The 144,179-nt window shown below is 38.5% G+C and overlaps 1 protein-coding gene across 1 annotated transcript; it reads right to left on the bottom strand.

Moving 5' to 3' along the window:
• Positions 1-133,706: 133,706 nt before the first annotated feature.
• Positions 133,707-134,264, bottom strand: LOC143569389 (uncharacterized). The gene has a single exon (XM_077055319.1). The coding sequence runs from the start codon at positions 134,262-134,264 to the stop codon at positions 133,707-133,709; it is 558 nt and encodes a 185-aa protein (XP_076911434.1).
• Between the last annotated feature and the right edge of the window lie 9,915 nt (positions 134,265-144,179).

Raw genomic sequence — 144,179 nt, 5'->3', positions numbered from 1 at the left:
CACATGTAGCACACATTAACGTAATGACTGCCCCTTAAGCACCAACGTAAAAACACACCTGAGTCCTAATAAAGTGGATCTGACATAATAAAAAAACATAATAAAAAAAACATCTGAGCTACATCTTCGTTGATGCGCTGGTACAATAACGGAAAGTTATTACTTAAAACTGCCAAAACGGTTCTCAACACATTAACATATACTCAAAATACTTCCTAAGTGACGCGGTAGTGGCCATTGCAGACTCGGAACATGAAAGCTACTTCAACTTGCTGATAAAAGTTTAGTCTTGATGTTCCGTATCCATATACATCTCCACATAAGCAAGGAGGCAAATGAGAGTTGTGCCACATGATGCATCTATCAGATTTGGTAAGCGGGTAACTTTTGTTCGAATAGACGACAACAACATCCGACCTTTTACTATAGCTTTGCGCCATATGAGGTACTGTGTGAAAGAATCCATTAACAGGTACATCACATAATGCTTTAGTAACTTCCTATTTACTTTTTCACCACTAATGGTGATTACCAAAAACAATTGCAGCCTACATTGGGCGCATCGAGCATATAGGTGGAGAATTGCCAACAAAGATAAAACAAGGTTAGCTTTAGCACATTTACCCTTTAATTTGCTAATGATACAGACTCAAAACTTAACCCGTTTACCCTTTACAGTCAACATCAACAAAAGAGACCATATGTCTCTTTTCACACATGTTGCTTAATTCACACAATCTAGGCAACCCGTTCATAAAAGTAGGAATTACATTAAAAAAAAGGTTATCTTACAAAAAAGTCTACCAACAAGACTTTTAAAAACAGATCTGTTTTCAAATGTGCAGCCCAACAATTTTTGGTTACGACTTTTAAAAACCCATCGATTATTTGTTCAATTTAGATCTAAAAAAAATAAAAATCCACCATTCTGTTGTGACTTTGAGCCTTAACCAAAACTGAGCTGAGGTTGAACTTTAACAAATGAGGTGTTCTTCTTTTAATGGACCAAACCAAATTGCCCCATACCCGTCTGTTTCTAAAGGTATCCACCTTTACTTAGGAGTTACAAAAACACAAACCCATTTCGCTAAAAAAAAATCACTAGCCAGTAAACTGTAATGACAACATTGACATTTTGTAACGAAGCTACATATGCTTCATCTTCTTGAACGAGCAAACATTAATATAGAATGCTCATAAACTTGAGGCCTCTTTGTCAATTTTTCTGTAATACTTTTATTTATGTGCTTAATTAATGTTATCATGGTAGTTCATGCATACTTTGTAAACATAGGTATTGTGTAAACACTGCTATTGCAAACAAATACACAACAGCTAGTGACGAAGTTTGGGTTAAGTCATAGGAGTGACCGAAGTCACCGAGAGTGACCGGGCTCAATACCTTAAAAAGTTTTTGACGAAATCGCAAAATTTATACCGCGCAACGGAAAAAAGGTGGTGACCGTGGACATCGCTGGTCCCTCTTATCATGCGCCCCTGACAACAGCCAAGGTCGTGTTCTTCGATGAAGCCATGACCAACATGCTTCATATCACATAGTAACTACAAACTTATTTTCAACAGACACCGAACACCTCAAGAAAAAAACAAAGCTATAGCGGAAAACAAAGCTATGAACGGTGACAGCCAAAACATTTGGTAACAAAACCATGTATGTTTGATCCACTACATATGTATTAGTGCCAACATTTTGTAATGAAGCTATGTCTGCTTCATCTTCTTTCGATGCATATAATTAATGTAGCTTTCCTTTATATAAAACTATGCATCATGAATGCATAGCGACTACAATTTGACATTTTGTAATTCTTTATGTATCCTTTATATAAAACTATGCAACTGTTACATTTTGTGAAGTCATGAAAGTAATTGTTTTGAAATGAAGCCATGAAAGCTTAGTCTCAAGAATCTGTAACAACAAAGGCAATAATCCGCACATCCATGCCCTCGCCGTGAAGCGCGGGCACGCATCCTAGTTAGGTGATTATTGCAAATCCTCATTTTTCTCACTCCTAATCTCATTGGTAAAAACATATCTTTTATATAAACTTTTTAGTCTAAATTAAGATAGGAAAAAAAACAAAAGTGTCTTTAAAGAAAAGATGTCAACGAAATTATTTTAATAAATGTATTTTTTAGCTATAAATAATCCGTTTGAAAAATAAAAATTATATAAGAAAAAACATTTTAAACTAATGAAGAATAAACCTTGGCTCGAAAAAAGCTACATGAATGTTTTAAACGCTAGTTTCTCGCTTGATTATCGCTAAAAAAAAGCTCGACTCGGAAAAAATCGTATGTAAATAACCTGAGCTGGCTCGGGTGTTCGTGAGCCGAGCCAAAAGAAGATTGCATTTGGATCGGTTTGAATACTTTTTATTTAAGGCCATAAATATTTGATCAATGGGGACGATGAATGATTGTGATATGACACGTGAATATATAAAAATACGTTTTGTAACTTAATAAAGAGGAAGGCTCGGCTTGAAAAACTTAGGGTTAAAAATTTTGTAGCTTACAGTTTGCTAGAACTTAACTCGAATAAAGATTAGCTAAAAAACTCATATGTAAACGTAAACGAGACTCGTCGAACCGTCACGGTTTGCATTCAAGTTGACTAGTTGAGCTCTCGGGAGATATTTATTTGTAGTTATTTTTTTGAGCCAGGGATATTGTGCTCATTAATTTGAAAATTATATTTAGCTTTATTTAGAAGGTGTCTTTTATAGTTACAAAAAAGTTAAAATAATTTTAATAATTTTATGCAATGAGACAGGTTTTCATATAGATGTTTTGTTTCAAAACAATTTTTTTAAAATTAAAACGTGATGAAAAATAGAAAATTTAAACTTAAATTTTATTTTTTTGGTCCATCTTAATCCCAGGAATTTTACTATACAGAAATATGTTTATCCATTAAGATTAGGAGTGAGTAAATTAAATTTTTTAAAAATCATCTAATTGATAAATACTTTTAAAACCATTTATTTTGATAAGTAGTTTTTCCACCCATACTATTAAAAAAAAAAAAGAAAAAAAAAAAAAGAAAAAGCCTCTGTTAGATTTGGTTGAGATGACATATTTCAGGGCATAGCCGTGAAGCCTTTTGGACAAATGTTTGGGCCTCTGACTTACTTATTCTTTGGGCCTGTTGACATGAGTCCATGACATAATATAGTGCTCAAGTTTTACTAAGCAGTTCATTTTATATTTTTTTAACTTGAAAGGAAATCGCATTAATTCATCTTGTTTTATTGAGTTGAGTGCCATTTTAATACATTTGGTTTGGTCAACTATGCAACTTTAGTATTTATTTTTTATTTTGTGCAAATGGCTACATCAGTTTCAAAAAACTTGTATTTTTAGTACTTTTTTTTAACCACGTCAATTTTTTCCATCAAGTCAGAGATAATTGGGTAACTTCGTTATTTTCTTTTCTTTTAAACACTTATATGTTATAAACCCCAAATCCATAATCATAACATCAAAATCCAAATCCGAAATCCCCAAACCCTTTCTCCATATCATCATAGGGTTTTTGAAGTTTTACGATATTTGGGGATTTAAGATTTGGATTTTGATGTTTTGATTTGGGGATTTAGGGTTTACAAGCTATAAACGTTTAAAAGAAAAGAAAAAAACAAATAAAATAACTAAGTTACCAAATTATCCCTAACTTAATGAAAAAAATAGACGGGGTTTGAAAAAAAGTACTAAAAATGCAAGTTTTTTGAAACTGAGGTAGCCATTTATACAAAATAAAAAATATGTACTAAAGTTGCGTAGTTGACCAAACCACATATACTAAAATGTCACTTAACCCTATTTTATATTTTGATAATACAACCACATCATTTAACATAACAAAAGCATCATAGCAAGACAGTGACAAAACCTAAAAACAATAAAAGATCCAAATGTATAACATAAAGAAAATGAGCCCAAAAGTAATACTTAGTGAGTTCAATTCTAGCTACTTCAATTCATCACAATCAAAGTGTAACAACTCGGACTTTTCGAAATCTATATTTTTATAAAAATCCACTCATTTCGATGTTCGGAAAATTTTAACGCATTTATCGAGAAAATTAACTATTATTATATTACTATTTAATTAGTTATATATTATATATATTTATAACTTTCATAAGTTGGCAAGAATTCCCTTAGCTAAACTATAATCTCACTATGTATCCACCCTCAAAGTGTAGGGTCTAAATTGAAAGATTTGTTATAACCCATTTACACAAACGGGTACCCTGACCCGTACCCTGATCCAAATCCCTAATCCATATCCATTTAATATACCCGATCAACAATTGGAATGTCTTGGACCTCAAATCTCGTCACTCTTATGAAAATTGGATCTATGTATGTATTATACATGCTATCTTCGGCCTTACCCAGAGGCGGATCCAGAAAATTTTACTAGGGTGGGCACAAACTAGATCGAGTAAAAAATGGGTCGGGTCAAGAGAACAGTTGAACAGGGCCGTCCAACCATTTTGGAAGCCCAAAGCGGAGTGAACTTTCGAACAAGTGAGAGGGTAAACTATTGACATTAGTTGATAATAATTGGAGTGTCATTGATTATCTTTTCAAAAAGATTTTTTTTATATAGTGATAATATTTTTGAGAAATTAAATTTTCATATCTAACCAAATAATATAATTATTATAAAATTATAACGTAAAAAAGAGAAAGTTCATATCCAAATGCTATTTCTTTAAACATCGACTTTCTTGTATTTAGGTTATTGCGTTCTTTAAATTTAGAGAGTCTCAATGTTCCACTCTAACCAGACTATGCTGTCTTAAACGGACCTAAATTTATTTTAAAGTTATCCATACCCAAATGTTGTTAATATATTAAACAAACCATCAATAAAATGACAAAAGTAACTCTAATTAGATACTCAATCTTAAATAAGAGACATGCAAGTGTAATATGAAATTCTTTAAATTAGTTGAATAAAAGAACTATATAATAATATAATAATAGACATTCTAATTAAATAATTTAAGTATAGATAACTAGAAGGACCTCCTTGTAATTAATAAAAAAAAATAATATTAAGCATGTTCATCTTCCCCATTCTATCTCTCTGGTTTTCAAAGCAATTCAATATCATCGTCATTGTCGCCGCCGCAGGTCAATACATTGTAAATCCACTTATGATGTTAACAACGGTGGGCACGACTAGCAGCCGGACGGTGGGCATGGACTTATGGTTGAGTCATGATATACTTAAGCGATTAAGCGAACATGTAAACACGGCATTCCGGAAGCCGGACGGTGGGCACCGACTGTAACATTTCGGGTTTTCCGTTTCTCTTCGGTTTTGTAATCTTTACCCGACCCTGGTTTGGGTTCGGGTATTTTATCAATAAAGTTCGTATACGTTTAATTTTTTTTATTTAGTTATTCAATATAAATGATTATAACTTTGCAAATTTAATCCTAAACTATCAAAATATCCACTTTTGAACCATCAACCAAAGAAAAGGACCAAAGTGCAAATAATATTCATCATCTTTCCCTCCCCTTTCTCCCTCTCACTGCCTACACCAAAGTCCCCCCCCCCCCCCAATTGCGTGTTCCTCAATTCTCGGCATTATTAAACGAAATTGATCACATAAGATCATTTAGTTACCAAAAATGCTTCACACCAACGTTTTAATTGTGGAAAATAATAATGTTTTGACAGCTAACTGTAACATCCTACTTTCGGTTATATTAATAAAATAAAGTTCGTTTATTTTATAGCGGGTCGTTATCGGTTTAGTTGAATAGAATACGAGATGGACTTGTGTTGGGTAAATGGATATGGGTTATGGACTTGGGTATGGAGGAATGAAGGAAAGACCATGGGCTTAAGCCCATGATCAAAAATATATATACCCTTAAATCCTCCATTTAATTCACTTACACATATCCCTTACACCATCCAAAACACACACTTAAGATTCTCTCTCTAGTTCTCTCTCTCTAAACCGATATCAAGAAGGAAACCGAGAACCGACCCGAGGTAATGATAGTATTATATTGTATGAGCTTAACCTGTTAGATATAGTTGCGAAACGACGATCCGAAACCGTTTAACCGTTTAAATCACGAGATCCTGGTGGAATCGGGTATAAACCGAACCTATGATGAGCTTAGGGATCACCCTAGCTCAGATCTGGATCGAACGGGGGCGAAAAATGGCGAAAAACGAGTTAAAACTCGTTTTTTCCGGTGAGTTCGCGTTTTTCCGGCGGCTTTCCGGCAATGGCGGCGCCAGAAAAGTTAATACGAGGTTACGGGTGTCAGGGAATGTTCTGACATCCCCTGACCTAACCCTAGTTCGCTAGGGAGTAATTGACGAATTAGAAGCGATTCGCTAGCTGATTAGTCTAGGAATATAACGAATTAGCTTTGATTCGTGTACTAATTCGTTAAGGAAAGACTGACGAACTAGCTTCAGTTCGTTAAGTCCAATTCGTATGTAGACCAGTTCGTTATAAGGTTTAATTCGTTATGAGGACTCGTTCGCTATGAGGGTCCAATTCGCCAAGAAGACCAATTCGTTAAGCAGACCAAACGAATATGGACCAATTCGCTAAAAAGGCCAATTCGTTATGAAGTAACAAATTAGCCTGTTCGTTATGAAGGACAGAAGTAACGAATGAACACCAATTCGCTAAAGAGCATCTTAACGAATCAGAACTTTGAAAGAATGACAGAACAGTCCCTGAACTTAGAAAAGAATGATTTAATTACAATTAGGCCCTTGAATTTGAAAGAATGACAGAACAGCTCGACCCCAGCCAGGGGCTCTGCCCCTTGGACCCCAGCCAGGGGCTGCCGCCCCTAGAACCCTGCTTCCAGGGGCGCTGCCCCCGGACCCCCGTTCGTTGAGGGTAATAACTAAACTAGAAAGGCGATATGTGTAGTGATAGTTTACTAAAACGTATAATTATTATACAGTTAGTCGTGCACAGCTCAAGAAGGGGATACCCGTAAACGGTGAACGCAACCGCATTGAGGTGAGTTTCCAGCCCCACTTCCTTGTTATGTTTTCGGGGCTATGTGTATACTCGATGTGATAGTTAATACACTTATCTTAAGTGGTAAGTGTATGCCTTGAATGATTTATGTATGATGATTGTTTGACGGTGCGTGAACGATCTTCGGATATTGCATGTACCGTCAGGTGGTAGTTAAGATATGATTGATAAGTATGATGAAAGATAGGATGTATGTATGAATATATGATGTATGCATAATGTATGTATGTTATGATGATGGTACGTGAACGCTCTTCGGAGATTGCACGTATTGTCAAGGAAAGTATGTATGAACAGGTACGGTACAGTTACACGAAACAAAGGGACCAGACCCTAATAATATCTGTGATGTTAGGGACCAGACCCTAATAATATCTGTGATATTAGGGACCAGACCCTAATAATATCTGTGATGTTAGGGACTAGACCCTTATAATATCTGTGATGTTAGGGACCAGACCCTTATAATATCTGTGAGGTTATAGGGCGAAAGGCTCTTTAAAACGTATGATTATGTATGTAAAGGAAGTATGAAGGTAAGAATGAAAGTATATGCACTTACGTGTGTATATAAGAAAGTTAAGAGGTTAAGTATGAAATGTAAGAAGGTATTGTATGATTATGTGATTAACTAGAACTCACTCAGCGTAGTTGACTTTTAGTATGCACGCAGGTGAGTAGGATGAGGCAGCTCGCTTGAGGAGACACGTGGCACTGAATAAGGGGCTGGCATCGGAAGACTTAAGACGTTTAAGTTTAATTTTTTGCTTATTTTGAAAGACAAGATGTTGTTTTTATCTATGGCATCATTGACTTTATGTTCCTTCTCGTCATTTGAGGGACTCATATCAGAGTCACTCGAATCATCATGAGATTCTTCATTATACAGGTCTTCCAATGCATCATTCCCTTCATATATTCCTTCCAATTCCATGACCTACGACACAAAGTAACATGCAAATGAGAGTTGTTGATTGCAAATAAACATATATACAAATCGTCACATGCATTGATAGTTGTTGAACATATATAAATCATCACAAACCTTAGTAGACGAAGATGATTTGCTTGATGATAAATCTGCGTATTTCTGAAAATCGTCAATCAAGTTCAAGAACAGAACCCGCCAACAGATGTGCAATGAATCATTATGAGCATGTTTTCGTAACAACAGGAGTGTAATTTGTTCATGGCGGTAATGTGAAATTTTCAATTTTAGTTAATTTTTAATTAAAGAATGATTAACGGTGCCAATTTGAATCCTAATAATATTAAATAGATATTATTAAGCTAGATTTGAAAATTTTCGAGGGAAAGATTTTGAGAAATTTGAAAAAAATCGTCGACCATTCAGTTTCCAGGCTGTCATTAATTATCATTATCTTTTTATAATTTGTTTTTAATCCTCTAAATAAACATACTCATAATGTTACTCTTATAAATACATAATATATATTTATATAGCGAAATTCCGACCGACACCAATCTTTTTTTGTTACCGACCCCATTCTTCCTATTGGCATTTAGTTTTTAAGAATATTAGCTAAAATTTAAAAAAAAAATTAAAAAAAAATAACACAAATAGAAGTTCTTATAATTCTATTATTAGGTGTTGGACTTAAGTATTTAACCAAATCTAATTCCAAAATAAATTGATCCATTAATTAAAAACATAGCCTTTTAACCATTTAACTAACCCAAATCCAACCTCCAATTTTTTAAAAAATAAGTCATTTGTTATCCGACCCGACCCAATAGTTAACAAATCTGAATTTGATCGGCATTTAGCTCGACATTTAACAAATCCGATTGGGGATAATAGAGTCCAATTGGGGATAACAAAATCCAATTGTGTAACATCCTGATTTCGGTTTTATTAATAGAATAAATATCGTCTATTTTATAGTGGGTCGTTATCGGTTTAGAGAAATAGAATACGAGTTGGGCTAGTGTTGGGTTAAATGGATATGGATTATGGACTTGGATTATGAAAGAGAGAGGAAAGGACCATGGGCTTAAGCCCATGATCCATAATTATATAAACCATTAATCCCTCATTTAATTCATTCTCACACATTCCATACACCACCCAAAACACACACTTAAGATTTCTCTCTAGTTCTTCCTTATCTCTAGCCGAAATCAAGAAGGAAACCGAGCACCGGTCCGAGGTAACGATAGTTTAATATTGTATGAGCTTAACCCGTTAGATAAAGTTGCTAAACAACGAGCCGACACCGTTAAACCGTTTAAATCACGAGATCCGGGTGGAATCGGGTATAAACCAAACCTATGATGAGCTTAGGGATCACCCTAGCTCAGATCTGGATCGAACGGGGCGATAAACGGTGAAAAACGAGTTAAAAATCGTTTTTCCGGTGAGTTCGCGTTTTTCCGGCGGCCTTCCGGCAATGACGGCGCCGGAAAGGCGGCGCCGGAAAAGTAGTACGAGGTTAAGGGTATGTCAGGGAATGTTCTGACATTCCCTGACCTAACCCTAGTTCGCTAACGGGAATTTAGCGAATTAAGGGTGATTCGTTAAGTAGATTCGCTGAGGAAAGATAACGAACTAGCCTTAGATCGTGTCCTGATTCGTTAAGGAAAAGATAACGAATTAACCCCCCCTTCGTTATAGCCATTCGTTATAGCCATTCGTTAAAGGAGATAACAAATTAGAAGGTCCAATTCGTTACTGATTCGCTATGTGGACTGGTTCGTACAAGGACGGATTCGTCAGAGGTCCAGTTCGCTAGAGGGCTCAGTTCGTTACAAATGACCAGTTCGCTAAGAAAGCTTAACCCCAGCCAGGGGCTCTGCCCCTTGGACTCCGCTAGGGGCTGCCGCCCTTAGAACCCCGCTGCCAGGGGCGCTGCCCCCGGACCCCCGTTCGTTGAGGGTAATAATTAAACTAGAAAGACGATATGTGTAGTGATAGTTATTGATACGTATAATTATTATACAGTTAGTCGCGCACAGCTAAAGAAGGGGATAACCGTAAACGGTGAACGCAACCGCCTTGAGGTGAGTTTCTAGCCCCACTTCCTTGTTATGTTTTCGGGGCTGTGTGCATACTTGATGTGATAGTGAATACACTTATCTTAAGTGATAAGTGTATGCCTTGTATGATTTACGTATAATGATTGCTTGACGGTGCCTGAACGATCTTCGGATATTGCATGAACCGTCAGATGGTAGTTAAGATATGATTGATAAGTATGATGAGAGATATGATGTATGTATGAATATACGATGTATGCATAATGTATGTATGTTATGATGATGGTACGTGAACGCTCTTCGGAGATTGCACGTATTGTCAAGGAAAGCATGTATGAACAGGTATGGTACAATTACACGAAACAAAGGGACCAGACCCTTATAATATCTGTGATGTTAGGGACCCGACCCTTATAATATCTGTGATGTTAGGGACCAGACCCTTATAATATCAGTGATGTTAGGGACCAGACCCTTATAATATCTGTGATGTTAGGGACCAGACCCTTATAATATCTGTGAGGTTATAGGGCGAAAGGCTCTTTAAAACGTATGATTATGTATGTAAAGGAAGTATGAAGGTAAGAATGAAAGTATATGCACTTACGTGTCTATGTAAGAAAGTTAAGAGGTTAAGTATGAAATGTAAGAAGGTATTGTATGATTATGTGATTAACTAGAACTCACTCAGCGTAGCTAACTTTTAGTATGCACGCAGGTGAGTAGGATGAGGCAGCTCGCGTGAGGAGACACGTGGCACTGAATAAAGGGGCTGGCGTCGGAAGACGCAAGACGTTTAAGTTTAATGTTTTGTTTATTTTGAAATATAAGATGTTGTTTTAAGACAAGAGGTGTTTTGTTATGAAATGTTTTATGAAAGCTTTTATATTCCGCGAATGTTTTAATTAACTCTGATATTTAGAACTGCGTTTATGAGTAAATCCAACACGAAAGTAGGGCTACCGGTAACGGGGCCCTACACTAACTCGTCAATAAACTAACCGCGGATCTTTTGACCTCGTAACATTGTAAATAATCGCTTATATTTAACTCATAAGCAGCATAAGATCAAATTCGACGTCGTGCTAGAGCCGCAAACCCTAACTCTTGAATCTTATTCAATTCGTTTTAATTAAGGTACCTTTTATTTTCTTTGAGTTTGGAATTTATCTCTTAGCGAAAGCCCTCTGTCAATTTCGATTAACAGAGGGTATTTTATTGATCAATTGGATGGATTTAGATCTAGGGTTTGTTTTGTGGAAGAGTAAGAACGACTTGTTATGTATTTGTTTTTTCAGTTCCATCATCTTAACAAAGTAAGGCGCTGGCCTGATGGCCAGCGCATGATCTCTCAAACATCTATACCGGCCTGGGGCGTAGGTTCGAATCCCCCAGGCCCGGTTTTTGTAGTTTAATTTTTTTAAATGACCTTTTAATCAAAATTCTTGATATTATTGTATATATATAACATTAAACAACCATTATTTAAATAAACTGAACCTTGGGTTATCGTTTTCTTGTCTTGAACCTTTACTTCTTAACTAATCATATACATATATATATATATATACACATTTATAAGGGTATACATATATATAATTATAACGATGATGATATTAATATATTTTTTTCGTTCGTTTAATAAACCGAACAAAATGATTTATTAATGATCAAAGATAAACTTTCTTTTTAACTTTCCCCGTTAATATATCTATCTTACAAAATAGTGGTTATTTATTAAAGTTTAATGTTTTATCTAACTTAAAAATTTGTAATAATAATAACAATAATAATAATAATAATTATAATAATAATAATGACCATAATAATATAGATAATTAAACAAATAACAAGCTTTCACTTAACACCCAAACGAATCTCAAATCCATTGTAATCCTTGTTAATTTTTATTTATAATTAATTAATATTATATGTAACAACTAGGAATTTTTGTCGGTGAACCTCGAGGATCTTGACCGTTTTCATCCTAGTTATTTTATCTCATCATCACTTAATTCACTTGCTAAGGTAAGTAAATTCACATCCCTGTTTTTACCGCTTTACAAGTTTGGAGGCGTTATGCGTTCACAATTAAATTATTGTTTTCATTACGATTCCACTATATGCGTAATTGAAATTGCTCGATTAGTTGATATGTGCAAATGTGACTATGTGATTACTTTATGTTGGTTGGTATCCTCATCATCATCCTCATTAGTATGATCATACACCATCGAATTAGCTCGTTATCAAAATGATTCTAGTGAAAAGACAACTTTTATTTATTGTTATACTAGTTGTAGTGATTTAAAATTATCGCACGGAATTATCATTTTATTATTATATATACTCAAAATTGTGGTTTACTTTCTCAAATTTATGTTGACAAAATATATATTTTCACGCATGGCGCAGGTAGCTTTATCGGATGAATCGAGTATTGGAAGTTAGATGAGACCTTAGGTTGCTTGATGAATGAAGAACATTTTCTTTTTGTTTTAAGTTATTTATTATTGATTTGTAACGTTATTGTTAAGACAGTGTTTGTGCTTTTGAAAATTGATATATGAATGAATAATTTCGATATTGACACGTGTATTTTACTTAGTGTCTTCTGAGCTATGAAACAATCAATTTCGTGCCCCGACATGTTCCGTCGTAGGTTGGGGTGTGACACCGGCCCACCGTTGTCATGCGCTGGATCCTCCCCTGGCCTCACCGACAGTGTAATTAGGTTAATGAGATCAAAAATATTTATTTTCCTGTTTTTATACATGCCGACACTAATCGATTTCATTTTATATATATATATATATATATATAAACGATCATAATAACGCAATTAAACTTCCAGTCACCGTCTCTTAACCCTCGGCGTCATAACCCATACACTTAATTGATTTGATATCAACGTTTGCTTGTCCGTTCATCCCATTTTTTTGGTTGGATACTGTTCGTTCTAGTTCATCAACCTTATAACACGTTAAGAGGTAATTGAGTTGTGCATTGTATTCGTCATTAATCAGTTCACAATAGCCCTAACCTAAATCTGATTAACATGATCGGATTAAATCAATTGTGATTTTAGGGTTTATATGGAATTTGGTTTATGTTCTGTTAATTTATAAATTTTGGAACTGATGCTTTAACCAGGTTAGACACCAGCCCGTTTGGCTGGTGCACCGGTGTTTAAATTCCGGTGACAGGTCGCGGGTTCGAGACCCTGCCACCACCTTTTTTCGTTATGTTTGGATTTTTTGTGTAATTAATCAATTTTCATTTATAATAACCATATTAAAAAATAAATGAAGTATATTTTTTAAACACCGACAAGGATACTTGTGTTTTTCCGCTTCCTTATTAAAAACTATATTTAGGTGTATATATATATATAATTAATAGAAATTTGTTTAAGTACTTAAGATTAATTGATGAAATATATTTAAATGGTAAATTATATATCTATATAGGGGTGAGTTATTGTACAATAATCAGTTATCGTACTTAGGTACACGAGCTTTATAAACGTCGATTTAATTTTTACGCGGTGGCATAATCGTAAATGACCTAAATCTAATTCTACAATCTAATTCATCAATTGATTCATCAGACGTCCATCCATATCAATATAATTCAATCGTCGATCCATAACAAACTAATCTACAGATTGACATAAAACTAAATTGAGTTATCTAAACCTAAAAAATGTTCGTTACCAACTAATAAAATTCAAACACAATGGGTCAATTTTTTTTGCAATTAAACAAACAGTTGTTGTTTGTTATTCAATTTTTCGCCTAATCATACAAATTTGAGCCTTCAATTTTACAGTTGCAACTTATTTTGGATGTTAAACAAAACTGAAGATACTGTACATTTAAACATTCTGACAAAAAACGAACACCTTTAAACGTTCAAGTTTAGAAGTTCTGTACCAAAACTTTAGAAGTTCTAACAAAAAGGTTTAGAACTTCTAATAAAAACATCAATCGATTATGGAATTGCTGAAATAACGCACTCAATCGAGCTCTGATTAGGGTTCAAAATATTGTGTTTAAACGTTCTGAAACAAAACCGAAGACCTTTAAACTCCTATATAAAGCATGCCAGTGGGTACTTTGACGAGAGGTTTTTAATTATTTTTCTGGTCTATACGAGTCGTATAGGTGGTGTTGCTTTGTAAGATTTGTGTGTTGCTTTGTAAGATAATACCAAAAGTGGTATGGCTGATTGTAATTGTAACATTGGGATATTAGCCTAAAACATGATAGATTTGTCTGATGATTTATGTTTTTCTATAGAAAGTTGTTTGACTAATTGTAATATTGGGATTTAAGAATCTAGTGAAAGTAATATAAAGAGGTGTTTTAAGTTTTTCAATTTTTATCATTCTTAGTCTCTTTTCTCATATTATCCAGATCATGTTTTAGTTTTGTAAGTTTTAAATAAATGGAGTATTTCACAACGATCTTTGACAATAATTATCAAGAAAGTAATTTTAGTGGAAATTATGGAGTTGCATGTGGTGAAAATTGTGAAGCTACCTGGTAGGTGCAACCTAGCGCATTGCATTGCCTCATACTTTGCTACCAGATACCAGTTTAGGGAGGAGTTATCGATTGCGTGCATCACCTATGTAACGACCCTTGCTATGGGGATCTATTGTTTTCAGAATCGCATCAAGCATTCTATGACAGGGAAATACGGGCAGAATCTTAACGATAAGCAGACATATGGGCTGATGAAGATCACTAAGAAGGTTGGGAGGCAGACTCGTTTCATTGCAGTGCGAGAGCCACTGCCAGAGCTAGAGCTAGAGCATTCGGCGCCAAGCCATCATGTGATTAAACTAATGCCGCCGATCCCAGTGCATGTGGATGATACGTTACTTGAGATTGTCGCTACCACTCGCCTTGTATGTTAGGGTCACGTGGATGATGGAGTGGATGATTACGCGGGCGAGGGAGGAGGGTCGTACAATTCTAGCACAATCAGGCATACTTGGTTCACCACCGCCAGAGGTACAGGAGCCCCCACAACAGTAGTCGTTATTTTATCATCGGATGTTTAGATGTTGATGTATTTTGGACTTTATGTTTTGGAACTTATGTTTGGGACCTTTTGTTTTGGATATTATGTTTTGGTCCTTATGATTACATGTTTGTCTGGTTGCTTAGTTGATTATCGCTAATGGATTATTATAACTTTCCTTATTTATGTTTAAAAAGTTTTATTTTACACGCACAATTAATTAGATTACACAAATGAAGATAAAATATTTAAATATGTTAAAAAATGTGTAAATGTAACATCCAACTTTCGATGATAATAACAAAAGAATTTCGTTTATTTAATAATGTGTTGTCTTTCAGTTTAGATAAATAAACTATTAGAGGGTGGGCTTGGACATTAAAAGATGGAATAAGGGATGTTGATGGGCATTAGGTCCATGGGCTTAAGGGTATATAAACCCCTTAAACCACCCTAAAACCCTAAAACTCTCATTCTTATCTCTTAGCCTCCATACACTCTCAAAAACACACACAAACACCTTCCTTTATCTCGGACCAAGATCTGAAGGAAAATACCCGAGCTTTTTGGTGTTAGAGCATCATGACGAGCAAGACATACATCAAGACTAGATCGTGTTCGTGCAATCGATTCGTTTAAAGTACGTTTTATAATGAAAACTTGTTCATTTATGCTAGGCTTGTTTATTACCCCTAGCTATACACATGTTAAAGACAAGTTAAACATGATGATTCTTGTTGAAATCCGTTAACGTTTAATGGGTTAATTAATCAAATGTTTAGCCGTATATATATATATATATATATATATATATATATATCGATAAAACGCACCACTGAAACGCGATGTTTTAAGTGTTTGGTTGATTGGGGTTCGTAGGCGCTGAGCCTAATGATACCAATTTGGTGTTGTTTCATCGTGATTTGAGGGATAATTGCAGATCTGGTGTGTGGTTGACCATTGTATTATTGACGATTTTGACTTTGACAATCGACTCAACTAACGGATAATTACTGATGTTCATTCGTTATGTGAACGAATCGTTGGTCATTCATTGAACTGTCATAACGAATAAGCCACATTCGTATACTCTTGTAATGAATGAACCTCTCATTTGCCTCCGAGAATTCATGAATGGTCTTACTCATTCGTTACTCATCCATTCGTCATGATAAGACAGCGAATCAAGCCATTCGTTATAAGATACACTCGCATGCTCTTGTAACGAATGAACCTGTCATTTGTCTTAGAGACATCACGAATGGACCTATTCATTCATTATTCATTCATTCGCCTTGATGAGACAACGAACCAAGCCTTTCGTTATAACAAACGGAATCATTCGTCATAACGAATGGGATAGCGAATGATGTAATGTATTTAATAAAAAAAAATTTGGTTTTGATGAAATTTTAGTAAAGGACCTTTAATAGAAATGAAATATTTCCAAGCTGACCTGGCAGCTCGACCCTAGCCAGGGGCTCTGCCCCATGGACCCTGCTAGGGGCTTCTGCCCCTAGCCTCCTCTGCTAGGGGCCCTGCCCCCGGACCCCCGTTCGTTGAGGGTTTATATTAAACTAGAAATACGATATAGGTATTGATAGTTAATTGATACGTGTAATTGTTATACAGTTAGCCGCATCCATCTAAAAAGAGGAGTTACCATTAATTCGGAAAGGAACCGAGCTCATGTGAGTTTCTAGCCCCACTTCCTTGTTATGTTTTTCGGGGCTGTGTGCATACTCGATGTGATTAGTTAATACACTTACCTTAAATGGTAAGTGTATGATATGTTATTGTTTTATAATTGATGTATGAATGATATTTGAATGCTTTAGAAAATATTAAAAGTATGTATGAAAGTATATAAATATATATATATATATATATATATATATATATATATAAAGAAAAGTATGTATGGTTGTATGGTACGAGGTTTGCAGACCCTAATAATATATGTGAAGCAGGGCGGCAGACCCTAATAATATATGTAAACACTAGTATAAAATCGACTTTCAGTGACATACACCCTGTCAGGTCTATTTGACACTTTCGAAGAAATGTGTCATCGTATGTATATTTGAAAATTCCTGGAATGTTTTGGTGACGATTTCAGCGGGCTTGTGTGACTATTGCGTAGAGAATCACCTCTTTAGTCACACTAAACATAACATATGCCACAAATATTAGCAACGTTTAGTCGGAATGTGACCAAGTGTCACTATTTGGTCACGTTTTTCGTTTGTCACAAATGTAAATTTTTTTGTGAAACCATAGATAAACATATGGTCACATATGGAAATTGTTTGTGTCATCATATAATGGGGCACATTCAGTGACATAACGTAACCGTGAGTAAATGTAATTTACAATGACAGTAAATATTTGTTTGTGTGACGTTAAGTTTATGTTTATTAGTCACATTAATAAATTGTGTTACCATATGTTAAAGTTTACGGTGACAGTTAAAATTATAGTGTATCAATAACGATAACTAATAGTCATGACAAATGTAAAAAACATGTGACTAGAAGTAACAAATGGTCAGCTTCTATTTTATTATGTGTGACTACAAATTTAAACTAACGAAATAGTTATTGAAGTATAAGAAGTTTATGGTCACAGCTCTAATATGGATGTGTGACAAATTATATATTATGGTCATGGTTAATGGAAAAAAACATGTGACAATAATTACAATTTGGTGATTGTTCACTTTATTAGGTATGACTAAAGGTTCATTACTAAGGAAATGTTAGTGAAGTGTAAGTAAATTTTAGTCAACACGTGTCCATTACATTCTTTAATTACGTTCTTTAACGAAACGTTAGTGTGTTGTCTTAGTAGTTTATAGTCACAGTTAGGGTCTTAGTGTAAAGTGTGTGACTAAAGGTGTGTTAGGGTCATGTATTTATGTAACAATGTGACTAAAGGTTAAACAATTGTGACTCTAAAAACAATTCATGTCTTTATAGATCGTTATTATCCGGATTATAATTTTTCATTTTTATTAGGTGTGTAAACATATTACTAATTAATTAGGTATGATAATAGTGACAGTTTTAATTTTAATGTGTGACTAAAGACTATATTATGTTTTTCAATGGGCCATTTTGCTTAAAAGATGATTAATTGGGCCTTTTTGTTCAAAACACGATATATATAAGGGCCCGTTTTTGTTGTAAACACGATTATAAGCAGTTTGATTTATGAATAACCAGTGTATGCAATCACGAGTTCGGCATCCTTTCTATGCGTGTTTTGCGTAATGAATGTAGTTAATAAATGAAGGGTTAGTAATTATACAATCCATTATATGAATCCAATTTTGATTTTTTAAAGTTTGATCAAACTATTTGATTTCTATGCATGTACTTTTGGATTTACCGAAATGTTTATATTTACTATTCGATATGGTATAGCGGAATTATAACATAAAGTAGTCACAACACATTCACTCTTAACATTCAGTATATTGCATATACGCTCTTAGACTTATACGTTTCACTTTACATACTTTCATCTATTGATAGTTTAGCCCTTCACAAAATACAAATGACACATTAAGCACACTAGACCTAGAATTAGACAAAAATGCTCTAACAAACTACCCATTGGTTAATGCTAGACCTAAATTACAAACTCAATTCTTAAACTTGATTTAGCCTAACTAATGATATAGTAGACCTCAGTCATATTAAATTGAAAATTTGGATCTATCAAATTGCCCATGGATGTCTTGACAGCACCCCAGCCATCCGAAGATCCGGTTTGTTAACCTCGGTCGAATCTATAATAATGATGGTGAACAAAATTTTTACGGAAACACCATCATAGATTCAGATCATCTATCCGAGATTCGGACATATGATACTATGAGAAATAATCCACCATCTCGCGGATATTAGACTTGAACTAAAATCTTGTGATCTTCCTTTCGTCCTTTCCTTGAAAATCCATGACCAAATCAGCACTTTATCATCTTCCATGCCATCTTCCTCTACATCAGTAATCTTCATCGATCTATAACAACAAAATCAACACAGTTAATTAGCACACATAACAATATACACATTGATGCTTCAAACTGTTTATAATCTAAACAGTCCAACTTCCAGACTATCATATACATGCATGTAATATAAAAACCAATAGACTTACCTTGATAGTTAACACCGAGAGAGAAAATCTGAACTAAAAGATATGAACAAAATAATATGTAGGTGCCATTTTAAGTACAAAAAGATATAAAGGCAATGATATTAATTAATACTGAACAACAAGTTTGTCCCTCAACATTAGAAAACGTGACAAAAGTAACTCCATTAGTGTTGGGCCTAGTTTTGTGGTTTGTACTTGATATAGTAATGTTTGGGCTTGGGTTTTGGGATTGTGTGTAAGCCGAGAACACTTATTTGGTTGGTTGGGCCGGCTTAGTTGGTTGCTATGCCTATATATAGTTATGTTATGTATAGGATTAAAGGTTGTTCATTCCTAGTATTTTGTGATCGAGTATTGTAAGTGCTTAAGCACCCGACGTATTCAATAATATACGTGTGTTTTGAAGCAATCGTGTGTTACTTCACTTGTTATTATTCGTGTTCTTGAATCACCGAGTGTTGGTATTCTGCACCAATACTCGTTTGGTTGATATCATATTGTAGTGATCCAGATTCGGGACTTACAATTGGTATCAGAGCCTTTGACAAATTCAGGTTCGTTATTGTGATATCAACGGATTCAAGATATCAAGGTTGGGTGGAACTTGTGTTTTTCCGGCAAGTTTTGACCGAAGAAGAAGATCTTACGTGAATTTGACCAAAGATTGCTATATCTTTGGAAACAATTTTAAATCCCACTAAAATAGGGATTTAGTTGTTAACAAAATCAGCAGGTCAATCAAGTTTTCTGGTGTTCTCGGCTGACTTTCATAGTTTTTGGCCTCTGAAGCTCTCGAATCAGTAGTTCTCGGCCTCTCATTGTTCTCGGATCCTTGTTGTTCTCAGCCAATCAGTGTTCTCGGTCAAAGAGTTGGTCAGCCAACTGAGTTCTCGGTCAAAAGTTTGGTCAACATTTAGTTCTAGGTTGACTCTGGGTTCTCAGTCAACTTTTAAGGGCTCTCGGTCAACGTGTTTAGTGTACTCAGCCCAGTCTGTTGGTTTGGGCTTGTTTTCTTGGACCTGGTTATTGGACTTAATTTTTAATTGGACCTTAAATAATCTAATTGCAATGGCCCAGTTAACTAATGGCAGCAACCCCATCAACTAGTCTCTTCACCAAGAACTTGATTCCATCATGGGCACCACTACTCATATACCCCGCTTATTGTCCCATGAGGGGTTCAGTGAGTGGAAATTCCGTTTCGAACATTATGCCAAAATGAAAGATTCAAATATTTAGAAAAGTATTGTGAGGGGACCTCAAAGGATCACCTATCATAGGGATGGTTCAACCGAGGTTCTTGTGAAACCAGTTGCTTTATACGATGATGATGACTTTGCAAAAGTTGAAGAAGATGAGAAAGCTATATCAACTCTAACTATGGCACTCTCACCCGAGATTGCCCTTCAGTTTATAGAACTCCAATCAGCTAAGGAGTTGTGGGCCGCACTGATAGAAGTTTATGAGGGAAATGAGGATATGAAGAGAAGTCGCCAAGATCTGCTGCGACAAAAGTTTAATATGGTTAATCATGTCCTGGGAGGGACACTGGAATCTCAACTTCAAAGGTTTATATCACTTGTAACTGAAATGAGAATTGCTGGAATCTTTCTACAAACTTCAGAAATTAACAACAAGTTGGTGAATTCTCTGGCAAAAAATTGAGACATGAATGTTGCAATCATCGAAAAGACCAAAGATCTTAACAGAATGAGCATGACTGAAATGATTGCCACCATTAAAGCTTGTGATATGGATGATAAACAACGGGCAATAAATCATGCTAGTTCTTATAGTTCTGCTGGTTATAACGTTGCTTCTAACAGTGCTCTCATGTCTCAAGATAGATTTTCACTGTTCAAGCCCACTCAACAACCACCACAGGGAAATTTTCAGATGTTTTCATCAACCCTCGGTCAATCATCATCATCAAATTCACCTAATCCAGCTCCAGTATTTTTCAATAAATCTGCTCAGTCTACAAATGATTTTGATAAAACCACTCCCAGTCTAAACCCCAGCGAGATTCCCACCATACCTAAAGAAAATCAAGAGAATATCGCTCTAATGGCGGGTTTCATGAATTGTTATCATGCCTTTCTGGCCGGAGACTTGGTCCAACCGGTGGATACTGCTGAACTGGATTAGATTCATCCCGACGATGTTGAAGAAATGGACATCTCGTGGCAAATTTCCATGGCAGTTTTTCGTGCCAAGAAGTTTACTAAGAGGACGGGTAGAAATAATTGGAACATGCCCAATAATCAAAAGGTGGGTTTTAACAAAGAGACCCTCAGGTGTTACAACTGTCACGGGCCGGGTCATTTTGCTCGTGAATGCACTAATCCTGCTAAGGATGGAAATACGGAAAGGGCATTGGTTCCAGTTGGGAATGTTCGGGGAGATGTTGGAGGTAGTTCGGGTGTTGGGCCTAGTTTTGTGGTTTGAGCTTGTTTGTACTTAGTTCTAGCCATTGGGCTTTGGTTTTATGGGTGCATATGTAAACCGAGAACACTCATGTGTTCTCGGTGGGCTTGGTGTTTGGGCCGGTCTATTGGTTGTTTTCCTATATATATAGATGTAATGTATAGGGTTAAAGGTTGTTCATTATTATTATTCTCTAGTATTGTAAGTGCTTAAGCACCCGACGTATTCAATAATATACGTGTGTTTTGAAGCAATTGTGTGCTACTTTACCTGTTCCTATTCGTGTTCTTGAATCACCGAGTGTTGGTATTCCGCACCAATACTAGTAAGGTTGTTATCATATTGTAGTGATCCAGATTTGGGACTTACAATTGGTATCAGAGCCTTTGACGAATTAAGGCTCGTTATTGTGGTATCAACGATTCAAGAATATCATTTGCAAGGTTACGAGGCGTTTTTCCGGTGAACTGTTCATCAGAGAAGAATAGAGGGTAAGGTTTTGGTAAAGATTGGTTTTGGTTTGGAAAGGAAATCAAATCCCATATTTTCGGAAGTTTGTTACATCTAGATTGACCGCTGGTGTAAACTGAGTTCTCGGACAATATTAGTTTTCGGCTGTATTTCATAGTTTTCGGCAATTTGTTGTTCTCGGCTCATTATTGTTCTCGGTGACTGGTCGTTTTCGGTGACTGAGTGTTCTCGGCTATATTGTGTTCTCGGCCTACATAGTTCTCGAGAACTAAGTGTTCTCGACCACTGTCAGTTCTCGGTCAGCTGATTTGGTCAACACGCGGTCAACAAATATTCAACATCTTGAGTTCTCGGTCAAGGGGAGTTTTCGGTTAAAATTTTGGTCGACAAGTGTGGTTCTCGGTCAACTATTCAGTTTGTTGGTTTCTGTTTGGGCCTGTTACTCTTGAACTTGGATCATTTTATTGGGCTTTATCTCAACTGAACCAAAGTACAATTTTTAATCAGTAAAAAATTTGAAATGGCACAATTAACTAATGGCAGCAATTCAACCAACTCGTCACTTCACCAAGAACTTGACTCCATCATGGGCACTGCTACTCGCATACCTCGTTTGTTATCACACGAGGATTTCAGTGAGTGGAAATTCCATTTTGAACATTATGCCAAAATGAAAGATTCAAAGATTTGGAAAAGTATTGTAAGGGGACCTCAAAGGATTACTTATCAAATGGCTGGTTCAACTGAGGTTCTTGTGAAACCGGTTGCGCAATACGATGATGATGACTTTGCAAAAGTTGAAGAAGATGAGAAAGCTTTATCAACTCTAACTATGGCACTTTCACCCGAGATTGCTCTCCAGTTTAGAGAGCTCCAATCAGCAAAGGAGTTGTGGGCCGCACTGATAGAATTTTATGAGGGTAATGAGGATACGAAGAGAAGTCGCCAGGATTTGTTGCGAAAAAAGTTTAATATGTTTAATCATGTTCTGGAAGAGACATTTGAATCTCAACTTCAGAGGTTTATATCCCTCGTAACTGAAATGAGAACTGCTGGGATTTTTCTGCAAACCTCAGAAATTAACAACAAGCTCGTAAACTCTCTGCCAAAAAATTGGGATATGAATGTTGCAGTTATCAAAAAGACCAAAGATCACAATAGAATGAGCATGACTGAAATGATTGCCACCATTAAAGCATGCGATATGGATGATAAACAACGGGCAATAAATCATGCGAGTTCTTATAGTGCTGCTGGTTATAACGTTGCTTCTAATAGTGCTCTCATGTCTCAAGATAGCTTCTCACTGTTCAAACCTACTCAACAACCACCACAGGGAAACTTTCAGATGTTTTCATCCACCCTTGGTCAATCATCATCATCACTTTCACCTAATCCAGCTCCAGTATTTTTCACCAAATCTGCTCAGTCTACAAATGATTTTGTCAAGACCACTGCTAGTTCAAATCCCAGCCAGATTCCCACTATACCTAAAGAAACTCAAGAAAATATTGCTCTAATGGCGGGATTTATGAATTGCTATCATGCATTCTGGCCGGAGACTTGGTTCAACCAGTGGTTACTGCTGAACTTAATCAGATTCATCCCGATGATGTTGAAGAAATGGACATCTCGTGGAAAATAGCCATGGCAGTTTTCCGTGCAAAGAAGTTTGCTAAGAGGACGGGTAGAAATAACTGGAACATGCCTAATAACCAAAAGGTGGGTTTTAACAAAGAGACACTCAGATGTTGCAACTGTCACGAGCCGGGTCATTTTGCTCGTGAATGTACTAATCCAGCTAAGGAAGGAAACACTAAAAGGGCCTTAGTTCCAGTTGGAAATGCTCGGGGTGAAGCTGGAGGTAGTTCTGGAAATGGTGAAAGAGGTATGGATGCTCAAACATTCTCATGGGAAGGTCAGATGGCTGCGCTGAACGTTGGAAATCAAACTGCTAATTTCGCAACAGTTGAGGAATCTGAAGAGGAAAACATTACTGAGGAGAATGTTAAGGAGCTCAAATTTGCATACATGGCGTTCACTTCTCCGGATTCATCTGAGGTACGTTTTTAACCATGTTCATTAAATTGTGGTGAGAAAATTGAAATGTATCAACTTCATAATGACAGTCTAATTAGAGACATGGAAAGAATAAAATCAGAGAGTTTTAAACTTAAGAAAAATGAAAAAAGGTTTTTAGACAAAATTGAATCTCTCAACAAAGACATTAAGAAACTTAAGTCTGATTTTAGTATTAAGAGCTGTCACTATCTTGATGCTAAACAAGAAATCGCTGAGTTGACTGCTAAACTGGAAACCGCCAAATTTGAAATTTTAAATTTGACTAGCAAGTTTGAAAAGGCTGAACTTGATTTTAAGAAATTCGATGGGTCCGGTAAAGTTGTCAACTCAATGATTGAAAATAAGTTGTGGTGGAAGGAAAATGAAGGTGAGGGGATAGGATTCAGTCAAGTTCCCCCACCTTACAACCACATCTATGTTCCTACTCCTGTCACAAAAGAACAGGAAGAAAAGATAAAGGACATGAAATATGGTAAACAAGATAAGGGTGATGGGACCGGCTCTGTGAATAATGGTCCATCTACCTCAAGTATGGACGATTATAATGTGTCTACTTCACGTGTAGAAAAAGTAATTGTGAAGGAGTGGACTGATGAGGATGACGACCCTAGCTTTTATTTTGATAATAATTTTATTTCTAATGTTTTCTTAGAACTTCCTGTTTTGAATTCTGTTATTCCGACTGTTTGTGTGGGCTCTTTTTTAAAGAGCAAGGATACTTGTGTGATTGATTCGGTTGAAACCTCAAATTCTAATAATGTGATTTCAAATAAAAACAAAATTTCAAAAAATTCAAAAACATCAGAAAAATATGTTGCAACTAAGTTTGTCAAGGAGGGATGCTCTAACGACAAACAAGGTGATAAGTTCAAAAGGGAAAATTTGAATTCTCGCAAATCTAGACAGACTGGTCCACACAACCAGTCCAGACAAGGAGCTGACCAGAGTGATTTTTTCATAAAACGTCAGACATGTTTTAATTGTGGCACTCATGGTCATATTGCCAGAAACTGTCCACATCGTCCGTACGTTCCATACTATGGATTTTATCAAAGGAATATGCCATACGTGCCACATAATGCATATAAGCAAAGGTTTAGACATTATTCGGCTAGTTCCTTTGACGATGATTGGAATCGAAACAAATCTGGCAGGTTTAGTCCTCATCAGACCAAACCTAACATGATCAAATGAAGGGTTAGTAAGGGTGTTTCAAGTTCAAAATCTCATATAAACAATAACACTAGACCTAAACAGGAGAAGAAGACGGTTTCATCTAATCATTCTACGTCTAAAGCACTGGAGATCACGACAACCATTCGTACTTATAATTCAAATCTTCCAGACATAAATGGTTGCCTAAGTCTCCGGCGAAAGCATTAAATCATTCTATTTTTGATGATCAAAAGGATATGTCATGGCAGTCAGTATCAACCATAGATAAGTCAGGGTCACCCAATGTAAGCATGAACTGGGTACCAAAATCTAATTAACCCCGCGCTTCGTGCAGGGACAACTATGGAGGAATATCATCAGACCTTGGTATGTTGATAGTGGCTGTTCCAGGCACATGACAGGGGACATCACCCAGCTACACGACATTCATACTTTTAATGGTGGGTATGTTTCCTTTGCGGGAGGAGAGAAAGGAAAAATCACTCAAAAGGGTACTGTAAGTAATGGTGTGTTGAAGTTTGAAAATGTCAATTTTGTTCCAGAATTGAAGCACAATCTTTTAAGCGTGTCACAAATCTGTGACAAAGATTTTTCAACTCATTTTACTAAAAAGGAGTGCTTAATTCTGAAACCTGGTATAATCATACCAGAAGGATGGATTCTTGTTCGATCGCAACGAAAAGATAATGCTTATGTGATCGACATGAACCAAAATGTTCCTGACAAAATAACATGCTTGTTTTCAAAAGTGTCAGAACATAATGCGATGATTTGGCATCGTCGGCTTGGTCATGCTAATATTAAAAATCTAAATCGTCTTGCTAAAAACAATTTAGTGCGTGGTTTACCAATCAAAGATTTTGTGACCGTTGAAAAATGTGTGGCTTGCGCTTTGGGAAAACATCATCGAAAATCTCACAAGCCTAAGTTAATTAATTCCATCTCATCAGTTTTCCAGTTACTTCATATGGACCTCTTTGGACCCGTCCATGTTCTAAGTTTGTCTCGTAGTTCTTACTGTCTTGTAATTACTGATGACTACTCACGTTTTACATGGGTATTTTTCTTGTCAAATAAAAGTGAATTGCAGATCTGATCAAGAAATTTGTGGTATTCATGGAGAATCAACTGAAATTAAAGCTGAAAGGTATCCGGTGTGATAATGGTACGAAATTCAAGAATGCAGTTCTGAATCATTTTTGTTCAGAAAAGGGGGTGCTTCGTCAGTTTAGCGCTCCGAGGACACCGCAACAAAATGGTGTCGCTGAAAGAAGAAACAAAACTTTAATTGAGGTAGCACGAACTATGTTATGCGACTCCAAACTGCCTCAATTTTTCTGGGCAGAAGCCATCAATACAGCGTGTTATGTTCAGAACAGGGTGATAATCAATAAGTCCAAGATGAAGACTCCATATGAGATCGTTTATGGTTATCAACCCACTGTCGTGCATTTCAGAGCTTTCGGGTGTCCATGCACATTACTAAATCTAGAAACCACTCCTAAATTTGGGGCCGCAGCGGATGAGTGTTACTTCGTTGGATATGGGGAAAATATAACATATAGGGTCTACAACAAGTCAACTAAGAAGATTCTAAAGTCTTATGAAGTTCGTTGGCTAGAAGAAAATGAGACTGATGCCCGTGTCGGTCCCGATTGGTTATTCGACTATAATGAGTTCTTCAAGCCGTTTAATGTGTTTCCAGTCATCATCACAGACTCTCAAGGTGTTTCCTCAGTGGAGATCACTCAAGACAGTTCTCACTCACTGTCTCATATTTCTCCGTCACTGGATGATGAGGTTATTGAGATGACTAGTGCTTCGACCACAACCGATAATCAGCCCATCCAATCTTCAGAGACCAATCACTCACAACCAATCTCGTCTGAGAATACTGCAAATGTTGAGGGGGAGAGTTCCGTTCGTCAGATATTCGGGAGCACACTATTTCCCGACGCCATTCAAGATGAATACGTTGCCGGCACCTCGTACTCTCACAGTACAGCAATGCATGGATGGAAAAATCCTCTTACTGATTATGGGAAGAATGTAACTAATCTTCAAGCTAACAGTGATGTTTCTGATCATTCGATTCCCTCAAAAATCCAAAAGAATCACCCGATTGAGAACATCATAGGCCCCATTGAAGCGGGTGTGTCCACCAGAAGTCAGACCGGACACATAAACAGCTGTATGTTCTCCTGTTTCATATCTCAGATTGAACCAAAGAATGTTGAGATGGCCCTTCAAGAACCTAGTTGGGTTGATGCTATGCATGAAGAACTGAATCAGTTTGATAAGTTGAGGGTATGGAGATTGGTTAAACTGCCAGAAGGAAAGAAAGCTCTTGATACAATATGGGTATTCAGGAACAAGCAAGATGACACCGGGGTTATTGTTCATATAAGGCTCGACTGGTAGTTCGCTGGTTTTGCCAGGTAGAAGGGTTAGATTACATAGAAGATGCTGAGGAAGACTATGTTGAAGAGCCAACTGCTGATCTCATTCATCGTAAACGAAAGAGGGATGATTTGAAATCAAGCGAGTTGGCCAGTGAAGTTGTAACAACCAAAGCTACACCAACACCAACTATCACACCAGCACCAGAATCAACCTCCAGCCCTCAACAAATCACCGATCAACCAGAATCACATGTCCCAGAATCACAAACTGAACCAGTTGCATCTACTGCTGAGCCAAAATTTATGGAGCTACTGTCCAGTGATTTCGGTGATGATTTTGATTTTGATGCAGAGATTCCACACATTGATGCTGAAGATATTCCCTTTGGTTCAGCCGTCCATTTTGATCAAGGTCAGTCAAGTTCCGGTGTTTCTGAAAAGGTTGCTCAAATTCTGGCCATGCAGGAAACCTATCTTCAGAACAAGGGAAAAGGAGTGGTTCTCGAGAATGCTCCTGTAGATGTCCAGGCGCTACAACGTCGAGTCTTTGAACTCGAACAGGATTCAGTGATTAAAGACGTCCATATCCAGTAACTTGAGGCTAGCAACTTGGATAAAGATTCCAAGATTAAAGAGTTGTAGTCTGGCATGGGAGGTTTGACAGCTATGTATCTTGATCTCCAACAAAAGCTCTTTTAGAAATTTGGAGATGAGTTCAAATGTAATGAAGATATGACATATCAAACTTCAACTGTTAATCAAAACAAGGATTCTGATGATCATCCAGATGATAACACTGGTGTAAGTCGACAAGAAGAATCAGAGTCTCTAAACCAGTATTTGAATGCACCATCTGTTACAAAAGAAAAGTCTGACAGAATTAAGAAGAAACTGCTTGAGAAGGGAAAGAAGAAGCTGCTGGTAATGAAGAACTCAGATCAGAATGTTGTGTCTTCAGATCACCCAGAGAGATATGTTGGTACACTTCAAAAGGGATTCTCTGACAAATACAGTGATCGATCTGGAGTTCTATCCTGGGGTTTTGATGCAGATAAGAACATGTGGTGGGTCAAGAGAAACTCAGGAAAAATGGAGTACTATAAAAAGATGAAAGACTTTGGTTCCTGGTCTAAAGTTGACTTGAGTGACCTAATAAATGCTCCATTTTCAAATCCATCACACGACAAACGGGGCACAGATTTCTGGAACTTTCTCAAGCGTCAAGTTGATAAAGGCTTTCCAAATATGCCAACCGCTGAATCTTTCCTGAAGAAAGCCAAAGGAGTCTTGGATCCACGAACTGGGAAAACTATGGTAAATGTGATGTGGCCTCCTACAAAGAAAGCTACTTATATTCCTGTATCAGGTGCCATTCCCGATGGTACATTGGATAACATGAGATTCTGGTTCTTTGATCATGTTACTGCAACAACTGTTGTCAAAATACAAAAGGGAAAAGGTCAATACCGCTTTGTTGACCCTAAGGATCTGTTGAAATTTCATGAGAAGGATATCAAGACACTCAGCAAGCATCAGATTGTTGCTGATGGTATTTTTGAAACAGCCGCCAAAGAATACACAAGAATAGTGGCATCTATCATCAATAACAAGTTTTGGGCTGGAGGACTGAAAGATGCGGATATTGACTACATGGAGGAAGAGTAAAAATAAAGCTACAAACCAAGGGGGAGATTGTTGGGTCTAGTTTTGTGGATTGAGCTTGTTTGTACTTAGTTCTAGCCATTGGGCTTTGGTTTTATGGGTGCATATGTAAACCGAGAACACTCATGTGTTCTCGGTGGGCTATTGGTGTCTGGATCGGTCTATTGGTTGTGTTCCTATATATATAGATGTAATGTATAGGGTTAAAGGTTGTTCATTATTATTATTCTATAGTATTGTAAGTGCTTAAGCACCCGACATATTCAATAATATGCGTGTGTTTTGAAGCAATTGTGTGTTACTTTACTTGTTCCTGTTCGTGTTCTTGAATCACCGAGTGTTAGTATTCCGCACCAATACTGGTAAGGTTGATATCATATTGTAGTGATCCAGATTCGGGACTTACATCGGGAAATGGTGAAAGAGGTATGGTTGCTCAAACGTTCTCGTGGGAAGATCAGATGGCTGCGCTTAACATTGGGAATCAAACTGCAAACTTCGCCACAATTGAAGATTCTAAAGAGGAAAACACTGCTGAGGAGAAGGTCAAGGAACTCCAGTTTGCTTACATGGCATTCACTTCTCCGGATTTATCTGAGGTACGTTTTCAGCCATGCTCTTTAAATTGTGGTGAGAAAATAGAAATGTATAAACTTCATAATGACGTTCTAAGCAGAGATATGGAAAGAATAAAATCAGAGAACTTTAAACTTAAGAAAAATGAAAAGGGTTTTCTAGATAAGATGGAATCACTCAACAAAGATATTAAAAAACTTAAGTCTGATTTTAGTATAAAGAGCTGTCACTTTCTTAATGCTAAACAAGAAATCGCTGAGTTGACTGCTAAATTGGAGACAGCCAAATCAGAAATTTTAATTCTAACTAGCAAGTTTGAAAAAGCTGAATTTGATTTTAAGAAATTCGATGGGTCCAGTAAAGTTGTCAACTCAATGATTGAAAATCAGCTGTGGTGGAAGGAAAATGAAGGTGAGGGGATAGGATTCAGTCAAGTTCCCCCACCATACAACCACAACTATGTTCCTACTCCTATTACCAAAGAACAGGAAGAAAAGATAAAGGACTTGAAGTATGGTAAACAAGATAAGGGTGAGGGGACTGGCTCTACAAACACCGGTCCATCTACTTCAAGTATGAATGATTCTAACGTGTCTACTTCATGTGCAGAAAAAGTAATTGTGAAGGAGTGGACTAATGAGGATGACGACCCTAGTTTTGATTTTGATAATAATTTTATTTATAATGTTTATTTAGAACCTCCTGTTTTGAATTCTGTTATTTCGACTGTTTGTATGGGCTCTGTTTTAAAGAGCAAGGATACTTGTGTGGTTGATTCGGTTGAAACTTTAAACTCTAATAGTGTGGTTTCAAATAAAACCAAAATTTCAAAAAATTCCAAAACATTAAAAAAATATGTTGCTCCTATGTTTGTCAAGGAGGGATGCTCTAATGACAAACAAGGTGATAAGTTCAAAAATGGGAACATGAATTCTCGCAAATCTAAGCAAACTGGTCCACACAACCAGTCTAGACAAGGAGTTGCCCAAAATGAATTTTTCATAAAACGTCAGACATATTTTAACTGTGGCACTCCTGGTCATATTGCCAGAAACTGTCCACATCGTCCGTACATTCCCTACTAGGGATTTTATCAAAGGAATATGCCTTATATGCCTCATAATACGTACAGACAAGAATTCAGGCATTGTCCAGCTAGTTCCTTTGACGATGATTGGAATCGAAATAAGTCTGGCAGGTTTAGTCCTTATCAGACCAAACCGAACAGATATAAAAGAATAGTCAAAAAGGATGTTTTAATGTCAAACTCAAATATATAAACTAAGGCTAAGTCCAAACAGGAGAAACGGGCAGATTCGTCTCCTCCCACGTCCAAATCACCGGAGGTTACGACAACCATTCGTACATATAACCCCAAGTCTCACAGACATAGATTGTTGCCTAAATCTCTGGCCAAAGAGTCAACAAAATCTATTTTTGATGATCAAAAGGATATGTCATGGCAATCCATGGACGAATCAGGGTCACCTAGTGTAATTATAGACTGGGTACCTAAAACTAACTAACCCACGTTTCGTGCAGGGACAACTATGGAGGAATATCATCAGACCTTGGTATGTTGATAGTGACTGTTCCAGGCACATGACAGGAGACATTACCCAGCTACACGACCTTCAAAAATTTAATGGTGGGTATGTGTCCTATGCGGGAGGAGAGAAAGGAAAGATCACTCAAAAGGGTACTGTAAGTAACGGTGTGTTAAAGTTTGAAAATGTTAATTTTGTTCCAGAATTGAAGCATAGTTTTCTGAGCGTGTCACAAATTTGTTACAAATATTTTTCAACTCATTTTACTAAAAAGGAGTGCTTAATTCTAAAACCTGGTATAATCATACCAGAAGAATGGATTCTTGTTCGATCACAACGAAAAGATAATGCTTATGTGATCGACATGAACAAAAATATTCCTGACGAAATAACCTGTTTGTTTTCGAAAGTGTCAGAACATAATGCGCTGCTTTGGCATCGTCGGCTTGGTCATGCTAATACAAAGAATCTAAATCGTCTCGCTAAAAACAATTTAGTGCGTGGATTACCAATCAAGGATTTTGTAACTATTAAGAAGTGTGTTTCTTGTGCTTTGGGTAAACATAATCGAAAATCTCATAAGCCTAAGTTAATTAATACCATCTCATCAGTGTTTCAGTTACTTCATATGGATCTCTTTGGGCCGATCCATGTTTTAAGTTTGTCTCGTAGCTCTTACTGTCTTGTTATTACTGATGACTACTCACATTTTGCCTGGATATTTTTCTTGTCAAATAAGAGTGAAACTGCAGATCTGATTAAGAAGTTTGTGGTGTTAATGGAGAATCAACTGAACCTAAAGCTAAAAGGAATCCGATGTGATAATGAAACGTAATTCAAGAATGCAGTTCTGAATCATTTCTGCTCAGAAAAGGGGGTGCTTCGTCAGTACAGCGCTCCACGGACACCTCAACAAAATGGTGTCGCTTAAAGAAGAAACAGATTTCTAATCGAGGAAGCAAGAACGATGTTATGTAACTCCAAACTGCCACTATTTTTCTGGGCAGAAGCCATTAATATGGCCTGTTATGTTCAGAATTGGGTGATAATCAATAAGTCCAAGATTAAGGCTCCGTATGAGATTGTTTATGGTCATCAACCCACTGTCGCACATTTCAGAGCTTTCCGGTGTCCGTGCACGTTACTGAATCTAGAAACCACTCCAAAGTTTGGGACCGCAACGGATGAGTGTTACTTCATTGGATATGCGGGAAATACAACATATAGGGTTTACAACAAGTCAACTAAGCAGATTTTAGAGTCTTATGAAGTTCGTTGGTTAGAAGAAAATGAGACTGACGCCCGTGTTGGTCCCGATTGGTTATTCGACTACAATGAATTCTGCAAGCCCTTCAATGTATTTCCAGTCATCAACACAGACTCTCAAGGTGGTCCCACGGTGTAAGTTACACAAGACAGTTCACAGTCACTGTCCCACATTTCTCCGCTACTGGATGATGAAGCTACCAAGCTGACTAGTGTTTTGACCACAACCGATAATCAACCTAAACAATCTTCAGAGACCGATTGTTCACCAATCTAGTCGGAGAATACTGCAAATGTTGAGGGGGATAATTCCGTTCTTTACATGTATCTCGGGAAGAAAGGGAGGTTCAGATGAAATTAGTCACACCCAAATGTCTGCCGTTGCTGCTCTGATCATGGGTTGGAATTACAACTATTCCAAGTTCGTTTTCAATGAAATGATGAGCAATCTAAGGGCAAAGAAGATGGAGATATTCTTGATGTATCCAAGGTTTTTACATATGATTTTTGATTCTCATTACACCGACTTGGTTAAATATGTTGAGACCTTGGATATGAAGTCTATGGGACCCAATTCCTTTGGGTTAATGAAGCAGTCAAGAAAAGGAGCCCAAGTAGTTTATAGGGGATTGAAACCCCTAGTAAAATTCGGTCGTTTTGCTGAGACCGAAGCTGAGCCTGTCGTAGCTCAGGTTGCTGACAAACATGTGGCACCCACTCAACCACGTGCTGCTACATTTGAGATTTCCGATGATAAGGAAGATGAAGAAGAGCACCGTCAGCCAAGTACTCTTACAGATGATGAAAGATTAAGAGCCCTCGAAGCTTCTAAAGTTTTATTTCAGTCAACTACTCTGAAGCCTCCTCAGACAGTTACTGAAAACACTGAGGAAGACTATGTTGAAGAACCAACTGCTGATCTCATCCATCGTAAACAAAAAAGGGATGTTTCGAGATCTAGCGAGTTGGACAGTGAAGTCGAAACAACCATAGCCACACCAACACCAACACTCGCACCAGCACCAGAATCAACCACCAGCCCTCAACAACACACCGATCAACCAGAATCGCATGCTCTAGAATCGCAAACTGAACCAGTTGCATCTACTACTGAGCCATCATTTATGGAGTTGTTGTCCAGCGATTTCGGTGATGATTTCGATTTTGAAACAGATATTCCATCTGGGTCATCCGGTCAAACTGATCAAGGTCAGTCAAGTTCAGGTGTTTCAGAAAAGGTTGCTAAAATCCTTGCTATGTAGGAAAATTATTTTCAGAACAAGGGAAAAGGAGTGTTTCTTGAGAATGCTCCTGTGGATGTTCAGGCACTACAACGTCGAGTCTTTGAACTCGAGCAGGATTCAGTGATTAAGGATGTCCGTATCCAGGAAGTTGAGGCTAGCAACTCAAATAAAGATTCCAAGATTAAAGAGCTGCAGTCCGGCATGGGAGGTTTAACAACTATGTATCTCGTTCTCCAACAAAATCCAGTTCAGAAATTTGGAGATGAGTTCAAAAGTAATGAAGATATGGTATATCAAACTCCCGCTGCTGATCAAGACAAAAATTCTGATGTTCGTCCAGACGATAACATTGGTGTTAGTCGACAAGAGGAATCAGAGTCTCTAAAGCAATACTTGGATGCACCATATGTCACAAAAGAAAAATCTGACATAATTAAAAAGAAACTACTTGAAAAGGGAAAGAAGAAGTTGCTGGTAATGAAGAACTCATATCAGAATGTTGTATCTTCAGATCACCCAGAGAGATATGTCGTTACGCTTCAAAAGGGGTTCTCTGATAAATACGTTGATCGATCTGGAGTGTTATCCTGGGGTTTCGATGCAGATAAGAATATGTGGTGGGTTAAGAGAAAGTCAGGAACAATGTAGTACTATAAAAAGATGAAAGACTTTGGTTCTTGGACTAAAGTTGATTTGAGTTACTTAATAAATGCTCCATTTACAAATCCATCAAATGACAAGCGGGGCTCAGATTTTTGGGAATTTTTGAAAAGACAAGTTGATCGAGGCTTCCTAAATATGAAGACAGCAGAGTCATTTTTGAAGAAAGCTAAAGGCGTTCAAGATCCAAGGACAGGTAAAACATTGGCGAATTTAATGTGGCCTCCCACAAAGAAAGCTACTTACATTCCCGTACCAGATGTCATTCCCGATGGTACGTTGGATAACATGAGATTCTGGTTCTATGATTCTTTTACTGCCACAGCTGTTGTCAAACTACAAAAGGGGAAATGTCAATACCGTTTTGTTGACCCTAAGGATTTGTTGAAATTCCATGAGAAGGATATCAAGACGCTTAGCACGTTTCAGATTTTTGCAGATGGTATTTTTGAAACAGCCGCCAAAGAATACACAAGGATGGTAGCGTCTATCATCAATAACAAGTTTTGGGATGGAGGGTTGAAGGATGCAGATATTGATTACACGGAGCAGGAGTAAAGATAAAGCTACAAACCAAGGGGGAGATTGTTGAGCCTAGTTTTGTGGTTTGTACTTGATATAGTAATGTTTGGGCTTGGGTTTTGGGATTGTGTGTAAGCCAAGAACACTTATGTGTTCTCGGTGGGCCTTTGGTTGGTTGGGCCGGCTTAGTTGGTTGCTATGCCTATATATAGTTATGTTATGTATAGGATTAAAGGTTGTTCATTCCTAGTATTTTTTGATCGAGTATTGTAAGTGCTTAAGCACCCGACGTATTCAATAATATACGTGTGTTTTGAAGCAATCGTGTGTTACTTCACTTGTTTTTATTCGTGTTCTTGAATCACCGAGTGTTGGTATTCCACACCAATACTTGTTTGATTGATATCATATTGTAGTGATCCAGATTCGGGACTTACAATTAGTATAAGACTAGTTTAGGTGTAACCAAATGTTCATTTCTAAGGAAATGTTAGTGAAGTGTAATTACTTTATAGTCACATCTCCAGTTAGGATGTGTGATAAAATATATATTATGGTGATGGTAAATGCATACAATATATGTCTAGAAGTAAAATATGTTAATTGTTCACTTTATAGGCGTGACTAAATGTTCAATAGACAATCATCGGTATTGTTGTATAATTACTTTTTGGTGACATCTCCAATTTGGATGTGTGACAATATATATATTTTGGTGATGGTAAATGCATACAATTTGTGACTAGAAGTAAAATATGCTAATTGTTCACTTTGTTAGGTGTGACTAAATGTTCATTACTAAGGAAATGTTAGTGAAGTGTAAGTACTTTTTAGTCAACATCTAGCCATTACATTCTTTACATTCGTTAAGGAAACGTTAGTGTGTTGTCTTAGAAGTTTATAGTCACAGTTCCACTCTTTATAAAAGAATGTGACTAAATGTGTGTTAGGTTCATGTATTTATGTAACAATATGGCTAAAGGTTTGTAACATCCCGAAATTTCTAAGAATAAATAATTAATATACTATTTATTTAAGATGAAAAAGTTTACTTGAGTTAATAGAAAAATAGTAAAATAATAAATATGGAATGATAAGTAGGCTAATTAGATGTAATTAATTATGGACCAAAAAGGAAAGATGGGCCTAAGGTCCATGGGCTTAAGGGAGTATAAATACCCCTTAAAACCCTAATCCTTTCCATTTTCATACATCTCTACACCATAGCGTACACCATAAAAAACACACACTTATTCAATTCCCGTTTTGAGAAAACCACCCACAAGGACACAAAGATTCCCAGAGATCTAACCGTCGAATCGGTCTCGAATTTTAACTGAGTGTTCACGTTATATAAATGAAGATTCCCACTGATGAGATCTTCCATCAGAGGTCAGGAAGTCCGGTTTTATCAACAAAACCATAGTAGCTCAAAAGTGAAGATTCCGGCGACAGTTCAACGCTTCCGGCGACTGTAGCGGCGGTTTTCGGCGAAGGAAAGCTGATGGTTTGTAGATAGGGATAAGGGTTTAAACATAAAATGATAGTGGGTTTAAGGACCAAACCCGTAGCCTTCGGCCCATTCGAACACATGTGGCCTTCAGCTCATTCGATTACAAGTCTTATGTTCGAATACATTAGCTAAAATCGAATACATTGTTTCAACTTGATTACAAGGCCTTTATTCGAATACAATGTAGGGTCTATTACACTGACGTTATTCAATTACATTGCTAAATTCAATTACAAGGTTACACTCGCGTACAACTGATGATTCGATTACAATAGATAAACCCAATTACAATGCCTTGTTTGATTACATGGTATACTCGATTACGTTGTCTTAGTCGATTACAATCTAGAAGTCGAATACATGTATGTTCGATTACAATAAGGACTCGATTACAACGAGGACTCGATTACTACGAGGACTCGAATAGAATGATGAAACTCGAATACAATGAATGGTTAGATTACATGACCACACTCGATTACATATTGAGACTCGCTTACATGGTTAAACTTTCATACAATATATAAACCCGATTACACTTAGAGAGTTCGAATACATGCATACAGTTGCATACTCACATACATTCGAATACACCAAGTGTAGGTCCCCCCTGGGGCGTCGCCGATCGATACGAGATCCGCACGAGGTCTAGGAGTGCGGAATCCTCCTAGACTCGTTTATTGGTGTAAAGATGAAGAACACAAACACGTACACGAACAAATACATAAACAAATACAAGAACGGGATAAACAAATCTGCAGATTCTTTATAATAATAATTAAAACACGTTACATACCGTAACCAAACAGAAAACACGACTGACCCGAGGTGAGCTCTACCTCGGGTCGTCTCACACGACTCTCCTTGTCTCTTACTCTCTCTAAACAAACAAACTGCTCAAAACACACACTAATTTCTGTATTCTTAACCTAAACAAGACACACGTATATATATATATATATAAACTTCAGTAGGCGTCAGTAGGCGAAGTTGTTCATAACTTCGCCTATGGCGAAGTTGTGATAACTTCACCTAAGGTGAAGTTGTCCTAACTTCGCCGTTGGCGAAGTTGTTCTAACTTCGCCTATGGCGAAGTTGTTCTAACTTCACCTATGGCGTCTCCGCTGGTCTGAATTGCATAGCGACGGTCACAAAATGCACCAACAGTCTCCCCTTTGACCGTTGCTCTCAATTCTAACAAACACGAAAGATCATCTGTTACAAAACATGCACCAACAGACTCCCTCTTAACTGATGATCTTCTGTTTGCCCTTCAACCAGCCGTGTCTGAAACTGTCATGTAGCTTCACAAATCTACCAATCACCCAGCGTCTTCCATATCAGATCTCCCCTTCAGTGTAAGCTTCTCCGACTATAACGATTGAGGTCTTTGAAATGCATGCATCCTCGTGCCAATAGATCATCTCAACCAATCACGTGAGTCCATCTGACTTCACCAACACGTGAAGTTGGGCTTCCTCCACAACTTCACCAACTCGTCGGCATACGATAAGGTTTAATCTTCAACTACTCAACATCAAGTGATCAATTTCATCACAAAACCACCTTGACAGAATCTAACACATGACCATTAATTAATCCGAAGCATCTTCAATCACCAGGGATAACGATCAAGAACATAAACACTTTAGTTCCCGATTAAATCCAACTTGTTCCAGAATTTTCACTCTAATAAATAAGCATCACGTTTCAGGATCCAATTCTCGAACGCCTTGAAAATAACATAAATAATATGCTCTGACCGCAATCCAGTAATGACGAAAACCTTCAGTTCAATTTGACTTTCTTCAGTTGGTTAACCTCGAACAACAACAATTTCATTGCCCACAAACACCCAAATATGTGTCAATATCCAGTTTCAATCAATACCCCATTCACAAACTCAACTCCATATCCAGAGTTGACACGTATTTGTTCACACGTAAGACCCAGAGATAACAAGTTTCACTCGTTGATGGAACAACATCTCCGGTCTCACAATAATCGTGTACACCTGGCCATACAGACGAAAACACCAAAATACTCTTTTTTTTTTAAACTCGTTAACTTCGCCTAAAGTTAACATCGCTCCTCCTTAACTTCGCCTGTCCATAACTTCGCCTGGCTGATAAGCGAACTTGTGAGGTAGGCGAAGTTGTGGATAACTTCGCTTAACCTTATATCTTCCCCTAAACCCTACGAACAGTGACGGCAACTTCGCCTGATGAACAATAACTTCGCCTGCGGCGCTGTTCGGCCAGAAACACACAGAAACGTGCCAGAAACACCAAAACGCAGATCTCGAACCATAGCATAAGAGCCTAAGGCTCTGATACCACATGTAGGTCCCCTCTGGGGCGTCGCCGATCGATACGAGATCCGCACGAGGTCTAGGAGTGCGGAATCCTCCTAGACTCGTTTATTGGTGTAAAGATGAAGAACACAAACACGTACACGAACAAATACACAAACAAATACAAGAACGGGATAAACAAATCTGCAGATTCTTTATAATAATAATTAAAACACGTTACATACCGTAACCAAACAGAAAACACGACTGACCCGAGGTGAGCTCTACCTCGGGTCGTCTCACACGACTCTCCTTGTCTCTTATTCTCTCTAAACAAACAAACTGCTCAAAACACACACTAATTTCTGTATTCTTAACCTAAACAAGACACACGTATATATATATATAAACTTCAGTAGGCGTCAGTAGGCGAAGTTGTTCATAACTTCGCCTATGGCGAAGTTGTGATAACTTCGCCTAAGGTGAAGTTGTCCTAACTTCGCCTATGGCGTCTCCGCTGGTCTGAATTGCATAGCGACGGTCACAAAATGCACCAACACCAAGGCATTCGAATGCATGGTATGGTGGATGCTTGCATGATTTTTGAAACCCTTATTATATGAAGCCTAGAACAGAAAAGAAAGATAGTGGGATTAACATAGAAAGAAAAGAATGATAAAGTAATTGAATGCCAAGTAGTTGAATACATTAGAGTTTGATAATAAAATATTCTAAGTAGATTATAATCTAAAGCAAAACCATTAGAATAGACCAGACTTAGCCATTTTTGGCTGAAATATGAATAATGTGAATAGGACATTTATTGATACGCGTAATTAATGTACAATCAGCCGAGCTCAATTAAGGAAGGGAATAACAATAAACAGAGAACATAACAAGATCCAGGTGAGTTTCTAGCCCCATTCCTTATTATGTTTTTGGGTTTGTGTGCATACTCGATGTGATAGTTAATACACTTACCTTAAATGGTAAATGTATGCCATGTATGATTTATATGTTATTTATGTATGCATATTTTGAATGTGAATGAAAGCTTGTCGGTACGTTAACGATTTTCGGATATTGCACGTATTGACAAGGGAGGTATGCATATGATAGCTGAATGTGTATGTTAGATATATGTATAACATATGAGTATGTATGAATGATAAAATAAAGTTTATGTATATTACGCGTATGTAAAGACAGTATGTACGAAGATGAAGAAGTAAGGGATAAGACCCTAATTGTAGGTTCCCGGACGGATCTTACACGGGATATCGCTATCTACGCAGGTGCGGAATCCCTGCGTGGGTAGATACGAGCGTAGAATACTAATAACAAACACACGCGATACAAACGAACACGTTATGTAATATAACTTGTAACACGTCTATTACAGACTCTCGACACGTTCACTCGAACTACTGGATTACACGTGAACAACCAAAACGCTAACTGACCAACAACTTTCACGTAAACCCGTAGGTTACTTAAATACACGACAACTTCGCCTCAGGCGAAGTTGTCAGTAACTTCGCTCGTTGAACAGGTTCGCCTAGGCGAACTTGTCAACAACTTCGCTTGTTCAACAAGTTCGCCTAAGCGAACTTGTTGATAACATCGCTTACATACATAAACACAAACTTAAACATAATTACATTACAGACTCGATTACAAACGCTAGACTATGAACTACTGACATTTATGTACCAACACTAATAATATCTGAGATAGAGAAGAAAGGGATCAAAACTTAATAATATATGAGATAGAGAAGTGAAAAGAGATCAGACCCTAATAATATCTAAGATAGACAAGAAAGGGACCAGACCCTAAAATATCTGAGATAGACAAAGGAAAGAGGTATCGGACCCTAATAATATCTGAGATAGACAAGAAAGGGATCAGACCCTAATAATATCTGAGATAGACAAAGGAAAGAGGTATTAGACCCTAATAATATCTGAGATAGAGTGGACAGTAATTATATAATATGAAAGTAATAAAGTATGAAATTATTTAATGAAAGAAAGTTAGTAAAGTAATTATTATGTATCTTCGGATGCATAATTGAAGGTAAGTGTATGTATTATATGATATGTGATTAACTGGAACTCACTCAGCGTAGCTTACTTTTAGTATGCACGTAGGTGAGTAGGATGAGATAGCTGGCTTGAGCGGGGACACATGACAGAAGAATAAGAGTCTGACATCTGAAGATTCATGATGTTTTATATTTAATGTTTTAATTTTGAAAGACAAGTATGTTTTAAGACATGTTATGAAAGTTTTATATTCCGCGTAAAGTTTTAATTAACTATGATATTTAGAGCTGTGTTAATGAGTAAATCCAACGTCCAAAGTGAGACACCGGTAACAGGGTCTTACAAGGTTAAACAATAGTGACTCTAAAAACAATTCCTGTCTTTATGGATCGTTATTATCCGGATTATAATTTTTTATTTTGTTAGGTGTGTAAAAATAATACTAATTAATTAGGTGTTATTTATAGTGACAGTTTTAATTTTAATGTGTGACTAAAGACTATATCACGTTTTTCAAAGGGCCATTTTGCTTAAAAGATGATTATTTGGGCATTTTTGTTTAAAACATGATATATAAGCAGTTGGGCGTATCAAGCGCCTTTTCGTCATCCCTGTCCCTACACCCTAGTCAGTTTTTAAAGGAATTCAAAATCATGGCGATATCCATTACGCTGTTATACCATGACGAAGGTATTTCATGCTTTACACGTTTGATTTATGAATAACCAGTGTATGCAACCATGCACGATATCTTCATCCTTTTGATTCGAGTTTTGCGTAAAATACATGAATTAGAGTTATTAATTATACTACCTATTATATGAATCCAATTGTAATTTTTTAAAGTTTGATCAAACTATTTGTTATGTATACATGTACTTTTGGATTTAATGCAAAAGACTACACAAACGTTCAAGGGCTGGAATACGATTACACCTTCAAGAGGGTGGTTAAGAGTTCCCTGGTAAGTTATAACTATTCTCTTATTTACTATTATAATTTCAATACAACATTATTGTATAATAAGTTAATTTATACTTAAATTTTGTTTCAATATTGCAGAAACTACCGGTTGCATTTGTGAACCGGTACAACATCCAGTCGAGGAACTTCAGATTGAAGTTTAGAGTTGGTGATTATGGGGATGTTTTTGAAACAGTTGCTCGATGGAATGATAGGTATTATCAGTCGCATCATTACAAGGTTCATAAGTGGGACGATATTCTGGAAGACTACTGGATAAATGTCGGGTTGAGGGTCAGTTTCAACTGGAGTGAAGACCAATCAATGTTCACGATCTATATTTTTAATTAGATATTTTATGTTTATTTATGATTATATATTTCCGGACATTAACTTTTTGTATATGCTACTTATTAATTATATGAATGAAATTTATCTTTGATATGGTTTTAGTTTATATTAATGGTTGGCCTGATGTTGTTAATGTAAAATAATCACCTAACTTTATTCTATGTTTGGTATAAGTCTAATATGGTATTCTTTTATTTTAGTAATGGTGACTAAAAATTAATACTAATGATGTCTTTGTGTTAGTGTTAGTAATTTATGTTTCAAATTCTATAAAATATTGTCTTTTATATGAAGAAAATAAGATATTATTTTCAATTTAATATTGCCTCTTATACTTCCTAAGTAATTATGATATAAATCAAATAACTTAGGTTAATGTGTACATGGCTATGAATTACGGCTACCTTGCAAGCCGAAAATCATTCAATGATGATCTAGTCACTATAACTTCCAATCACCTTTATAAATAGCTTAATATACCATATCTTTCCAAATCCAAATTTAAGCATATTTACATAATAATTAATAATGAGATTCAACAAATAATGAGAATATATTACATAATAATGAGACTCAACAAATAATGAGAATATATTACATAATATGTTACAACTATATTATACTAGTCTAGTATGAAGTAACGATGGCCAATGGTTGACGCCCGTGATAATCAAAAAGGGTCCACTTGTGCCTGATACAATCAAATGTAAGCGTTAGCTACACTTGTACAAATTTACATGTTGACAACTTAACGTTTCAGATTTAACAAATGCATCAGTAGATTATCAAGAAAGAAATGCATACCTTAGTACGTATAATTAAATCCTTAACGTCTTTGCAGTAATAGTCATCTCAGGATTCCTTCCCCAAATCTTTTTTGTCTACAGGGGGCAATACATTTTCATTTTCATAACTAATCACCGTACTAAACTCCTCATCTTTGTACGCATGTGGTTGGAGTATTCTTGGTTACTATTGACATTTTTTTATCGAGCTGGTCTGTCACATAATAAACTTGTTGTGCTCATGAGCCCAATATGAAATGATCATTCTTGTGTCCTAATCTACTAAGTTCAACCAATGTGTACCCAAGGTCGTCTTTCTTTACCCCGTTTTTATTGTCAACCCAGTCACACTTGAACAAAGGGATTTTTCTAAAATGGTAATCAAGTACCCATATGTCCTGTAAAACCCCATTATAGCTTGTCTCGGTGTAGGTTTTAACTTCTTTAGAAATGTTCAAGTCATTTTCTACTACACTAACCAACTGTTCTGGTGCACTTTACCTTCTCGATATTTTGCACGAAATGTAAATCTGTTGATGTCATAGACTTCGTAGCTCAATACATTTCTATTTGGTCCATATGAAATCTACCTTACGGTCTTTGATATAATTTCTCACGATTCCGCTAACTCTCTCTCAACCTGATACATATATACTACAAGGGTGAACTTCAATTCCACGTGATAAAATATAATAAATATTTAACTTGTAAGGACGTTAAGAAATTTGTAGTATACGTACGTACCTCATATCATAACCACATACCAAACTTTAAGCTATGCTCTTTCTCTAGCTATGCTGTTTTCTTGTCAGGATGTTGTTGTTCAAGAAATGACATGTGCCGACTGTAAATAAATAGTGATGAATTTTATACACCGTGTAGTAGAAAATAAAATAATATAATCCATGTACATAATACTTACTCGATATAAGGAACAATTTCGGATGTATTTTGCAACACATTGAAATGTGCTTTCACAAACATATATGAAGAAATGTCGTCCAACGATTTGCCCGTTAAGAGTGGGACTCCGTCTTTATTACTTGCGCTATTCTTATTTTCAATCGAGTTCCTCAAACTATTAGGAATACCAATAGTCTTCAAGTCTTTTTTGAATTCGCTCAAGAAGTCAATCGTCTCCTCAGTAATATTCTGTTCAGCAATGCATCCTTCTGGCTTATTTTTGTTTCGTACATGCCCCTTAATAACCTTCATACACCTTTCAAATGGATACATCCACCGAAAGCATACGGGACCACATAACTTAACTTCCCTATCAATGTGCACAGTTAAATGAACCATAACATCAAAAAACTATGGAGGGAAGTATTTCTCAAGAAGGCGCAATGTCACAAAGAAATCTGCCTCCAATTTGTTAACCTCCTCCACCTCAATCTCTTTGCTACAAATTGATTTGAAAAAAAAAACAGAACCTGAAATAAAAAAGTATACGGTAACGTAACCACATGCTTTATTCCAACTTACCAAAAAATTAAGGAGTGATATGGTGATATGAATATAAAAATAAGAACAATACCTTATTATAGTATATCTTGTTGGTTGTGGCATAATAGATCGTATTGCAAGGGGCAAAAACTGTTGCATAAGCATGTGATAGTCGTGTGATTAAATCCTATTAGCTTCATGCCCTTTAGACGAAACAAACTAGCAAAATTTGAACAATACCCTTGTGGGACCCTTAACTTGTACAACGTGTCGTAAAACTTGTCTTTTTCCTCTGTTGTTAATGTGTAACTTGCATGCGGAAGCCTAATGTTTGTGTCATCTCTCTTAGGTGTTAACCCTGGCCTTAAGTCCATATCATTCAGATCGAGTGGAGCCTCCAATCCATCTTTCTTCTTTCCAGGAATGTTTAACAGTGTTCCAATCAGACTCTCTGCCACATTCTTTTTAAAATGCATAAAATCTATACAATCGTTTACAGAATTAAACCGCCAATATCTAAGTTTCCGATGCCAAATATTAAATTTCTTCCAGTAGGTTTTACCGTTGTTGCCTTCTTCTGTTGTATTTGATTCTTTTGTTCCCCTTTGTTTTTTTATTTTCCCACCTCTCCCGTTCGAAGGTTGTTGCATGGCTGATGCATTGTTCTTGTGGCCCTTACCCCAAATGTTTATACAATATTGCATCTCGTTATAGATTTCTTCCCCGTTCTTAGGTATTGGTTCACTTCGAAACTCTTGTGTTCCATCGAATCCCTTCTTTTGCTTTCTGAATGGGTGGTCATAAGGTAGATACCGTATGTGGCCACCATAGCTTTGCTTATTTAATCTTCTTAGTCTAACACAGTTTGTTTCCTTACCACAAACTAGACAACCAAAGAAGCCACTATATGGACAACCACAAAGTGTACCAAGGGCAGGATAATCGTTTATGGTCCATAAGACAACAGCATGTAGCGTAAACCTTTCTCGGGCATATGCCTCGTATGCTTCTACCCCTGTATCGAATAACTTTTGTGATATTCAATCAACGGTGCTAAAAATACATCAATATCGTTACCCGGTGTCCCCGATATCAATAACGATAGCATGATGAACTTCCTTTTCATACACAACCATGGTGGAAGGTTGTAAATGACAGCTAAAACTGGCCAGACACTGTGGTGTCGATTTCCTCTATTAACATCCACCCCATCAGCTGCAATTCCTAGCCGCAAACTTCTTGGATCTTGTTTAATGAATTCATATATTTCATCTATATTAGCCAATGCGGGTGAATCCACCGGGTGACGTAAAACACCGTCCTTTATTCTACTTTCCGCGTGCCATCTCAAATGTCGTGCAGTCGTCGGTGACTAAAAAAGTCGTTTAATCCATAGAATTATGGGAAAGTACCATAATACATCTGCTGGAATTTTATTGTATGTTACTTTTTTAATATCATCTTCCTTCCATCTTGATTTTCCACAAGTAGGACATACTTCATATTTTTCGTACAGTCTCCCAGTAAAGAATGCAGTCGTTAATGCAGGCGTGTATTTTGTTATAACCTGACCCCATTGCTTTGAATGTTCTCTTAATGTGAGGCCCCGTTACCCGTGCCCTACATTTGGTTTTGGATTTACTCATAAACACAGTTCTACAAATCAGAGTTTATTAAAACTTTCGCGGAATATAAAACTGTAACCGTTTATTACAAAACATTTCATCTTTAACCATAACATAAATCATCATATTAAAACATCATTTCTTCCATCTTCAAATGCCAGCCATTCAATCCATGCCATGTGCCAACCTCATGATAGCTCTTTAATCATATTCACCTGCGTGCATACTAAAAGTCAACTACGTTGAGTGAGTTCTAGTTAATCAGGCGACATACAATACATACACATATCTTACATACATACATATCTTATCCTTGTATAAATATCCATAAGAGGACGTCACATAATATCATTTAAAGAACTATTACTGTTACCCTACTATTTATATTCTCCATAGGAGGACACTCTCTCTATATATTCTCCATGGAAGGAACATCCTATATACTTCCATAGAAGGAACACTATGCTTTCCATTAAAGGAGCACTAAGCTTCCCATCAAAGGAAAATTGGGATTTCCATTAAAGGAACACTATGCTTTCCATTTAAGGAACACTAAACTTTCCATCAAAGGAACACTATGCTTTCCAATAAAGGAACACTATGCTTTCCATTAAAGGTAGACTCTATATATTATCCGTAGAGGGAACACTATATATATAAGTTATCATTTAATATCCATATAAGGAGACAATCATCGCCATTCTTGGCAATACATGCAATATCCGAAGATCGTTCACGTATCGGCAAATAATCATCCCTGCATTACATACAATATCCATATCTTTATTTATAACCTAACGGTACATGCAATATCCGAAGATTGTTCATGTACCGACAATCAATCATTCATACCGTACACATATATCACATAGGGCATACATTTATCACTTAGGATAAGTGTATTAACTGATCACATCGAGTATGTACACAGCCCCGAAAACATAACAAGGAAGTGGGGCTAGAAACTCACCTGAATCCTGTTACGCTCTCCGTTAATTGTTATTCCCTTCTTGAGCTGTGCACGGCTAACTGTATAATATTTACATGTATCAATTAACTACTACTACTCATATCGTATTTCTATCTTTATATAACCCACAACGAACGGGGGTCGGGGGCAGCGCCACTGGCAGCGAGGTTCAAGGGGCGGCAGCCCCTAGCGGGGTCCAAGGGGTAGAGCCCCTGGCTGGGGTCGAGCTGACACATTTTTCCATTAACATTTAAATCATTTTCTAAGTTGGGCTTGTTATTTATCTTAAGATATTGGCTTGTTTGTTTAAGTTGTGGACTGAGCTAAGTCAGGCCCAACGGCCCATTACAGCATCTGGGTTCAGCTGGGTTCAGGCCCAAACTGGGTGGCCGAGAACCCAAGACAGAGAACCTTTAGGTTGACCGAGAACTCTCATATTTGGCCGAGATCCATTCTTAACCGATAACCCGTGTTTTCGGCCGAGAACTTGACCGAGAACACGTGTTCACCGAGAACACTGACCGAGAACTCTTGGTGACTGCATGTTTGACCGAGAACCACATGGTTTGACCAAGGATTTCTCAAAGTTGGCCGAGAACACCTAGTTCAGCTCATCGTTCCATTTCTAGGTTTTTGTCTTGCCCAGTTTACTTGTTCTAAGGTTCAAATCATGAACTCTTAATCCTTTATCATCATCATTCATACTCATTTACCCCCATTACTATCATGGCTTCAAGATCTATCCCGTTTTAGGCATAAAGCTTAGACCTTTATAGGTTTAAAACGTTCTAGGCTAGATCTAGGGTTCATCTTTGAGCCGTATACTATCATAAGACTATTAGGTTCATTTTAATCTCCAAGTTTGTATTTTTATGAGACATCTAGATCCAATCTACTCTAGGGTCAAGTTTCATAGAAAAAGTTTACAAAAAGGCAACCTTTTACGTAAAGAACATACCTTTTTGATGTTTCTAGGTTACGGCTAGGCTTGATTATGAACTCGGATCTTGTAGCTAGCTTGAATATCTAGGATAGTTCAAGAATCTTGACTTGCTTGACCTTGGATCCCACTTTCTCTATTACGGCCAAAAAAGGAAAGGTTGTGTGTATGTTATGGAGGTGTAGGGAGAACAAGATGGATATTATGGATGGAAATGGAAAGGATTAGGGTTTAAGGGGTATTCATACTCCTATAAGCCCATGGACCTAAGGCCCATCTTTCCCTTTTGGTCCATAATTAATTCCATCTAAAAGTCTACTTATCCTATCATATTTTATTATTGTTATTATTATTAATCGAACGAAAAATTGGGATGTTACACTTAACCTCATATTTACTACTAGCCTTTTCATTACCTTCTAGTAGCATTTTCTTAAATACAAGAATGAATTATGTAAAGCATTTATCCGAAACTCCGTACGTGCTCTTCACGTTAAAAAGTTGTACCAACGCGGACAACTTCGTGAAGTCGGGACAGCCTTTGTAAAGTGGCTTCTCAACATCTTCAATTAGTTTTACGAACTTTGCGGAATCACGGTCATCCGTGAAGTTTTCTTCTGTAGCTTCAACCATATTTATTGTTTGGGCGGCATCAGTGGGTAATTCCGAAGTAAAATCGGTTGTGTGCATTTCATAGTTGTCATCCAAAACCAGATAACTAATTTGGGGCTCATCCTTTTCTCCATGATTAGACCATATGGTATAGTTTTGATCTATGCCATGTTTGAATAAATGATATTTCACATCGTCCAAACTGAGTGATATCAAGGTTTAAACAAGTATGACATGGACACAGTATTTTTTATTGGCTTATAGCTCGATTTCTTTAAATTAGTGACTACAAAATCAATAAAACTTAGAACTCCATCCATACAAACCTTTATGTTTCTATTCGCTGCCATCCAAAAATTGGACCCTGTTATCCCAGTTGGACTCTATTATACCCAACTGGACTTTTCTATCCCCAATTGGACTCTATTATCCCCAATTGGACTCTATTATCTCCAATTGGACACTATTATCCCTAATCGGACTATGTTATCCCAATTGGACTTTGTTATACCCAACTGGACTTTGTTATCCCCAATTGGAGTCTATTATCCCCGATTGGACTTTGTTATACCCAATTGGACTCTTTTATCCCCAATTGGACACTATTATCCCTAATAGGACTATGTTATCCCAATTGGACTTTGTTATCCCTAATATGACTATGTTATCCCAATTGGACTTTTTTTATCCCCAATTGGACCCTGTTATCCACAATTGGACTCTATTATCTCCAATTGGACTTTGTTATCCCTAATAGGACTATGTTATCTCAATTGGACTTTGTTATCCCCAATTGGACAATGTTATCCATAATTAGACTTTATTATCTCCAACTGGACACTATTATCCCTAATAGGACTATGTTATCCCAATTGGACTTTGTTATCCCCAGTTGGACACTGTTACCCACAATTGGATTCTATTATCCCCAATTGGACACTGTTACCCCCTAATTGGACTCTGTTATAACCCATTGGAATCTGTAATCCCTACTCTTTTATCCCAATTGGACTCTATTATACCCAATTTGTAAGGCCCCGTTACCGGTAGCCCTACTTTCGTGTTGGATTTACTCAAAAACGCAGTTCTAAATATCAGAGTTAATTAAAACATTCGCGGAATATAAAAGCTCTCATAAAACATTTCATAACAAAACACCTCTTGTCTTAAAACAACATCTTATCTTTCAAAATAAACAAAACATTAAACTTAAACGTCTTGCGTCTTCCGATGCCAGCCCCTTTATTCAGTGCCACGTGTCTCCTCATGCGAGCTGCCTCATCCTACTCACCTGCGTGCATACTAAAAGTCAGCTACGCTGAGTGAGTTCTAGTTAATCACATAATCATACAATACCTTCTTACATTTCATACTTAACCTCTTAACTTTCTTACATACACACGTATGTGCATATACTTTCATTCTTACCTTCATACTTCCTTTACATACATAATCATACGTTTTAAAGAGCCTTTTGCCCTATAACCTCACAGATATTATAAGGGTCTGGTCCCTAACATCACAGATATTATAAGGGTCTGGTCCCTAACATCACTGATATTATAAGGGTCTGGTCCCTAACATCACAGATATTATAAGGGTCTGGTCCCTAACATCACAGATATTATAAGGGTCTGGTCCCTTTGTTTCATGTAACTGTACCATACCTGTTCATACATGCTTGATTTGACAATACGTGCAATCTCCGAAGAGCGTTCACGTACCATCATCATAACATACATACATTATGCATACATCATATATTCATACATACATCATATCTCTCATCATACTTATCAATCATATCTTAACTACCATCTGACGGTTCATGCAATATCCGAAGATCGTTCACGCACCATCAAGCAATCATCATACGTAAATCATACAAGGCATACACTTATCACTTAAGATAAGTGTATTCACTATCACATCGAGTATGCACACAGCCCCGAAAACATAACAAGGAAGTGGGGCTAGAAACTCACCTCAAGACGGTTGCGTTCACCGTTTACGGTTATCCCCTTCTTTAGCTGTGCGCGACTAACTGTATAATAATTATACGTATCAATAACTATCACTACACATATCGTCTTTCTAGTTTAATTATTACCCTCAACGAACGGGGGTCCGGGGGCAGCGCCCTGGCAGCGGGGTTCTAAGGGCGGCAGCCCCTAGCGGGGTCCAAGGGGCAGAGCCCCTGGCTGGGGTTAAGCTTTCTTAGCGAACTGGTCATTTGTAACGAACTGAGCCCTCTAGCGAACTGGACCTCTGACGAATCCGTCCTTGTACGAACCAGTCCACATAGCGAATCAGTAACGAATTGGACCTTCTAATTCGTTATCTCCTTTAACGAATGGCTATAACGAATGGCTATAACGAAGGGGGGGGGTTAATTCGTTATCTTTTCCTTAACGAATCAGGACACGAACTAAGGCTAGTTCGTTATCTTTCCTCAGCGAATCTACTTAACGAATCACCCTTAATTCGCTAAATTCCCGTTAGCGAACTAGGGTTAGGTCAGGGAATGTCAGAACATTCCCTGACATACCCTTAACCTCGTACTACTTTTCCGGCGACGCCTTTCCGGCGCCGTCATTGCCGGAAGGCCGCCGGAAAAACGCGAACTCACCGGAAAAACGATTTTTAACTCGTTTTTCACCGTTTATCGCCCCGTTCGATCCAGATCTGAGCTAGGGTGATCCCTAAGCTCATCATAGGTTTGGTTTATACCCGATTCCACCCGGATCTCGTGATTTAAACGGTTTAACTGTGTCGGCTCGTTGTTTCGCAACTTTATCTAACGGGTTAAGCTCATACAATATTAAACTATCGTTACCTCGGACCGGTGCTCGGTTTCCTTCTTGATTTCGGCTAGAGATAAGGAAGAACTAGAGAGAAATCTTAAGTGTGTGTTTTGGGTGGTGTATGAAATGTGTGAGAATGAATTAAATGAGGGATTAATGGTTTATATAATTATGGATCATGGGCTTAAGCCCATGGTCCTTTCCTCTCTCTTTCATAATCCAAGTCCATAATCCATATCCATTTAACCCAACACTAGCCCAACTCGTATTCTATTTCTCTAAACCGATAACGACCCACTATAAAATAGACGATATTTATTCTATTAATAAAACCGAAATCAGGATGTTACACAATTGGACTTTGTTATCCCCAATTGGACTCTATTATCCCCAATCGGATTTGTTAAATGTCGAGCTAAATGCCGATCAAATTCAGATTTGTTAAATATTGGGTCGGGTCGGATAACAAATGACTTATTTTTTAAAAAATTGGAGGTTGGATTTGGGTTAGTTAAATGGTTAAAAGGCCATGTTTTTAATTAATGGATCAATTTATTTTGGAATTAGATTTGGTTAAATACTTAAGTCCAACACCTAATTATAGAATTATAAGAACTTCTATTTGTGTTATTTTTTTTAATTTTTTTTTAAATGTTAGCTAATATTCTTAAAAACTAAATGCCAATAGGAAGAATGGGGTCGGTAACAAAAAAGATTGGTGTCGGTCGGAATTTCGCTATATAAATATATATTATGTATTTATAAGAGTAACATTATGAGTATGTTTATTTAGAGGATTAAAAACAAATTATAAAAAGATAATGATAATTAATGACAGCCTGGAAACTGAATGGTCGACAGTAATTTCAAATTTCTCAAAATCTTTCCCTCGAAAATTTTCAAATCTAGCTTAATAATATCTGTTTAATATTATTAGGATTCAAATTGGCACCGTTAATCATTCTTTAATTAAAAATTAACTAAAATTGAAAATTTCACATTACCGCCATGAACAAATTACATTTCTGTTGTTACGAAAACATGCTCATAATGATTCATTGCACATCTGTTGGCGGGTTCTGTTCTTGAACTTGATTGACGATTTTCAGAAATACGCAGATTTATCATCAAGGAAATCATCTTCGTATACTAAGGTTTGTGATGATTTATATATGTTCAACAACTATCAATGCATGTGACGATTTGTATATATGTTTATTTGCAATCAACAACTCTCATTTGCGTGTTACTTTGTGTCGTAGGTCATGGAATTGGAAGGAATATATGAAGGGAATGATGCATTGGAAGACCTGTATAATGAAGAATCTCATGATGATTCGAGTGACTCTGATATGAGTCCCTCAAATGACGAGAACGAACATAAAGTCAATGATGCCATAGATAAAAAGAAAAGGGGATTGACCAGATTGCCAAAAATGCGAAGTGCCTACACAAATTCTGATGGGAAAAACATAAAGTCAAGTTCGATGCGTTTGGCAGGTTGAGTGGAAAGTACATATCTGAATATGTGAGTTTCTTAGGAGATCTGGTTAGGGAGAAAGTGAATTTCAGTGTTCTTATATGGAGGGAAGCATCCAAAGAACTAAGGGATAAGTTGTGGGAATAGATTACGGTAAAATGCCTGATCAATTATTTGCAAACATTATGTTCCATTCTAATTGTAATTGTTATGTCAGCGTTATTACAAAGTAAACGAAGACAATAGAAAAGTTGTAATGACTCGTCTCGGTTTGCTCTTAAGAAGCTTTAGAAGTAGGGTGTATAAATGGGACATACACCCCAACCTAGGCAAACCAGATAAGTTAGCTAAAATTCTAATACGGTTTCGGACAATAATCCTTAACCAAGATCACCGGGACAACTTTGTCGCGTATACACAATCCGACAAATTCAAGGTAAATGTTTATAAAATTTAAGCTAGATTTGAAAATATGTGAGATTAAGAATTGACATATGTGAGATTTAATTTTCATGAAGGATTCGTCGATCTTAAAGAAGGAAGCTCGTGCGAAGTCGTGTTACAACCACCAGTTGGGAAGAGGTGGATATGCTACTGTTGAAGAAAAAACGGTAAATGTTTTATTCTTTAAACATTCCCTAAATAGATGCTTAGGACTTAAAAAAAGATTATGTGATTTAATACTAATGCACTTTTCTTATAAATTATAACAAGCTTGCAAACAACGAAATTGAGAAAGATGTACCTCCCCCCCGGTGTCTGATCTGGTATAAAGCCCGTCAAAACAAAGATGGTGAAATAGAAGATGAGGAGGTTAAAACGCTCGAAGAGCAAATAGTGAGTTAGGGAGACTGTCTTTAATTTATTCATATCATCTTGCTAAAGTTGATTGATTTTACATATTATTTTAAGTTGAATGATTTTACATTTTATTTTGTGTAGCTAGAAAATGAAAAAAAAATCAATGTTGGGGAGTTGAAGGTTGATCAAGGTGACGATGGCATGACACTGGTCTTTGTTGTAACACCCCGTACCCGCAGCGGAAACGTACACGGGATGCAACAGACACATCTGATATCAACAGCATTGCTTATAAAGAAAATACCACTACATTAATTTATAACATATTACATTGTTGCGAGTTTCATTATTGTCTAGGTGTTACACACATATTTTACCGATAAGACATTAATAAATTCATTACAAAACATAGAGCAGCAAGCTTCCAACAGGTAGCACAGATAGTTAAGCACATATCAATCATTCCAACTTGGGCATACCTAGAAAACATGTAAAGAAAACGGGTCAACTACGAATAGTTGGTGAGTTTCACTAATTTAAATAAACACTGACAAATCATTTTAATAATCATTTATTAACAATATAATCATGCTGGGAACTATGTTACCCCAGAACATTTCCATTAACTTTCTGGGAACTATGTTACCCCAGAACAATAATAACCCCTGGAAACTATGTTACCCCAGAACAATAAATACCCCTGGGAACTATGTTACCCCAGAACAATAATAACCCCTGGGAACTATGTTACCCCAGAACAATAATAACCCCTGGGAACTATGTTACCCCAGAACAATAATAACCCCTGGGAACTATGTTACCCCAGAACAATAACACTTGATAAACATTTTATATATTCTGTGCATCAGTCCATATATATATAAATGTACAAGTATTTCCATACGATCGGTATGTACTTAAATACTTTAAATAAGACATGTTTTCCGCCCCGGGAAAATATAATTAAAACAATTCATTAAAAGGGGCTCGTGAAAACTCACCTTTTTGTGAGTCGGTGAGTAATATAAGGAACAGCTACGTGCCTGGATCTGTAATATAATATCTAGTCGTTACTATATAATTCCCATAACTTAAATACGTATCAATCGGTACATCTGGGAACATTGTTAACCCAGTACTGTACTCGATTCGGGGACAATGTTAACCTCGTGACACTTCTAAGGACTCAGATTGTGACATTGCTTAGAGTTTGACAGTCAATTTAGTTAAGGTGATGAAATTATAGCTCGGTTTGACACCCCGTTTGGCCGTGGGGCCCGTTTCCGGTATTTCGGTGCCGGAAACGGTAAAATCGGGTAAAATTACCCAAATCATCCGAATTATTTTCGGATGATTTATTTTTACCTAATTTACTTAGATTTATGAAAATAGTCCATTTTTAAAGTTTTCGTGTACCAGTCAGCTCGCTTATGCGAACTTTGCCGGTTTACACGTTTTAAGCTTTAAATATTTGTTTTTACGTTCTTTTTAGCACAAATAATTACCCGTTTAGTCTCGGGTCATGAATTTTTGCACAAAACTTATTTTGACAGAAAGAAAATTTTACAAAATTTTTCCAGATTTATTTTCTTATATTTACATTTATTTATCTATTTTTAAATCTTATTAAAACGCTAAATATGTCAAAAATACCAAAACACTTTAGAAAAATCCCAAATTTTTCTGGGATGATCTCTGTCATCCTCATAACTTCCTGGAATTTTTCCAGATTTATTTTCCTATATTTACATTTATTTATCTATTTTTAAATCTTATTAAAACACTAAATATGTCAAAAATACCAAAACACTTTAGAAAAATCCCAAATTTTTCTGGGATGATCTCTGTCATCCTCATAACTTCCTGGAATGTTTCCAGATTTATTTTCCTATATTTACATTTATTTATCTATTTTTAAATCTTATTAAAACACTAAATATGTCAAAAATACCAAAACACTTTAGAAAAATCCCAAATTTTTCTGGGATGATCCTTGCCATACTCATAACTCCCTGGAATTTTTCCAGAATTTAAAACTCATTTTTCAAACCATTTTCACCCATAACCGAGCTAGAAAGCCCTAGAACTCGTTTCACCGAAAAGCCTACTCAGACTTTTCCAACTGAGCTCAAATTTTGTGGGTGACTTTTATATGTTATAAAAAGCTTATCTTAAATTTTCCAGAATTTTTCATCATGTTTAGCTATTTTTCACTATTTTTGGCCAAAACCGAGCATTAAATTCACCAAATATTCATCTTTTATCCAAAAATTACCAAAAATTCACAGATCTCATATTTTCATGTGTAGATCATCTCTGTGAAATTTCGTGACCCAACTCTAAGCACACGAAAATCTGTCCAAATTTCATATACACACGAAAACCGAACTATTTTGTGTTTTCTAGCTTTAGATCGCAAGGATCTCGGTTTCTAGCCTTTGCTAGCCGCTAGATACAACACTTACAAGCACAATAACACTATACCAAGCAAACTATACCAACAATCAAACCATTTCTTTCATAGTGTCGGCTTTTAAGTAAAAACAAAGGTTTTAACCGTAAAAATCCGTTCTCGACTCTTTTTACTCATTTCTTGGACCAAGATCCCTTGTATAACATGTATACATCTCTTGATCATGCAAGAGTCGGTTTCATCTCGGGTTTTCACCCGTCTTTCACATGAAAACTCATTTTCACAAGATTTTAACCGTAAAATTTCATTCTAAACTCTTTTAACTAATTACTTGGATCAAAATCCTTTGTATAACTTGTATACATCCTTTGATCACACGAGAATCGGTTTCATCTCGGGTTTTCACCCATTTTTCACATGAAACTTCCTTTTCTCAAGATTATAGAGTTATAAACAAGAATTTAAGCCTTAAAACATGAGTATACCTTGAAGATTTTGGTTAGAGATCAAGGAATTAGATGGTTGCTTGAAAGATATGAAGAGAATTGAGAGAGTTGATGTGAAAAAAAAAGAAAATGTAATGTGTAATGGGGTGTGGGTGGCCGGCCTAAAGGTGGTGTGGGGGGGGGGGGGCCACAAGTTCAATATTAGCCACACATTTGGATTACACAATCCGGATAATGTTGTGGATAGTCTGGTTCAGTTCGTTTCTCGTTTAAACTCGTAATTCGGCTTAAAACGAGCATAAAATGGTCGTTTTTCGGGTTAAAATAAAATTTACATAAAACTGATTTAAAAACTTTAAAAACTTAACCCATGACATTAAAACATCATATTATTAATAATTACGCATCTTTTTCGGCTTGATTGATCGTCTCTTGCTTGGTTTGGTGTTAAAGGTTTCGTTTAGCGTACCGACGTACCATTAAATCGAAATCCTTTTTCTGTGCTATAATTCACCTATCCCGAAGCATTAATACTTCGTAAACATCACTAAACACTATATACTTCGTTTATAATGTAATTCCCGGTTCGTTCGGGTTTCAATAATCGTTCATTGATTAATTGTAATTCCAATACGATTCACTATATATATGAGTATGATTCATATTGTGAATCATATATACTCGTATAAACGTACTATAACTCATATAATCAGTATTAAATAACACGTAAATAGTATATTCCGGCTAGGGTATACCTGAATTTGCCGGAATCGTTACATTCTCCCCCGTTATAAAAATTTCGTCCTCGAAATTTTATGCGTCAACTACTTCCTTTTGAGGAAATAGGTGGGGGTATTTCTTCCGAAATTCATCCTTTCGTTCCCAAGTAAATTCTGGGCCTCGTTGCGAATTCCATCTAACCTTGACCAACGAGATCTTATTGTGTCTAAGTTGCTTGATCTTACCGTCCACTATTTCAATGGGCTCCTCTACGAAGTTAAGCTTATCATTTATATGAACGCCCTCTAAGGGTAACACCGATGTCTCATCCGCCAGACATCTTTTCAAATTCGACACATGAAACACGTTATGAACTGCACTTAGTTCCTCAGGCAGTTCTAATCGGTAAGCTACCGGACCGATTTTTGCAATAATATCGAATGGTCCAATATATCTCGGGGCCAACTTCCCCGCCTTTCCAAATCTAACCACACCCTTCCACGGTGATACTTTCAAATATACCTTTTCACCCTTCTCAAATGACAACGGTTTTCGACGGGTATCGGCATAACTCTTCTGCCGATCCCGCGCGGCTTTCAGGTTGTTCTTAATTTCAAGAATCTTGCTGGTCGTCTCCTGGACCAGATCCGATCTAATGACCTGCGAGTCACCCACTTCAGACCAGCAAAGTGGTGATCGGCACTTCCGTCCATACAATGCTTCATAAGGTGCTGCCTTTATACTGCTATGGTAACTGTTATTATAGGAAAATTCAACGAGTGGGAGATGTTGATCCCAATTTCCCTTAAAGTCCAGTACGCAGGCACGAAGCAAATCCTCCAAAGTTTGAATGGTCCTTTCAGACTGACCATCGGTCTGAGGGTGGTAAGCTGTGCTTAGGTCAATACGTGTTCCCAACGCTTCTTGGACAGCTTGCCAAAGTTTGGAGGTGAAATGGCTATCCCTATCGGAGATGATCGAGATGGGGATGCCATGACGAGACACTATTTCATTTATATAAATTTGCGCAAGTCTCTCGGTGTTATAATTATTTCTAATTGGAATAAAATGTGCCGATTTGGTTAATCGATCCACGATTACCCAAATTGCATCATGACCTCGGGGCGTCTTGGGGAGGTGTGTCACAAAATCCATTGTGATCTGCTCCCACTTCCATTCCGGAATTTCCGGTTGTTGCAACATTCCCGAAGGTTTCTGGTGCTCCGCCTTAACCCTCGCACACGTCGTACACTTGCCGACGTATGTGGCTATATCCTTTTTCATACCCGGCCACCAGTAAAATTCTTTCACATCCTTGTACATTTTATCTGATCCAGGATGTATGGAATATTTCGATTTATGCGCTTCATCCATGATCAAATCACGAAGGTCATGGAGGGTCGGAATCCAAATCCGACTTTTGAAATAGAGAATTTCGTCCACACGCTGTTCGAAATTCTTCTCATTCCCGTAGAGTCCTTCTTTATCCAATTGGTCCTCTTTCAACGCCTCGCGTTGAGCGGCTCGAATCAAATCCGAAAGGTTTGACTGGACTATCATTCCCAACGCCCGCACTCGCAATGGTTTAACCCGATCCTTCCTACTCAAGGCATCGGCTACGACGTTAGCCTTGCCGGGGTGATAACGAATGTCACAGTCATAGTCACTCAGCAACTCGACCCATCTTCGTTGCCTCATATTCAGTTCTTTCTGATCGAATATGTGTTGCAAACTTTTATGATCAGTGAATATGGTGCACTTTGTACCGTAGAGATAGTGCCTCCAGATTTTAAGTGCAAAGATGACTGCTCCCAGTTCCAAGTCATGAGTAGTGTAATTTTTCTCATGAACTTTTAGTTGTCGAGACGCATAGGCTATGACCTTTTTATTTTGCATCAACACGCATCCTAACCCTTTACGGGATGCGTCACAATATACAACAAATCCATCGTCTCCGTCGGGGAGACTTAAGATTGAAGCTTGGCACAATCTTTGTTTTAGCGTTTGAAACGCCGTTTCCTGCTCTTCACCCCATTCATACTTCCGATCCTTTTGAGTCAGGAGGGTTAAAGGTTGGGCGATGCTGGAAAAGTTCTCTATAAATCGACGATAGTATCCAGCTAAGCCTAAGAATTGGCGGATTTCCTTCGGAGATTTAGGCGCTTGCCAATCCTTAATTGCTTCAACTTTACTCGGATCAACGTGTATTCCTTGGTGGTTTATAACGTGACCGAGGAATTGCACCTCTTGTAACCAGAAGTTACACTTGGAGAATTTTGCATACAACTTCTCCTGATCCAAAAGCTCCAAAACTAACCTCAAATGTCGCTCATGTTCTTCTTTACTTTTTGAATATATCAAAATATCGTCAATAAATACAATGACGAATTTGTCGAGATAGGGTTTACAGACTCGGTTCATGAGATCCATGAACACCGCTGGCGCATTTGTTAGCCCAAAAGGCATAACTAGAAATTCGTAGTGGCCGTAGCGAGTCCGAAACGCGGTTTTTGGGATATCCTCCTCCTGAATTTTAACTTGGTGGTATCCCGATCTAAGATCAATCTTTGAGAAATAGCTCGCACCTTGTAGTTGGTCGAACAAATCATCGATCCGGGGAAGAGGATACCTATTTTTGATGGTTAACTTATTCAATTCCCTGTAGTCAATGCACATTCGAAGGCTTCCGTCCTTCTTTTTCACAAATAGTACAGGTGCACCCCACGGGGAATAACTGGGACGTATAAACCCCTTATCCAACAATTCCTGCAACTGGTTGGATAGTTCTTGCATCTCGGACGGTGCAAGTCTGTAAGGGGCCTTAGCAACAGGGCCAGCCTGAGGTAACAGATCGATTCTGAATTCGACCTGTCGGGTTGGCGACAATCCAGGGAGTTCTTCTGGAAAAACTTGTGGAAATTCGCGTACCACGGGAATATCGTCCACCCGTTTTTCCTCAGAATCATCGGCCGTCAGGCTCGCTAGATACGCCACACATCCCTGACGTATATATTTCAACACCTTGAGATGGGATATAAATGGTATCATGGTGCCGGATTTTTCTCCATGCACTAATACCTCCTCGTCATCCGACACCCGGATCTTGACGGTTTTCTTTTCGCAGTTTATTTCTACCCTGTTACGTGCCAACCAATCCATTCCCACTATCACGTCAAAACTACCCAATTCTACCGGTAACAAGTCAATCAGGAAGGATTGTTCGCTCAGAATAAAAGGGCAATTCCGAACAATCCGATTAACTATCATGGTTTTACCGTTAGCGACTTCTACAGTGTAAGGTTCTATGGTTTCACCAATAGGAAGGTTTGCTATCGAAAGGAATCTAACGGAGACAAAACTTCTATCGGCGCCTGTATCGAATAATACAGAAGCGTAATGATCAGAGACGAGGAAGGTACCTGTCACTACGCTGGGGTCCTGGCGCGCCTCGTTCGCTCCCATCACAAATGCTCGGCCTCGCGCCGGATTGGACGACGATGGTTGACCCGCGAGTTGTCTCCCGTTTCCTCCCTGATTCAGTTTCGGGCAGTTCCTTTTGAAGTGATCCGTGCTGCCGCATTCGTAGCAAGCACGGCTAGTGGTCACCATCTGGTTTCCTTGCGGGTTCTGCTGTCGGGTTGGTTGAGTTCTAAATGGTTGCGCCCGAATAGGTTGTGGTTGTCGGTTCAGGTTGTTCAGATTTGTCTTACAATTTGGTGCGTAGTGTCCAACCCTGCCACACCGGTGGCACACCACCTCCTTGCACACGCCACTATGGTGGTAACCACATTTCCCGCACCTAGGAAACGTTCCCTTCTGCGGTTCTTGCCTTCCGCCCGAACTAGTCATGGCATAGCTCTGGGCAGCGGGCCTAGCTCGTTTGCTTTGCTGCTTTTCTTGGACTCTATGATCATGCGCACCCCGTTTTCCCCCAGCGGATTCTCCTGTCACCTTTAGTGATCCGCTCCGCAAGAAATCATACGTGACTATGCCAGCCTGTGTCACTGCACTTTCATACGTCCGGTGTCCCCCCGCGTTGACTATACTCCTCACTACTGGAGTAAGTCCCCAAATATAACGTTCCACCCTCTTCGTCTCCGGGGTGACCAACCACGGTACTAATCGTGACAGTTCATTGAACCGATTGGTATAACCCAAGTGGTCCGACCCCTTCATTTCCAGATTCCACAACTCATTTTCCAGTTTCTGCAATTCATTCTTTGGACAGAAATGTTCCAACACAAGAGCCTTAAGCTCCGTCCAGGTCATGTGGTTTGTCGCCACCTGACCTCGAGTCTGTACTATGGTGTTCCACCATGTCAAGGCATGGTCGGTGAATGTACAGGTGGCGTACTTAACGATACAATCCTCGGGACAGTTGCTAATATTCACCACTGATTCGATTTTCTCTATCCATTTAACTAACCCATTCGGTCCTTCAGACCCGCTAAACTCTAATGGCTTGCACAACATGAAATCCTTGATCGAACATCCCCTGGATGCACGAATTGGTTCCGTACGGTTTGTCTCTACCGTAGGTATAGGGCCATTGCTGTCAGTAACGACCACCCTAGGCGGTGCGTCATTACTCGGAATAGTGTTATCATTCCTTGGAGGATTAGCATTTTGTTCCCCGTCATTATTTATGGGCGTTTGATTGCTCGGAGGGGTTGGATTGGTCGAGTTATTAATACTGGCGGCGATGCGTGATACTATATCCGGTATCGCCGCCTCCAACTGTTGAGCAATCAAACGGCTCACATCTACTTCCGATATTTTCGTTGATCGTTTCGGTGCCATTCTACACAATCATCAAAGAAATATATATAATCAATACCATCTCAAAACATAAAACACAATACATATTTCATTCATTAGTAAACATTGATTCACATTACACAAACATCAGTTTACATACCTTCAGTCAACATTACATAACTAGTTTTATTACAAGGGCCCTATGTCGGTATCATCTCGACATAACCCGTAAAGGGGTCAGTGCTTGAATGATACCCAAAAGTATCTATAGTGATATGCCCTACAAGAGACCCATCCTAGGGGCCAGTGGTTGTACTACAACTAAACAAGATTCACTCCGTGTTAGTATCACCACTAACTACTTACACGGGGTATCAAAAAGCGGTTCAAGATTCTACCATCTAACACATCTACACATGGTGGTAAACCAACCCCACCAACACCGCCACCAGCACCACCAACACCGCCACCATAACCCGAATTCGGGTTTCCATCTGGCCGATCAACCAGTGGGAGTATGAGCACTCCCTCTTTAACTGGTTAATAGCATACTGGTGATCCAGTATGCTGTCCCCTAGGTACGCTCGCCTCTGTAACCCCACGACCAGGGCGGCAAAGTGCTCGTTCACCTGTTCGGTGAGAACACGTAGCCAAGCCGCCAAGTCCCGTTCCTGCCTCGGAAGACCCCACACAGGTAGGGTCGCAGGTTCGGGTTGGGGGCGGGAAGACTCGCCCCTGTAGTATGTGGATCTGGGTGGGGTAACAGTGGGTGGAACATACGGGGCACTGATCCGCGCCGTGAGGCGGGGACCGTGTCTGGGGGGAATCGGAGCGGTCTGTGGTGCGGGCGGGGTAGGAGACCTGGTAACCCTAGCAGGGGAGGGTAAACTAGCACTCCTAGCTGGGGTGGTCTGTCTAGAAGTACTATGACTAGCCTCCGAAGGCTCGGCGCTGGGTGCTACACTTGGGCTTCCAGAGGCCCCGGAACTGACCTCTTCCGGGTCCTCTTCCGTCGACACACTAGGTGTTCTTGCCATTTTTACCTGCACACAAGTTAACAAACATATAGTCCCTTTTCATAGTGTAATTCATAATTAAATTAATCATGCACTTACTTATACAATTTTGCCACATAATAATATTATTATACATTTACACATATGTTGCCAATTTTACCTATTTAAGTCCCCCGTGACTTCCCCTGAATTCCCTCATGCAGACAAGTCTGTTATTATGTTCCGGACCATAATAACCCACTTGTCCATCCAAGTTCATCCCGATCTCGTCACAATATATTATTTGTTGATATCAGATCCTATAATACTTGAGCTACTGGTTATATTTTAGGTATCTCTTTCAGACATCCTAATTCTTTATAACCAATGGCTCTGATACCAAGTTCTGTAACACTCCGTAACCGCAGCGGAAACTTACACGGGATGCAACAGACACATCTGATATCAACAGCATTGCTTATAAAGAAAATACCACTACATTAATTTATAACATATTACATTGTTGCGAGTTTCATTATTGTCTAGGTGTTACACACATATTTTACCGATAAGACATTAATAAATTCATTACAAAACATAGAGCAGCAAGCTTCCAACAGGTAGCACAGATAGTTAAGCACATATCAATCATTCCAACTTGGGCATACCTAGAAAACATGTAAAGAAAACGGGTCAACTACGAATAGTTGGTGAGTTTCACTAATTTAAATAAACACTGACAAATCATTTTAATAATCATTTATTAACAATATAATCATGCTGGGAACTATGTTACCCCAGAACATTTCCACTAACTTTCTGGGAACTATGTTACCCCAGAACAATAATAACCCCTGGGAACTATGTTACCCCAGAACAATAAATACCCCTGGGAACTATGTTACCCCAGAACAATAATAACCCCTGGGAACTATGTTACCCTAGAACAATAATAACCCCTGGGAACTATGTTACCCCAGAACAATAATAACCCCTGGGAACTATGTTACCCCAGAACAATAATAACCCCTGGGAACTATGTTACCCCAGAACAATAATAACCCCTGGGAACTATGTTACCCCAGAACAATAACACTTGATAAACATTTTATATATTCTGTGCATCAGTCCATATATATATAAATGTACAAGTATTTCCATACGATCGGTATGTACTTAAATACTTTAAATAAGACATGTTTTCCGCCCCGGGAAAATATAATTAAAACAATTCATTAAAAGGGGCTCGTGAAAACTCACCTTTTTGTGAGTCGGTGAGTAATATAAGGAACAGCTACGTGCCTGGATCTGTAATATAATATCTAGTCGTTACTATATAATTCCCATAACTTAAATACGTATCAATCGGTACATCTGGGAACATTGTTAACCCAGTACTGTACTCGATTCGGGGACAATGTTAACCTCGTGACACTTCTAAGGACTCAGATTGTGACATTGCTTAGAGTTTGACAGTCAATTTAGTTAAGGTGATGAAATTATAGCTCGGTTTGACACCCCGTTTGGCCGTGGGGCCCGTTTCCGGTATTTCGGTGCCGAAAACGGTAAAATCGGGTAAAATTACCCAAATCATCCGAATTATTTTCGGATGATTTATTTTTACCTAATTTACTTAGATTTATGAAAATAGTCCATTTTTAAAGTTTTCGTGTACCAGTCAGCTCGCTTATGCGAACTTTGCCGGTTTACACGTTTTAAGCTTTAAATATTTGTTTTTACGTTCTTTTTAGCACAAATAATTACCCGTTTAGTCTCGGGTCATGAATTTTTGCACAAAACTTATTTTGACAGAAAGAAAATTTTACAAAATTTTTCCAGATTTATTTTCTTATATTTACATTTATTTATCTATTTTTAAATCTTATTAAAACGCTAAATATGTCAAAAATACCAAAACACTTTAGAAAAATCCCAAATTTTTCTAGGATGATCTCTGTCATCCTCATAACTTCCTGGAATTTTTCCTGATTTATTTTCCTATATTTACATTTATTTATCTATTTTTAAATCTTATTAAAACACTAAATATGTCAAAAATACCAAAACACTTTAGAAAAATCCCAAATTTTTCTGGGATGATCTCTGTCATCCTCATAACTTCCTGGAATTTTTCCAGATTTATTTTCCTATATTTACATTTATTTATCTATTTTTAAATCTTATTAAAACACTAAATATGTCAAAAATACCAAAACACTTTAGAAAAATCCCAAATTTTTCTGGGATGATCCTTGCCATCCTCATAACTCCCTGAAATTTTTCCAGAATTTAAAACTCATTTTTCAAGCCATTTTCACCCATAACCGAGCTAGAAAGCCCTAGAACTCGTTTCACCGAAAAGCCTACTCAGACTTTTCCAACTGAGCTCAAATTTTGTGGGTGACTTTTATATGTTATAAAAAGCTTATCTTAAATTTTCCAGAATTTTTCATCATGTTTAGCTATTTTTCACTATTTTTGGCCAAAACCGAGCATTAAATTCACCAAATATTCATCTTTTATCCAAAAATTACCAAAAATTCACAGATCTCATATTTTCATGTGTAGATCATCTCTGTGAAATTTCGTGACCCAACTCTAAGCACACGAAAATCTGTCCAAATTTCATATACATACGAAAACCGAACTATTTTGTGTTTTCTAGCTTTAGATCGCAAGGATCTCGGTTTCTAGCCTTTGCTAGCCGCTAGATACAACACTTACAAGCACAATAACACTATACCAAGCAAACTATACCAACAATCAAACCATTTCTTTCATAGTGTCGGCTTTTAAGTAAAAACAAAGGTTTTAACCGTAAAAATCCGTTCTCGACTCTTTTTACTCATTTCTTGGACCAAGATCCCTTGTATAACATGTATACATCTCTTGATCATGCAAGAGTCGGTTTCATCTCGGGTTTTCACCCGTCTTTCACATGAAAACTCATTTTCACAAGATTTTAACCGTAAAATTTCATTCTAAACTCTTTTAACTAATTACTTGGATCAAAATCCTTTGTATAACTTGTATACATCCTTTGATCACACGAGAATCGGTTTCATCTCGGGTTTTCACCCATTTTTCACATGAAACTTCCTTTTCTCAAGATTATAGAGTTATAAACAAGAATTTAAGCCTTAAAACATGAGTATACCTTGAAGATTTTGGTTAGAGATCAAGGAATTAGATGGTTGCTTGAAAGATATGAAGAGAATTGAGAGAGTTGATGTGAAAAAAAAAGAAAATGTAATGTGTAATGGGGTGTGGGTGGCCGGCCTAAAGGTGGTGTGGGGGGGGGGGCCCACAAGTTCAATATTAGCCACACATTTGGATTACACAATCCGGATAATGTTGTGGATAGTCTGGTTCAGTTCGTTTCTCGTTTAAACTCGTAATTCGGCTTAAAACGAGCATAAAATGGTCGTTTTTCGGGTTAAAATAAAATTTACATAAAACTGATTTAAAAACTTTAAAAACTTAACCCATGACATTAAAACATCATATTATTAATAATTACGCATCTTTTTCGGCTTGATTGATCGTCTCTTGCTTGGTTTGGTGTTAAAGGTTTCGTTTAGCGTACCGACGTACCATTAAATCGAAATCCTTTTTCTGTGCTATAATTCACCTATCCCGAAGCATTAATACTTCGTAAACATCACTAAACACTATATACTTCGTTTATAATGTAATTCCCGGTTCGTTCGGGTTTCAATAATCGTTCATTGATTAATTGTAATTCCAATACGATTCACTATATATATGAGTATGATTCATATTGTGAATCATATATACTCGTATAAACGTACTATAACTCATATAATCAGTATTAAATAACACGTAAATAGTATATTCCGGCTAGGGTATACCTGAATTTGCCGGAATCGTTACATTCTCCCCCGTTATAAAAATTTCGTCCTCGAAATTTTATGCGTCAACTACTTCCTTTTGAGGAAATAGGTGGGGGTATTTCTTCCGAAATTCATCCTTTCGTTCCCAAGTAAATTCTGGGCCTCGTTGCGAATTCCATCTAACCTTGACCAACGAGATCTTATTGTGTCTAAGTTGCTTGATCTTACCGTCCACTATTTCAATGGGCTCCTCTACGAAGTTAAGCTTATCATTTATATGAACGCCCTCTAAGGGTAACACCGATGTCTCATCCGCCAGACATCTTTTCAAATTCGACACATGAAACACGTTATGAACTGCACTTAGTTCCTCAGGCAGTTCTAATCGGTAAGCTACCGGACCGATTTTTGCAATAATATCGAATGGTCCAATATATCTCGGGGCCAACTTCCCCGCCTTTCCAAATCTAACCACACCCTTCCACGGTGATACTTTCAAATATACCTTTTCACCCTTCTCAAATGACAACGGTTTTCGACGGGTATCGGCATAACTCTTCTGCCGATCCCGCGCGGCTTTCAGGTTGTTCTTAATTTCAAGAATCTTGCTGGTCGTCTCCTGGACCAGATCCGATCTAATGACCTGCGAGTCACCCACTTCAGACCAGCAAAGTGGTGATCGGCACTTCCGTCCATACAATGCTTCATAAGGTGCTGCCTTTATACTGCTATGGTAACTGTTATTATAGGAAAATTCAACGAGTGGGAGATGTTGATCCCAATTTCCCTTAAAGTCCAGTACGCAGGCACGAAGCAAATCCTCCAAAGTTTGAATGGTCCTTTCAGACTGACCATCGGTCTGAGGGTGGTAAGCTGTGCTTAGGTCAATACGTGTTCCCAACGCTTCTTGGACAGCTTGCCAAAGTTTGGAGGTGAAATGGCTATCCCTATCGGAGATGATCGAGATGGGGATGCCATGACGAGACACTATTTCATTTATATAAATTTGCGCAAGTCTCTCGGTGTTATAATTATTTCTAATTGGAATAAAATGTGCCGATTTGGTTAATCGATCCACGATTACCCAAATTGCATCATGACCTCGGGGCGTCTTGGGGAGGTGTGTCACAAAATCCATTGTGATCTGCTCCCACTTCCATTCCGGAATTTCCGGTTGTTGCAACATTCCCGAAGGTTTCTGGTGCTCCGCCTTAACCCTCGCACACGTCGTACACTTGCCGACGTATGTGGCTATATCCTTTTTCATACCCGGCCACCAGTAAAATTCTTTCACATCCTTGTACATTTTATCTGATCCAGGATGTATGGAATATTTCGATTTATGCGCTTCATCCATGATCAAATCACGAAGGTCATGGAGGGTCGGAATCCAAATCCGACTTTTGAAATAGAGAATTTCGTCCACACGCTGTTCGAAATTCTTCTCATTCCCGTAGAGTCCTTCTTTATCCAATTGGTCCTCTTTCAACGCCTCGCGTTGAGCGGCTCGAATCAAATCCGAAAGGTTTGACTGGACTATCATTCCCAACGCCCGCACTCGCAATGGTTTAACCCGATCCTTCCTACTCAAGGCATCGGCTACGACGTTAGCCTTGCCGGGGTGATAACGAATGTCACAGTCATAGTCACTCAGCAACTCGACCCATCTTCGTTGCCTCATATTCAGTTCTTTCTGATCGAATATGTGTTGCAAACTTTTATGATCAGTGAATATGGTGCACTTTGTACCGTAGAGATAGTGCCTCCAGATTTTAAGTGCAAAGATGACTGCTCCCAGTTCCAAGTCATGAGTAGTGTAATTTTTCTCATGAACTTTTAGTTGTCGAGACGCATAGGCTATGACCTTTTTATTTTGCATCAACACGCATCCTAACCCTTTACGGGATGCGTCACAATATACAACAAATCCATCGTCTCCGTCGGGGAGACTTAAGATTGAAGCTTGGCACAATCTTTGTTTTAGCGTTTGAAACGCCGTTTCCTGCTCTTCACCCCATTCATACTTCCGATCCTTTTGAGTCAGGAGGGTTAAAGGTTGGGCGATGCTGGAAAAGTTCTCTATAAATCGACGATAGTATCCAGCTAAGCCTAAGAATTGGCGGATTTCCTTCGGAGATTTAGGCGCTTGCCAATCCTTAATTGCTTCAACTTTACTCGGATCAACGTGTATTCCTTGGTGGTTTATAACGTGACCGAGGAATTGCACCTCTTGTAACCAGAAGTTACACTTGGAGAATTTTGCATACAACTTCTCCTGATCCAAAAGCTCCAAAACTAACCTCAAATGTCGCTCATGTTCTTCTTTACTTTTTGAATATATCAAAATATCGTCAATAAATACAATGACGAATTTGTCGAGATAGGGTTTACAGACTCGGTTCATGAGATCCATGAACACCGCTGGCGCATTTGTTAGCCCAAAAGGCATAACTAGAAATTCGTAGTGGCCGTAGCGAGTCCGAAACGCGGTTTTTGGGATATCCTCCTCCTGAATTTTAACTTGGTGGTATCCCGATCTAAGATCAATCTTTGAGAAATAGCTCGCACCTTGTAGTTGGTCGAACAAATCATCGATCCGGGGAAGAGGATACCTATTTTTGATGGTTAACTTATTCAATTCCCTGTAGTCAATGCACATTCGAAGGCTTCCGTCCTTCTTTTTCACAAATAGTACAGGTGCACCCCACGGGGAATAACTGGGACGTATAAACCCCTTATCCAACAATTCCTGCAACTGGTTGGATAGTTCTTGCATCTCGGACGGTGCAAGTCTGTAAGGGGCCTTAGCAACAGGGCCAGCCTGAGGTAACAGATCGATTCTGAATTCGACCTGTCGGGTTGGTGGCAATCCAGGGAGTTCTACTGGAAAAACTTGTGGAAATTCGCGTACCACGGGAATATCGTCCACACCGTTTTTCCTCAGAATCATCGGCCGTCAGGCTCGCTAGATACGCCACACATCCCTGACGTATATATTTCAACACCTTGAGATGGGATATAAATGGTATCATGGTGCCGGATTTTTCTCCATGCACTAATACCTCCTCGTCATCCGACACCCGGATCTTGACGGTTTTCTTTTCGCAGTTTATTTCTACCCTGTTACGTGCCAACCAATCCATTCCCACTATCACGTCAAAACTACCCAATTCTACCGGTAACAAGTCAATCAGGAAGGATTGTTCGCTCAGAATAAAAGGGCAATTCCGAACAATCCGATTAACTATCATGGTTTTACCGTTAGCGACTTCTACGGTGTAAGGTTCTATGGTTTCACCAATAGGAAGGTTTGCTATCGAAAGGAATCTAACGGAGACAAAACTTCTATCGGCGCCTGTATCGAATAATACAGAAGCGTAATGATCAGAGACGAGGAAGGTACCTGTCACTACGCTGGGGTCCTGGCGCGCCTCGTTCGCTCCCATCACAAATGCTCGGCCTCGCGCCGGATTGGACGACGATGGTTGACCCGCGAGTTGTCTCCCGTTTCCTCCCTGATTCAGTTTCGGGCAGTTCCTTTTGAAGTGATCCGTGCTGCCGCATTCGTAGCAAGCACGGCTAGTGGTCACCATCTGGTTTCCTTGCGGGTTCTGCTGTCGGGTTGGTTGAGTTCTAAATGGTTGCGCCCGAATAGGTTGTGGTTGTCGGTTCAGGTTGTTCAGATTTGTCTTACAATTTGGTGCGTAGTGTCCAACCCTGCCACACCGGTGGCACACCACCTCCTTGCACACGCCACTATGGTGGTAACCACATTTCCCGCACCTAGGAAACGTTCCCTTCTGCGGTTCTTGCCTTCCGCCCGAACTAGTCATGGCATAGCTCTGGGCAGCGGGCCTAGCTCGTTTGCTTTGCTGCTTTTCTTGGACTCTATGATCATGCGCACCCCGTTTTCCCCCAGCGGATTCTCCTGTCACCTTTAGTGATCCGCTCCGCAAGAAATCATACGTGACTATGCCAGCCTGTGTCACTGCACTTTCATACGTCCGGTGTCCCCCCGCGTTGACTATACTCCTCACTACTGGAGTAAGTCCCCAAATATAACGTTCCACCCTCTTCGTCTCCGGGGTGACCAACCACGGTACTAATCGTGACAGTTCATTGAACCGATTGGTATAACCCAAGTGGTCCGACCCCTTCATTTCCAGATTCCACAACTCATTTTCCAGTTTCTGCAATTCATTCTTTGGACAGAAATGTTCCAACACAAGAGCCTTAAGCTCCGTCCAGGTCATGTGGTTTGTCGCCACCTGACCTCGAGTCTGTACTATGGTGTTCCACCATGTCAAGGCATGGTCGGTGAATGTACAGGTGGCGTACTTAACGATACAATCCTCGGGACAGTTGCTAATATTCACCACTGATTCGATTTTCTCTATCCATTTAACTAACCCATTCGGTCCTTCAGACCCGCTAAACTCTAATGGCTTGCACAACATGAAATCCTTGATCGAACATCTCCTGGATGCACGAATTGGTTCCGTACGGTTTGTCTCTACCGTAGGTATAGGGCCATTGCTGTCAGTAACGACCACCCTAGGCGGTGCGTCATTACTCGGAATAGTGTTATCATTCCTTGGAGGATTAGCATTTTGTTCCCCGTCATTATTTATGGGCGTTTGATTGCTCGGAGGGGTTGGATTGGTCGAGTTATTAATACTGGCGGCGATGCGCGATACTATATCCGGTATCGCCGCCTCCAACTGTTGAGCAATCAAACGGCTCACATCTACTTCCGATATTTTCGTTGATCGTTTCGGTGCCATTCTACACAATCATCAAAGAAATATATATAATCAATACCATCTCAAAACATAAAACACAATACATATTTCATTCATTAGTAAACATTGATTCACATTACACAAACATCAGTTTACATACCTTCAGTCAACATTACATAACTAGTTTTATTACAAGGGCCCTATGTCGGTATCATCTCGACATAACCCGTAAAGGGGTCAGTGCTTGAATGATACCCAAAAGTATCTATAGTGATATGCCCTACAAGTGACCCATCCTAGGGGCCAATGGTTGTACTACAACTAAACAAGATTCACTCCGTGTTAGTATCACCACTAACTACTTACACGGGGTATCAAAAAGCGGTTCAAGATTCTACCATCTAACACATCTACACATGGTGGTAAACCAACCCCACCAACACCGCCACCAGCACCACCAACACCGCCACCATAAACCCGGATTCGGGTTTCCATCTGGCCGATCAACCAGTGGGAGTATGAGCACTCCCTCTTTAACTGGTTAATAGCATACTGGTGGTCCAGTATGCTGTCCCCTAGGTACGCTCGCCTCTGTAACCCCACGACCAGGGCGGCAGAGTGCTCGTTCACCTGTTCGGTGAGAACACGTAGCCAAGCCGCCAAGTCCCGTTCCTGCCTCGGAAGACCCCACACAGGTAGGGTCGCAGGTTCGGGTTGGGGGCGGGAAGACTCGCCCCTGTAGTATGTGGATCTGGGTGGGGTAACAGTGGGCGGAACATACGGGGCACTGATCCGCGCCGTGAGGCGGGGACCGTGTCTGGGGGGAATCGGAGCGGTCTGTGGTGCGGGCGGGGTAGGAGACCTGGTAACCCTAGCAGGGGAGGGTAAACTAGCACTCCTAGCTGGGGTGGTCTGTCTAGAAGTACTATGACTAGCCTCCGAAGGCTCGGCGCTGGGTGCTACACTTGGGCTTCCAGAGGCCCCGGAACTGACCTCTTCCGGGTCCTCTTCCGTCGACACACTAGGTGTTCTTGCCATTTTTACCTGCACACAAGTTAACAAACATATAGTCCCTTTTCATAGTGTAATTCATAATTAAATTAATCATGCACTTACTTATACAATTTTGCCACATAATAATATTATTATACATTTACACATATGTTGCCAATTTTACCTATTTAAGTCCCCCGTGACTTCCCCTGAATTCCCTCATGCAGACAAGTCTGTTATTATGTTCCGGACCATAATAACCCACTTGTCCATCCAAGTTCATCCCGATCTCGTCACAATATATTATTTGTTGATATCAGATCCTATAATACTTGAGCTACTGGTTATATTTTAGGTATCTCTTTCAGACATCCTAATTCTTTATAACCAATGGCTCTGATACCAAGTTCTGTAACACCCCGTAACCGCAGCAGAAACGTACACGGGATGCAACAGACACATCTGATATCAACAGCATTGCTTATAAAGAAAATACCACTACATTAATTTATAACATATTACATTGTTGCGAGTTTCATTATTGTCTAGGTGTTACACACATATTTTACCGATAAGACATTAATAAATTCATTACAAAACATAGAGCAGCAAGCTTCCAACAGGTAGCACAGATAGTTAAGCACATATCAATCATTCCAACTTGGGCATACCTAGAAAACATGTAAAGAAAACGGGTCAACTACGAATAGTTGGTGAGTTTCAATAATTTAAATAAACACTGACAAATCATTTTAATAATCATTTATTAACAATATAATCATGCTGGGAACTATGTTACCCCAGAACATTTCCATTAACTTTCTGGGAACTATGTTACCCCAGAACAATAAAAACCCCTGAGAACTATGTTACCCCAGAACAATAAATACCCCTGGGAACTATGTTACCCCAGAACAATAATAACCCCTGGGAACTATGTTACCCCAGAACAATAATAACCCCTGGGAACTATGTTACCCCAGAACAATAATAACCCCTGGGAACTATGTTACCCCAGAACAATAATAACCCCTGGGAACTATGTTACCCCAGAACAATAATAACCCCTGGGAACTATGTTACCCCAGAACAATAATAACCCCTGGGAACTATGTTACCCCAGAACAATAACACTTGATAAACATTTTATATATTCTGTGCATCAGTCCATATATATATAAATGTACAAGTATTTCCATACGATCGGTATGTACTTAAATACTTTAAATAAGACATGTTTTCCGCCCCGGGAAAATATAATTAAAACAATTCATTAAAAGGGGCTCGTGAAAACTCACCTTTTTGTGAGTCGGTGAGTAATATAAGGAACAGCTACGTGCCTGGATCTGTAATATAATATCTAGTCGTTACTATATAATTCCCATAACTTAAATACGTATCAATCGGTACATCTGGGAACATTGTTAACCCAGTACTGTACTCGATTCGGGGACAATGTTAACCCCGTGACACTTCTAAGGACTCAGATTGTGACATTGCTTAGAGTTTGACAGTCAATTTAGTTAAGGTGATGAAATTATAGCTCGGTTTGACACCCCGTTTGGCCGTGGGGCCCGTTTCCGGTATTTCGGTGCCGGAAACGGTAAAATCGGGTAAAATTACCCAAATCATCCGAATTATTTTCGGATGATTTATTTTTACCTAATTTACTTAGATTTATGAAAATAGTCCATTTTTAAAGTTTTCGTGTACCAGTCAGCTCGCTTATGCGAACTTTGCCGGTTTACACGTTTTAAGCTTTAAATATTTGTTTTTACGTTCTTTTTAGCACAAATAATTACCCGTTTAGTCTCGGGTCATGAATTTTTGCACAAAACTTATTTTGACAGAAAGAAAATTTTACAAAATTTTTACAGATTTATTTTCTTATATTTACATTTATTTATCTATTTTTAAATCTTATTAAAACGCTAAATATGTCAAAAATACCAAAACACTTTAGAAAAATCCCAAATTTTTCTGGGATGATCTCTGTCATCCTCATAACTTCCTGGAATTTTTCCAGATTTATTTTCCTATATTTACATTTATTTATCTATTTTTAAATCTTATTAAAACACTAAATATGTCAAAAATACCAAAACACTTTAGAAAAATCCCAATTTTTTCTGGAATGATCTCTGTCTTCCTCATAACTTCCTGGAATTTTTCCAGATTTATTTTCATAAATTTACATTTATTTATCTATTTTTAAATCTTATTAAAACACTAAATATGTCAAAAATACCAAAACACTTTAGAAAAATCCCAAATTTTTCTGGGATGATTCTTGCCATCCTCATAACTCCCTGGAATTTTTCCAGAATTTAAAACTCATTTTTCAAGCCATTTTCACCCATAACCGAGCTAGAAAGCCCTAGAACTCGTTTCACCGAAAAGCCTACTCAGACTTTTCCAAATGAGCTCAAATTTTGTGGGTGACTTTTATATGTTATAAAAAGCTTATCTTAAATTTTCCAGAATTTTTCATCATGTTTAGCTATTTTTCACTATTTTTGGCCAAAACCGAGCATTAAATTCACCAAATATTCATCTTTTATCCAAAAATTACCAAAAATTCACAGATCTCATATTTTCATGTGTAGATCATCTCTGTGAAATTTCGTGACCCAACTCTAAGCACACGAAAATCTGTCCAAATTTCATATACACACGAAAACCGAACTATTTTGTGTTTTCTAGCTTTAGATCGCAAGGATCTCGGTTTCTAGCCTTTGCTAGCCGCTAGATACAACACTTACAAGCACAATAACACTATACCAAGCAAACTATACCAACAATCAAACCATTTCTTTCATAGTGTCGGCTTTTAAGTAAAAACAAAGGTTTTAACCGTAAAAATCCGTTCTCGACTCTTTTTACTCATTTCTTGGACCAAGATCCCTTGTATAACATGTATACATCTCTTGATCATGCAAGAGTCGGTTTCATCTCGGGTTTTCACCCGTCTTTCACATGAAAACTCATTTTCACAAGATTTTAACCGTAAAATTTCATTCTAAACTCTTTTAACTAATTACTTGGATCAAAATCCTTTGTATAACTTGTATACATCCTTTGATCACACGAGAATCGGTTTCATCTCGGGTTTTCACCCATTTTTCACATGAAACTTCCTTTTCTCAAGATTATAGAGTTATAAACAAGAATTTAAGCCTTAAAACATGAGTATACCTTGAAGATTTTGGTTAGAGATCAAAGAATTAGATGGTTGCTTGAAAGATATGAAGAGAATTGAGAGAGTTGATGTGAAAAAAAAAGAAAATGTAATGTGTAATGGGGTGTGGGTGGCCGGCCTAAAGGTGGTGTGGGGGGGGGGGGCCCACAAGTTCAATATTAGCCACACATTTGGATTACACAATCCGGATAATGTTGTGGATAGTCTGGTTCAGTTCGTTTCTCGTTTAAACTCGTAATTCGGCTTAAAACGAGCATAAAATGGTCGTTTTTCGGGTTAAAATAAAATTTACATAAAACTGATTTAAAAACTTTAAAAACTTAACCCATGACATTAAAACATCATATTATTAATAATTACGCATCTTTTTCGGCTTGATTGATCGTCTCTTGCTTGGTTTGGTGTTAAAGGTTTCGTTTAGCGTACCGACGTACCATTAAATCGAAATCCTTTTTCTGTGCTATAATTCACCTATCCCGAAGAATTAATACTTCGTAAACATCACTAAACACTATATACTTCGTCTATAATGTAATTCCCGGTTCGTTCGGGTTTCAATAATCGTTCATTGATTAATTGTAATTCCAATACGATTCACTATATATATGAGTATGATTCATATTGTGAATCATATATACTCGTATAAACGTACTATAACTCATATAATCAGTATTAAATAACACGTAAATAGTATATTCCGGCTAGGGTATACCTGAATTTGCCGGAATCGTTACATTTGTCCACGAAAAACGTGGTTGCGTAAGAGGGGTAGGAACCGGAGTAATGTCTTCTATATATCTTCACGGTCCACGACGAGTTAGAGGATCGACGAAAGAATAAATAAAGGAGCTTCAACTTATGGTCCAGTCTGAGAGAGACGAAAAGGAAAAAGAGATACAAGAACGATAGAAACAAGGTGAAGAACTTATGTTGATGAAAAATGCCCTTGATAAACAACAAGCTGACATGAGAGCGTTACTATCTAGCCTTGCTATTCAGGGGATTTAGGTGGGGACAAAACTAAATCAACTACAAGTAAGTGAATCTGTCTATATAAAGACTGTAGTTTAAACATGCTAATCCATTGTGCTCATAAAAAGCAGTCTCCGAGTCACTCAAGTGGGTTCCAAAAGAATCAAACTGATGATATACTTCAACTGAAACAGTCCACAAAGGTTAACATAACTCTAGTAACTTATTATTTTATTTTAATATTATTTTGATTAATTCAATTGTATTATAACATTGTACTTTAAATATGAGTATTTGATCAGGGCAATGACACATGTCCTGGAAATCAGTCTCCAAGTCAATCAGGTGGATTCTAACTGAAAAAAACTACAACTATGTCCAGTAAGAATGACCGGGCCACTTCAGCTAAACTCAAAAGGAAACATTGTACACATGAGAAAGTCAATAAAGTAAGTTATTCTTTGAATACTTCAGTAATTTACAATCTTCATTAATTAATTATGGGAATTATAAATTGTTATTTAGGAATCTTCCAAAACCGAAAAAAAACGAGGAAAACTCACCTGTGCTAGTAAATACTCCTTCACCAAAAGTAGAATGGGTATGCACTTTTACAAATATGTCTTTGTATTTTTTTCCTTTTTTTTCTTATGATATAATGACAATAATTATTATAGATTATCAAGTGTCGACTAGCAATTGTGTCCAAGAGAAATATTGTCACTTCTGGTAGGATTTACTTGTCCGAAGGTCTACAAACATGTCACAATATTCCAGTCCAAGAGGACTTCTACAAAGTGTCGATTGACCAACCGATACCAGATGCAACATTTTTACCTCATAAAATCCCTGATGCGCGGACAGTCGGGGAAGCAGCTGGAAGTTTGGTTCCTTGGCCGAAGGATCTTTGCATTATTGATGTGAGTTTTTGTAATTACTTTCTATAATGGTCTTTAAATTATTAAACTATTTCAAACAACTTATGTGTTTTTTTCCCTTTTAAATGGTGTTGACACAGGATGATCAACAAATTGAAAATCAAAAGGTCAACGACTTTACAAACGGGACCACTACTTAAGATGTTGATGGTCAACAACGGAATCAACCGAAAGATTCAAAGGTCAAAAAAACACCTAAAACAAAAGGAACAATAGAATATGTCCAGTTAAATAATCTTAAATCGAAGTTCACCAGGAGTAGTACTAATGCAGCTGCTAAGCAGGCTTAATTAATTCAACTAGTTAGATTTATATTAGGATGCATATTTGTAATTACTCCCGTTTAAAAATTTATGTATATGTAGAAGAATTTCATTTTATTTTATTAATATTTTTGTATCGTTCTATTTATATATTATCTATTATTACACTTATTTCTTAAATGTCACTAAATGTGAAATGCAATCAAATTCATGTGATTATAATTCATTTTTGGTCATATTTTTAATTATCATATGTCACTAAAAGGTTACATTTGGGTGATTATAAACTATATGTAGTCACATTTTACTAAATAATTTGTGTCTAACATATATATATAGTCACATTCATTAAAGACAGTGTAACTACAAGTGTCACTAAAAGATATATATTGGTAATTTTGTGTTAACAATAGTGTGATAACTAACTACATATAATCACTACTTACCTAAATATTTGTGTCTACATCCGATAAAAAGTCACAGTCTTTAGAAAAGATTGTGACTACAAGTATGTTACAGGGTCACGTAACTACGTAATATATGTCACTAAAGGGAAATGTAACAACAAATATTCAAAGATAGTGTCACTGAAGGATGCACAACAGTGACACTTAAAATAAGAGATGTCACTAAAAGATATGTAATAGTCACAACTTAGATTAACAATTGTGTGATAACTAACTACATATACTCACATTTTTCAAACTTATTTGTCATTAAAATACAAAAATACTCACATTTATTTAATAATAGTGTGACAACAAGTGTGTTAGGGTCATGTAACTATGTACTATATGTCACTAAATGGATATGTAACAAGAAATTTTGAAATTTAGTGTGACTAAAGGATACACAACAGTGACACTTAAACTAAGACAAGTTTATATTAAACGTTTTAGGTCAAATTTTCATTGGTGTTATGTCACTAGAAGGTATGTAATAGTCACAACTTAGATTACAATTGTTTGATAAGTAACTACATATAGTCACACTGTTCAAAATTATTTGTCACAAATATAATAAAATACTCACATTTATTTAATAATAGTGTGACAACAAGTGTGTTAGGGTCATGTAACTACGTAATATATGTCACTAAATGGAAATGTAACAAGAAATTTTCAAAGTTTGTGTGACTAAAGGATACGCAACAGTAACACTTAAAATAAGACTAGTTTATATTAAAAATTTTAGGTCACATTTTCATTGGTGTTATGTCACTAGAAGGTATGTAATAGTCACAACTTAGATTAAAAACTTGGTATCTAATTGTGATCAAATACCAACCAATACTCACACTGAACATAGTGTAATGTGACAAATTTCAAGCAAAACGTCACATTGAAAAAGAATTTCATGTGACCAATTTTTGATATATTGCCACTAACCAGAAAAACATGTGTCACTGAAAAGGGTTTATATTGACAATATTTGATAAAATTGGAACAAAAATCACTGGTCTATAGTGACACCTCTACTCTACGGTGACTGATTTTTATATGATACAGTGACGATTTTTTGTGTGTCACCAAAAAACATCTACAATGGCGCGACCTTTGGCGAAATATTTAGCGGAAAAAAAATCGTCACTAACTACCTACGGTGACGATTTTTGTGTTTCACTGAAGCCCGATTTTGTATTAGTGAAAGAGGGTGACAGACCCTAATAATATTTGTGAAGAAATGTGGCAGACCCTAATAATATTTGTTAAGGATGGTGGAAGACCCTAATAATATATGTGAGGTTATAGGGTGAAAGGCTTTAAAACGTATAAGTATGTATGTAAAACAAGATAAAATATGAAAGTATGAAAGAAAGAATAAAGAAAGAAATAAAGTATACACGAAATATGTATGTACGAAAGAAGGATAAGCAGGTTAAGTAAATAATATGTATCTACGGATATGTATGAGTAAGTATGTGAATGTATTGTATGTTACCTGCTTTAACTAGAACTCACTAATCGTAGCTGACTTTTAGTATGCACGCAGGTTAATAGATTGAAGCAGTTAGCTTGATGGGGACACATGGCAGGATCTGAGGAAGCTGTCATCTGCAGAAAGATTTGTCATGATGTTAAATAAGATGTTTTATGCTATATTTTTAAAAGACAAGTTTGAATTTTTGTAACGAATGATTGAAGTTTTATTTATTCCGCGAAAGTTTTAATTAACTATGATATTTAAAACGGTGTTTATGAGTAAATCCAACGCCAAAGTAGGGCACCGGGAACGGGGCCTTACTGTAAGGCCCCGTTACCGGTAGCCCTACTTTCGTGTTGGATTTACTCATAAACACAGTTCTAAATATCAGAGTTAATTAAAACATTTACGCGGAATATAAAACTTTCATAAAACATTACATAATTCATAACTTGTCTCAAAACATCCTTTGTCTTTCAACATTAAAGCATTAAAATTAAAACATCATAAGCCTTCAGATGCCAGACTCTTATTCAGTGCCACGTGTCTCCTCAAGCGAGCTGCCTCATCCTACTCACCTGCGTGCATACTAAAAGTCAGCTATGCTGAGTGAGTTCTAGTTAATCATACACTATACAATACACATAAACTTATATTCTTTCATTCATACTTTCTTACTTTCATACTTTCTTTTGTATTAACTTACTTTCATATCTTACGTTATAAAGAGCATTACGCCCTACATTCCTCGAGTATTATTAAGGCTCGGTACCCTCCTTCCTCGAGTATTATTAGGGCTCGGTACCCTCTTTCCTCGAGTATTATTAGGGCTCGGTCCCTCTTTCCTCGAATATTAGTAGGGTTCGGTTCCCTAGTTCTCGAATATTAGTAGGGTTCGATTCCCTCTTCGTTACCATTCAACCATCCTTTCCTTCTTTTATTAACTTTATCACATTCATACACATAAGCATACATATCATACTTACCTTATACTTAGCGTTACAACCTGACAGTACGTGCAATATCCGAAGATCGTTCACGTACCATCAAGCAATCATTCATACATATCACATCATCCACATAAGGCATACACTTATCTCTTAGGATAAGCGTATTAACAAACATATTGAGTATGCACACAGCCCCGAAAACATAACACATAAATGGGTCTAGAAACTCACCTGAACACGGTTACGTTCACCGTTAATCGTAATCCCTTTCTTCAGTTGTGCACGGCTGACTGTATAACAAGTATACGTATCAAACAACTATCACTACTCATATCATCTTTCTAGTCTTAACTACTACCCACAACGAACGGGGGTCCGGGGGCAGCGCCCCTGGCAGCGGGGTCTAGGGGCGGCAGCCCCTAGCAGGGTCCAAGGGGCAGAGCCCCTGGCTGGGGTTGAGCTGCCAGGTCAGCTTGGAAAAATTTTATTTCCATTAACTGTCTTAACACATTTTTCATTAGGTTTTTAATTTATTTCCTAATCGAACTTGGCTTTAGGCGAAGTTAAACCTTAGGCGAACTTAGCTTTTGGCGAAGTTGTCATCAGGCGAACTTGGCTTTAGGCGAAGTTAAGCCTCAGGCGAACTTAGCTTTAGGCGAAGTTAAACCTTAGGCGAACTTAGCCGTAAGCGAAGTTAAACCTTAGGCGAACTTAGCTTTAGGCGAAGTTGTCATCAGGCGAACTTGGCTTTAGGCGAAGTTAAGCCTCAGGCGAACTTAGCTTTAGGCGAAGTTAAACCTTAGGCGAACTTAGCCGTAAGCGAAGTTATCAATTAGGCGAACTTGGCCTCAGGCGAAGTTATCGCTTTGAAGGCGAAGTTATCGCTTTGAAGGCGAAGTTGCCCAGTTGCAGGCAAAGTTGCCCAGATCAGCCGCTGTTTTGGTTTTTATTGAGCATTTTGGCGATTTTAACACCCTTGTTAAGGTTCGACATCTCCCACTACGCTTCCCGACCATTTTCGGTCGTATCTACACTATAAAACTTGGATCTTTAAACTTCAAAGATCAAGAATCATACCTTTTTGAGCTTGTTTGGATCTCGTTTACTTGTTTAATCACAACCAACGCTCTCTCTCTCTCTCCCGGATCTGTCCGTTCCTCTCCTCGGCCGGCCAGCGGTGTTTGGTGTGTGGTGTGTGTCTTGGAGTGTTAGAAAATAGATGGAATGAATGATGGTTTGGGGTTTTAGGGGATATTTATATCCCTTAAATCCCATGGACCTAAGGCCCATTCTCATTTAACCCATCTCAATTAATCCAAGTCCATGATCCGCTCCTTACTCGATATCCAACAATTAACGCGAAATCACTAAACATAACTTTCTTTATTCAACATTAAAATTTTAGGATGTTACACTTACAGTCACCCAACAGCTTCTATTTCATTTGTCATGTATCTATAAAGCATTGAACAACTATAATATTATAAATACTATATTTAAAAAGCTGTGTTAACACGAGCGAAAACATCTACACTAACAAATAAAATTATTTCTATAGCAATTATGTTTCAAAAGCTTAGATAACTCATATACGTGTCAACCAAAATAGATTGCATTACCACATTTAAAAATTCGTTACCCCGAAATGCTCATGTTGTACGTTGGTTGTTATGTATGGAGCAAAATATTTACTTTAGAGTTATGTGTTTCTATTTATTAAGCCCGGGTGTTACTTTTAATATTTTTAATTTATTTTTTTTTAAAAAGCTATACGAGTCAAATAGACCCTATATGAGTCATATAGCCCAATACGCCTCGTATAGGGGCTATACGATACAAATGAATAAAACCTGACACTTCTTATTGAAAATGACTTGACTATGCACCTATACGAGCTGTATAGAGCCTATACGATTCGTATAGGCTCTCCTGGTGTTTAAATAACCTACCTATTGTGTGTATAACCCAAGCCAACTTGGAATCAATGACATTAATTTTGAAGGATGAAGATAAGCGTTATATCTGGGATCCTCCTTAATTCCGATAAGTCGCTTTCTACTCACGTGCAGTTAGTTGAGTTTAAATTTTGAATCTGGTGGGATTTTGAATCATGTATACAAAGAAATATGTCTGCTTTGTACTGTTGTACAATAAGCATTACCACTTGTAAATCTCTTAAATTTCAACATTTACATACCTTCTCTCTAATATGTATTATATATATATATATGTATATATATACATATATATATATAGGGGTAGGATCTAAAGAGAACTCCTCTTGGGGAGAGAACTTGAGAACTCATATTAACACCCTTAGATCTAAAGCATCAACGGCTTAAAACAGTAGAAGGGAAAAAAAGAAATGGAGGCGGGGTTTTGAATGGTGAAGGGTAAATCTGGAATTAAAAGGAAAAAGGAATCAAAAATTCGCCCCTTCATTTACACTCCTCTTCTCCTCTGCTATTATCTTCAAACCAGCAATAACCTAGGGTTTGAGCAATTAGTTGCAAAATCAAGCATGAAACAAAGTATTGATAGCAGGTAAACAATCATATTAGTTAATTTCATATGTTACAAGAGCCGATTAGTCTTTTATCTCGTGTATTTCTTAACGATTTGCGCATCTTTAGTCGATTATGCACGCTGTAAGTGATGATTAAATGTATATCATGTTAATTCTGACTGATTTGCGTATACAATGTCAATTAGACATATTACAAGTAAAATTAGGTATATACCATGTCGAATACAATTGGTTTTGTGTCTTTTCTTTAAATCGGAGAACAATTTGTTGATATCAGTTAACTTTTATTCACATTTAGTATGATTAGTCAATTATTGCACATACGCAGTATATAAATCATTTGTTTGGCTGCACATATTTTAATTATGCTAGTCAAACACAATAATTTTACCGTATTTGTGAATCTCCGGTTATAATGCACACATGTATTACCTTATAACCTAGCTACAATGATGCATCTAATTGTATTTGTTGATTATTGCACATATATTGTACATGAATCATGTGTTTGACTGCACATTTTAGATATGTTAGTCAAACACAAAAATTTTATCATAGGTGTGAATATCTGGTTATAATGCACATGTGTATTATATTATAACTTAGTTATGTTGATGCTTCTAATTTTATCTGTTGATTATTGCATATATGCAGTACACGAGTCGCGTTTTTAGCTGCACATTTTTTAGTTATGTTAGTCGAACACAACAATTTTACCGTATGTGTGAATCTCCGGTTATAATGCACATGCGTATTACATTATATACTAGCTATGTTGATGCATTAAATTGTATTTGTTAATTATTGACATATGCAGTACATGAATCATGTGTTTGGCTTCACATTTTTCAGGTATGTTAGTAGAACACAACAATTTTACCGTATGTGTGAATATCCGGTTATAATGCATATGCATATTACATAATAAAATTTAGTTATAATGCATATAGGTAATAAAAAAAGAAAATAAAATTTCGAAAATGCTCGCTTACATAAATAATTCATGCATACACACTTATTCATCGCAACAAAACGACAGTGTTAAAATTTCAGGAAAAGGCAACGAAAATTGACAACGTGTAACCTGACAAAGCTAATCAAAGTCCTAAAAATGGGTAACTATGTGTGGCAAGAACGTGTGATAAAGAAGTTAACATTGTGTATAACATGGAATAAAAGTAAAAAAAGAGTTTTTAGATTACAACAAGTTTGATAAGTTACATTTTCATTTGTTTTCCTTTATTTAAAATGCAGACGTTTAATTATGTTGTTTTTTACAATTTAGAAGAAACATGGGCGAGAAAAATATGAGGACGAAAAGGGGGAGTAACTCAAAACAAAGAAGATTGGCGTGAAAAGGCCAATTCAAGTAAAAATAACAATAATGACAGTTTTGTGAATACATAGTTTTTTTTATCTATGACATTACATATATTACACAACCACAAAGACATCGAGGGCGTTTAAACGCAGATAGATTTAAACGTGCATATAATGATGTCTTTGAAGGTAAATACTCTATACCCATTATAAACGTATTGCACAAATGCATTCCTGCGTATTACACTTTTTTCGCGGATCTGGTGTATTACATATATGCACTACAAATGTATTACATATATGCAGTATTGGTATATTGCGTACATGCATTACTCATGTATTACATATATATTTGGTTATGGTTTATGACATATATGCAATGCAAATGCATTACATATGTGAATTACGGATGTTATACATATAAGCATTGCTAATATATTGAATACGTGCATTATTGGTGTTGTAATATGTGGAAAGCAAGCCCCGGGAAGGAGCTAGAAAGAAAATGTGTATGTCATGAAATATGAAATGTGATTGTCTACGCGCTAGCTGTTCGAAGGCATTAGAGGGCTATCAGAAAAACAACGTGATGTCGTTCGCATTCTTGTCCAGGTCGTACCCCTCGGAACAATGTTGGAACTGTAAACCCGTTGTTGGGTTAACTAAATTAGTTCATGGGTCAAGTCAGTTTTGGGTCAACAGTTGCTATCAGGTAGTTACGGGTCATATCTATAGAACTAGTCCAAGTTGATCGAATTTATGGGATGTGACGTTAGAGTTGGAGACCAAGTGGAAGTTGAAGTTTGTTGCTGAAATAGAGGAATAATATGTCAATTTAGCATGTGTTTTATGTGTTTATATAACAAAAATAGAGTAGTTTGTTCATTTCGTTAGTACCCTTTTGTAATTGTAATATCGAAGTTGGAATAAATAAAAAAAAAACCTTTTTATGGGTGTCGGCGTAATCGGGATTGAACCAACACCCGTTAACATCAAAAGCTCAGTGGATCAATTTTTAAGTTCGGATTTTATGTGTTTTTCTTGCATTAATGTTAGCTATTTCAAGTTTGGATGGATGGCTTGGATTTTTCAAGTTTGAGTAACTCAAGCTGCATATTACATATATTTACATTCATCAAATTATAAATTTGCATATGTTCACATTCATGCTGCATAAGAATTTTGTGAACATAAAGTGCAGTTAATTGGTCTACTAGTTGCTGCAAATTAACAGTTTTTCAGGTCAGTGTATGCAATTTGCTGCAAATTGCAGGTTAAAATTTCAAGAAGCTAAATTGGGTAAATTTAAACCTATATTTCTCATGACATATGCAAAACTAATTTAAACTTTTGTATGTAACACACCCCTTGTTAGTGGGTAAGGGTTTGCAACTTGCTACATATTGCAAGTTAGCAATTCCCATTTAAAACCCGGTTTGAAAAGTGCATTAGCTGCAGATTTATGGTAAATCAGGAAACACGTAAAAACTGTCTACTCGGCCCGAATAACCCGTTTAAAAACCCAAACCAACCCATTAATTTCTAGATTTTAAATAAACGAAATTAGCCCTCTATTAAAGACCCAACCGTAATTAAGAAAAGTACAAAATAATTTTATTAAAAAGCAGTAAAACCAACTTTATATAAAATCTACAAATTTTATACATATCCAACATAAACAAAACAGCCTAAACAAAATCAACTACACTTGTTTAATTACATTAGTAGCTTGACTTGCGCGTCTGGTGCCTATGTTAACATATGCACACAATCCTTCTGCATAATTTAAAATACAAGGATGTCCATTTCCTAATATCACCATTAATCAACCTTAATTGACCAGGGAACACACTTTACAGTACCGATGCGACATGACATCGTTTGTGTGTATATGTAGCGTGACACATAGTTTCTCACCCTGTATTAGAAAAAATAAGCTATAGTAACATATAGTATATAAAAAATTATAAATAGACAATAAATCTTTTCAAACTTTCTTAACATTGTAGTATTGCTCCTACCAACTTGGTATGAAAACAATTATGAGAAAAATGTGTTTCGGGCTAAGCTAACTCGGATCGTATAAAAGTTATCATGTTGATATGTAACCCTGACTAACACGTTTTCTAAGCCAATAAATTACATGCATCTGCAACATGCTTTGGAAAATCATTAAAAAAAGACATCGACAATTAAAACAACTCCATAACTCACATGAAATTTATTCAAACACTTGGTATGTAATTCGTAAACCACCGTCAATAACAGCAAACAACAACACCCAAAAGAAAGAAACATAACTTCTAAACCATTAAAATACATGCATCTACAGCTAAGAAAAAAAGCAAATCAAATCACTTTACCTGAAACAAAGTTGTGACTGAGTCAGAATATTAGATGAACGAAGACAAAATATAAGCACAAAGTGACCACCCATCACAAAAATGTTCAATAATAGCTTCCAAGGGTTTGCATTTGTATGTAGCTAATATATATAACTTGAATACATTATATTACACATATGTACTACTATATGTTATATTACATATATGTAGCATATTACAAAATGTTGCCTTGTTGTTCAAATCCACCATACAGCAATTGAATAGACAGATAGTGAATCAATATCAACAAATGAAATCAGATGAGCACTCCTATCAAACAAATTAGATACCTTCCTCCAGTAGCAACTGATTTTAACATAGATTCGCGCAATTCTGGAATTACAACGCCAATTTTTCTTTTAGAACACTCAGGCAAAGCAACACCTAATCGATTTAGTAGTAAAACAATTGTAAATCAATTAAAAATCACGAACGAGTAAAGAAGACAACAATCAGCTTACAAAAACATGCAATTGACATGTTAAACGATTGAAATAATCGTTTACTAGGGTTTAGAATAACCGAGTTGTCATGATTTCTGATTTGCATGTGCTAATTTATGCTTGAACTAGGGTTTCTATAGGGATTGTTGAACAGGTGAATGTGGGTCAAACAGAGAAGACGTGAGTTGTTCTATGTTTGAGCAATTTACAAAAATAACCATCTACTTAAGAGTTCTCTAGTTCACTCCCTAACAAGGAGTTCTCTCATGATCCTTCCCCTATATATAGAGCAAGGTTAAAATAAGAAGTCAATTTTTCCTAAAAAGTGTAAGAAGAGATTTGGACAATTGGATTTAATAAAATACATAGGGGTAAGATTTTCTATAGGTTTTTTTTATTATTTTTGGAAATTAAAACTATTAGTTATTATAATTTCTATTTCCCCTCTTCAATATTCCAATTCTGCTATTATTGGAGAATTATTAGTTATTATAATTATTGGTGTGTTTCTGCTATTATTGTGATTTTACTATTGGTGTTATGTGAAGAACAATATTTCTGGTGTTCATTATTGGTGTGTTTTTAGTATTTATAGTTGATGTTTTAGTATGATGTTTATTGTGTTTTTGTACATCATGTTCAACATAGTGTGTTTTTGTTCTTGATGTTCTTGGTGTTGTGTTTTAAATTTCGATGAGAATTTGGTGTTGTATTTTAAACACATTGTAAAATAGATTATGATGTTCTTGGTGTTTTGTTTTAATTTTTAGATTTAAAATATGATAATCATAGATATAATATAGTGTGTTTTTGTTCTTGATGTTCTTGGTGTTTTTTTTATAAATTTGGACTAAACTTTGGTGTTATGTTTTATAACACACTGTAATTCAGCAAGGTTTTACGTTATGTGTTTTTTATGTTCTTGTGTGTTTTTCTGGTAATTCAACAAGGTTTATTTATAGTATGTATTCATGTTAAATTTGGATGAAAATATGATAATTAAATATTAAATAAATATTTCCATATATAATATAACACATGAGACGATTATGTCCTTTAACACATCTTTATATGCCTTCAAAATAAAACACACCCTCAATTATCTAATATTTCCATCTTAACCGTTGATTGATAAGATCCAATGCTCCAGATTTCTTCCTACACTTTTTAGACACTCTCATCTTTTTAGAATAACCCCTCCATATATATATATATATATATATATATATGGGTGTGATCTAGAGAGAACTCATTTTAAAGAGAGAACTAGAGAACTACTAATGAATTATTTTTAACTTTTAATAAAAATATTATTTTGCGATTTTTTTTCTTTCCTCCTAATAAAATGATATTGTTCCTAAAAAAATCGTTGATGTAATGCGTATGTGCATTAATATGTATTGTATATATAAAATAGTGTTTTATTGCATATAATACAACACAAATAAATTATCTAATACACACTATTGAATATATATGCAAATACAACACTGATAATTATATGCAAAATACATTATCGCATATATGTAATACAACACTAATGCACATATGCACTATATCGATTTTTTTTTAATTTTTGTATAAAATATAACACCATTGCAATATACAATACAAACAACTATATATATGCTATTCAATACTATTTCAAATATCAAAATGCACACTATTGCACATATGCATTATAAAAAAAAGTCGATGTATAGCATATATGCATTACGAGTTTTTTTTTTAAATTTTTATTATTTTATTATTTTTATATTTTTTGTGGTGAAGAATAACAACATACAAGAAGGATGAAAGAAAAAATAAATTAAAAATATGTAAGGCCCCGAACCCGGTGGCCCTACTTTCGTGTCGGATTTACTCATAAACACAGTTCTTCAAATCAGAGTTTATTAAAACTTTTCGCGGAATATAAAACATCAATCATTTGTTACAAAACATTAAATCTTTTCTTTGATACCATAACACAAAACTTTATTTTTAAAACATCTTTACTTCTTTCTTCAGATGCCAGCCGTTCAATCCATGCCGTGTGTCATCCTCATGCTAACTCTATAATCAGCTCACCTGCGTGCATACTAAAAGTCAGCTACGCTGAGTGAGTTCTAATTAATCGAACGCCATACAATACATACACATACATACATATCTGTAGATACATATCCATAGTTCACTAGTTACCCTTCTGTTCTACATACATACTTGCTACCATACATACATACATATCTACAATCACTAACCTCAGTCTACCGAGAGTACGTTCATAGTTCACCGTCTATACCTGTACTCAAGGTCGTGAACACGTACAAGGTTCGCAGTCCTTACCTATCTTCACCATTTATGGTACGTACAAGGTTCGCAGTCCTTCCCTATACCATAATACATCCACAACACGTACAAGGTTCGCAGTCCTTCCCTATGTTGCAACCTAACTCATAGCACGTACGAGGTTCGCAGTCCTCCCCTATGCTACAAAACCAGCACGTATAAGGTTCACAGCCCTTTCCTATGCTGACATACATCCGCAACACGTACAAGGTTCGCAGTCCTTCCCTATGTTGCAACCTAACTCATAGCACGTACGAGGTTCGCAGTCCTCCCCTATGCTACAAAACCAGCACGTATAAGGTTCACAGCCCTTTCCTATGCTGACATACATCCACAACACGTACAAGGTTCGCAGTCCTTCCCTATGTTGCAACCTAACTCATAGCACGTACGAGGTTCGCAGTCCTCCCCTATGCTACAAAACCAGCACGTATAAGGTTCACAGCCCTTTCCTATGCTGACATACATCCACAACACGTACAAGGTTCGCAGTCCTTCCCTATGTTGCAACCTAACTCATAGCACGTACGAGGTTCGCAGTCCTCCCCTATGCTACAAAACCAGCACGTATAAGGTTCACAGCCCTTTCCTATGCTGACATACATCCACAACACGTACAAGGTTCGCAGTCCTTCCCTATGTTGCAACCTAACTCATAGCACGTACGAGGTTCGCAGTCCTCCCCTATGCTACAAAACCAGCACGTATAAGGTTCACAGCCCTTTCCTATGCTGACACCTATCTACATTTACATTTATCATCTACATCACGTATAAGGCTCGCAGTCCTTAACTACGCCATCACATGCCGAGTCTATGTCCGACAGATACTAGAGGGATTTGCCATCCTAACTTACCATGTCGAACATAGAACTCACATGCCATTCGTGTACCTATATACACATACTTCACATATACGATAATTACATTAGAACATAAGAACACTCCAGGCGTTCTTTACATCATTCATTTAACCATACCCCTTGTCGATACGTGCAATATCCGAAGATCGTTCACGCCCCGACAAGTGTTCATTTGAAATATTCATACATCTTCGATATATAATATTCGTACCTTTATTTCTAACCTGACAGTACGCGCAATATCCGAAGATCGTTCGCGTACCGACAAGCAATCATTCATATCTATCACACATATCACATATGACATACACTTATCACTTAGGATAAATGTATTAACAACACATCGAGTATGCACACAGCCCCGAAAACATAACAAGGAATGGGGCTAGAAACTCACCTGAATTCTGCTTCTTTTTCTGATAGCTGTAAATCCCTTCTCTAACTGAGCTCGGCTGACTGTACAAGTTACACGTATCAATACTCGTCTGATCTAATCTGGTGGCCTAGTATTAGCTTACTTAACTTATCGCTTTTTAATTTATTTTCTAATCAAACTTAGCTCTAGGCGAAGTTAACCCTCGGGCGAACTTGGCTTCAGGCGAAGTTAAACCTCAGGCGAACTTAGCTTTAGGCGAAGTTAAACCTCAGGCGAACTTATCATCAGGCGAACTTAAACCTCAGGCGAACTTGTCATCAGGCGAACTTAGCTTGCAGGCGAAGTTCATCAGGCGAACTTAGCTTGCAGGCGAAGTTCATCGCTTGAAGGCGAAGTTGCCCAGATGAAGGCGAAGTTGGCCAGATGAAGGCGAAGTTGCCCAGATGTCCGTTGTTTCGGTTTCTGATCAACATTTCGGGCGATTTTAACACCCTTGTTAAGGTTCAATACCACCCACTACACTTCCCGACCATTTTTGGTCGTTTATACACTAAAAGCTCGGATCTTTAAACTTCCAAGATCAAGAATCATACCTTTTGAGCTTGTTTGGATCTCGTTTATCTTGGTATCACCACTAATCTTTCTCTCTTACCCGGACCTCGCTTGATCTTTCCTTCTTTCTCGGCCCGGCCGGCGGCGGTTTTGGGTGTGCTTGGTGTGTGTGTTAGGGAGTTTGGTGAATAATGAAAGATATTTTGGGTTTAGGGGATATTTATATCCCTGAAATCCCATGGACCTAAGGCCCATTCTCATTTAACCCATCTCTATCAATCCAAGTCCATAGCCCACATCCATTACCCGACACTAGCCCGACCCATACCAACTCCTATTCTTTTATTTATTTCCTGATAACCCGAGTAAACTTTCCCTCTATTATTAAGTAATATAATTAATATTATCTTGAAATTTCGGGATGTTACAAGTCTTCCCTCCTTAAAGAGGTTTCGTCCCCGAAACCTAACTTATTCCCTATAAAAGGAAAACTTCTTATATTTACACGCTTTATTGAATCGCCTTCGTTTTCTGTGTTACCCTTCTTACTTCCGACTTTGCAGTCATCGAATGGTGGTCATGTGTATTAGCTATTTAAGGTAGCTTGTCCATGAGGCCCTCAATGTACCAAGTCTCGTTTCGATCTTCAAGAGGCTTTGTCCTCAATCATATTAATGCTAAAGCCTAAGTCGACACTCTATCACAACACGTCAATTTATCATGACTAACATGCATTCGGACAATTTGTACCATAATTAATAAACACCAGTCTAAATTTCAACATAAAACAACACGCATCGAGTCATCAATAAGTTACATATAGATTTAATACTTATGGCTAGCATCTAGCCTTCTTGAATGGCTTCTCTAAGCATACGGAGGAATCTGTTAAACCTCAAGCACTCTTCTCTCCTTCATGTCCTCCCTTTGGCTTCTTATAATCCCTTGCTAGGTGCCCACGTCCTCCACAGTTGTGACACCTATGGAAATCATTACATTCCCAAGAGGAATGTCCTGCTCTTCCACACCTGTAGCAAACACCTAATCCCTTTCTGCACTCTCCGGGGTGTCTCTTCCCACATTTTTCACAAGCAGTGAACCCCTCTTGCCTTGCCTTTTTTTTGCGTGGATCCACCTCATTGGCTTCCTCTGGTTCTGGGGTTGGGTTACCACCTGCCCTTTCAACGGTTCGTTCACGGCTTTCAGCAGACCCTTTGGGATTCAGGTTCTTCACAGCAGCAACTACAGCTTGAACAATGGCTGCTTGAACTGCAGGGCTAAGTTGAACTTCTTCGTTGTTGTTCTGGTCTCCTCCTGCGGCGCTCCCTTCATCTTCGGTGTGGGAAGCTTCTTCTGCCGAGGGTTGCCGGACAAGACGAGGCCTGCCACGACGTCCAGTGCGACCCCCAGTTCCCACAACTTCTCCAGCTCCAGCCATCAGTATTCTTAAAGGGACAACACAAACATCATCACTCAAGGAACTATTTAGTACAAGGATAGCAAGGCTAACAGGTAATAACAGTGGCCAGCTGTGACTAGCTGATCACGTTGCTTTCCGTGTCCTATACACTTCCCTTTATGATTCTATTTGTGCTGGTTCTACTTAAGCAGTTAGTCAAATCAAACAATCAATTATTCCTATCCCTGTCGTTCACATATCTTTCCTTTCTCCTTAACATATATCATTTAATCATACACTTTACCTTTACTGATCTTACTTGAGCGACACATGGCATTCTTGGACTGGCATCTTCTTTTCTTTCTTACTTAAATCCCATTCTCTGTTCGAGTCTAAGCATGTAGGATGCTTAAATCTCTCGAACTTTGCTCTGATACCAACTTGTAAGGCCCCGAACCCGGTGGCCCTACTTTCGTGTTGGATTTACTCATAAACACAGTTCTTCAAATCAGAGTTTATTAAAACTTTTCGCGGAATATAAAACATCAATCATTTGTTACAAAACATTAAATCTTTTCTTTGATACCATAACACAAAACTTTATTTTTAAAACATCTTTACTTCTTTCTTCAGATGCCAGCCGTTCAATCCATGCTGTGTGTCATCCTCATGCTAACTCTATAATCAGCTCACCTGCGTGCATACTAAAAGTCAGCTACGCTGAGTGACTTCTAGTTAATCGAACGCCATACAATACATACACATACATACATATCTGTAGATACATATCCATAGTTCACTAGTTACCCTTCTGTTCTACATACATACTTGCTACCATACATACATACATATCTACAATCACTAACCTCAGTCTACCGAGAGTACGTTCATAGTTCACCGTCTATACCTGTACTCAAGGTCGTGAACACGTACAAGGTTCGCAGTCCTTACCTATGTTCACCATTTATGGTACGTACAAGGTTCGCAGTCCTTCCCTATACCATAATACATCCACAACACGTACAAGGTTCGCAGTCCTTCCCTATGTTGCAACCTAACTCATAGCACGTACGAGGTTCGCAGTCCTCCCCTATGCTACAAAACCAGCACGTATAAGGTTCACAACCCTTTCCTATGCTGACATACATCCACAACACGTACAAGGTTCGCAGTCCTTCCCTATGTTGCAACCTAACTCATAGCACGTACGAGGTTCGCAGTCCTCCCCTATGCTACAAAACCAGCACGTATAAGGTTCACAGCCCTTTCCTATGCTGACATACATCCACAACACGTACAAGGTTCGCAGTCCTTCCCTATGTTGCAACCTCACTCATAGCACATACGAGGTTCGCAGTCCTCCCCTATGCTACAAAACCAGCACGTATAAGGTTCACAGCCCTTTCCTATGCTGACATACATCCACAACACGTACAAGGTTCGCAGTCCTTCCCTATGTTGCAACCTAACTCATAGCACGTACGAGGTTCGCAGTCCTCCCCTATGCTACAAAACCAGCACGTATAAGGTTCACAGCCCTTTCCTATGCTGACACCTATCTACATTTACATTTATCATCTACATCACGTATAAGGCTCGCAGTCCTTAACTACGCCATCACCTGCCGAGTCTATGTCCGACAGAAACTAGAGGGATTTGCCATCCTAACTTACCATGTCGAACATAGAACTCACATGCCATTCGTGTACCTATATACACATACTTCACATATACGATAATTACATTAGAACATAAGAACACTCCAGGCGTTCTTTACATCATTCATTTAACCATACCCCTTGTCGATACGTGCAATATCCGAAGATCGTTCACGCCCTGACAAGTGTTCATTTGAAATATTCATACATCTTCGATATATAATATTCGTACCTTTATTTCTAACCTGACAGTACGCGCAATATCCGAAGATCGTTCGCGTACCGACAAGCAATCATTCATATCTATCACACATATCACATATGACATACACTTATCACTTAGGATAAATGTATTAACAACACATCGAGTATGCACACAGCCCCGAAAACATAACAAGGAATGGGGCTAGAAACTCACCTGAATTCTGCTTCTTTTTCTGATAGCTGTAAATCCCTTCTCTAACTGAGCTCGGCTGACTGTACAAGTTACACGTATCAATACTCGTCTGATCTAATCTGGTGGCCTAGTATTAGTTTACTTAACTTATCGCTTTTTAATTTATTTTCTAATCAAACTTAGCTCTAGGCGAAGTTAACCCTCGGGCGAACTTGGCTTCAGGCGAAGTTAAACCTCAGGCGAACTTAGCTTTAGGCGAAGTTAAACCTCAGGCGAACTTAGCTTTAGGCGAAGTTAAACCTCAGGCGAACTTATCATCAGGCGAACTTAAACCTCAGGCGAACTTGTCATCAGGCGAACTTAGCTTGCAGGCGAAGTTCATCGCTTGAAGGCGAAGTTGCCCAGATGAAGGCGAAGTTGCCCAGATGTCCGCTGTTTCGGTTTCTGATCAACATTTCGGGCGATTTTAACACCCTTGTTAAGGTTCAATACCACCCACTACACTTCCCGACCATTTTTGGTCGTTTATACACTAAAAGCTCGGATCTTTAAACTTCCAAGATCAAGAATCATACCTTTTGAGCTTGTTTGGATCTCGTTTATCTTGGTATCACCACTAATCTTTCTCTCTTACCCGGACCTCGCTCGATCCTTCCTTCTTTCTCGGCCCGGCCGGCGGCGGTTTTGGGTGTGCTTGGTGTGTGTGTTAGGGAGTTTGGTGAATAATGAAAGATATTTTGGGTTTAGGGGATATTTATATCCCTGAAATCCCATGGACCTAAGGCCCATTCTCATTTAACCCATCTCTATCAATCCAAGTCCATAGCCCACATCCATTACCCGACACTAGCCCGACCCATACCAACTCCTATTCTTTTATTTATTTCCTGATAACCCGAGTAAACTTTCCCTCTATTATTAAGTAATATAATTAATATTATCTTGAAATTTCGGGATGTTACAAAATATTTTTTTAATTAAATTAAAAATAATTCATTATTAGTTCTCTAGTTCTCTCTTGATCCTTTTCATATATATATATATATATATATATATATATATATATATATATATATATATATATATATATATATATATATATATATATATATCGGTGGGATCTAGATATAACTCATTTTAAAGAGAGAACTAGTAAAAAATTATTTTTAACTATTTTAAAAAAATATTTTGTGATTTCTTTTTCTTTCCTCCTTCTAATAAGATGATATTGTTCCTATAAAAAATAAAAAATAAAAAAATAAAAAAAAACCTTGTCGGTGTAGTACTGTAGTGCATATATGCACTAATGCCTATTGCATATATACAATAGTGTTTTATTGCATATTATACAACACAATTGCATTATCCAACACACACTATTGAATATATGCAAATACGAAACTAATAATTGTATGCAAAACACATTATCGCATATATGTAATACAACACTAATGCACATATGCACTATATCGATTTTTTTTTAATTTTTGTATATAATATAACACTATTGCAAATATACAATACAAACAACTATATGTATATGCTATTCAAAACTATTTAAAATATCAAAATACACACTATTGCACATATGCATTATAAAAAAAGTCGGTATATTGCATATATGCATTATTCGTTAATTTTTTTTATTTTTTTTTATTTTTATATTTTTTTGTGGTGAAAGTAACAACATATAAGAAGGATGAAAGAAAAAAAATTTTAAAAATATTTTTTTTAATTAAATTAAAAATATTTCATTATTAGTTCTCTAGTTCTCTCTATAAAATGGAGTTCTCTCATGATCCTCTCCCTATATATATAAGGGTTCAAATAAGAATAAGGAGTTTCTTATAAATGGTAAGAACCAACAAATTTTTGACATTACAAATTATGATGAAAGAACAATTCTAGGAAACTATGTCGGTTATAATGATAAAAGAGTAATTATAGGAAACTATGTCGGTTATTGGTAATTTTAAATCTCAACCATTGATTAACATGATCCAATGACTATAATTTATTCCTTGTATTCCTAGTAAACTACTTATTTTTAGGATAACTCTCCCATATATATATATATATATATATATATATATACAAGGCATATACGACACATAACATATTTGTCGCATATGTTATACGCTCACAGAATCAAAACAACATTAATAAAAAAATAAACACATAATAGATCAATATACGATCAAACAAGACCTACTACTATTGGTTAAACTTTGAGGATCAAACACCAAACTTAATGATTTACATAAAATTTTATGCGACCCTTTTTCTTTTGGTATTGTTAATAGAAAAACAAATTACATAATCAAAAGAACAAGTACTTGAGGGCTTATATAGTACCCTGAAACAAAAATTAACCTATACAAATACCACTTGTTTTGAAAATAAAATAGAAAAGAATAATGGATAAACCGAAATTCAAATACATCTACATATATAATAAAAAGTGGATTTTGAATAACCTATTTCTTTTCTCTTTACCAAGTTATTATAAAGTTCCACATGGCATTCTTAAACACATATTTATCAATTGCATAAATCAATTTTATTTTGTTTTTTTAATAAAGCTCGCGGGTCGCATTATCCCTATAAGGGTTATTTAGTCAACGTGATAACCCGAACCGGTTTTAATGAAACCCCTTTGATCGTTGTTATTAAATAAAAACCCTACTCCCTTAACTTTCTTCATCCATGTTGCAATCATCAACAAAAATCTTCATCTATTCCATTATGAATCGATGGTACAAAATCTCAACTTGATTAAGTAACAAATGCTCTGTATTATTGTGACAATCGTCAATTTCAGGTTAACTCCGTTAACTCAACTCCGTCAATTCAAACTTAAGATCATTGAATCTATAACGCACACTTCATTACATTTAAACTAGGGTTTAAATGACGCTTAACACTAACTACATGTGTAGTCTTTCGGGATTTGCACCGAAATGCAAACGAGTTGACGCAAACGATTGATGAATAAACGAAAAACGTCAAAACAGTAATTATGTGATAATTATGTGTTAGGCTTATGTGTTATGTGATAACATGATTATAAACGTTAACTCAAGATGTAAACAAGTTAGTTAGGCTAGAAAAGTAATACTTAGAAGTGGAGGGACTTGAATGTAACATGTTATGTTTATAAATATATCATTAACAATTAACCCTAACTTATTATTATCCCCACAAGTCCCGATCGGAACCCCAAACCCCATCCCCTTGGCTGCCGTCACCTACACACACACATACAATCAAGAAATCAAGTGTTTGATTGAAGAATTAGGTGCTAGGAAGGTATAATTGATTATCCTATGCATCCTTTATACTTGATTTTGATGTTTGTTGGGTTAATCACAAACCCTAGCTGCCGATTTCATGAGTGTATGTAGTTAATATGATTGTTGTTGATTAATTGATGATTTGATAACTAAATTGGATGTTGTTACATGTTAATTGTTGTGTCTTTGATTTGAGTTCAAACTAAAACCCTAATCATGTATGTAATGTGTAATTGATGTGCATGGATGGTGTTTATGGAGTCTAGAGTGTTATATGAATGCATGATAGTTCATAGATTGTTAATATGTTGAGTTTGGATGCAAACAGTTTCTGGACAGAATGTGTTATTGATGTTTAAGTGACTGTAACGAAGTGTAAATGTGAAAATTGGTTGAGAATATTGATACTACAGTAAACTAGGTTGAGTCTAGTTTCTAAAGAATATAAACATGTAATTTTTGGACAAGTAGAAGTTAACTTTTATGATTATACAAAAACGTTGTACAAAGCTGAGCTGTTAGACCTGCTGTTAGGTTGTTTTGTAAATGTTATATCTCATGAACTACGAGACCAATTGGGTTGGTTCCACTTCTAAAAGTTGACTTATTGAGTTAGGAACCTAACACAAGTGGTCTTGCATTTATTGGATTTTTCGTTTAACGGGAATTGCAAATAACATTCTGTTACGCATGAATTTGACTGTTAAGAGTTTGCTGTAATGATTTGATGATTGTGAGAAAACTATGTGGAATAAAAATATAATAAAATATGTTCTGGAAACCTAAGACATATATGCTTCTGTGATGATTTTTGGTAAATTAATTGAGATGCTATGATCGGTGGAATAGTACAATCTTTTAAGTAGAATTTCTGTCTCGATGAAACTAGCTGCTGAGTTTTGTGAAAACGCATGAAACATGATACTTGCTAATTTATTATCGTGTTTTGACCAAATTGCCCTTTAGGGGAATGATTGCAAGATAATTGTCGTGTTTTGACTAAAATGCCCTTGCGGGGAATAACTGCTAATTGATTGTCATAATTTGACCAAATTGCCCTTATGGGGAATAATGGCTAGTTAATTGTCATGATTTGACCAAAATGCCCTTACGGGGAATAATTGCTAGTGATGTACTTTATGAATACATGACACGTATATGATTGCTTACACATGTAATGTGTCACAAATACACTTGTTAAAGTCACACACGATTCACAAACGAAACACGAAACATGTTATGTGCATAGGTATTATGTGCCGGGTCTAGAGACTCGATAATATTCCGACACTTAGAAAAATCTCTTTGTTGTTTTAGAACGCTAGAGAGAGTTTTTCTGTGACTCGCATCTTGGTGATTTAATTTGGGAAATTCTTCGCAAAATGTGAGTTTCACTTTCCCCTTTTAAACTGCTTTAAACGCTTTTCACTTGGGGGAGATAACATACTCCGATAAACGCATTTAAGATTTTGTTAGTAAATTATATATCACTTGTAAAGGCTAAGTGGCAAACGAAACAATTGAAGTCCTACACATCGAACCGGTTAATATTTGGAATAGCGAGTTACTGTTGAGTAGTACTACTGGGTTTGACAAACCCCACCCAAAACTCGACTGGAGGTCGAGCGGGTGTAATTTTGGCTAACACGTACCATGGTCTGGATGACCTGGTGACAAGGCACTTGATAGACAGTCAGCTTCGGTGTCGAACACTTAGTAATACTTGCTTTATAGGCTAGCTACCTATAGATATATAATTGACATAACACTATCTGGTAACGCAAAACGCTGTAACGCAAAATGCTGTAACGCAAAACGCTGTAATGCAAAACGCTTAACGCAACACGCTGAATGCAAACGCTAATCGCTTTATTTTTATTTAAACTTGTGAACTCACCAACCTTGTGTTGACACTTTTAGTATGTTATTCTCAGGTAGCCGAGGCGGGCGCGCGGTTTAGGAACATGCATTGCTTGAAAAGTTTTTAATTATGCAAAACTTATTTTAAACTATTATCATTGGGTTTTAAGACGTCCTGCGTGACGTAACATTGTTTGCTATGGTTTTACGCTTCCGCATTTAATTACTCGTAAACGTTTTCATGGTTTTTGAAACTTTATTTTATGGGTTGATTATAACTGATGATTCCGATCCTGTTAGTTCACACCCTCTGACGGTAAAACTCCGTTAGTGGATTTTGAGGGTGTGACAGATTGGTATCAGAGCCATTGGTTATAGCGAACTAGAAGCTGTATGCATACTAGACTATAACCGCGACGACCCATTAGTTATAATGATACGCACTACATAGGTTTGTGTAGTCTTGTAATCTTATCTTTTTACCTCTTTCACTCATACGCGCGCGCATACACGGCTTACCTGTAGAAATGTCGACGCCGCCACCCTCATCATCATCTGATCCGATGACTCATGCTCACGGGAAGGAACCGCAGTTACCCACCGCATCGCCACCCCGAGTAGTCCCGGAACTCGAAGCTCCCGCACCGAAGAGGTATCGCTTATCCGGGATTGGTACCCTAACATGATCAGACGTATGGTCTATCGCGAGCAAGTTCCCCCGTTACCTCACCCGAACCACTCTGCCTATCCCAACACCCTACCACCCATAACCGAACCTGTAGAGCGAGTTCTCGCAGCTGTCGTTTCTTGCTTGGAGCGTGACGTGGGTTACATGCGCTATACGAGAGCGAACGTTTCCGGACTGTTGAAAGACGGAACCGAGACTAAGGAGGAGATTGCCCGCATGGCAGCGGCAATGAAGGAAATGCAAGAGGCTAGTGATCAACAGATGAAGATTATGAGAAAGATGCAAGCCGAGATGATAGACTTGCAAGAGCAACTCCAAGTAGCAAGGACCCGAACCGAGATAGCTTTAGAGCGTTGCGATGTCTTACAAATGCAAATTGCTCAGAACGCAGCCGAACCTGAGGCAGAGCCTGAAGAGGAACCTGAAGAAGATCCCGAAGAGGAGCCTGAGGAGGATCCCGAGGAAGATCCCGAGGAGGAACCCGAAGAGGAACCGGAGGAGGAACCGGCTGAGCCAAAGGAACACTCAGAGGTGTCCTCGGACGATGACATCTAAGAATGATAACACCTAGATGGAAGGGAAATGGCTAGAAGAAACGCTGGACACGGACGTGGTAACATCAACTTGATTGCATCCAAACTCTGCTGAACGACCACGCGGCGGCCGCTATAGCCGCACATGCACAGAACCAAGCTGGAGGTCCAATTGGAACGTGTACCTTCAAGAACTACCTTGACTGCAAACCCAGTACGTTTAAGGGCACCGAGGGAGCTATAGGCTTCCTGCGTTGGGCTGAGAAGGCCGAGTCGGCGTTTGAGATGTGTAATTGTCCCCCTGCCAGTTGGGTCAAATTCGCTGCTGGAACACTTGAGGATTCTGCCCTCACTTGGTGGAATTCGAACGTGCAGATCCTTGGATTGGAACTGGCTAACGTGATGAACTGGGAGGAGTTCAAAAACATGATGCGAGAGGAGTACTGTCCGAGAGAGGAGATTTCAAAGTTAGAGTCGGAATTTTGGTCACTGAAGACGGTGGGCTCAGAAATCGAAGCCTACACCACCCGTTCTCACGAGTTGGCTGTGATGTGTCCGCGGATGGTGGATCCGCCGAGTAAGAGGATTGAAATGTATATTGATGGGTTAGCACCGCAGATTCAGGGCATGGTGACGTCTTCCAGACCAGCCACGATACAACAAGCGATCCGTTTAGCTCACAAACTGACGGATCAGGCTGTGACCCAAGGTGCGTTACCACCTAGGGGTTCAACCACTAAAGCCCGTGACAACCCGAGCAATGACAACAACAGCAACAGCAACCCGAGCAGCGGAAAGAAGAAGTTTGACAACACCAGATCCTCGTCCTCAAACCTCCCACAGCAACAACACTACCGTAAGCCCGAATTCACTCGGAGCTTTAACAATCAGAGTCACAACAACAATAACAACGGTAGCGGGCAGGGTTCGAGCGGATATGCTGGGAAATATCCGAAGTGCAATAGGTGCAACTATCATCATGTTGGCCCGTGTGACCGTGTCAAGTGTCAGAGATGCGGAAAGATGGGTCACCAGGCGAAGGAATGTAGAGGAGACCTTGCGGCAAAGGGTGCTCCTAAACCACCTATGACGACGAATGGATGTTTCGAATGTGGGCAGGAAGGTCATTTCAGGAAAGATTGTCCCAAGCTGAAACAGAACGACAACAACGGGGGTGATGGAAGTGGCAGTAGTGGTGGAAGCAATGGCAAAGGAAGAGCGTTTGTGATTGGGTCGGGTCAAGCCCGCAATGATCCGTACGTGGTGACTAGTAAGTTCCCTGTGAACGATTGTTTTGCTTCTGTATTGCTTGACACTGGAGCTGATAGGAGTTTTGTGTCGAAAGCCTTTAGCCAACTCTTAGACTTAACTCCAACTCCGTTAGATGCTAAGTTTCCTGTTGAATTAGCTGACGATAAGACTATAGTAACGACTCATGTACTTGCGGGATGTAAGTTAAAACTGTCAGGTCATATTTTTGATATCGACCTTATTCCTTTTACGCTTAGTAGTTTCGATGTTGTTGTCGGCATGGACTGGCTATCCGAGAACCGAGCGGAGATTATATGTCACGACAATATAGTCCACATTACTACCCCTTCCGGTGAGATCATTTCGGTCCGAGGTGAGAGAAGCGGCATGACCACCAGCGTCATTACCCTTATGAAGGCGCAGAAGTACCTACGAAAGCGTCATCCGGCAATTTTGGCGCATATTGTTGAGAAACCCGCGGAGGAGAAGCGAATTGAAGATATACCAGTTGTGCGAGATTTTCCGGAAGTTTTCCCGGAGGATTTGCCCGGACTCCCTCCTGTACGACAAGTCGAATTCCAAATCGAGTTGACCCCCGGTGCATCACCCATAGCACGAGCCCCGTATCGGCTCGCACCAGCGGAGCTTCAGGAACTGTCCACTCAGTTGCAAGATTTGTTGGATAAGGGTTTTATCCGACCTAGCTCATCGCCATGGGGAGCCCCTGTCTTATTTGTCAGAAAGAAGGACGGGACTTTCCGCATGTGTATCGACTACCGGGAGTTGAACAAGGTGACGGTCAAGAACCGTTATCCTTTACCCCGAATTGATGATCTGTTTGACCAGCTTCAAGGATCGAGTTATTACTCGAAGATCGATCTGCGATCTGGTTACCATCAACTAACAGTACGCAAATTAGATATCTCAAAGACGGCTTTCAGAACACGGTATGGTCACTACGAGTTTTCGGTTATGCCTTTTGGCCTAACCAACGCACCAGCCGTATTTATAGATCTCATGAATCGAGTATGCAAGGCGTACCTCGACAAGTTTGTGATTGTGTTTATTGACGATATCCTGGTCTACTCCAAGGACAAGGCTGACCATGAGGAACACTTAAGGGTAATTATGGAATTATTGAAGAAGGAACAACTGTACGCAAAACTCTCGAAATGCGAATTTTGGCTTCGCGAGGTTCACTTTTTAGCGCATGTGATCAACGAGAATGTTATCCATGTCGATCCCGGTAAGGTAGAGGCCATCAAAAACTGGGAAGCACCTAAGACTCCGACTGAGGTGCGGCAATTCCTAGGACTGGCCGGCTACTACCGGCGTTTCATCGAGGGATTTTCAAAGATTGCTCAACCCCTCACCGCTTTGAATCACAAAGGTACTAAGTACAATTGGGGTGACGCGCAAGAATCCGCTTTTCAACTGTTGAAAACCAAACTCTGTAGCGCCCCTATTCTAGCCCTCCCCGAGGGAACGGAAAATTTTGAGGTACACTGTGACGCATCTATACAAGGTCTCGGTTGTGTGCTGATGCAACTCGAGAAGGTTATAGCTTATGCCTCTCGAAAACTACGGGTTCACGAGAAGAACTACACGACCCATGATTTGGAACTTGGTGCTGTGGTGTTTGCCCTTAAGATATGGAGGCATTACTTGTACGGTACCAAGTTTACCATTTACACCGACCACAAGAGTCTCCAACATATCTACGATCAGAAGGGGCTGAACATGCGACAGCGTCGTTGGGCCGAGCTGCTCAAGGATTATGATTGTGCCATCAAGTACCACCCTGGCAAGGCCAATTTAGTGGCCGACGCCCTCAGTAGAAAAGAGACAGATAAACCCAGACGAGTGCGAGCATTGCAACTCACGATTCATGCAAACTTACCCGACCAGATTCGCGAGGCGCAACTTGAAGCTTTGAAAGATGATAATCTTCCATCGGAACTCATGCGGGGCATGAACAAGCAACTTGAAACCAGATCGGACGGGGTCCGATATTTTGAGAACCGGATTTGGGTTCCACAGTACGGAGAGTTGAGAACTCTAGTGATGGACGAAGCTCACAAGTTCCGATATTCTATCCACCCTGGCTCAGATAAAATGTATCATGATTTAAAGGCACTTTACTGGTGGCCGAACATGAAAGCCGACATTGCCACCTACGTGAGCAAATGCTTGACTTGTGCCAGAGTCAAGATAGAATACCAGAAACCATCTGGCCTACTGCAACAACCGGAACTCCCAATGTGGAAATGGGAACACATCTCAACGGATTTTATCACGGGTTTACCTAAGACACCGACGGGATGCGATACCATCTGGGTGATCGTTGACCGGTTGACTAAGTCTGCACACTTCTTAGTGATTAAGGAATCGGACAAAATGGAAAGACTGACTCGCGTTTACATGAAAGAAGTGGTGTCTAGGCACGGAGTGCCTGTCTCAATCATTTCCGATCGAGATTCTCGTTTCACTTCGCACTTTTGGAAGTCGCTGCAAAGCGCACTAGGCACCCGTCTTGATATGAGCACAGCATACCATCCTCAGACGGATGGGCAAAGTGAACGAACTATTCAGACCCTGGAGGATATGTTGCGTGCATGCGTGTTGGATTTCGGAAAAAGTTGGGAACCTCACTTACCTTTGGTAGAGTTTTCGTATAATAACAGCTAACACGCAAGTATTAAAGCAGCGCCGTTTGAAGCGCTGTACGGACGGAAGTGTCGATCACCACTCTGCTGGGCAGAGGAGGGTGACAGCCAAATCACTGGTCCGGAACTGGTACTCGAAACTTCGGAAAAGATTGTTCAAATCCGAAATCGCATGGCAGCAGCACGAGATCGCCAAAAGAGTTACGCCGACAAGCGCCGAAAACCTCTCAAATTTCAAGTGAACAATCGAGTGTTACTCAAAGTCTCACCTTGGAAAGGTGTGGTTCGCTTTGGTAAGCGAAACAAACTCAACCCACGATATGTTGGTCCTTACCGGATAACTGAGCGCGTTGGTCCGGTGGCGTACCGACTGGACCTACCAACGGAACTCAGTGGCGTACGCGATGTATTTCACGTATCAAATTTGAAGAAATGCCTGTCCGATGAAACCAGTCGAGGTTTTGGATTGGGAAACCAAAACGCTCAAGCACAGCAAAATTCCAATCGTTAAAGTTCGTTGGAACTCGAGACGTGGACCGGAGTTCACGTGGGAACGCGAGGATCAAATGATGAAAAAGTATCCTCACCTTTTTGAAGGGCTGACCAAACACAGGAAACCGCGAAACCCGACAAACCGTCAGAAATCACCGGAGGTATGAATTAAATTTCGGGACGAAATTTCTTTCTACTAGGGGATGATATGACAAACTGAAATTTTTCTTACTTTTTCAGACACTCATCACAACTTGACTCAAATTTTCGGGACGAAAATTCTTTAACATGGGAATGATGTGACAATCGTCAATTTCAGGTTAACTCCGTTAACTCAACTCCGACAATTCAAACTTAAGATCATTGAATCTATAACGCACACTTCATTACATTTAAACTAGGGTTTAAATGACGCTTAACACTTACTACATGTGTAGTCTTTCGGGATTTGCTCCGAAACGCAAACGAGTTGATGCAAACGATTGATGAATAAACGAAAAACGTCAAAACAGTAATTATGTGATAATTATGTGTTAGGCTTATGTGTTATGTGATAACATGATTATAAACGTTAACTCAAGATGTAAACAAGTTAGTTAGGCTAGAAAAGTAATACTTAGAAGTGGAGGGACTTGAATGTAACATGTTATGTTTATAAATATATCATTAACAATTAACCCTAACTTATTATTATCCCCACAAGTCCCGATCGGAACCCCAAACCCCATCCCCTTGGCTGCCGTCACCTACACACACACATACAATCAAGTAATCAAGTGTTTGATTGAAGAGTTAGGTGCTAGGAAGGTATAATTGATTATCCTATGCATCCTTTATACTTGATTTTGATGTTTGTTGGGTTAATCACAAACCCTAGCTGCCGATTTCATGAGTGTATGTAGTTAATATGATTGTTGTTGATTAATTGATGATTTGATAACTAGATTGGATATTGTTACATGTTAATTGTTGTGTCTTTGATTTGAGTTCAAACGAAAACCCTAATCATGTATGTAATGTGTAATTGATGTGCATGGATGGTGTTTATGGAGTCTAGAGTGTTATATGAATGCATGATAGTTCATAGATTGTTAATATGTTGAGTTTGGATGCAAACAGTTTCTGGACAGAATGTGTTATTGATGTTTAAGTGACTGTAACGAAGTGTAAATGTGAAAATTTGTTGAGAATATTGATACTACAGTAAACTAGGTTGAGTCTAGTTTCTAAAGAATATAAACATGTAATTTTTGGACAAGTAGAAGTTAACTTTTATGATTATACAAAAACGTTGTACAAAGCTGAGCTGTTAGACCTGCTGTTAGGTTGTTTTGTAAATGTTATATCTCATGAACTACGAGACCAATTGGGTTGGTTCCACTTCTAAAAGTTGACTTATTGAGTTAGGAACCTAACACAAGTGGTCTTGCATTTATTGGATTTTTCGTTTAACGGGAATTGCAAATAACATTCTGTTACGCATGAATTTGACTGTTAAGAGTTTGCTGTAATGATTTGATGATTGTGAGAAAACTATGTGGAATAAAAATATAATAAAATATGTTCTGGAAACCTAAGACATATATGCTTCTGTGATGATTTTTGGTAAATTAATTGAGATGCTATGATCGGTGGAATAGTACAATCTTTTAAGTAGAATTTCTGTCTCGATGAAACTAGCTGCTGAGTTTTGTGAAAATGCATGAAACATGATACTTGCTAATTTATTATCGTGTTTTGACCAAATTGCCCTTGAGGGGAATGATTGCAAGATAATTGTCGTGTTTTGACTAAAATGCCCTTGCGGGGAATAACTGCTAATTGATTGTCATAAATTGACCAAATTGCCCTTATGGGGAATAATGGCTAGTTAATTGTCATGATTTGACCAAAATGCCCTTACGGGGAATAATTGCTAGTGATGTACTTTATGAATACATGACACGTATATGATTGCTTACACATGTAATGTGTCACAAATACACTTGTTAAAGTCACACACGATTCACAAACGAAACACGAAACATGTTATGTGCATAGGTATTATGTGCCGGGTCTAGAGACTCGATAATATTCCGACACTTAGAAAAATCTCTTTGTTGTTTTAGAACACTAGAGAGAGTTTTTCTGTGACTCGCATCTTGGTGATTTAATTTGGGAAATTCTTCGCAAACTGGGAGTTTCACTTTCCCCTTTTAAACTGTTTTAAACGCTTTTCACTTGGGGGAGATAACATACTCCGATAAATGCATTTAAGATTTTGTTAGTAAATTATATATCACTTGTAAAGGCTAAGTGGCAAACGAAACAATTGAAGTCCTACACATCGAACCGGTTAATATTTGGAATAGCGAGTCACTGTTGAGTAGTACTACTGGGTTTGACAAACCCCACCCAACGCTAAACTCGACTGGAGGTCGAGCGGGTGTAATTTTGGCTAACACGTACCATGGTCTGGATGACCTGGTGACAAGGCACTTGATAGACAGTCAGCTTCGGTGTCGAACACTTAGTAATACTTGCTTTATAGGCTAGCTACCTATAGATATATAATTGACATAACACTATCTGGTAACGCAAAACGCTGTAACGCAAAATGCTGTAACGCAAAACGCTGTAATGCAAAACGCTTAACGCAACACGCTGAATGCAAACGCTAATCGCTTTATTTTTATTTAAACTTGTGAACTCACCAACCTTGTGTTGACACTTTTAGTATGTTATTCTCAGGTAGCTGAGGCGGGCGCGCGGTTTAGGAACATGCATTGCTTGAAAAGTTTTTAATTATGCAAAACTTATTTTAAACTATTATCATTGGGTTTTAAGACGTCCTGCGTGACGTAACATTGTTTGCTATGGTTTTACGCTTTCGCATTTAATTACTCGTAAACGTTTTCATGGTTTTTGAAACTTTATTTTATGGGTTGATTATAACTGATGATTCCGATCCTGTTAGTTCACACCCTCTGACGGTAAAACTCCGTTAGTGGATTTTGAGGGTGTGACAATTATGTTAGTTGATTTAAGGTAAGATTCATCTGAAATTTTACATCATATCTTATTCATCGGTTTCTTTTTGTGAAGTTGTTTTCTTTTGAACATTACTCTGTTTCTATTGACTGTTAGGGTTTTCTTCTTTTTCTTTTTCTTGTTTTCATTTTCATATTATTTCTGTGTTTATTTTACATCGAATATAGTATAATACGTTACAGAAACCTTAATAATGGTGACTTGGATTTCAATAGTTGTAATTATTTAATGTATGCTTTGATTGTATGGGTTTCCCTTTTTTATGATGAGATCGACTGTAACAATTCGGGTTTTTTCATTTATTGCTTTTTAACCGTTACCCGGCCCATTTCTATGTTCGGGTTATTCTATCAATAAAATACCGCAATTATCGAGTTATTTTGTTATTTTAATATTATTATTTAATTTTTTATTTAATTATTTAAACAACTTTGATATATATCTACAATTTCAACTCCAACTATACTTTAATTCAATTTTGTACCCTTATCCTTAGTTGAGGGACCAAATAGCAAAAATTTGATTATTATAACCATCTAACCCATAACCAGTACCCATATATCAAACCCATTTCGTAACACCGTTACCCAATTGACTACCTTGCACCACAATTTTCTACGTAAACTTGGAAATTGGATCAATAGTATTATTCTACATGCCATAACGAGCTTGCCGACACTACAATCATGGAATGAGATCAACTCTTGATGCTATTGTCTAAATTAACTAACCGTCTTTGGTATATTGGTATTTTACCATTAAACATCGATTATAATTCAATTAAGTTGATCTGCACTATTATACCATCCTCACCAGCAAAACCCTTATACTCAATTACATTATGATCATATGAAAGTACCAGTTCGAGATCTTGTTAGTGTCGTCGGTTCTGATCAGTGATTCACCATTAATTCATCATCATCATAGGCAATTAGAATATGCCTATGTTCATATTGACTCATATAACATAAACTCTAACTCTAATTGAACGAACATCAATGGATTAACCGATTAATTTCGTTAGGGTTCTTGATTTAATTTGGATATCTGGTCTGTGTGTTTAAAGTTAATAGGTTTCGAGTTTATAATCAATTAACACCCTACCCAAATGGCTAGGGTGGTTGCGTTAAGACTGTGGACCGCTGGGGTCGCGGGTTGGAGACCCAATTTTTTTGGAAACATTTTCTTTTATGGTTAATTAGTTTTATTAATTCACTAAATAATATTACAAATATCATAAAATTTATAATTAATTGATGTTTTATTAAAAACCGACAAATTAACATGTTGTTTCCCCTCGTCCTGTCATAAAATATATGTATAAGTATTAATAATTATATATATGTATATATATATATAATATCTAATAAATATTTTTAAACAAATAAAAATATATATATATAAATACATTAAATGTACTTTAGTTAAAATAAATATTTCAAACAAATCTCTTTATATGATCTATCAAAAATTATGAATATTTATTTATTCAAGTATTTTATTTATAATTATGATTTTATATAACTAAAAACATACTATTTGTTATAAACTTGATAAATAAATGTAATAATACAAGATAATAAATTAATAATAAATTTAAGTAATAACTAACTTTCGTAAAAACCCACTCAATCATCAAAGGCCCAAATCTCTATCGAGTTTTAGATTCGTTATTCAATTCATATTTATTTCCACAATTATTTTTACTTAGGATTTAATTCCCGAAGAGCGTGATTTATCTTTTTCGTATCAAATCATTACCACTTTGCGTATTTGATAAGGTGAGTTATCACTGTAACATCCCGAAATTCTAAAATAATATTTAATATATTATTTGCGTCGGGTGAAATAATTGAGTTAGTGGAACGATAATAATAATAATAATAATAATAATAATAATAATAATAATATGAAAGAGTAAGTAGGCTATTTAGATAGAATGAGTTATGGACCAAAAAGGAAATACGGGCCTTAGGTCCACGGGCTTAGGGGTATAAATACCCCCTTAAACCCTAATCCTTTCCATTTTCATTCATCTTATCTTTTAAGAATCTCTACACACTCAAAACACACACACACATAGACCTTCAATTCGGCCGTGTGAAGAAGAAGAAGATCCAAGATCGAACCTAGCCTAAATTTTGATAAATCTTAACCCTACAAGAAAGATACAGGATTTAAGTCCATCACCAAGCTAAACCATAACCTAAAAACGAGAAAAGGTATGTTCTTGATCTTTAAAGTTTATACTTTTATGAACGGTTAGCTATGAAACTAAACCCTAGAGTAGATCGGGTATAAACGGACTATAAAGTAGCAAACTTGATGTTAAAATGGACTTAACGAACTTATAGTAATGAACGGTTCATAAAAAGAAAGCCTAGATCTAGTCTTAAACATTTTAGCAGGTTCAAGCTGTATGGTCACTAGGGTCAAGTTTTGGCAAAAAACGGTTAAGGAAAATACTAATGGTCAATATCGAACCATACTAAGGTATTAAGGTTAAAGCGAGTGAAGATAATGATGATATAGGACCAAACCGTGACTCATTTGTTCAGCTCGCTCGCTTACAATGATCTGGTTCGCTTACAATGGCCTTAGTCGCTTACAATGGCCTTAGTCGATTACATGGCCCAATTCTCTTACATATATACTCCATAAATGGGGGGAGTGTATGGCTGATCTTCAAGAAGACCAGTAAGAACCTCAAACACATGCTCGGCTCGGCTTGGAAATCTTCTGAACCTCAAGTAGCTAGTCTTTCTTCATCTCAGTCATGTCACAGAGTTCAATGGTAAAATTCGGTGGACTTGGGTTTTCATTTGACGTAGTAGCATTTCCATAGTACGGTTCTCCATTTGCTTCCTTCACTCATGAATACATGTCTTCGTTTGGTGAATAGTCTATTTCAAAGGCTTCTTTGAACGCACACTTGCTATTCCAGAAATCTAGGATGACTTGGTCCATTCTTTTGTCTGAGGGTCTTCAGTTGTCCAGGCGTCTTCATTTGCTAAGATTTCAGGGGGAATCTCTTCAAACTTTACTTTGTTTACCTTTGCCATGTAACGACGGATTTCTTGCCATGGCTGAAGATAATTAATTTTGAAGTAATAGCTTGTCGGGTTCATCTCAAACCATACGTAGACAAATTTGGACGGGTCATTGATTTTCCTTGTCGGACCACTCCGTATGTAATTTTCTGGATTTTCTAGCAACACTAGGCAGTGTCTGCCTAATCTGGATGACAACATTTTTACCCATCCACTGATTGGGCAGAACCAATCAAGGAGTTTAACTACGTTCGATCTCTTTGGAGCCATGATTCTGGCTTCGTGGGTAATTAGGTAGGTGATGAGTTTTTAAGCGTTGAATGAAATGGCTATTTTATAATTTTGAAACAAGTACCAGAAAAACGCTAAGGCCTCTGTTGGTAGTCGGTACAGATTTCCAATTTGAAAGGTGTTAAGAAAGGGGTAATCTGGGTGAAACCTGTAGTTTTTCATGAAAGGGCCATTTTGTTTAAGAGTGATGGTCAGGAAGGTTTTATAGTTTAAATCGGAAACATCAACATTGTTTTTGTTGATCACTTTGAAAACTTCTTCCGGGATTCTTCGGGATGTTTTGGGCTGCCTAGGAATGGAATTCTTCTCCATTTTCTCATATGCTTTCAAACGATTGTATCTACTGGTGGGGTGATGCTGGATCATGGAGTTGTCTATGCTTTTATAGACCGTCAGACCTTTCTCGGGGTCATGAGGAACAGTAGAGATTCTTTGTAACAGGGGCTTCCACATCAGTTTAGATTTTCGAGGAGACACTCGAATATTTGCTTTTGACTGTTTCTCTTTAAAGTTGTGGTTAATATTTCTCTTCTGGATTTTTCCCTTATCCTTCAAAGTCTCTTTGCATGTGGCCTTCTGATAGTTACTTTTGCTTTTCCAAGTGGGGCTTCTTTTTTCTGAGAGATTCGTTTGTCTGTTTCTTCAGGAATCTTTGCCGACAGTGTGCATACAGTAGTTAACTGTTCTTGACTGTTTTTCCAGGTTGGCAAATAATCTTCCACAAGAAGCCTCTCTTTATCTTCTTTTGGAAGGAAAACTTCTTCGTGAGATGACGTTAGCATGTACATCGCTCTGACGTCATCATCGGAGTCAATCGAGTCTGATTCGCTTGAATCACTACTCGAAATATCATGCCTGATGGAGCAGATCTTCAGTTCTTTTGGTTCATCATCTAAAGAATATAGGGACTCTAGATCTTCAACGTCTATCGGTTCTACCATGTTAATTTGCTGCATCAAAGCCTGGGTCTTTTTCTTATCTTTGCAGTCTCTTGCGAAGTGTCCTTTTTGGTTGCAGACATAACATCTGTCTGTGTTTCTTCCTCTGTTTGATTTCTTGCTTAGGAATTTCCATTTTATTTCTGCCTTGTCTCTTCTCTTGTAGGACTTCTTTCTTCTTAATGAGTAATCTTCATTGAAGTCATAATTTTTTGAAGGACGTGAGCAGTTGCAAGAGGATTTGTCTTTGCATTTTATTTTGAGATGTTTGTCGTCACAGGCTGAACCTAAGCTTTTACCAGTTCTTTCAAATTCTGCCAAGAATTTCCTTTGGTTACAAAGTCTTGAAATATCGTTTAGAATTAACTGGTATAATTCTCCAAGCAAGATTTGTTTGAGTTCGATGTTCTTTGTTTCGAGGTATATGCATACATCGTTTGACAGTGATTCAGGGAACGAGTTTAGAAAGACCTGTTTGAGATTTACGTCATCCACACCGTTTTGGATGTAGAAGCGTTCAGACATTCTATTATAATGTCTTTCGAGGTCCTTTTGTTTAAAGGAGCAACACTTCATTTTAAGTAATTCATCCCGTGCTTTCACAGTGAATTCAATTGGGTTTCCAAGAAATTCATTGTGGATTATGTTCATGAAGTCTTCTGTCGTTGGGCATTGCTGGATCTGCATTTGTCGATAAGCTCCCAAACTTAAGTACCAATCCCTAAGTCTTCCTTGACATCTTGTCAGGAAACGCTTGATGACCATATCAATGTCATAGTATTGCAATTCTGCAGAACACCATGTTAGCATCTCAACATATCTCTCGCGCCATTATGATGGCGGGATGTCATCGAAGGTGAACTATTGCTTCGAGTCTGTGTTGGAGAACACATTATTATTTGTCTGTGGTTCTGTTCGTGATTCCACTTCTTCTATATCAGAGTCAATATGATTTGGCTCTGTGGTATCTGGCTGTGTCATGAATAGGTGCTCAAACTCATAGTTTGAGCTACGTCAGAATATTCTGACCTTTCTTCAGAACTGACACGTGATTCGTCATCAGAATTACTGATGATTGGGGTGCCTGTTGGTGGTCGTTGGTGGTCCTGATGAGCTTTCTTGTAGGCCATCATCATATTGTCATCTCTGACCTGCTTGTCTTTCTTAGAACTGCTTGACGGTTTATGGTATGTGCTGCTTGACGAAGCACTTTGGTTTGAGGATGACTTTCTTGCTCTAGCTCTTATTTGAGCTTGTTCGTTTGCCCATAGGTTCATTGATGGTGACGTCTATGACCACGTGTGTATCGGTAGCGGTTGTGGCTCAAAAGCTGTTCTGACGAACGGAGCACTTGGCAGCCTCCATGGATCATCTGCGATGGTTGAAGTTCTTTGTTGCTTGTGCTGCCTTTCAAGGTCTACAAGTTGGGCTTTGAGGAACTTCATCTCCGCTTCTTTCTGGGCTAAGGTGTTTTGAGTTTGAGGGCTAGGGGCTGAGCTAACTAGCTGGAGTATTTCATTATGAAGACCAAGCATTCTAGTCCGTAACTCATATATGATACCCTCCAGAGTTTGCACTCTGCCAACCAAACTTTCTTGAGTTTGGCTAAACCTGTTCTGCTGAGCTCAGATGGCTTTGAGAGCGTTGTTTTGGGCAACTGCATTCTCATTTTGCCAGTTGAGCATAGCTTCTGCAGCAGTCATCTGACTTGAGGATCCTGTGGGGTTCATAGTACTAGAAGGCTGAACTTTCCAACTATGCTTTGTTTTCTGTATGGGATCTTCGAATGAAGTCAGGGCCGGGAACTCAGTCTAGAGATCTGGGGATGAGGTGGATGGGATGGGTGTCATGACAAACATTCCTTTCTGCTTAGGAGGGGCTTTGGGTGATGAAGGTTTGGCTAGACTTGGTGTTGGTTGTGATGGTGAATCACCATAAAGGACATAGTAGTCAAACTTTCCCGATGGTTCACCAAGAAGGCCAACTGTTGGATCTCCCGCTTCATATCTCTTTTTCAGAGATCTTTGGGATCCTTTCTTCTTCTTTGGAACGTCTTCATCATATTCAACCATGTCTGCTTTATCTAAGCATGACTGGCAGTTGCACACGTCATAAGGGAATCGTTCTGTCGAGGCTGGGGTCTGTACATGCTGCATCATGTACATCGTTGAGAAGACATCTCTTTTGTCTTCTTTTATGAACTTTAGTTCGACAAGACCGTCCTGGAGTCGGACGAAGTCTGGAGCTGTCGTTGCCTGGATAGGTGCCTGGTGGATCTGTTCGTAATTAGCTATCCACTTTTCTAGGAGGAGCTTGAGGAGCTCTTCTCTGGATAGCTGTTTAGGAACATGTATTATTGTTGGCACTGTGTTGGAATCGATGTCGATGAACAACGCGTCACCTGAATTGTTATGCTCGGGAACCATGATGTCCAAACAGTGGTTTTGGACTCTGTACGCCATCTGATAGTGGAAGGTTGCTTGAAAGGTATTGACCTGTTGGGCACCTCCAATCTGAATCTAGGCTTTCAAGGCGGTTAACAGTGATGGATCGTTGAGGCATGTTGAATTTCGGGTAGAAGGTGACAAACACTGTGTCGGCGTTTTGAAAATACACTATAGGGATTAACTAAGGGCATACTAGTAATAGGGATTTTAGAATCATCAGCTAGATAAGAGATATCATGCAACTGATCGATCCTAGACACTGACGACCGGCGACTGGATATGGAACTGGAACGGGACAGACTCGATTCTTGGTTCATATCCGAGCTTTGACGTAACCTAACACTCTTCTTGTGCTTTCCCAACTCGTACTAAACTAGAGACTTATAGCGACTTCTTCTCCTCTTTAACGTCAACTAACCACTCACGAACAAATTGTCTACTGGCACAGGGAAAGTATCTGCACGTCGTATCAGACTGTTCGAGTCCTTAACAAGACCAGTAATTTCTGATGTGAGAGATCCGATCAACGTCGGCAGTCACAGAGCATACGTTACAGATCTGGTGAAGGCGGAACAGGAGCCTCGTTATGGCTCTGATACCATAAATGGGTGGAGTGTATGGCTTACAATGGCCTTAGTCGCTTACATGGCCCAATTCTCTTACATATATACTCGCTTACAATGACGATAGTCGCTTACATGTATACTCGCTTACATGCATATTAGCTTACAATGTTCATTAGCTTACAATGTTTATTAGCTTACAAAGTTCATTAGCTTACATTTTTCATTAGCTTACAATGTTCATTAGCTTACAATGCGATCATTAGCTTACAATGTGATCATTAGCTTACAATATGATCATTAGATACAAGTGTATTCTAATACCATTCAAATACAAGGTATGCAAATATTCTAAGCAAAATGTAATCTAAAACAAGACCATTAGAATAGACCAGACTTAGCCATTTTGGCTAAGATATGTACAATATAATTAGGACAAGTATTGTTACGTGTAATTATTATACAGTCAGCAGAGCTCAATTAAAGAAAGGGATAACAATGAATGGAGAGCGAAACAGGATCCAGGTGAGTTTCTAGCCCAATTTCCTTGTTATGCTTTTGGGGCTGTGTGCATACTCAATGTGGAATGTTAATACACTCACCTTAAGTTGAAAGTTTACGCCATAGATGATTTATGTGATAAATATTATATTAAGGTTATGGATGAATGCTTGTCGGTGGTTGAACGATCTTCGGATATTGCACGTATCGCCAAAAAACGTGATTATAGTTGTATGTATGGTATGTGGAAGTAAGTGTATGAACGATATGTGGGCTTTATGTCTGATATAGTAAGTTAGGATGGCAAATACCTCTAACTCCTATTGGACATAGACCCGGGAAGTGATCATTTATGGACTGTGGACGTTATATGTGTTCCTTAAATGGATATAAAATGAAATACATATATATATATATATATATATATATATATATATATAGTGTTCCTTCTAAGGATAATGAATAGTATTCCTTCTATGGATAATATGTAGTGTTCCTTCTATGGATAATATATAGGGTTCCTTCTATGGATAATGTATAGTGTTCTTCTATGGATTATACATAGAGTGTTCCTTCTATGGATAATATATATAGATTGTTCCTTCTATGGATAATATATATAGTATGTGTAATAGTAATGGTTCTTTTAATAGATATTATGTGACGTTCCTCTTATGGATATTTATAAAAGGTTAAATTATTAATACGTGTCTTCGGATACGTGAAGGAATGTATGAGAATGAATTGTATGTTGCCTGATTAACTAGAACTCACTCAGTGTAGCTGACCTTTAGTATGCATACATGTAAATATGTTTAATGAGCTAGCACGAGGAGGGCAAATGGCATGGACTGAATGGCTAGGATCTGAAGATGGAAGAGAAATGATGTTTTAAATATGATGTTATATATTATGTTTTAAAGAAAAGATCGAATGTTTTGTATCAAATGATTAAAGTTAATGTTTTCACGAAAGTTTTAATAAACTATTATTTTATAGAACTGTGTTTATGAGTAAATCCAACGTTCAAAGTACGGAACCGGGATCAGGGCCTTACAAGTTGGTATCAGAGCAAAGTTCGAGAGATTTAAGCATCCTAAATGCTTAGACTCGAACATAAAATGGGATTAAATTAAGAAAAGAAAGAAGATGCCAGTTCAAGAAAGACATGTGTCACTCAAGAAAGCTAGGTAAAGGTAAAGTATGTGAATAATTTCACATGTAAAGTAAAATGAGGTATAAATGTTAGCTTAATTGGTAGGGATATGAGTATATGATGGTAGGAACTATTTGATTGTCTAACTGTTAGAAGTAGAATCAGCACAAATAGACTCATAAGAGGAAGTGTATAGGACACAGAACGTAACTTGATCAGCTAATCACAGTTGGCCACTATTATTACCTATTAGCCTTACTATCCTTGTACTAAATAGTTCCTTGAGTGATGACGTTTGTGTTTTCCATTCCAGAATACGATGGCCGAAGCTAGGGAAGTTGTAGGAACATAAGGTCACGCCGGACGTCATGGCAGGCCACGTATTGTCCGACAACCTTCTGTAGAATCAGCTTCTGACCCAAGGGAAGAAGGAAGCGCAGCTGGGCGAAACCCGAGCAACAACGAAGGGTATCAACTTGACCCTGAAGTTCAAGCAGCCATTGTTCAAGTTGTAGCCGCTGCTATAAAGAACTTGAGTCTCGAAGGTCTACCAGAAGCCATAGGAGAACTGCTGAAGGGTCAGGAGAGAAGGGTAAGAAAGATGATGAATGAGAGAAGGGTGACTCGAGTGAGGTTAAGTCGGTGAAGGTTGATGAAAGGAAGAGAGGCCGAGGTGGGTGTAACTACAAGTCATTCAAAGGTTGCGACCCGCCGAAGCTAACTGGTTTGGGAGACGCAATTGCTACTCTTCAATGGATAACCGCAATGGACAAGGTTATCCGAATCAGCGATTGCCATCCCTACCAAGCAGTGGCTTATGCTACTCAGTCATTTGGTGATGAAGCTATGTATTGGTGGGAAAGTGTGGAGCAGAGAAAGACTCGGGATGAGATTAAGGCGATGAGATGGGATGATATAAAAGAGTTGGTGATGAAGAGGTTCTCTGCTGATGCCGAAGTTGAAAGAGCTGAGATGAAGTTCCTAAACTGGAAAGCGGGAAAGATGACACACCGGGAGTATACTACCGAATTCAACCAGATGTCTAGGCCGGTACCTGACATGGTGAACACTGAAGCTAAGAGGATCAAGTGTTACATCAAGGGATTTCCGCAGAATGTTCGCACTTTGGTTAAGGCTAGTAAGCTCGCAACATTTAACTTGGCCGTGGAATTGGCCGAGATGGTTTATGAGGACCTTTCCATCAGTGAAGAGGAGAAGACTGAACCGAAGAAAAAGAACCCAACCCCAAAACCAAATGAAGCTAACAAAGGGGACCCACATAAGAAGAAGGCAAGGCATGAGGAGTTCACTATTTGTGAAAAATATGGAAAGAAGCACCCGGGAGAATGCATAATGGGATTAGGTGTTTGCTACAGGTGTGGAAAAGCAGGGCATTCCTCTTGGGAGTGCAAGGATCACCATAGGTTTCATAACTGTGGAGGGCATGGGCACCTAGCAAGGGACTGCAGGAAGCCAAGGGACGAGCGCAGAGCAGAGAAGAATGATTGAGACTTAACAAGTTTCCTCCGTTTGCTTAGAAAAGACCATTCAAGAAGGCTAGCTACTAGCCATAAGTTTAATTTATGTTTGACTTATTAATGACTCAATGCGTGTTGTTTTATACTGAAGTTTAGACGGGTGTTTATTAATTATGATACGAATTGTCTTGAATGTATGTTGTTATGATGAATAGTTGTGTTGTGATAAACGTTGTCTTAGGCGTTAGCATTAGTATAATATGGAACAAAGCCCCTTAGAGGGACAAGACGAGATTTGGTACATAGAAGGCTTTATGGATAAGCTACCTTAATAGCAAGACACATGAACACCAGTCGGTGACTGCAAGTCAGGAGTAGGAAGGATAATCCGGAAAGCAAACACGATCCAATAAAGTGCGTGAATATGGGAAGTGTTCCTTTTACAAGGAATAAGCTAGGTTTTGGGGACGAAACCTCTTTAAGGAAGGAAGACTTGTAACATCCCGAAATTCTAAAATAATATTTAACATATTATTTGCGTCGGGTGAAATAATTGAGTTAGTGGAACGATAATAATAATAATAATAATAATAATAATAATAATAATAATAATAAAATATGATAAGAGTAAGTAGGCTATTTAGATAGAATGAGTTATGGACCAAAAAGGAAATATAGGCCTTGGGTCCATAGGCTTAAGGGGTATAAATACCCCTTTAAACCCTCATCCTTTCCATTTCCATCCATCTTATCTTTCAAGAATCTCTACACACTCAAAACACACACACACATAAACCTTCATTTCGGCCGTACGAAGAAGAAGAAGATCCAAGATCGAACCTAGCCTAAATCTTGATAAAATCTTAACCCTACAAGCAAGATACATGATTTAAGTCCATCACCAAGTTAAACCATAACCTAAAAACGAGAAAAAGTATGTTCTTGATCTTTAAAGTTTATATTTTTAAGAACGTCTAGCTATGAAACTAAACCCTAGAGTATATCGGATATAAACGGACCATAAAGTAGCAAACTTGATGTTAAAATGGACTTAACGAACTTATGGTAATGAACGGTTCATAAAAAGAAAGCCTAGATCTAGTCTTAAATGTTTTAGCCATAAAGGTTCTAGCTTTATGGTCACTCGGGTCTAGTTTTGGCCGGAAACGGTTAAGGAAAACACTTATGGGTCAATACCGAACCATAATAAGGTGTTAAGGTTAAAACTAGTGAAGATAATGATGATATAGGGTCAAATCATGACTCATTTGTTCAGCTCATTCGCTTACAATGATCTGGTTCGCTTACAATGGCCTTAGACGCTTACATGGCCCATTTCGCTTACATATATACTCGCTTACAGTGGCCTTAGTCACTTATAATGGCCTTAGTCGCTTACAATGGCCTTAGTCGCTTACATGGCCCAATTCGCTTACATATATACTCAATTACAATGGCCTTAGTCGCTTACATGGCCCAATTCGCTTACATATATACTCGCTTACAATGAAGATATTCACTTACAATCATAAACTCACTTACATGTATACTCGCTTACATGCATATTAGCTTACAATGTTCATTAGCTTACAATGTTCATTAGTTTATAATGTACATTAGGTTAAAATGTGATCATTAGCTTACAATGCGATCAGTAGCTTACAATATGATCATTAGATACAAGTGTATTCTAATACCATTCAAATACAAGGTATGCAAATATTCTAAGTAAAATATAATCTAAAACAAGACCATTAGAATAGACCAGACTTAGCCATTTTGGCTAAGATATGAACAATATAATTAGGATAAGTATTGTTACCTGTAATTATTATACAGTCAGCAGAGCTCAATTAAACAAAAGGGATAACAATGAACGGAGAGCGAAACAGGATCCAGGTGAGTTACTAGCCCCATTTCCTTGTTATGTTTTCGGGGCTGTGTGCATACTCAATTTGGAATGTTAATACACTTACCTTAAGTGGCAAGTGTATGCCATAGATGATTTATGTGATAAATATTATACTGAGGTTATGGATGAATGCTTGTCGGTGCGTGAACGATCTTTGGATATTGCACGTATCGCCAAGGAAGGTGATTATAGTTGTATGTATGGTATGTGGAAGCAAGTGTATGAACGGTATGTAGGCTCTATGTCTGATATAGTAAGTTAGGATGGTAAATACCTCTAACTCCTATTGGACATAGACCCGGGAAGTGATAATGTATGGACTGTGAACATTATATGTGTTCCTTAAATGGATATAAATGAAATACATATATATAGTGTTCCTTCTATGGATAATGAATAGTGTTCCTTCTATGGATAATATGTAGTGTTCCTTCTATGGATAATATATAGGGTTCCTTCTATTGATAATGCGAGTTGTTCCTTCTATGGACAATGTATAGTGCTCCTTCTATGGATAATACATAGAGTGTTCCTTCTATGGATAATATATATAGATTGTTCCTTCTATGGAGAATATATATAGTTTGGGTAATAGTAATGTTTCTTTTAATAGATATTATGTGACATTCCTCTTATGGATATTTATACAAGGTTAAAGTATTAATACGTGTCTTCGGATACGTGAAGGAATGTATGAGAATGAATTGTATGTTGCCTGATTAACTTGAACTCACTCAGCGTAGCTGACCTTTTGTATGCACGCAGGTAAATATTTTTAATGAGCTAGCATGAGGAGGGCACATGACATGGACTGAATGGCTGGCATCTGAAGATGGAAGAGAAATGATGTTTTAAATATGATGTTGTATATTATGTTTTAAAGAAAATATCGAATGTTTTGTATCGAATGATTAAAGTTAACGTTTCCGCGAAAGTTTTAATAAACTCTGATTTGTAGAACTGTGTTTATGAGTAAATCCAACGTCCAAATTAGGGCACCGGGATTGGGGCCATACAATCACTCTCGTTTTACTTATTTTCAACCGTTTTGGGGACATGTGCGTATCTTATTATATTTACATATTATATAGTATTCACACTTGCAAATTGTTTAATCCTTGTGTGCATATCAATTAAATTCTTAACTTGCTACATGTTTAATTGTTTTATTTGATCGCATTCGGAGAGGTCCATCATATTCACATTAATAGTATAATCATAGGACCGTCAAAGTACCCAAAGCCCATTTCGCAAGGCAATGGTTTTACCGACACCTTTAATTGCTCAATGGCTTTATTGTTTATCTCATAAAGGATAATTTTTCACTTTTGTATTATATTGTATTTAAACTGACTAATGTTTTACTCACTCAACCTTTTGTTAACAAAACTATTTTATTTTTACGCATATGCAGGTTATTGTTTGAATTGATTTCATGATCGGTGAAGATTTAGGATTGCTTATGCTAGAGGAAATATTATCAAGATAATAAATCAAGACTTAGTGTTAAATTTGGAATTTTGGATTATCTTGTTGCCTTTATTTTTCTAATTTAGGTACATTGTTTATTTGGATTTATTGGGATATTTAATATAAATAAATAGATTTTGTCACTTTAAATTATTGCATGATAGTACCTTGAGATCTGTGAACAATCAGTTCGCGGCCCGGCAATTCCGCCTTAGGTTGGGTGTGACATATTGGTATAAGAGCTGAAGGTTTAAGATAGATCGTTAGGGGTGCCTTAGTAACATGCTTAGAAGCCTCATACGTGTTTACTTTCTTGCCTTATGTGTTCTACTTAATTGTTTACCGTTTTCTTAGTTAATAATTTATTTTTGTTTATTATAATACTGTTATGCCTCAACCTCAAAAATAAAATTTTTATTTAATTTAAATTAATTAGATTGCCTTTATTTTTGGTAAATTCCTTAAGAATTCCCTAGTGTTGTTTTTACTCTTTCACCTTAGGGATAGGTTGTGTGACAAGTCATGTAGTAACTAGAAGGGGGAGAGAACTGTGAGTCGGGACTTGGCAAACCGGTTCAGAGAACCCAAGGTAAGACGCTATTCCTTACCTGGAGGATAACCTGACCATAGTACTCGATCTTATAGGCCAAAGTGGGACACAACTGTCATATGACCGACACCCTAGGCTGTCAAACGTAACCTCATTAGTGGTTGCATTCCTTATATTTTTAAGCCGAATTCACGGTGGTTAATGGCTAAATTCGGTAACTTTTTCCAATTATTGTGTTATATTATTTTTAAATGGGCAATTGGGTGAAAAATCCCTGGTATCCATGGGCACTCCTAGTATCCATTCCTCAACTTGTTTTGAAGGTTTTTTTTGTTGGAGTTCATCATACGTGGTGGTTCACCGGATGCTCCAACCACTCACATTTTATTTCGTTAGTTCATTATTTAGTTGGTATAGTTAAAATGTCATGTAACGCTCATGTGTCGTCCAACTCTCTTGCATTGATAATTCGTTAATTAGTTGGTATAGCTAAAATACCAAGTGCCGCTCATGGGCCATCCAACTCATTTATTGTTAAATCTTTATTTATTTAGTACAAATAAAATTCCATGTAACACTCATGGGCCGTAAAACTCCATTACTTTTATTTGTTAGTTTAGTTAGGCCATTCAAACTTCCATGGAAAGCTCATGGGAGGCCAACACACAAGATATGTTTCGTTAGTTTATTGCAAAGTTAACTTAATCAACAAAAATTTTAATTTTTTTAAACTAACCCCATATCTTCATCTAGTTACCTCACGTTAACCTCATTAGTTGTGTCATCTAATAAATATTTACACAAATTACCCCTCATCTTACAATTATTTATTTTCATTTCTCGTAAAATGTCTTCACTAAGAACCCACCATCGTTACCAACGTTCATCTGGTTTTCACGATCGCCGCATGGCTGCTAGAAGCACCAAGGAGTTTGTTGCTGTTATACCCACAATCATAACCCAAATCCAAAGCCTCAACTCAAATGGTTCTGCTACTTCGGCTGCTCCGAACAACTATGACTTTAGAAACTTTTTGATTACCAAACCTACTTCTTTTCATGGTGAGAAGAATGCCACCAAACTGCTGCAATGGTTCGAGAAGATGGAGAATGTGTTCATCCAATGTGAATGTCCAGACGCCAAACAGACTAAGTTCGCCTCGAGTGTTTTTGAGGACCAAGCTATCACTTGGGGGAATGCCTTGAAAGCCAACCAAGGAGCTGATTTGGTTGTAGCCATGCCTTGGGAGGATCTCAAAGAGGCTATGAAGAAAGAGTTTTTCCTTGATCATGAATAGCAAAGGCTTGAAGCTGAGTTTTGGGAGCTCAAGCAAATCGGTGTGGATAACTCCACCTATTCCAACCACTTCCATGAGCTTAGTCGTATAATACCTGAAGAAACACGGATCTGCTCCACTTGACGGGTCTTAGATCCATGAGTCTACAGGGTAGGATACGGATAACACCCAATATGATACAAGCCAAATTCCCTGAAGTCCAGTGACAGGCACTGCAAAAACAGACACCGTGAGCTCGTTACGGGAAGGACAAGAGGGGGGGGGTCTTCCCGTAACCACCCTCCTGCGTCAGAATAAGTACGATCCTGACGAAGATAAAGTACTTATGTATATAGAGAGAGTACAGTGGGAGTGAATGAATACCTCATGAAGATTAAGAGGGTATTTATTGCCGGAGGGTGTGGGAAGGAGATTGGGCCAGCTGTCCTTTATAGAAGATTCTCTCGTAACCACCTGGACACGTGTCCTCAAATGATAGGTTCAGCAATACGTCGCATGTGCATGTATAACAACCTGGACGCGTGTCCTTATGAGATAGGATGGTAGACAACCCTGGCCATGTGCACGGTTATAACGACCTTGCCATATGTCCTCTATTCATTGGCCGAGAGATCACGTATTGCCCAAGAAAGCATTTTGGTAAATCTTCTAGAAAGTAATTAGCAAATGACAGCTGCCCTAGGGCATTACCTCTTGGTCATTTATGCGGATGAGTACTCCGTCTTGCGGATGACTTATGAGGGTGTCGGGATGCTTCCGCATACGTCATATGGGGGTTTCTTCCTTAGGCGATTAAGAGGGTGATCCATATGTCCCGCGGGTTGCTTGAAGGACGCTTCCTGTTGACCTGCGGGTAGTACTTAAAGGTATTTGGGTCTTTTTGGTACCCTACCTCTACAAGTCCCCCCAGTCCAGTGTTTCTTCCGCGTGAAGTTTTTATGCGAGTGAAATTTTGAACTTAATGTGTATTTGTGGGTTTTTTATTCTGTAAGTTGGTAGGAAATATCCTTTGTTGTGACTGTGGATAATCATAAAAAAGGACAAGTTAGCCACTCGCAGGCGCGTGGGCAGGTGACAGGACTTTTATGTATGCTGTTACTGTACCCGACTGTACAACTTTTTTTCTTTTTCGAATTTCCCGCGTGACGTGGGGACTGTCTATTAGGCGATGATTATCTCTCCACTGTTCATATCCCATCACATTAATTACGATGGGTATAAATAGTGGAAGTTAACTTCATTTCGAAGTTTTATCGCATCTGAAACTTGTCTTTCTTTCTTTCGATTCTTTTTCAAACTCAGATTAAACATTCAACTTCCATCACGATTGCTCGTTGTTCTTTATTTCTCGCTGAAGTGATGACTGGTCGATCATTAATACCTAGTATTGACGAAGTTGAGGTCGACTGGGATCGATCTGAATATGAAGATCTGATCCGTACATATAGTATTCCACCGGAATGGGGACCGGAGTTTCCCATTGCCGGGTCTGTTGCCAGTCAGCCACCGCTTGGCAAGATGGCCGTATATGCTGACTATTTCATCTGTGGGAATTTTCGTTTTCCCATAACCAAGTTTTTTATGATGATTTTGAGTGCTTATGGGATCCATTTATCCCAGTTACACCCTCGTGCCGTCATGCAAATTCGTCATTTCGAGTTTGTATGTATGGCACATGATATGTTACCTCGACTTGATCACTTTCCTGTTTTCTACCGAGTGATCAACCGAGGTGGATGGTTCAAGTGCCAACAAATATCCTACAGGGTTATCGGTTACGTGACCGAGATGGGTTCAAAGGATTGGCGGTTTTTCTGGGTATCCGAGGATGTGGTACCGAGTACCATGGTCCAACGTCCAACCATCGAGGCACTCCCGTAGGTTGTTACAGCTGCTCATGAAGGCCGGGAGTGGTTCCGAATTCTTGTTTCGGACACCACTCCTATGCGGGAGCTACCCGAGGAAGCCCTTGTGTGGGCAGGCATGGGCCGCTTGGTCATCACCGTATTTAGAGCCCGTTTTTATTGGTTTGGATGATCGTAAGTTGTCCTCTTTCTTTTTACTTTTGTTTAGAGCTTTATGATTGATTTTTTACGTCTCTCCCACAGGTCTGGGACCCATGTTGAATGCTCTTTTTTTAGGACAAGGGTTGTACGAGGAAGGGTATTCGTGATGAGAAAGACCAGCCTATTCTTAAGAAGACTGAGAAACACTTCCTCTTCCCCGTAAAGGTGCGTGCCGAACCCATAGTTTCGGACGCTACCTTTCAGTCAGGTGCGTGCGTTCTAAACCCTCCTCCACTTAATGCTCTTACTTCTGATAGGGTAATCGTCATTCTATCGTCGAGTGACGATTCCGCAACCCAAGAAGAAGGGAGCTCTGATGATGCTTCTGAAGTTTCATCTGTCTCATGCCTATTAACATAATTGGATCGAAAGAGGAATCTTCTGTCTTCTCAGCAAGTGATGCGGGCGTAAGCTCTGCGGATGCCGGACGGTGACTGGTACGTATTTAACATTTTGTGCTTTGTCGTTTCGATTGGTAACCTAATGTGGTTTTTTATGCAGATCCATCGATTGTTGGAGATGTTATATCGGACAAGTTACCATCGCCGACGCCTTCATCTGAGAAACAACTGTCTCCTTTTCTGGAGAAGGAAGCTGAAGACAAGTCTCTTACCCCTCTTGCTGAAACAAATGTGGAGGGGTCGAATCTTCAATCAGGGGTTAATGACTCCTTGGATTATCTTTTTCAGACTGGGGAGATTCCTGGTTCTCAAGAAAATAATCCTGCTGTGAATGCGGAAGGATTCAGGACTCTCGATCTGTCGAGGAAGCTAAAAAAGAGGCTGAGGAACATCGCTCAGCGGTAAACATGGAAAAATGGAAACTATCTGATGCCGAGATCGTTCTTAAGGGTGAGAAGGACCGGCATGCTACTGCTGCTCATTAGTGGAAAGAAGCCTGCGAGAGGAAAAATTCGGTTCTTGAAGCTGCTCGTGCTGAAACTCAAAAGAAAAAGGATGACTTGGCGTGGGCCTTTGAAGCTAATTCGGCTTTAGAAAGCCAGGTAACCCGCCAAGGCAACCGGATCCTGGACCTTGAAGCAGAACTGAAGCTACAGACAGAGCAATCTGAGCTTAAAGATAAAAACGCTGCTGAAATGCAAGCTGCTTATGACTCTTTCCTGCAATCCTGTACAGAAGCGGAAGCCCATGCCACTGAAGCTTCCAATGGCAAACAAAAAGTGACTGACGATTTGCGGGAGCTTCGGGGCAGGACGGAGCGTGCGGAGCAAGATCGACAGTGGTTACTCACTCGAGGGCTTGACTCTGTAAGTTTCCTTCATCCGTCTTTCATTGCACATCTAATGCTATTGATGCTAATGAATCATTTTTTCCTTTCAGGTCATTCGACACATTAAAGGGAGTTCTGAGCTAACTGATAACTTTGCTAACTTGATGACTGCTTCTTCCCAGACCGGCCGTTTGACGAGCTTTAGTGAGGGGATGGTGTATGCTTAAACTGGTCGTTCTTTTGAAAATCATCCGCTTCACGGCCTTGATGTTAAGAAGGAGTATGATATGCGGATTAGAGAATATGACGGCCTGATGTTCCCTATACAAAATATGCTACCGGAGTTTGCATCAGCCGACGATGATGTGCAAAAACTGAGGAACTATTTGGATGACAAATCTGAGGACACCTCGTCTGAAGACACTTCACCAATACCTCCGGAGGACACATCAGATCCTAACTCTTAGGATAGACATGAACCGTAATATTTGTAATAGTTTCTTCATATTTTTGTAACCGCCTTTTGAGTATTAATGGAAAGAAACTTTTTACCTTGTGAACATTGTATTGTATGAGGGATAATATCTTTGTAAGATATTTCGAGTTATCCGAAATTTGAATTTTCTGCAAGTTGGATGATTATGATGACGTGGCCGGAAGAGAAACATCAAGGGAAAATTGACAAGACGTGCATAACGCCTTTTGACAGCCTGTTTTTACTTTTTCGTCTTTCGCGCCTGACGTGTCGATCATCTAATGTTCCGCTGTGTCTCTCTCCTCTAGCAATCAATCAGTCGCATTAATTGCGATGTGTATAAATAGATCACATGTGGTTTCCAATTCATTCTTATCGTTTATTGATTTCCTCTCTTCAATAGCAAATCTGAAACTTCTATTCATCTTTTTGTTTCCCAGTTTGAGTTCCTTACCGGAATCAAATATATTAGGTCATTAAATGGCTAGAGATAAGAAAAGCGTTCCTGCTATTCATGAGGTTGCCATTAATCTCAAAGAGAAGGACTACAACGGCGCCGGCATGGGAGGCTGAGCGTCGGCTGACGGCGCGGTTGCTACTGCTCCGCCGGCGAATAAAATGGCCGTTTATGTGGAACACTTCACAACGGGGACTTTTCGATTACCCGTGACAAGGTTTGTTCAATCAATTTTGACGACATACGGAATTCATCTATCATAGATTCATCCTATCAGGATGTTAAGAATTAGACACTTCGAATTCTGTTGCCAAGCCCACAACTTTGAACCATCTGTTGGCATGTTCGCCGTATTTTACCAGATGACCTACCGCGATGGTTGGTATGGCTTTGCCACCACCGGAACAGGAGTTATTGGCACTGTGTGGTTCCGCAGCTTACGCGGATGGAAGCCGAAGTTCTTTTGGATCCGGGAGGATGTTATTCCTTTTACGATGGTTCATCGTAAATCGGATGACGGAATGCCGGCAGTCTTCGCCGTCGCATACAAGGACCTTCCTTGGTTCCTTACGTTTACCAAGACACCGACACCCATGCGCCCCATACATGAGGGGGGCGATAGTAAGTGTCAAGATGAGCCGACTATGGCCTTTCCCTAATTTGGAGCCTTACTACGAGAAACCAGATAAAAGTAAGTGCGGAGTTAATTTTGTTCTTAACTTCCTTCTGACTCCTAACTTTCATTCTTTTTAACGCAGGTGAGGGTTCCGTCCTTAGTACGCTCTTAGACCGCGAGGAGGGTCTGATGGTGCGTCGTCCAATTGACCCAAAGGACACGCCCATCTTGGAGCGTACGCGCAATAATTTCCTTTTTTCTTCCGCACTCAGCCCGGAACCAGTGGTTTTCGAGGCAATGTATGCTAAAGGTGAGGAGTTTGTACCGAAAGGTGAGGGCATTTTACAACCCCGACCCATTACTACTGCCACTTCTAGCGGGGTGATAGTACTTCTTTAGTCTAGCGAGGAGTCCTCACTCTACGAAGGAAGGTCAACGGTTGATTCTACTAAACCCTTGCGTTCGACTGTAGGTCTGACCTGCAAGCAAGACTCGAAAGCAACCTCCAGCCAGGCGGCAGGTGGTGAAGGCGCTGACGTCACCACTGAGGGTGGTCATCAAATGGCTGGTGATGTTAACGTCGAGGTGGAGCCTCGAGATGTTGGTGCGGGTGTTTCCAAGGCAGCTGGCAAACGTAAAGTTCAACCTACCAAGGCTGCCCCGTCAAAAAAGCAAAAACGGGCGAATTTGGAAACACGCCTTCACCAACTTGCTTCCGAAGATGTTTCCTTAGGTAAGTTTAACACTTCTCAAATTTGTCAATTATTATGAATCAAACATGTGTCTAATGTATGATTGTCGTCCTACAGTAGCCCTGAAAGATTTTTCTGAAGACGTTCAGGTCTGAAGATCTTGACTCCGCCACCACCTAACACCATCCAGGACCCAATTGTTATAACCGATACCTCTCCTATTAAAGGAAAGGAGATTGGTAATTTTGAAGATCCCGTTATGTCCCCCTCCTTTAACGTTCATAATTTCAGAGATCGAGCATCTCAGTCTCCCCATGAGGAGGAAGCTGCCATACATCATCCGTGTTGGTCTTTATGCCAAAATTCGACTCTCAACGACGCGGATGTATGTTTTGAGTACTTGCGGGAGAGCCTTCCTCCCTCGGAGAGGGAGCGACAACGCCACCGCATTCGCCAAGAGTTATTGAACTCACACTCTTACTGTTTGGCAACTACTATTTCCACTAGCCATAAGATATGTCGAGATTGGCTGGCTATGAATAAGTCATGGGATGAGCTGGAGGCTAAGGCGTCTGAAGCTAAGAAAGAAGCCCTCGGGGCTATGGATGAAGACAAGGAAAGCCGTCATGCTTTGGAGGCGGATAAGGCTAGCCTTTTGGTTGCTGAGGAAGCCAAAGCTGTTCTCCAACAACAGCAGGACGAACATAATGAATTGATAAGAACTTTGCAGGCTGCATCATCAGCCAAAGACAAGCGTCTAAACGACCTTGCCACCAAGAGCCGAGAGCAGGCCTTGAAGTGTGATGGTCATAAAATGGAGCTAGTCCGAGCTAAAGCGGACAAGAAATGGTTGTTGGCGGAAGGAGTCCCCCAGGTAACTGTACCTCTTTTTTGTTGTCATCATCGTATGTCAGACACGTTGCTTACTTTTATATTTACCAGGTTATTGCCCATATCCGGGATAGTGATGAGCTTGGGGACTGTGTTGTCGTGCTTCTAAATGCGTCCAAGCAAGCCGGTCGTCAGATAGGCTTCTATGAAGGCTACAAATTTGCCTCAGAAGCCAGGCTTCCGGAGAAATTCATCTTGCGCGGCCAGAATACTGCTGCGATACTTATCGAAAAGACGAAAAATTATGACAAATTTAAGTTTTGATTGAGGAGCAGATATCTGAGCTTGGGGACAAGGAAGATGGGATAGAAAAATTAAAAGATCTCCTTGGTCTTGATGAGGAAGATGAAGAACCTCAAAACGACGCGGAAGGCGAGAACGCGGAGCACGAGGGCGCGGCGCCGTAGATATATCTTGTTATAATTATAATCTCTTCGTAATCCCTTTTGATGAATAATAAGAAGTTTTTACTTAGTCCGGTACACTTTTTCTTATACTTCATAATATAAGTGTCTTGTAGGACCTTCGTTATTGTCAATAAAGGATTACAAACTAACAAAATTACAAGAGACTATCATAAAATTTTCATAGATCAGGCATAAGCCAAATTACAAAAGATGAAATTTCATAGCTTCTGCTAGTCTATTTGGGCACGCAGGCCAAAGCATGAACGGAAAACGTACGTACTATATGTAACACTTCTTCAACTGAGCTCCGTTCCATGTTCTAGGAACCTCAGTCCCGTCTAACTTTTCTAACTTGTAGGCACCTTTAGATAACACTTGTTTAACTTTGTAAGGTCCCTCCTAAGTTGGGGCCAACTTTCCCGGAGGCTCCTGTCCGGAAGCCTCATTGTTGCGGAAGACAGAGTCTCCCGCATCAAACTCGTATTTTTGGACCCCGCGAGTTATAATATTTATGTAGTTGGCGTTTATAATTGTGCTCGCGGATAGATGCTAGTCCCTCCTCTCTTCGAGGAGGACAAGATTCATCTGGAGTTCATGATCGTTATCATCGATTAGTAAGACTCGTGCGGATGGAATCCCAATTTCGGCTGGGATCATGGCCTCGGTGCCATAGGTTAAGCTAAAGGGCGTCTCAGAATTGCTAGAATTCTTTTGAGTGCGGAAGGCCCAAAGTACATGGGGCAATTCGTCAACCCAGCCCGTCCGTTTAGTTCCTAACCTTGCTTTCATCCCTTCTTTTATTATTCGGTTGGTTTGCTTAACCTGACCGTTTGCTTGCGGATGGGCTACAGATGTAAAATTTTGAATGACTTGAAGTTCTTTCAGCCATTCCTGTAGTCCGCTGTCCGCAAACTAAGTCCCATTGTCACTTACCAGTTCCTGCGGAAGACCAAACCGGCAAATGATGAATTCCCAAAGGAATTTCTTAACACTTGATGCCGTTATTCATGCAACAGGTTTGGCTTCCACCCATTTGGTGAAGTAATCAATGGCTACTATCACAAACTTAACTCGTCCAGGGGCTTCAGGGAAAGGTCTCTTAATGTCAATAGCCCATTTTTGAAATGGCCAAGGAGATGTTAACGTAATTAGTTCGTTTTTTGGACGCTATGTATTGGGGGCATGGCGTTGGCAAGAATCACATTTCTTGATTTCTTGCACAGCGTCTAAATTCATGCCAGACCAATAATGTCCCGCATTCATGATCTTTGTCAAAGTCATCCTAGGGCCCGCATGTACGCCACAAATTCCTTCGTGAACATTTCGAATTAAGGAATTTGCGTCTTCCGCGTCTACACATCGCAACAGCGGCCCTAGAAACGATCTCCGGTACAAAACACCATCATTCATCTGGTAATTCAAGTCTTTGTGTTTTAACACTTGATGCCGTTATTCATGCAACAGGTTTGGCTTCCACCCATTTGGTGAAGTAATCAATGGCTACTATCACAAACTTAACTCGTCCAGGGGCTTCAGGGAAAGGTCTCGTAATGTCAATAGCCCATTTTTGAAATGGCCAAGGAGATGTTAACGTAATTAGTTCGTTTTTTGGACGCTATGTATTGGGGGCATGGCGTTGGCAAGAATCACATTTCTTGATTTCTTGCACAGCGTCTAAATTCATGCCAGATCAATAATGTCCCGCATTCATGATCGTTGTCAAAGTCATCCTAGGGCCCGCATGTACGCCACAAATTCCTTCGTGAACATTTCGAATTAAGGAATTTGCGTCTTCCGCGTCTACACATCGCAACAGCGGCCCTAGAAACGATCTCCGGTACAAAACACCATCATTCATCTGGTAATTCAAGTCTTTGTGTTTTAACACTTGATGCCGTTATTCATGCAACAGGTTTGGCTTCCACCCATTTGGTGAAGTAATCAATGGCTACTATCACAAACTTAACTCGTCCAGGGGCTTCAGGGAAAGGTCTCGTAATGTCAATAGCCCATTTTTGAAATGGCCAAGGAGATGTTAACGTAATTAGTTCGTTTTTTGGACGCTATGTATTGGGGGCATGGCGTTGGCAAGAATCACATTTCTTGATTTCTTGCACAGCGTCTAAATTCATGCCAGACCAATAATGTCCCGCATTCATGATCTTTGTCAAAGTCATCCTAGGGCCCGCATGTACGCCACAAATGCCTTCGTGAACATTTCGAATTAAGGAATTTGCGTCTTCCGCGTCTACATATCGCAACAGCGGCCCTAGAAATGATCTCCGGTACAAAACACCATCATTCATTTGGTAATTCAAGTCTTTGTGTTTTATCTTACGGGTTTCAGCTTTTTCTATTGGGAGGATCCTAGATGATAGATAAGCTTTGATCGGTGACATCCATGATTCGATGCCCGTTTGAATTATCGAAACTTGATTTTGTGGGACGGACGGGTGATCCAGGACTTCAATACGAATATCCTTAGCAAAGTGTTCAAAATTTGTTGAAGCCAACTTGCTAAGGGCATCTGCTGACTTGTTTTCGCTCCTTTTGATGTGAACGATGTTGAAAGAAGAAAATTGACGTATCAAGTCCTTTGCTTGCATTAAATACGAAGCCATGACATCATTTTAGGCTTCGTAAGTTCCGTTAATCTGCCCAGCAATTAACATTGAATCCACCCGTGCCTCCACATGTTTCACCCCAAGTTTCTTAGCTATCCGCAGGCCTGCCAGAAAAGCTTCATACTCTGCCTCGTTATTAGTACTTTTGAAGTCTAATTTTATTGCGTATGTAAATTCATGGCCTTTGGGGTTGACTAGCCTGAGGCTTGCGCCATATCCCTTACTGCTTGAAGCCCCATCCATGAATAGTGACAAAATTTTTCCTTGTTCATGAAGTGCTTGGGGTTGTTGTTCGATCAAACATTCTTTCTCTTTGTGCTGCGGAACCTCGGTGACGAAATCTGCCAGTACCTGTCCTTTAATAGATGGTATGGGCTTATATTCTATTGCGGGTTCACCCAACTCAATTGCCCATTTTTCCAATCGTCTGGAAAATTCCGGCTTACTCAGTACATTTTTAAGCTTGTATCCCGTTAGCACGTTGATGACATGTCCCTGAAAGTACCTACGGACACGTCGAGCGGCATAGACCAGAACTAGGACAAGTTTTTCCAGCATTGAATATCTAGTCTCTGGATCTGACAATGTTCTGCTGACATAATAAATTGGCTTTTGAAAAGTCTTTCTATCTGTCAATAATACAGCTCCTATGGCAAAGTCAGATGCCGATAGGTACAACGACAGAGGTTCTCCCGCATAAGGTGCTGTCAATGTGGGTAACTCCATTAAGAATTTTTTACCTCCGTGAACGCTTTTTCAGCTTCCGCGGTCAATTTAAATTGTGCCTTCTTGAGACAATTTCTTAGTGTTGAAACGAATGGGTAAGATTTAGCTGCATGGTTTGCTAACAATCGATTCAGTGCAACTAATCTTCCGTTGAGTGTCTGAACCTCTTTAAAGGAAGAAGGAGAAGGCATGCGGGCAATGGCTTGGACTTTATCGGGATTAGCATTGAAGCCCGCATCCGTAACAAATACGCCAAGGAATTTCCTATCCCAAATGAACATTTGGCTGGATTCAACTTCATGTTGATACTTCTCAAGGTTTTGAAAGTTTCTTCGATATATCTTAGCATCTGATCTTCCTCGATGCTCTTGATTACTATGTCATCCATATAGACTTCCAAGTTTCGACCAATCTGATCCTTGAATGCTTGATCCATTAATCGCTGATACGTGGCGCCCGCGTTTTTCAATCCAAAGCACATCATTTTATAAAAAAATGTCCCCTGTTCAGTGCGGAATGCTGTCTTATCTTAATCGCCTGCCGCCATGCGGATTTGATGATAACCATTATAGGCATCGAGTAAGCAATTAAACTAAAACGGGGCCACAAATTCCACCTTGAGATCAATTTATGGAAGTGGGTAGCAATCCTTTGGGCAAGCTTTGTTCAAGTCTTTAAAGTCTATGCACATCCGCCATGTTCCGTTACTTTTTGGAACGATGACCGGATTAGCCACCCATGTCTGATACTTGATTTCCCGGATGATTCCGGCGTGAAGTAAATCTTGCACTTGATCATTCATAGCTTTTGTCTATTCCGTACCCATCTTCCGCTTTTTCTGGACAATTGGTGTAAACACCGGGTTTACCCTTAATTTATGTTCCGCAATACTCCGCGGGACACCAGTCATGTCCGCGGGCTGCCAAGCGAAGATGTCCATATTCTTGGTCAACAACTTCTTTAAGAAAGTCCTCACTATTTCTGAAATAGCGTGTCTGATTATGACTATCTGACCGGGGAATTTTTTGTTCAATACCCACTTTTCCGGTTCGGTCCTCTGATTCTGTTTTGGAACTTTGCTGGGTTTTAGCTTTCTGTTGCAAAGCAGTGTCGATTTACATGAATGATTGCTACTCCAGTGCGGGTTGGAACCCCTACTGCACCATGAGCTGTGGACGAGTGAGCATTGAAGTCTCCAATTGCTTCCCGCCCCAAGATAATGGCATGCTTGGAAGTTGCTAGTAGGACCAAAAACTCAACTTCCTCGGTTCTGGAATAAGTTCCATCACTGAGCGTGACCGGAAAAGATATAACCCCTCGTGGGTACATCACCTCTCCTCCAAAACCGAATACTGGAGAATGAATAGGTTTTAACCTTTCTTTGTCTTCATCATCGAGTTGTTCGAAGCACTGTTCGTACATAATGTCGGATGTACTACCAGTGTCAAAGAAGACGTACTGCGATCTGTAGTGACCAAAGAGAGCAGTGATAATCAGGGGATTTTTATTACATGGTCCGCCTTTAACTCTTGGGAAGATCACGGGTTCATTCTTCCATTCCTCGTCCAAGAATTCTCTTCTCTTTCCCCCAACCTTATGTCCACTTCGAATCATGCGAACATTTAAATCTTTAACTTGCTTTTTGGATGGGCCCTAGTTATCTTGTGCGGGAGCTTTGCCAGTCCCGGGTTTAGTACCCTTGACCAAATGTTCTTCGCAAGACTTCACAGCTGCTTCGATTTCATTTTTAAAGCCACACATTCGTTTGTGTTGTGCCCGATATCATTGTGAAATGAGCAGTGCTTTTTGGCATCCAGGAAAGACCTTCTTGTAAGCGTTTGAGGTTTACGGAAATTCATATTCTCAGTTGTGAGAATGTCCGAAGGAGTTTTCGATAATGGAGTCCAACTGTTGGGGGGTCGTGCTGAAAAATTTTGCTTGTTTTTATTGCCGATTAAAGATCTTGCATTAAATGGTTTCGAAGTATCCGCATTTGGCTGGAGTCTAGACCAAATCGTTCCTTTCGCTTATTTATTTGGTCGTGGATTTTGAAATTCCACCTTCAACTTCTGCTTTGAATTGTTATACCTCAAAGTTTTATCCGTTCTTGCATATAACTTCGCCACAGTCATAATATCGTCCCATTCTTGTGGCATTCCATCTCTGCCAGTTAGTGTGCGGATCAACGCATCACATCTAACATTCTTTCGGAAGGCACCACGAAGCATGTATTTGCTAATACCACCGATGTTCAGACTTTCATCGTTGAACCGGGTGATGAAATCTTCCACAGATTCCTTATCTCGGCGAGTAACCTCCAGAATTTCTGACTGATCACGGGTGTGCTTCTTTTGCTGACTGAACTGCTAGGAAAATTTTCACTAAATCGTCCAAGCTAGAAATCTGACCGTCTGGAAGTTTTTCAAACCATTCACGCACTGCCCATGTTAGTGTCAATGCGAACATGTGACACCAATAAGGGAGCGTCCATCCGCTGACACCACCTACTGCCACAAAGAAGTGGAGATTATCGCTTGGATCAGTCATTCCATTATATTTTCCGACCGACATAGGTATTTTGGCATTAACCGGGAAAGGTGCGATTGCAATGCGTGCTATGAATTTTGATTTTTCGGGAAAGGCTGCCGGGCGATATGGTTTAGTAAAATCTTCCTCTGCATCACTGTGATACTGAGTATGGTGGACTACGTTCTGTGGGCAGCTAATCTCCTTCCGCGAACGTATACTATCACCAGTGTAAAAACTGTAACCAACTGGTCGATAAGTCGAGACATAACTGTCGAGCTCATCCATGTAAGACGGCATCCGCATGTCTATACGATGACGGGGACGCAATCTCCGTATTTCACCCAAATCTTGCTCCGCTTGCTGACTGTGACGTATCTGACTTCCCCTCCCCGTTGGTGGAGGAGAAAGAGATCTTCTGGGAGATTCATCATAAGTTAGAGTGTGGGCATGGAAACGTTCATTGCGTACTCTACGTTCATACTCAGCTACCACATTCTCTTGTTGAATGCGGAGCCATTCCTCTGGAGACAATGGTCCCCTAGATTTGGAGTTATGGTGATAAGTTCGTGCCAAATCGGATTCGCCAGAATCATCTTCCGGATCGAATTTTGAACGAGTCTGACGGGTCTCCCTCATAATTCGTCCAAGGTCACCCAAATTCGTACCTTCCGGTGCAGTGACACGTCCCAAATCAGTAAGAGTTGTTCCGACTGGTGCTGTAACACGCTCGAGGGTAAACCTCCCGGTGTTGCATCAGCTGTTCGTGAACCATCAGCTACGGCACATGCAAAAATACTTGAAGCAAAGCCTTCAGGTACTTCTGTACTAGTGACACGTGAAGTAGGCGCAGGAGTTCCCATCGGCCCTTCAGGAATTTGACTCATATCGTACAACGAACCAAAAACACAGAATTATTGATGTTCTAACAAAATCACGGATGGCGCCAATGAAGAAACAAGGATCTGCTACCCTTGACGGGTCTTAGATACGATGAGTCTACAGGGTAGGACACGGATAACAACCAATATGATAGAAGCCCAATTCCCTGAAGTCCAATGATAGGAACCTGCAAAAACAGACTCCGTGAGCTCGTTACGGGAAGGACAGGAGGGGGGTCTTCCCATAACCACCCTCCGGCGTGAGAATAAGTACTATCCTGACGAAGATAAAGTACTTATGTATATAGAGAGAGTACAGTGGGAGTGAATGAATACCTCATGAAGATTAAGAGGGTATTTATAGCCGGAGGGTGTGGCAAGGTGATTGAGCCAGCTGTCCTTTTTAGAAGATTTTCTCGTAACCACCTGGACACGTGTCCTCAAATGATAGGTTCAGCTATACGTCGCATGTGCATGTATAACAACATGGACGCGTGTCCTTATGAGATAGGATGGTAGACAACCCTGGCCATGTGCACGGTTATAACGGCCTTGCCATGTGTCCTCTATTCATTGGCCGAGAGATCATGTATTGCCCAAGAAAGCATCTTGGTAAATCTTCTAGAAAGTAATTAGCAAATGACAGCTGCCCTAGGGCATTACCTCTTGGTCATTTATGCGGATGAGTACTGCGTCTTGCGGATGACTTATGAGGGTGCCGGGATGCTTCCGCATACGTCATATGGGGGTTTCTTCCTTAGGCGGTTAAGCGGGTGATCCATATGTCCCGCGGGTGGCTTGAAGGAGGCTTCCTGTTGACCTGCGGGTAGTACTTAAAGGTATTTGGGTCTTTTTGGTACCCTACCTCTACATGACCCCACCTTGTAACCCCCGAAAACCGTGGTATTCAGAAATACATTCGCCGTATACCAACCATTTTCCATGATGTTGTGGTAAGTTGTGACCCCTTAACCATCGGTGAGGCTATGGACCTAGCTACTTCCCTCGCTGACAATCAACTTAGGGATGGAACCTTGTCCCGAAAGGATTCCAAGCCTACTCCCAACAAGACCAAACCGACTCATCCACCGATGCCAAAGCTGAACCCAAACATGCTTACAACAACAATAATCGCTTCAACAAGAACCACAACAACAACAACAACAACAAGCGTAAGGCCAACCACCAAAACTACGCCATTAACCAACCCAATAACCAACCTCCACTAAACCCAAATGCTCCAAACAAAATAACCTACACTGGTCCTCATCCCCTTTGTGCCAAATGTAACTGTCATCACCCTACTCAATTCCCTTATCGGCTGTGCACCCAATGCAATCGTTACGGTTATCTTGCTAACGTTTGCTGTGCACCTCCTGGTTCGCAAGTCGTTCAAACACAGTCTGCACCGCCTACTTCTAGAACTTGCTACTAACCATGCTCAACCCGGTGTTCATAATACTCGTGCTTGCTACCATTTTGGAGACCCTAACCATCTCCGCAACACCTACCCATTGCTTGACCATGCTCATTAAGCCCATTTCATGCATGCACCCTACTATGTCACCCATGCACCACAAGCCCAAGTGTACCCAGCACTGTACTATACTGCTCAAGCTTACCAAGTGCAAACCTATCAACCCCAAGTTACTCCAGTTTATGCACCGCAAACTTATGCTCCTCAAGTGCCTCAGCTTATGACTCCTCCATCTGCATTGACTCAAGCCCATGCTATTCAAGCTCCCCGATTAAACCAAATTTCTCAAGCCCCTCAAGTGTCTAATGGCCGTGCCTTTATGATGAACTAGCGACATGGTGAATGGCACGTTTTCCATTGATAATAATTATGCTTCGGTATTATTTGATACGGGTGCCGATAAGAGTTTTATTTCTTTGGATTTTGCGTATATTATTGATAAGCCTCGAGATAAGTTATCTAAGCCTTTTACCATAGAAGTAGCCAATGGGAATTCAATTATTATTGATTCAGTTGTTCGAGATTGCGTCATAACTCTTAATAAAGTCAAGTTCCGTATTGACCACATTCCTATACAAATGGGTAGTTTCAAATTATTGTAGTGATGGATTGGTTAACTCTTAATCGTTCTGAAGGTGTGTGTTTCGAGAAATTCCTCAGTATACCTCTCAAGAATGGTCACGTTCTTAACGTTTTTGGTGATACGCCTGCATCTAAGCTTAATCTTATGTTGTGCTTTCAAGATCAACGTTATTTGCGTAAAAAGTATGTTGCATTTGTAGCTCTCGTAGTGCATAAAGAACGTAAAGAGAAGAAGATATCCGAGATTCTGATTGTGCGTAATTTCCATGATGTGTTTCCTGATGATGTCTCCGGAATTTCTCCGTAATTCCGTATAGACCTTATACACGGAGCTAACCCCGTAGCTAAAGCCCCTTACCGTCTTGCACCCTATGAAATGCAAGAACTTTCGAGTCAACTTCAAGAACTCTCGGACAAGGGTTTTATTCGCCCGAGTTTATCTCACAAAGGACAATTTAGCACTTTTGTATTATATTGTATTTAAACTAACTGGTGTTTTACTCACTCAACCTTGTGTTGACAAAACTATTTTATTTTATACGCATATGCAAGTTCGGTTGCCTCTTGCCTCGAGTATTATTAGGGTCCGATTCCCTCTTGCCTCGAATATTATTAGGGTTCGGTTCCCTCTTGCCTCGAGTATTATTAGGGCCTGGTTCCCTTTTCTACCATACAACCATACCTTACCTTTCTTTGTCATTATCATTATAACATTCATACATACTCTCAATAATATCATACATACATGGCTCATACATACTTTCTTTCACGTACTCATTTCATACTTTCTACACAATACCTTCCTTAACAATACGTGCAATATCCGAAGATCGTTCACGTACTGTCAAGCATGCATTCATAACATAAACATAACTATCATATATATCATTATGACATACACTTACCAGTTAAGGTAAGTGTATTAACATTCACACTAAGTACGCACATAGCCCCGAAAACATAACAAGGAAATGGGGCTAGAAACTCACATGCGTTCTGTTACGTTCACCGTTAATGGCTATTCCTTTCTTTAGTTGGGCTCGGCTAACTGTACATTAATTATGTGTATCAATACTTGCCCTAATCGCATTATTTAGGTTTCATTAGAAATGGTTAAGTCTGGTATATTCTAATCAGGTCCCCCCCCTTTTTGTGTTCGAGTTCCATTGTATTCGAATATAGTGTATTCGAATACTTTTGTATTCGAATACCTTCTGTATTCTTCTTCTTTTCTTTCTTTCTTTCTTTTGAATTCATGCTTTCATTAGAATGCAACCCATTCGGATACACCCCTGTTGGGTCTTTAAACTTTAAATATCATCATTTCTACATATTTTAATACCCATTGATATTGTATTCGAATGGAGGCCATTCGAATACACCCTCCGCAGGTTGTTCACGTCCCTGTTATCATTATCACCATTATTATTTTGATATCCGTTATCCTATTTGACCATTCTTTTACCTTTTAACCTTTACCATAACCATCCTAGGCCAAGGTCTAGCTCGTTTAACCAAAAGCTTGAACCTTTATCGGTTCCAAACCTATTTAAGCTAGATCTAGGGTTTTTACATGAACCGTATATACTAACAAGTCCATTTTTAACATCAAGTTTGCATTTTTATGGTACATCTATACCCGATTTGCTCTAGGACCAAGTTTTAGGGCAAACCGTTCTTAAAAATGAAGTCTTTATGTGTAAAGAACATACCTTTTGACGTTTTTAGGCTATGGGTTAGTTTCACTATGCTCTCACGAGTCGTATCTAGCTTGTACAAACAAGATCTATCAAAATCCAAGCTTAGTTCTTGGTCTTGGATCCCTATCTTGGTCGCGGCCGATTCCTTGAGGGTGTTTGTGTGTGTATCTGAGTGTGTAGGAGGCTTGGAAAATAAGAAATGAGGATTTTAGGGTTTTAGGGAGGTTTAAGGAGTATTTATACTCTCTTAATCCCATGGACCTAAGGCCCATAACCATCCCTTATTCCATCTTTCATTAACCAAGTCCATACTCTTTCATTTTATTTTCTTAATTAATATTAACACACTTTAAACAAAACATAAATTCTTTTATTTATTATTATCAAAAGTAGGATGTTACAAGTCTTCCCTCCTTAAAGAGGATTTGTACCCGAAACCTAACTATTACTTAAACAAATCTGGGAAGAACTTGCGCATCTCTTCTTCAACTTCCCAAGTGGCGTCTGATCCTTTACGATGCTTCCATATCACTTTCACCAACGGGATAACTCTATGATGAAGTTGCTTTTCCTTGCGGTCAACTATCTTTATAGGTTTCTCAATGTAGTTTAGCTGTTCATCAACCTCGATGTCTACCAATGGCACATAAGACGTGTTATCAGTTAGACATTTCCTTAAGGGGGTGTTTGGTACAGAGAATGGAAAAGGAGAGAAAATAGAAATGGAAATGGAATTGTAGAGAAAGAGAATTGGTATGGAGAATGAGAATCATTTCTCTTGTTTGGTACACGAGAAAATAAACAAAGAACTCTTCCATACCCAACCCCACCTCCACCCAACCTGACACCACTCACCACCGCAGCCCCACCACCACAGCCCCACCACCACCAGCACTACCAACACAGCCCCACCACCACAGCCCCACACCACTAGCACCACCACCACAGCCCTTTCTTCAACCACAGCCTACCACCACCGGCTGCCGCCACCAAATCCCCTTCTTCAACCACAGTACACAAGAAATTAAAAAGATTTAAATTTTTGGAACATAAGATATAGAAAAAGGAGGCTCAGATCTGTCATCACTGCCTCTTTGGAGATTTTGTGGTGGTGGTTGTGGTGGCGATGATGATGATGATAATCAGAAGCCACCTGCGACCACCGCCGATTTCCACCACCACTGTCACCCACCTGCGACCACAATCACCCGACCATCTGAAAACCCTAACCTACCACGAATCACCACTTGAAACCCTAATCTCTGTTCACCCGTACCACCTGCAACCTACAACCGGTTACCATCTCTGTGTTCACCACTGCGAACGGCGGAGACGGGGTGGTGGTTGCAGACTTGGAGACGAGGTGGCGGTTGCAGACTTGGAGACGAGGTAGTGGCCGGAGACGGGGTGGTGGTTGGAGACGAGGTGGTGGCCGGAGACGAGGTGGTGACATGCTATGAGGAGGCTGCTGAGAAATGGATTTCTCTTTGTTTTAAAGAGAAATGGAATTCTCTAGTTTTAGAGAAATAGAAAGAGAAATAGAAATGAAAAGTGGAAAACAAACCAAAGAAATATTTCTAATTCCATTTCACCCCAATCAAATCCCTCTACCAAACACCCCTTAAGTGAGAAACGTGAAAGGTTGAATAAATTTCTTCTAACTCTTTGAGCAAATCTAACGTGTAGGCCACTTCGCCTACATAATCCACAATCTTAAACGGCCCAATGTACTTCGGACTCAGCTTTCCCTTCTTTCTAAAAAGAATAATTCCTTTCCAAGGCGAGATCTTGAGCATCACATTGTCACCAACGTTAAACTCAATTGGTCTCCGCCGCTTATCAGCATATGACTTCTGACAGTCTTGAGCAGCTTTCATCCTTGCCTTGATCTGATCAAATTTTGAAGAGGTTTCTTGCACAACCTCTAGGCTTCCGATCTCTTTCTGGCCAATCTCTCCCCAACATACAGGAGTTCTACATCGTCTTTCATACAACATCTCAAACGATGGCATGCCAATAC

Source organism: Bidens hawaiensis, unplaced genomic scaffold (genome assembly GCF_021521415.1).
Source record: "Bidens hawaiensis isolate Kalapana, Puna unplaced genomic scaffold, B.hawaiensis_p1.1 tig00024465_1, whole genome shotgun sequence".
Classification (NCBI taxonomy): Eukaryota; Viridiplantae; Streptophyta; class Magnoliopsida; order Asterales; family Asteraceae; genus Bidens; species Bidens hawaiensis.
The sequence above is the reverse complement of the archived record's forward strand: the minus strand, read 5'-3'. Positions and strand labels throughout refer to the sequence as shown.

Excerpts from the sequence above, each read along its gene's own strand:
- LOC143569389 (XM_077055319.1), bottom strand. The coding sequence starts at position 134,264 with ATGGCTTCGTATTTAATGCAAGCAAAGGACTTGATACGTCAATTTTCT.